We start from the raw sequence: 144,179 nt of genomic DNA, 5'->3' as shown, positions 1-144,179 counted from the left end.
GCAATTTTCACCTATGATCTCACCAAGGCACTAGCACATGTCTCTTCCTCCAGGAGTAACTAAAATTTCACCTTAATTTGGTAGCTAGAGCGGAGAAGATTTTACCACTAGGGCCAGGATGTTTGCTAGCAGTACTACTGCTACGGCATGTAGCTGGTTGTATCTCCAAGGCTTATATCTAGTTGGTTCTGGTGTACCAAGGTTCATCTGACTGTTTTGTTTTAAATGCCTGCCTACTCTGCCCACACTACATAATGGTAGTTAGGCATTCTGCTGCTATAATACTTTAACTGCTATCCTAATAGTCTTTGTTAAATAGAAGTTTAAAGCAACGTTACACTTAAACTCTTAGGTATATTCATTCTATACATAATGCCAAAACAGATTTCTAAGATTTTATAATTTATTTTTAATATTTGAAAAAAAGAAACAGTGCTTTTCAGTAACTGAAATACAAAGAAAAACTGTTTCAAAATATAGATTCCAGATTTATTTTAGCGGAATGGCAATACAAACAGTGAAATCAGAACAAAGTTTTGCTCTTTTGAGATCTTAGTAAATCACAGAATACTCTGTACAGTCAGATGGCTTCCCAAGAGTGACAATAGTTTTTTTTTTTTTCTGTGGATCAGAATAGTGCCTCTGGTACAACGTGTTTTGAATGATATATAATACATAGCCCAGTAGTTTATTAGACATATACAAAATTCAGATATGTATCCCTTACTGTGGTAATTGCCCATTAACTAAGCACAGATAAAACATTCTCTCAATGAATGTTTATATTCTTAACATAAAAACATTGTGTCATATTTTTACAGAAATATTTGTAAACATATATAAACCTGTGATGTTTATATGTTATATTTTTGCAATTATATGGAAAAAATATACTTTACAAAAGGTACTCAGCAGTTCAAACATATAAATGAATGAAGATCAGTAGTATAGGCAATTTTGATGTACTTTAGCATTGAGGCTCTATGCAGTTTATCAGAATCAATTGATTGTCAATTTAGCAAATTTGGGTTTCCATGGTATGTTGGGCCACAGTTCTCATGAAAACACAAAAAAAAACTGGATTTAAGTTGCTCTAAAACATGAATAGCCTATTAAGCATTTTCATAAAACTATAAAAAAAAAAATACAAAGGAACAACAAAGCAACAGAACAGTGCCTTTATAACAAGTTTCCATGGCTAAGCATTAGTTATTTTAATAATCCAGTCTGATTGTTCCCAGCATGAATTTGAAAACAACATTTTCTTTAACAGGATATATGTCACCTGAGACTTTTGTATCTTCAGATAATAGTTTTATGTATTTAGTCATTGATTTCCACGCAATTATTCTTACAATACAATATTTCAGGAAATTACAACAGAGCTGTAATGGGTATGAAAACTGTCTCAATAATTTTATTTGACTTTACTGAGATTTAAAGGGCATTCATTGGTACATATCGAAATAGGAGTTGAACCAGTTGATATCTAAAGCTGATGGCAGAGGTACTTATGTTTGATTACTCAAAAGCTTTTTCATAGTCTTGTTCACAGTATTGTAATTGGCATACATTTTAAAAGTACAGAATATTCACGTGAGGAAATGCTGTATCAAAATACTGTATTTCTTTTTTAAGTTCTTTAAACCAAACACGCCATCTAGACTACGCTATCCCTCCTTCCAGAATGATTACGTCAGATTGATTTGCCTGTGGGACACTTTCTTTTGTGATTACAACAGAGTGATCAGTGGTGGAGGTGGAGTCTTCCTGAGGGCTTGTACCATCTGTTTTTTCCTTGGGTATATATTTAACCACTGCATTGATGAACTTGCCCCTGAAGTCCTTGCTCAATAAATTATAAAGAATTGGATTAGCCACACAGTGAGTAAGTGATAAGCAGTCAATCAAATCATAGAAAAAGTAAAGAATATGAACAAGAAAACAGTGCAGGTTGATGTGGCTTCCATGTAGGGTCAGTAATATCAAGGTCACATGGTAGGGAAGCCAACTGATAAGGAACGTCAATATGTAGGCATAGATGAGCCGGCAGTGTTTACTGTTCTCTGGTCTGCCAGAATACTTGATGTAGTAGGCAGTCATCAAGCTGAAGACGAGTATTATTGAGAAGGGAATTACAAATCCTAGAATAGTGGTGAGTAGGCTAACAGCTAGAGCCCATTCATCATAGATCTCAAATGGTGCCATGAACATGCACACAGGGTCAGAACCATCTATGAGCTGAAAATGTGAGACCTCTGGTAAGGGGAATATGGCAGACAACACCCAAATTCCAATGCAAAGTCCCTTGCGAATGCGTTGCTGATTCTGCCTCCAGAATACAGAAGAAGATGTTAGAGTCAGGTAACGGTCTACACTTAAAGCTGTTAGGAAAAAGATACTACTGAACATATTGACAAAGTAAAAATAGTGTGTAAATCGACACAAAAACCCACCCCAAAGCCATGTATATTCCAGCATTGTTTCCAGCATCCAGAAAGGCAAGGTAAGAACCACCCCAAGATCTGCCACAGCCATGTTGAAGATATAGAGATTGATTGAACTTTTGCTTCTTCGTGATTGCCAGTTGACCCACAGCACTAGAAGGTTCCCAGCCAAACCCAAAACAAATATAATGAGATAAAGTATGAACAGGAAGACCTGTTTTACTCCATCATCCAACTCAATATCACAGATAGAGAATGATCTGTTCAGGTAATCCAAAATGTCTGTCCAGTTGTGGAACTCAAACTCATTTAGCATTATTGTGTTGAGATTATCGTCTGGGTCTGGTTCAGCCATTGCAAGTGAGACAGAGAATTTCTGCAAAAGAAAAGAAAAATGGTTACTCAAATAACCCCATAGAAAAAAACCCCATACAAAAAAAACAAATATAATTAGTATCTCAATTATTGGCAGAACTAGGAGCAAATATGTTGCTCAAAGCTATTCATTCTAAAAATAAATAAAAAAAAAAACAATCAAACCATAAATAATTTTAGGTTAATATAAAAGAAACAGCATTAAGTAGACATATACACTAGCAAAAAAAGTAAGTGAACCCTTTGGAATTACCAGCATTTAGGTATACATTTGTCTTCAAACATTCACAGTGTGGTTTGCAAAAAGTATGTGCACCCCTAAATTACTCACTTCAGCAAAAGCTTATTGGAGTCAGGAATTAGCAAATCTGGAGTCCAAATAATGAAACAGGATTGAAGGGGTGTTTTAGAGCTACTTTGACAAAAAAAAAACTTTGTTTTTGTTTGCAATTCTCAAGAAGCATCTGTAATTTGAACCAGTCCTCTCAGAAATCTCAGAAGCTCTACAAATATGAATTGTTGATTTGCATACAGCTGGAAAGTATTACAAAGTAATCTCTAGGAGTTTACATATTTATCAGTCTACAGTTACACGAATTGTTTAGAAATGGAGATGATTTAGTACTGTAGCTAATCTCCCTAGAAGTGGGAGTCAAGCCAAGGTGACTCCATAGGCACACTGCAGAATGCTCAAAAAATATAGAACCCTAGAGTAACAACTAATCGCTTGCAGCAATAATTGGAACTGGTTAAGTCTGTTCATGAATTTACCAATATGCAAAACATTGAACAGACACAGAGTCAATGGCAGGACACCATAGTGGAGGCTGCTATTCTGCATGCCTGAAGTTTGCCAAAGTGAACCTTGACACTCAAGAATGCTACTGGGAAAATGTTTTGTGGACTCATAAAAGGTTCAGTTGTTCACAAAGACAATACAGCACTGTGTATGGTGTAAAAAGGGCATATTAAATGGTGTAAAAATGGTGTATTAACATGAAAATATCACCCCGAACTGAAGTAGGATGGAGGGACCATCAAAATTCCCCATGAACCTTGTGCAGGTCTGATCTTCAGCTAGTGGAAGGTTATTGCTGCCAAAGAGATTAGACCAGTAAGGTCCACCATCAGGGGGGGAAAACCATTACATTTGTAAGGGGCCTGGTGACAGTCTCCTTCAATTTTTTTAAGCAAAGACCTTTATTCTGCTTTATCACTTGGTGGTCACTTGCGTGAATTGATAAGGGATTTGCTACATGCAGCTCAGTGAGGGCTGCAGCCAACACCAGAAAGAAACCCACTGTGTGTGTAATATATCTGTGTGTGACTATGTTTGTATGCGATTGAGTTTGTCTGTTTGTATGTTTGCAATGTTTGCTAATAACCAGCTTGTCAGTGCCCCAAACAACTTGCCTATGCCATATATGCCCAAAACAGCTTGCCTGTGCCATCCTTGTGGCAAACAGCTCATCAGTGCCACCAAACAGCTTGTCTGTGCCCCCAGTTTATTTGTGCCTTCTGTGGCCACAAACAGTACTTGTTACAAAACAATGGGAAGTTTAACCCTTTCAAAACATGTTACAAAGGTTTATATATTTAAAATAAAATATATAGCCTGTAGCGCTACAGTATTTGAGGAACATTCGTTCTGAAACATGAGGCTTTTCTGAGCTATCTTTGCCCCCAAACAGCATGGCTGTGTCAGCTTTGCCCCAAATAGCTTGCCTGTGCCATCTACGCCACCTAACAGCTTGTCAGTGCCATTTTTGTCACCAAACAATATGAGTAGAATAGAAAATCCTGGTGGTGGTGGGAGGGGTGCATCTAAAAAAAGGGGGCCCCAGACTATTTGTTCAATAAGATTTCCTGCACATATTTCCCTATAAAAATAATGTATTTAATTTAATGATGAACTATGCATATAATGATAAACCATCAAAGCAAACTTATGTTGTCAAAGTGGACTTTACCTTACTTTTTTATAGCGCTGTTAGATTTCTTAGCTTTACTTGGATCAAGGAAAATTTTGGGAGATTTTTTCTTTGCTAAAAGAATAGTATGTGTAGGCTTTATATGTAGCAGAAGATGTAAAAACTGTTATAGTATGTAAAGTTCTACTTCTTTTGTATTTTTATGTGGTTGCTTTGAATAACATCACACCAAAAAATTAATCAATTAATTAATTTAAAAAAACTGTAAATATACACTGAGGAAGTCTTGTATCCAATATTATTTAAATGCAAGTTATGTTAGTTTTATAGAGACTGGTTTTGGAAGAAATTACTGCTTTTAATGATGTGTAATTAAATAAACTGACTTGTCTACTGTCATAGTTTAACAAAAAAGTATACTCTATGCAATCTATGTATACAATATGGTTCAGCAGATCTCTGATTTGTTTTGTTGTTATTTTTAGGATACTTTGATGTGATTATATATATAATTGACAGTTACATAATGAAAGGGACAAATCCAGCCATGGAAAGCTAAGCCTCTTTATTGTAAGGCAGTTATAGCAAATAGGAGCCTAATCCCAAACTGTAACTGTGTTGATGTTGCAAGTGGACTGCTAGTTATCTGCATGCAATACAACAGACAAGTTCCATAACTTTACTGAATGTGTTGCTACTTATTAATAATTAATAAATCCATTATGGTCACTGATAGTACATAGCATTAAAGAAAATTACTTTTAAACAGGTGTAACAAGACAATGAATATAACACATGCGGATGCATATTAAGTATATTGCACAGGATTCTTGTCAGAAACTTCTATCATTTAAGTCTACAAACGGTTTATTTCTATATCACCCTACCTTAGCAGCCAGCACATACATTCTGAGGACTACAGCCATCATGAATAAATAGAAATATTACAGTATAAATATATTGATCCATTAATCAATTTTTTTTAATAGACACGCAGACTATAACAATTGTTTAATGCAAAACAATTAGCTCTAGTAATGCTTGCTACAATCTACCTTGCCAGTTTATTTAACTGGAACACAAGTATACTATCTAGATACAACATGCTGCAATAATGCATATATAATTGATATCAGAAATCATTGATACTACCTTCAATCACATTACACTGTTCGATATAAAATAAGTAAAAGTCACAGACGGATAATATGTAGTATTTTCTCTGTGGCTTATTCATTTTAGCCCTATGTACAACAATAAAGGCAATATATGTACAACACCTGTATTGTGCAGTAGAGTATGTTCATCTAGTGGGGGCCTCTAATGATTTCTTACCTGTGAATGAGACAGATGAATACACCAGCAATCCGGTATCTTTTGGTATCTTTGACAGTCTACAAAACTTCTCTACACCAAATGACATGGGTTATTTTACACTTGCTAGTAACCCTTCCATTCAGGAAATGATTTTTGACAGGCAAACACTGCCTCTAATTCACTAGTCAGGATATCCTCTGCGCAAACACAAACTAACACTAAGATTCTCCAAGCGGCTTAATTACTGAATCTAGCTCTTTGTCGAGTGGAGATATAATGAAATACAATTCAAAGGAATTTAGTCATTAAGAAGCCTGTTTTTTTTCTCTCTAAAGGAAACACACACTCACAGAGCAGATGCATTTATTCAAGGAACACACTTAAAGAGTTTATGAATTTGTGGAAAAGAGTTTTAAGGATTGTTTATTTATTATCACTTCAGCCTCAAGAATCCATAGAAACTCTCTATGTGGATAAAAATTATTGAATTTTGCTAAGTAATTCTTTACTGAGATCATTTGGGAAAACTAGTACCGTTTCATTACTTTATGAAGACCACACAGCATTTCTACTATAAAGATTTTATAGATTATTTTATTATGTCAATGTTTAAACCACAGCTGGCAGAAGATCTTGTTGTTATGGTCGCGCAGCAGGTGACAAAAGTTTTTGTAGCACTTCACATCAAAGACTGGCTGAGGTCCTTGGATTATGTGGATATTGAAGATCTACGTTTTTACCAGGCTACAGGGAAACAAAGCAATGAGACAGACTCATATTGAACTTTTCTTGAAGGTAGAATATACAAGAATAAAAAGTTTACATATTATATTTATATATTTATATTTGCCTGTAGACTAAATCGTGCATTGGGGAAAAATATCAAAAGTGTGATATATCAAGAGGTAAGAGTAAAAGCACAAGTAGAAATAACAATTCCTGGAAACTTCACTTTCAAGACATTGCTAGGAAGGAGGGAGACAGGAAGAAAAAAATCAATACGACAAGGAAGCTGCCAACAAAGATACAATACTTCCGGAAAGGATACCATTCAGCATTGACCCCGAACAAAAAACACAAATTTGCTGAGTAAGGAAGATAGGAGATTTGCAAAGTGCATAGGACTAAGATAATTGACACAGTAATGGATTGTTAAAGGGAATCAATCACAAAGCTTAGGGTTTATTACTTTTAAATGTAAGTTAGCATCAAGTGTAGTGTCATGTCTAATAGACATATGTCTATTAAGGCATGAAAGCATTGAACTTAGTTGCAGGTTTTACATTATATATACAGTATCTCACAAAAGTGAGTACACCCCTCCCATTTTTGTACATATTTTATTATATATTTTCATGTGACAACACTGAAGAAATTACACTCTGCTACAATGTAAATTAGTGAGTGTACAACCTGTATAACAGTGTAAAGTTGCTGTTCCCTTAAACACCCTTAAACACAGCCATTAATCTCTAAACCTTGGCAACAAAAGTGAGTACTACCCTAAGTGGAAATGTCCAAGTTGGGCTCAATTAGCCATTTTCCTGCCCGGTGTCATGCAACTCGTTAATGTTACAAGGTCTCAGGTGTGAATGGGGAGCATGTGTTAAATTTGGTGTTATCGCTGTTAAACTCTCTCATACTGGTCACTGGAAGTTCAACATGGCACCTCATGAGGATCTGGAAAAAAGAATTGTTGCTCTACATAAAGATGGCCTAGGCTATAAGAAGATTGCCAAGACCCTTAAACTGGGCAAGACCATACAGTGGTTTCACAGGACAGGTTCCACTCAGAACAGGCCTCGCCATGGTCAACCAAAGAAGTTGAGTGCAGGTGCTCAGCATCATATCCAGAGGTTGTCTTTGGGAAATAGACTTATGAGTGCTGCCAGCATTGCTGCAGAGGTTGAAGGGGTGGGGGGGCTAGCCTGTCAGTGCTTAGACCATACGCTGCACACTGCATCAAACTGGTCTGCATGGCTGTCGTCCCGGAAGGAAGCCTCTTCTAAAGATGATGCACAAGAAAGCCCGTGGACAGTATGCTGAAGACAAGCAGACTAAGAGCATGTATTACTGGAACCATGTCCTGTGGTCTGATGAGACCAAGATAAACTTATTTGGTTCAGATGGTGTCAAGTGTGTATGGCGGCAACCAGGTGAGGAGTACAAAGACAAGTATGTCTTGCCTACAGTCAAGCATGGTGGTGGGAGTGTCATGGTTTCGGCACTGGGGAGCTACAGTTCATTGAGGGAACCATGAATGCCAACATGTACTGTGACATACTGAAGCAGAGCATGATCCCCTCCCTTCGGAGACTGGGCCGCAGGGCAGTATTCCAACATGATAACGACCCAAAACACACCTCTAAGACAACCAATACCTTGCTAAAGAAGCTGAAGGTGATGGACTGGCCAAGCATGTATCCAGATCTAAACCCTACTGAGCATCTGTGGGGCATCCTCAAACGACAGGTGGGGTAGAGCAAGGTCTCTAACATCCACCAGCTCCGTGATGTCATCATGGAGGAGTGGAAAAGGACTCCAGTGGCAACCTGTGAAGCTCTGGTGTACTCCATTCTTTTTCCCATGACTGCACGTGCTCAGAAGAAGTGGGAGATTATTTTTTGTGTTTTATTTTAGATATTCCAGTGTGCAGCATCCATCTCAAAATGTGCTTGAAATGTGAAAAGATAGAGAAAAATTCTGTTTTCGCATTAGATTTGTGTTTGTGGTAGGCCACATGAAAAGACAAGTGAGTTTTTATTTGTGTAATCTTACCCCCAAAAGCATGAGGTGTGCCTTCCTGGTTCAATTGAAAAAAGTTGAAACTTCTTGCCATCTCATGATTTGAGGACCTTCTGTTTGGGAATATATAGTTTATGGGGTTAAATTGAAAAAGTAATCTGTCAAGATTCCAAGTTTGAAAACTGAAATGCACATGTTTCCCACAACATTTAAGAAAGTTGACTTACCCATACATGTGGAATATTGCTTTACTCAGGAGATGCTGCTGAATGTAAGTCAGCATATCCACTAAAAAATGTTTTCTTTTTTGGTTACACCTGGTGCTGGTGTGGAATCAGCTGAATGGGACAGATTCCCTGTGCTGTCTTGTTTTTGCAAATATGTAGTTTTAAAGGGTTAAATTCAAATATGGGACCTCTGCTGTGTCTCAGGTAAGGCATGGATCACGAAAAGTGATCTGTCAAAATTCCATGTTTGAAAACTGTAATGTGTATGTTCCAATTTTAAACCCACAACATCAAAAAACATGTTTCAGTAGTTGCATGTACATTGTATATAATATGCTTGTTTGGAATAGGGAAAATGTACTGCAAAGTTTGGGAGAAATTGGGACCAAAATGGTTAAATATGCCTCTTAAAATACTTTCAAAAAATATGTAATTTTATTCAGCAGTTTAGCCACATTTGGGGCTCAATTCCCAATATATCAAATGTTCAAAAAAATCTAGTTTGGAAACAGCTATATGCACCATTCATTGTTAGCCATGTCAATAAACTAATCGAAATACCTGGCATTTCTGAAATCAGGACAAATACCTAAAGACATTTGGCATTTGTTTTCATTTGCATTGGCTATGTATAGCTTTTAGAGGGGAAACCTTGAACACATTTCTTTTTTCTTATTTTTTTGCACATTTTAGATTTGTTGATAGTATATATAAATATAATATATATATATATATATATATATATATACACATCATTGTTATTTCAAAAGAAGGACCTACTTGTTTATTTTTTAATAGGAAACTTTGAAATAATATATTTATGTTATCATTTTTAAAAATGTTTTAAAAAGGAATGCCATTTATAACAAACAATCCTTAAAAAAGGGAATGTCTAAGCCCTTTCTGAAATAATATTATTATAAGGATATTTTGACTTCACCTTTAATACTCTTAGTGGGGTCCACCTTTCCTATGAATTTTCAGGAATGTCCTTTTTTATTATGTTCCATGAAATATAATTAGTATTTCTTTCCTGTTGCAGACTCCCCCTACCCATACTGGTAGAATGCTTTGTATGCATTTTGAGCAGGGTGCAATTTAACAACATTGCCACTAGAATAAACCAAACAGGTTTTCTCTTGTTTGTGAACTTTGCACAACATTCTCTTTTTTTTCTCTGCAGCTTTTTTTTTTGCAGGATTGAAGATCTGTGAATTTCCATAGTTTTTAAACCATAATGCCGAAAAATATCTCCATCCACTTTATGTTTTTTAAACCATTCAGTGTTTTGAAAATATTGAGAGCTTGGTTTTCCAGGTTTTAAGAATGTAACCATAAAAGAATACTTACAAATTTAAAAAGTAAACATTAAAATATACTTAAAAATGTAAAGGACATGGGCTTCTGTCTTAGGATAGTAGCAGTTGAAAGCTTAATTAATGTGGCTGATGTAATGTGAACTAGCTTTGCTTGTTCATATATTAATGTGGCTGATGTAATGTGAACTAGCTTTGCTTGTACATATATTTGTTATATTTAACATATAATGATAAGATACTTACATTTGTATAGGCTTTATTAGAGCTGACCATTCTGGTGTTGGCTGATGTACAATGAGCTCCACCAGTTTTTATATTAATGGAAACCAGAGCGGGCTAAAATGATTTTATACAATGATAAACTATGCTTTTTGCTCTTCCCTACATTCCACATATTGCTCTGTACGCCATGGCTATGGACTGCAGGCACCAAGAGGTCATCTATTCCTATAGAACAGGGGTGTACAACTCACACAGGCATTTCAATTAAAAATGTATTAAACTAATAATTTTTGGCCAATAACACACATAATTAATTGATCGTTTGTGACCATCAAGGGCTGGAGTTGTGCAGTCCTGCTATAGGAAAACTATATAATAAATGTATCCATGTGTGTTATTTTCAAGCACACAAAAATACCCTTACATGTGGTAATTTATGATGTAGAGATAAAAATATATATTTTTTTACATTGGCCAAGGTCTGGACAAGCCATATGGATATGGATCACAGTGTACCATGTAGAGTCTTATGGATATGGCAATAAACAAATAGAGAGTTGAGAGTACTAAGGTACTAACAATAAATTACATTGATTTACATTAGATTTACAGGGAGATTTGCATATCAACTTTTGGACTACTTCTGTATTATTATTATTGTTTATTGTTTTATATAGTGCCATCAAATGCCATAGCGCTGTACAATGGGTGGACAGGATATAACAAGTAGTATGTAACATAACAATTTGACTTACAGAGACAACAGGAGATGAGGGACCTGCTCAAACGAGCTTACATAAAAACTATATAAAAAACGCATGTTTAAGTATTAACAGTTTATCTAATATGTGAAATTAAATGGGCATGTGCTGTACCTAGCAATATATTTTTGTTTTATGCATGCCTGTGCACTATATTACAAAAATGAAAAATACACTACTAATATTCCATACATAGGAGAAAATTGTGGGAGGCTAGAAATAAATGTGAAAACAAGGTATTCACTGTTCTAACCAGTTCTGGCAAATCCAGAACAAAAACTGTTACCTTGGTGATAAAGGTCACATTAAATTGATATAAATCATGTGATCTTCTGTAGTTAATGATCTCCAGCACAAAAAAGAACAATATTTTAACTAGGTTACTCTCTGAGTTGATTTCTTTGTTTGGTACTATGGCAAGAACCCAGCTTGATAAAGGATTTGTCTAGAGTTGCTTAAAACTGAAAAAACAGGAATTTGGACAGACTAGGTAGATTAAGGTAAGGCAGATGTATGTATTTAAAGACCGGTCAAAAATGTATTGTAGGTGATGAGTTCTACCTGCAAGAAGAGATGAGGTTGTGTTGTATTTGCTGTAAAAGGGAAATCACATCCAAATGTTTTATTAATGATATGATATAGCATTACAAAAATGCTGTTTTATTTTTTAAAACAATTGTCGTTTTTACTTAGATAATGCTTTTTGACAGCTTCATACTAGTCATTTTTGTGTTCTAGCCCTTTTATCTCAGCTCATTCTACTAGACAAGCACTCTGATCATACTGCCTGGGGTAAAAAAAAAAGAATGACTCAGTCTTAATAATAGACACTGACTTCTTTAGCACTCCATAAACAGGCCAGTGTGGTGTTTGAGCAGAGAAAGTCATACAAAATATCATGTCTGCCTACTATGGCAGGCTCCAGGTCTGCAGATAATTAAGGCATATATGAACAGAAGAAAGTTTGTCTTCAGATCTAAACTTCTCTATTCAAAATTCTGAAAAGAAAGTATTTAGTTTTTCCATGAGACTTTCCCCATAAGCAGGATGAGCTTAACTCTCCTCTCAGGAGACATTTACAAGTGTTGGTCCGTTAAAATACATGGTTAAATCCTCTAAAGTTTTCATATCGCTTGCTCTGCTACTCTTTGGAGTCAGTGATCTGGTCTGCCTTAAAAGGAATCCCACTTTGTGTATTGGACCCATGTAGTAACTGAAGACGAGTAGTAATAATTATTTTTTTGTTTCTAAACTTTCTATTCTAAGAATTATTATTTGCCATGTGTATCCATGAACTAGTATAGAGTCTTACTAAACAGCTAATCAGAAAAGCACATGTGTATGTATGCATGTATGTATGTTTGTATTTTTTAAGAGCCAACAGATACAATCAGTCAATAAAAAGGTTCCTGGTCCAAGAGCTGATTAGTTGAATTAGTAGACATATACCGTATATACAATCAGAGATGGGAGTTAATTACAATGGAAAAAACGGGCTGATACGACATCTTCTGCAATAACCCCCACTACTTTTTACAACACATATATGCACATTCCTTAATTAGATTACAGTAATCACACCTAATCACTAACATTTCTCTATATTTCTGTTATAGTGAAATGTGTGGGTCTGTCTTCATGATATGGCTCCCCCTGCTGGTGGTGCTTTTGACTCTGCTCTTTCTGTACAGATGGTACAGACAAAGCCTGATACTGGAAAATCTCTCAGATAAATATGTGCTGATCACTGGATGTGACTCTGGATTTGGGAACCTGCTAGCAAAGCAGCTGGACCGGCGTGGAATGTGGGTACTGGCAGCTTGTCTGACTGAGAAAGGAGCTGAGGATCTGAAGATGGAGACATCCCACAGACTGCAGACAGTAATCCTGGATGTAACTGACAGCCAGAGTGTGAACTCTGTTGCCAAGTGGGTCACACATGTTGTCGCTGACAAAGGTCAGACAGATCCAACCTGATAATGTACATTTTTGCTTTTTACTTATGTATGGAACAGTCCCATGTCCTGTGGGATAGTCCTCAAATTTGATCCATCATTCTTGGTGTTTACGCCTGCCTCTTTGAGGTACTAGAGTACACCACTGACATATTGATGAGTAATCAACACAAGCAAAAACACTTCAAACTTTACCTATTCATACTATGCAACATACTTGCTGAAATGCAACTATTAAATTGTTATATTTCTCTGTTCCTCTTTCACCGTGATCCCTGATTTTGTTTTAGGACTCTGGGGTTTGGTGAATAACGCTGGAACTGGGATGCCAGGTGCCCCCAATGAGTGGCTGAAAAAAGATGATTTTAGTAGAGTACTGGATGTAAACCTACTTGGGCTCATTGATGTTACCCTGAAACTCCTGCCACTGATCCGAAAATCTCAAGGACGCATTGTTAATATTTCCAGTATTGTGGGAAGGGTGACTATCTGTGGAGGTGGCTACTGTGTCTCTAAATTTGGCGTGGAAGCATTTTCTGATAGCCTGAGGTAAGACATAAAGATGGCCTGAAAGTTATTGTTAACATGAAAAAACTTATTTCAGCCAAAAATAGCACATTTTACAAAATGTAACACTATTTTAATCTAACATATTAAAATATTCTTTTATATATATATTTGCTTTACTAGCTTTACTCAGTCATACCTTTAGGGGGCAAGCTGGTGCCAAATGAATATTTATAACAGTCTAAAGAATATCATGGGCTCATTGTTCTACCATGCTAAGCGCGAGGTTGCCTGCCAAATTACAAATCTGTGTATTGAATAGACACAGGAAACCAAAGGAAACTAAATTCTAGCCCCGAATGAACTCTCAAGCTTATGATGTAGGTAGCGTAATAATGTGTTTGGATTATACATTTGAACCTTTCACTAGGAAAATCAGCAGTGATGCACTGTTTTAGTGCTATCTGTAATATGAGAAAATATGGAAACTTTTTATTAGCATTTCCAGGTGACAATGGATGAAAATCGGATCTACAAATAAGAAGCTTTTTATTTCAGACTGGATATGAAATCTTCAAGAATGTGCTATTTTTTTAAAAGCTGTTTTTTTTTATCATTTTATTGCATTTTACAGCATCTGGAAAGTTTACTTCCACCAAACAGCTCCACAAAGCATTAATACATATTAAAGTATTTAATAAGCACTTTCATGTGCATTGTTTACTTTGTTACTTAAAAAAAATATCTGAAAATACTCCTGTTGCAGAGATGCAGTGAAATGCCACTTTTTTGCTCTCTACAATTACCCTCAGTTCTGGCTGCTAGATGCAACCAACCACTGGCAGGTGAATTGAAATCAATGGGAGCCCTTTATCCATATGGATTTCTCGTTAGATGAAAATCACATACAAGTCTGTGCTGTTTTTGGTTGGAGCAGGGTTGAACTGGTGACTTGAAGGGGTTGCAATTGCGATGGGGCTGCCTTTATAAACAATTTTGAACTGGCATGGGGGGGACAGAAAGACAGAAATGCAGCAGGGTCATGTTACGTGGTAGAAGTAAGGATGTTCACACAGTATGCAAGTGCTGGAAAATAGCTGTAGGTGAGGTATAGGGGTTTGAGGGAGCGAGGTAGTGAGAAGGTAAGGGAGAGGTAAGAAATGAGAATGTATGTATGTCTGTATGTCATCATAAATGTGTATGTTTAAATGTGTGTGAACATGAACATGTACGTTTTTGTGTTAGCATGTATGTGTAGGCGATAATGGTGTGAGAGGGACTATGTGTTAGCATGAGTGTATAAGTGTATGTGAGCAGGAATGTGTATGCTGAAGTGTGTGTGCGTGAAAGTATGAATGTGTTAATGTGTGTGTTTTAACGTGGATGTGTATTTTGTTTGTGTGTGAGCATGTATGTGTATGTGTTTACGTGTAAGTGTGTGAGCATGAGTGTGTGCAAGTGGTGTGTTAGGGAGTGCATGTTAGCATGAGTGTGTACGTGTGTGTTAGTATGAGTAAGTGTATGTTTGTTAGTTTGTAAGTTTGTGTAAGCATGTGTACATATATGTGCCTGTATGTATGTGGGGGAGACGGGGTCAATGGGGCCACTCCCCTGCCAGTCTGGGAGTTGGTGGCACTTGCAAGATGCTTTTTGTTGAAGACATCTTTTGCAAGGCAAACTGGGGGAGTGTATGCCTCTGTGCATTTTCATAAGAAAAAAAGGTTATATACAAGATAACGCTCAAGCAGTTTATGCATTAAAGTACATACAAGACCTGGAGTGTACTTTATGACTTGGCATAAATGGATACATTCCTGATACAGTGCTAGACCTTCAGTTCTGAGTTTTATATTGTATGTTTTTCTAACTAGGTCTTATTTCTGCGAACATAACTATTTCCAATGAAGAAAAAAATGTTTTTTAGATTATTATCATTGTTTTATTGTGGAGCTGTGAGACATGCTGATATTATGGGTGCACATGTATGTGAATATTAAAGGCCACAGATGTCTGTAGTAGGGGCAAGAGGGCGCACTTCCGCTACTATCCCCTGCTGATGCCTATTCTGCGTATTACCTGCCATTTTGGATAAGGCTAAAGTCCCCCAAAGTTGCTGGACAATGCCATCTTATGCTGCCTATTTCCCTTTCACCTTGAAAAAAATCTGTGGATGTCCATGCCTCCAGCATAGAAAAACCTTCACTTGTGTCCTTATAGATGTGTAAGTACCAAAACACTAAAGTAGAAGAGGAGTTTGAACTTGCACATGCCAACTTTTGATGAGCAATGTCGAGCCAAATGTTGCTGCCTCGTCTAGCTATAGCAAAGTGCAAATTAAAGCTAAATAAGAGGTTGGAATTTTTTCAGCATATAGAATTCTAAAGCAATGTTACAATGGACCATATAAAGGGTACAAACCTACACAGAGCTCTGACCATAATCCTAATGAACACCTTTGGGATGAACTGGGATGCGGATAGCAAGCCACCCCTTCTCCACCAGTATCAGTGACTGATGTCACAAATTCTCCATTGGCTGAATGGGCTCAAATTCCCAAAAGGTTGTTATAGCCACAAAGAGGGGGCCAACATCATATTAATGCCCATGGTTTTAGAATGGAATGTCAAACAAGCTCATATAGATGGTTAGGAGTCCACATACTTTTGGTCATATATGTTTGGTATCTATAGGTTCTTCCATATGTTCCAAGGCCCAGCAGAACTAATTAAAAAAAACAAAACTTTGCAATATGTATTACTGTAGATTATCTAATTTTTTAATTACAGACGTGAACTGAGGCAATTTGGAGTCAGTGTCTCTATTATAGAGCCCGGTTATTTCCAGACCCAGTTGAATAATCTAGATCATATGAAGAACTGTTTGCAGAACATCTGGAGCAGCACCAGTCCAGAAATTCACCAGAGTTATGGAATTCAGTACTTCCATGATTGTAAGTAACTCAAATGTGTTTAAGAATAACCTTTAACCCTTTAATTATAATTAATGTGCCTGGTACATCATGGGGTTATGAAAAGGCTTACAAAAGTTACCAAAGATACTTTTCTTCTCCCAATGTTGCTGTTATGCCTGGATATTAAGGATTTTGCAACATCGAAAATTGCTGCATTGGCCCCGGCTGATGCGTGTCACATTCAATATGGCGGCAGCCACCTGCTTTAAAAGAGCTCAAGCGGCATTCATATCGAGGCATTTAGCAACACAGAAAACCCACCCCAGGACTCAGGGTGACCGCTTCGGAGAGTGATCACAAGTGCCATAGCGAGAGATGAGAACAGGTACTGCATTCATCCATGCAAGCCAATGGGGCCCAGTTTACTAATCACAATCTGATTAGTAAAATAAACAAAAAAAGAAAAAAAATTGTTAAAAAAAAAATGTAGTAATATGTAAAAATAATTATACAGTGTCACCATCAGGGGAACAATTCAGTCCCAACAAAATGTAAAATAAGCACTGTATCTACACAAAAATTCTGGCATTGAAAGAGTTAAAATACTTTTGAAATACCCATGTGGTGTCAGAGATGTCCCAAATAGGACATGAGTGAAGACTGGCCGAATGTCAAAATTCCACAAATTATGTGCACCTCCTAAATGTGGCCTATTCATGGGTTGTATCATTGTACTCAGGAGATGTTGCTGAACACATATTGGGGGGTGTTTGGCTGTGGCATATACCAGGGGCTGTAAACCCCACACAAACAATGCACACAAACAAAGGCTGGTGGTAAAATTAGTGCATGGAAAATGTTACAATACCAGCATTTTAAATACTTTGGGGTGTCTAGTTTTCAAAAATACATGGTTTCATGAGGTAAACAAAATTGGGCAACTTTAAAGATGACATGGGGGAAGCATGACCAGATGCCAAAATTCTGAGTTGAACAAACCGACAAACATGCATGGGTGGTACCACTGTACCAAGGACATATTTTTGGGCTTTGGCATATACCAGGGGCTGCAAATTCCAAAGAACTACTACCACAAACGTTGACAAAGACTAGTGGTAAAATTAGTTAATAGTAAGTGTTAAGATACCCGCATTTTAAACACTATGAGGTGCCTAGTTTTCAAAAATATATGGTTTGATGGGGTAAATTGAATTGTCCTGTCTCAAACAGGACATGGGGCAGGATGACCAGATGTCAAAATTCCAAGTTAAAAACCTGAAATGCGCATTTCCCAAATGTGTTGTTTGGCATTGACATATACCAGGAGCAGAATGACCTGATTTTGGGAAAAAATGCTTTTGTATAGTAATAAGCTACTTGTATTCCCTGCCCTATAATTTGCACCAAAAAAACATAAAAATATAGGGTATTTACAAAATATTAGAATGTATTTAGCAGTTTTTTTCATTAGCTTTTGTAGATCAATAAAAGAAAAAAAGCCAGAAAAAGTGTCCCAAAACAAAAACAAAGCAGAGAGCTCCGACTTTTCCTTTGCATTTTGTTGCTCTCACTCATTCTCTCTCACACTGTCATTCACGCTTTCACACTCTCATTCTTCTTTCTCTCTCAATGTCTCCCTTTCTTCTCCGCCACCCACATCCATGTCCCTGTCTCCTTCCCTGCACCTCCGCTTCTTCACTTGCCTCTTCATGTTCGTCTTCTTTCTTCGTTTGCAGAAGTACTTAAGGCCAAAATATTGCAAATGGATTTACAGAGAAAGAAACTCATTTCTGAATCTCCTTGCATATGATGTGTGTTTGGTCCATTTTTTTCAGACAACAAATAATTCCTGCCCTCCTGGTTCGGATGAAAATCAGAGGGCTTTTTACATTCGGAAACCAAATTTGTTGTAACTCATCCTCATTCACACTCTTATACTCTTAACACTCTCACACACTCATTCACGTACTCCTACTCTCTCTTACAGTCTCTCTGTATGTCTCCCTACCTGACCAGTTCTGAGTCCCTGTCTCCTTGCTGTGCAGCTCTGCTTCTTCTCGTGCATCTTTTTGATCTTTTGTCTTCCTTTTCTCTTTTTGTCTGCTTCTCTGAGAACAACTGGACACGGCCTCTTTAGGAATTTCCACAAAAGTGGAAACAGGGAAAGGCTGTTCCAGTAGCGCCGCCCTTTACCGGACGTCTGAAGAGAGGTCAGAATAATACATATTGATTCCCGGGGAATGAGAGGCAAAGAAACGCATCTCTTTCTCAGCGAATCTGTCTTCAATATTCTAGCATCCCGGGGCGATTTTTCATTTGATTCTCAGTTTTCCAATATTTAACCAATTCACAATTAACTATAAAAGAAAGCTAGACTGACTGAACAATATGGATACCAACATTTTCTATTACCTGCTTTATGTAGATAATAAATTCATGACTCACTATAATGCATTTCTGCAACATCTGCATACTATTTGTCTTGCTACAGATGTCACCGGTATGATGAAAACGTTTTTGTCCCTATGCAATACGGACCTAACCCCAGTGGCACGATGCATGGAGCATGCTCTGACAGCTGTGCATCCCTGGACACGCTATTCAGCAGGATGGGACGCCAAGCTTTTTTTTATACCTGTCTCCTACCTACCCGCTGTGCTCTCGGACTACCTGCTGACACTCTCTGCTCCTAGTCCAGCTCAGGCAACATCTCATTGATATAACCAGCGATAACACCCTTGGCTCTTTTGTATTTACTGTATATAATTCACACTTTTACAAATTATGTTGTGTTTACAGTTTTGTCATTGATTTGTTTTTCCTACTACAGTACTTTCATACTCACCAACAGCCTCCCTAAAATGCCATGCTTAACTTCTCTTACTCTAGCCTTATTACCCAAGAAATTCAAACAATGCACAATAGCCACAAAGCAATTAAAATAACACGTGGACGGCTTTAAATTGACTAATTCTTTAAATGGATGTGCTACTAAATAAATCCATGTAACTGTGTTTACAGATAAAAATAGGCAATACATATGTATTAAAAAAAAATCCACCCAATATGTATATAGCGAGAAATGGTATTTTAACTTTCTTTGCAGACTCTATATGATTATTCCTCTCCATTAAGGGTATCCCTTTCTTATGGTTAATTTGCTTATAGGTGATTTTTGATTTACCAACCTTTATGTGAAATTAAGAGAATGGTGATAACTGGAGGACATGACATTTATTAGAATTTATCCAGTCCTCTAGGCACACTAACAGAGCAAGATTTTTTTCAGTAGAAACTTGGACCACTGGTGTGTTTAGAGTTCTGGGTTATGAACTACTGGACAATAGATAATTCACAAGGTTCATTCTAAATATTTACAAAACCTCTGCACTGATTGACTGACAAAATGTATGTACCATAAAGGTAGCATTAATAAGTTAATTAGGGCTAATTGCTGTCCCAGCAATAATTCACTATTAATATTGTTATTATAAGTTCTCCTGCATCACTAAATGGTGCTTAAAATAAACACTTGATATGCATGCTGTCATTATCTTAAGAGTGTGACGAACAGGTTCAACAGTGTCCAGCCAACCTATTTTTCCTTATAACCGCACAACCAAAAGAACCATCCCTCAAACTCCCAATGCTCTTTTGTGTAGACATATTTTCCATTATTATTGTCAGGGGCAGACTTAGACCATCCAGGGTACCCCTTTTGGGAGCAGCAGTGTTGTAGGGGAGTAATATTATATTTTGTATCTATTTGCACATTTATATTCACTTTGTGGTTTTGTTTATTTTGTAGTTGTTTAAAAACTTCTCCTCAGGTAAATTTATTGTATTTTTTACTGCTCTTAAGATGACACTTAAAGGCAATTTAATGCAATTTATTGCATATGATAGACAAGAGGTTATCGTGGTATCCCCATTACAAATGTATGGTGGATTCTGCATAATCCCATAGGCAAACTTGCTCTTGTGTCCATGTTTTCTTGTAGTGACTTTTTACTTGGGAGTGAAAACTAAGGGAGAATAAATCATGTACTCCTCCTACCCTGAGCTTTATTATAAGAGAAAAGAAGTGGGGAATTAACTAGGAATTAAATCAGCAAGGCACATTTTACCTAAAATATAGTTACTAGTGCATGTGCCCATTATTAAAATAACATGCACTTTTTCTCTTTCATCTCTCTCCCTTTCTGTGTTTTATTATTCACTGTCTCCCTTTCTTTTTTTCCTTATGCCCCCTTATTTAATTTTTCCTCCTTTTTCTGTTTGTCTGTTCCTTCTTCTATCTTCTTATTATCCCTCTCTCTGTCTCTTTCTTCTCCCTCTCTCTCTCTCCTCCTTACTCCACTTTCTTGCGCTCCTCTTACTCTTGTTTTATTTGTTCCCCTAAACAACATCAAACAGCCCCCTTCCCAACGTGTTGCCTCTCACGAGATAGCAGTGCTCACTACAAAGTGGTACTGCAGCTAACCATGCAGTTCAATGGAGCACAGCTTACTAATCACTATGTGGTCAGTAAAATAAAATAAAAAAAACTTTAAAAATAAAAAGACCCCAGTGATGTCACCATCACATCATGCGGGAAACCATCCCGTTCCAAGAAAATGTAATGCAGCCACAGGACATGGGAACCTTGCAGTCATTGAGTCAACCATGAACTCCTCTATATACCAAAGTATTTTAGAGTCAATTGTGCAAAAGCTAAAGCTTGGTTGAAATTTGGTCATGCAGCAGGACAATGATCCCAAGCACACCAGCAAATCTACAACCAAATGACTGAAAAAGAAAAGAATTGAGGTGTTGCAATAGCCAAGTCAAAGTCCAGAACTCTGAAATGCTGCGGCAGGACCACAAGAGAGCTGTGTATAAACAAATGTCCCCATTCCTCAATGAACTGAAGCAATGTTGTAAAGAAGAGCCAGCCAAAATGTAAGTGATTACTTCAAGTTATTGCTTCTACAAGCCATTGAATCACAAGGTGTACTTAGTATTTCACACATGGCTTCTCCATTTTGGCTTTATTTTTGTTGAGTAAATCATGACACTGTAATATGTTGTGTAATTGTTCATCTGAGGTTGCATTTACCTAATTTTTAGACCTGCTAAGGAACAGATGATTGTTATTATGTCCTGCTACGTAAAACCATAGAATTCAAAGAATGTGTACTATCATTTTAACATCTACAGACACACTACCAGGGCAGTCCCTACCATAAGGTTAATTACAGTGATTTTGTACATTTGCCCACTGACAGACATTTTAATGGTAGGTTTATTTGAACAGTGCGAGACAGAGTAACAACAACAGAATAACGCATTTCAAATAAGTCATAAATTGTTTCACATTTTACTCAGTGAAAAAAGTATTTGAACCCTTTGCAAAACATAACTTAGTACTTGGTGGCAAAAGCTTTGTTGGAAATCACAGAGGTAAGATGTTTCTTGTAGTGGGCCACCAGGTTTGCACACGTTTAGGAGGGATTTGTACCACTCCGCTTTGCAGATCCTCTCGAAGTCATAAAGGTTTTGAGGCTGATGTTTGGCAACTCGAACCTTCAGCTCCCTCCACAGATTTTCTATGGGATTATGATCTGGAGACTGACTAGGCCACTCCAGGACCTTAATGTGCTTCTTCTTGACCCACTCCTTTATTGCCTTGGCCGTGGGTTTTGGGTCATTGTCATGCTGGAATACCCATGCACGACCCTTTTTCAGTGCCCTGGCTGAGGGAAGGAGGTTCTCACCCGAGATTTGACAGTACATGACTCAATCTATCGTTCCTTTGGATGCAGTGAAGTTGTCCTGTCCCCAAAGCATAATGTTTTCACCTCCATGTTTGACGGTGGGGATGGTGTTCTTGGGGTCATAGGCAGCATTCCTCCTCCTCCAAACACAGCAAGTTGAGTTGATGCCAAATAGCTCGATTTTGGTCTCATTTTACCAAAACACTTTCACCAAGTTATCCTCTAAATCATTCAGATAGATGTTCACTGGCAAACTTCAGACGGGCCTGTACATGTGCTTTCTTGAGCAGGGTGACCTTGCAGGCGCTGCAGGATTTCAGTCCTTCATGGCATAGTGTGTTACCAATTGTTTTATTGGTGACTATGGTCCCATCTGCCTTGAGATCATTGACAAGATCATCCCGTGTAGTTCTGGGCTGTTTCCTCACCGTTCCCATGATCATTGAAACTCCACCAGGTGAGATCTTGCATGGAGCCCCAGATCAAGGAAGATTGACAGTTATTTTATCTTTCTTCCATGTGCGAGTAATCGCACCAACTGTTGTCACCTTCCCACCAAGTCTTGTAGCCCATTCCAGCCTTGTGTAGATCTACAATCTTGTCCCTGACAACCTTGGACAGCTGATTGATTGATTGCTTCTGTGGACAGGTGTCTTTTATACAGGTAACAAGATTAGATTATTTGAGTTGCCAATGTTCTGATTTGGTAATGCGAACAGAACATGACACAAAATGCCCCTTATCCATGTATCCACTTTATGTACCAAAATTTTGTATAGAATTATAGTTTTTAAAAAAAAATCCAGACTTAGATGGAAAAACTGGAAAAATATTCACCAAATCCTTGTCAGGACTCCAGACCAGGCTTTTTGCCTGTATGTTTAAATTTTATAGTATAGTAGCCAGACTTATTGTGCTTAATCCCACTATTGGCAATATGCATTCAGCATTTTCCAGTTTATTCAGTAGGCCTCATCAACTTATTCTGACTCAATCATGGTACCTAATACAAATTAAATACATTAGGTACTTTACCTTGTGATTCTGTCAAAAAGGTGTAAGTCAAAATGAAATAATGTACACATTTCTTTGCTTATGGAACAGCATTGTTGAGATACCAGACACTTTAAAGTTCTTTATTCCCTTTTACCTCCTCTGATTGGAATACAACACCCTTTCCGCGAAGTACTTCCTTGCTCTCTCCCTTGAGCCTAGTTACTCTCCAGTTTCAAAGCCTGCCCTCTTGTTATAGCACTTCCTTTTCTGTGAAAGACATTTCATCCCATTACCTTCAGATATAGAATATAAAAGTTTCCATTTTCCACTTCTGTCATGCTGTACATAATATTAAGGCGTGTTTTGTTACAGAAAAGCTAATAAAATTCAACAAATATATTTCTTATTGTGGCCTACAATAACAAAAACAAAATTAGGCCCGTTATATTGGAATTACACAAACATTCTCAAGGTGGATTTAAACAAGACGCCAGAACAAGAAGAAAGAAACAGGTGTGTCTGTGTTATTTACTTATATTAAATAATCAAAGAATATGTAAACATTTCAATATTCATGTTCACACAACTTAAAACACATTTTTTCTTACATTCTGCTTACCCGACAAACTGTGTATTTATGCAAAATCCAGCAGAGTACATTCAACCAGAACTAACTTTACAATATGTTTCTGTTAATGTATGTTTGAAAGTATAAGAAAATACATAAGAAAATCTTTGTGATTCTTATGGCCTGGCATGCAATGCCTGCTATGTTGTACTCTTTAGAACATGTTCTCATATATTCATTACATATTATGTTTATCGTATTGTTTAATTAATTGAATCTATGTTTGTATGTGTGTGCATGTACATGTGTGTGCTAAGATAAAAATGTTGCACATATAGTTCATATATATATTGCTTGCTTCTAGAGTGAAATCTGCCAGCCCTCTCCTGGAGTGCAGATAAGAAATATGTTAACAGTCTTTCATCCAAATATTCACAGCATTACATATTAAAAATTGTATTATATTTATTATATTTTATTATCGTATATCCTTATATTTTCTTTATAGAGCACTTTGCATTATCTATGAGTTTGAGAAACTGAAAGAGCAAATATATTACAACCATATGGCTTAATGCAAATGTAACCATTTGTAGGAAATTAACAAATTTCCAACTCCATTCATACATCAGAAGACTTTCTATTTTTGTAAAATGATTTCATAAAAAATGGTTGCACTTCTAGGAAGCAGAGTGGCATATCAGGAGGGCAGAGTGGCACTTCTAGGGGCATAAAGCATATCTGGGGGGCAGGTAGGCATTTCTTGGGGGTATAAGGCATATCTGGGGGGTCACAGTGGCATATCTGGGGGGTCAAAGTGGCATATCAGGGGTTATAAAGCATATTAGGGGCAGAGTGGCATATCTGGGGGGCAGAGTGGCATATCAGGGGTTATAAAGCATATCTGGAGGCAGAGTGGCATATCTGGGGGTCAGAGTGGCATATCTTGGGGGTCAGGGTGGCATATCAGGGGTTATAAAGCATATTAGGGGCAGAGTGGCATATCTGGGGGGGCAGAGTGGCATACCAGGGGTTATAAAGCATATCTGGGGCACAGAGTGGCATATCAGGGAAATATCTATAAGTAAGGTGCATTATGAATTAAGAGGGACCTTAAATGGCTATTGATTTTCTGTTTGTATATAACATATGCTGACTAATTGTATAATACATACCAAAAATGTTAAAATACATGTATGCCTGTTCATCAGATAAAATATTGTTTTACCATTCCACTAATTTTAAAAATATTTTTTTCTTTAAAATTGCACCAAACTTTAAGGGTGCAGCCTATAATCGGGTGTGGCCTATATTCGAGCCAATACGGTATTTTTCTAGTTATGTTCAAATAATTCTTGTCATGGAGGACAAGCGGCGCACCTTGTCTTGCAAGTCCTGCATCCTAGCCCCTTTGTCTTCTAGCATGCATTCATCACTGATTTACAAGCACAGCACCCTCTGTGCTGATGCATGCCCCTGCTGCCTGCTATTTCGTGTGGGTCTCCATGCTGGCTATGCATGCACCGCACACCGCAGTGTATATGATAAAACATACATGCTGATGCATCCTGTCACTTGCAAAAGCTGCATGCACAGAAAAGTGCACCAATCACTGCACAGACACCTATACAATGTCACTGAGAGCACACTGAGCAACCTGGACAGAACTATTAAGGTCTGCCAAGTGAACACATCAGTGCTTGGTTATTCCAGAGCTCCATTAGTAGTGTCCCTACGCCCATTGTTACCTTTCTCCTGTATCCTGTCTGTGTTCAAATTCCTGAGCACCACTTCCCAGTTTTTGACTTCTTTTCAGATCATGCTTTCTACTGCACGTCTAGACCTTTGCCTTATTAATCTATTGCTATTGGACTATGCTGTCTGCCTTAACTATTGCGCAGTCCTGACTACATTTTTCCTCACCCTTGGTACTACATTAATGGACTCAGGGCTCCCATGCTCAGATTCTTGCTTTATTATTCATTCACATTATTACTTCATAGTATATGTGAATTGTTTGAACAGCAAAATTGCAAACTTGATACCACAAATCTTATAAACAAAGGATCAAAGAGAGTGATTCTCTGCCTTCAACGGGTCATGTTGAAGGAAGTGGTTAGAAGCATGTCTACTGGTTGCGCCTTTCAATATTGCCCTCAAAAAGAAATAAAATTACATCATGAATACAAAATCTATAATAATAAATGTATCACATGGTTTAATTTTAACCATGACTGGATCTTAAATGTTCATCCAAAATGAGTTTTCCGACTATGTAGTCTCTTCCGATGAACATCACCCCTGTAAAATGGTCTATTTTGCAAACTGGATGTGTTCATGAGAGCAAATACTAATATACTTTACTAGGCCTCTGACTGGGCTTGCCGAAGTGGATTTTTCAACTTGCTATTTAGCTGCAAAAGCATTTCACAGTGCTTAGTATTAGAAATATGATCCATCTTATGTCTCTTTGTATATTAAATAAAGCTGGCATTCTCTTTTTATTACCCACCTCAAGGCATCCCCAACCAGCACAAATGATCATTGTCTTCTTATAACCCCCTTGCCAGCGCAATCAATGGTAATCATTACAAATTAATTAAGCTTTTTTGTTCAAGGCACATCTGGAAAGCCCAAGTCCAGACTGGCTCAATATTGTTTACAGTCCATTGTATTGTGGAATGAGAAGTCTCGGTATTCGGTATTTTTCAGAGACCTAACTTTCACAATTCACACAGGCAAAACTATGGGGAGTAGCTGACTGTCTCTCTACATTCTATTAGGAAAAAGGACATGTAATCATAAGGGACAAACAAAAAGCAAGAACACGGAGTTCTTGATCGAAAGATTTATCTGAAGAGTGATTTAATGAAAGATTACCAGTTCTAATGTGAGTAATGTTTGAGTACAGCTTATGAATGTAACCTTCATATAATTCAGAAACAATATACAAATATTTAATGTCTACACACCATGCTTTAGGTGAAATGTGTATAAATTGGTACCACTATTTTAGTGCACCATCAAAGGTTATGTAAGCAGAATGGAGAGGTGAACATTCTTGTTTCCGGTGGCTCAGGATTTAATTATTATCTCTTACGCACATGTAGGTCAATTCAAACCCACTTTTAAGTAGAAGAATTTGTTTGTCACTGTAACAGTGTTCAGTTATCATGTAAAGTAAAATTATTGTGGATAAACAACCATAGAAATCTTGAGAACGTCAATTTAAGATGGTTGTCAACATTTTGTTTATTATTTTAACCTCCAGATACCCTTAGGTAGATTTATTTACTGTACTGTAAAATGTAGGCTATGGGAACAATCACTGATCTGCAGTCATGGTTTTTTGAAGTCCTTGAAGCCTGGAATTACCAACACTGAACTGCTGTTTAGTAAGATTGACAGTGGAAAGGTTGTAAAAGTTTTTTCTTGGATTGGAAGTCCCTATATGTATATATACAGTATATATATAGTGCAAGATGACAACATGGTAGAATGTGAGGTTGAATATTAGGGTTGTTTTACAGATTAAATTATATCAAGGATGGATAATTAGGGTTAAGCAGATGGGCTGGTATGCTTTAAATGCCTGGTCCTATCTTTATCCCCTATCTAAACATAAATTATGATATATTCCACAAGGTGCCTCAAGGTACAAAAACAGCATTTGTACCTAGTACTATTTAATATTCATATACAGCACCTGCCTATTGTTTGTTGGTGCTAGTATATGACATTTTACAATATGTTTTAATGTTCAATAATATGAACAAAGCATATTGAAAACCTGTAATAAAATATTCATGTTGCATTTTTTTTTTAGAAATGGGTTGTGCCGTAGTTTAACATCTTTTAATATCAGTGATATCGGTTAAGTTGATGTCCCTGATGTTTGTCTTCCAGTGATTATATCTGCTGTAATGTGGCTCCCCCTACTGGTGGTGCTGTTGGCTCTGCTCTTCCTGTACAGATGGTACAGGCAGAGCCAGATACTGGAGAATCTCTCAGATAAATATGTACTGATTACTGGTTGTGACTCTGGATTTGGGAACCTATTGGCAAAGCAGCTGGACCGGCGTGGGATGCAGGTACTGGCAGCTTGCCTTACTGAGAAAGGAGCTGATGATCTGAATTTGGCAACCTCTAGCAGATTACAGACAGTTATCTTGGATGTCACCGATAGCCAGAGTGTGAGCAATGCTGTGAAGTGGGTTATACATAAAGTTAGCAACAAAGGTCAGTTAATTTTTTTATGTTTATATTTCAAGCTTCTGAAAGAGCTCTTCACTATCTTCCGTATTATTTTGCCTCTGTTTGCTAAATGCCTTTGTTACCTTTAAATAGTCCAATAAATAAAATAGAAAAAAGAAGAGTGCTGTATGATGAATGTGCTCTAAATAACCCTAAAACAGGGATCACCCGTTAACCCTGTTGAAATAAATAGTAAAACTAAATCATCAATACAGGATGAGCTCAATTTAATTTGTTTTAGCTCACTCTATATAGATTATTTAGTTCTACCTTTAAGTAGTCCACTAGAACTACAATATATTCTGGCAAAATTACTACTCATATAATGAGTGAAAAATACTCTGAATTATATATGTTGAATTGTATACAACATGTGTTCTAAACATATATGTAACATTTTAATATATGTTCATTTTTCTTTTTCTGTTCACAGGTCTATGGGGCCTAGTAAACAATGCTGGTATTGTGAGTCCTGCAGCCCCAAATGAGTGGCTAACAATAGAGGATTTTGCCAGAGTATTAAATGTAAACCTGTTGGGGACAATTAGTGTGACTCTCAGCCTACTGTCTCTCATTAGAAAAGCACAAGGACGTATTGTTAATATGTCCAGTGTCATGGGTAGACTTGCCTTTCTGGGTGGTGGATACTGCATCTCCAAACATGGGATAGAAGCCTTCTCTGATTCCTTAAGGTAATACAATAAGTGATTTTGTTTTTGTATAATTATTATTATTATTATTCTCTTTTATTTATATAGCGCCAACAGTTTACGCAGCGCTTAATGCAATACATAAATTCAAGAGGTATGACGACAAGAATTGACAGACTAAGACAAACCGATACATTTGGTGGAGAGAGCCCGGCTCGCAAGCTTACAATCTTGAGGGAGTGGGGTGACAAACATAATTCACAGAGAAAGGGTGAGAGGTAGTGTGGAGGTTGTATTAATGACAAGGAAGTTCTAGCAGCTAAGATGGTGCGGCTTCTCTGAAGAAGTGGGTTTTGAGATGTTTCTTGAATGTTGGGAGGGAGGATGAATGCTGAAGGTTCCTTGGGAGTAGATTCCAGAGATATGGGGAAGCTCGAGTGAAATCTTGTAGACGGGAAAAGGAAGAGGTAATAAGTGAGGAGGAAGAACGTAGGGATCGAGTAGGAGAGTATTTGCTTATGAGGGCAGAAATGCATGGAGGAACAGTATTATGGATGGCCTTATATGTCAGTATCAGGATTTTAAATTTAATTCTAAAGGTAATTGGGAGCCAGTGGAGGGTTTCACAGAGTGGGGAAGCAGAAGAGGAGCGACGTGCAAGGAAGATATGCCTAGCAGCGGCATTTAGGACAGACTGTAGAAGAGAGTCGAAACAGTGGAATGCCAACCAGAAGAGTATGGCAGTAGTCAAGACAGGAAATGATAAGTGAATGAGAGTTGAGAGTTTTTGTGGATTCTTGGGTGAGGAATGGGCGGATATGAGAGATGTTTTTTAGGTGCAAGCGGCAGGATCTGGCGAGGGACTGAATGCGAGGGATGAAGGAAAGGTTAGAGTCAAGGATGACCCCAAGGCATCGGGCCTGGTTAGTAGGAGAGATAGTTGTGTTGTTAATGGGGATAGATAATTCAGGTAGTGGAGTGGAGATGGAGGGAGGGAAGATAATGAGTTCAGTTTTAGAAAGATTAAGTTTCAGGTAGTGTTGTGACATCAATGAAGAAATAGCAGACAAGCAATTGGTAATACGGGACATGCGAGATGGAGAGAGATCAGGAGAAGACATGTAGATTTGCATATAGATGATACTGGAGGCCAAATGAGTTGATTAGTTTGCCAAGAGATGAAGTATAAAGAGAGAACAGCAGAGGGCCAATGACTGAACCTTGGGGGACACCAACCGAAAGTGGAAGTGGCGATGATGTCTTGCCAGAGAAGTTGACAGAGAAGGAACAGTTAGACAGATATGAGGAGAACCAGGAGAGAGCTGTATCTCGAATGCCTGTAGAAGAAGGTGGTAATCAACAGTATCAAAAGCAGCAGAGAGATCCAGTAATATTAGAATAGAGAAGTGTCATTGGAGATGTTTGTTAGAGCTGTTTCAGTAAAGTGAAGGGGTTTGAGTGTGGGCTTTAAATGTATAAATAGACTGTGTACATTGTGATACAAAGTAAGAAATCTAGTGAAGCAAAAAAAAAGAATAAAAGATTATTTATCCATTATCCTGTGAAATACACACTTGATAATAAGCCCACTAACTCTTCATTTACTCTTCAGTACACAGAGAAATTAATCTCTTATTGATTCCAGGACACTTCTATCTTCGTAAACGGATATTGCCTTCCGATATGGCACTTGGTATGGGTATGGAGAGCGATCACAGTAGCCACAATACCGCCCTCCATGGTCCCAATTCATGGAGAGTCCTGCACTGAGCTATTTTGGTCGTGGCATAGCAAACTCCTGAACTGATGTCACATCTCAAGAACCCACGTCACATCAATTTAGATTAACCTGAAAGATAAAAAGGGAGTAGGGAAAAAATAATTATGACAAAATATTTCCAAAAAGGGCTGGGCTAGCCTAGCATGACCTCACTTACAAGCTCTTCCCTCTCATGTGCCACTCAAGACTTTAGCCCAAGTTTAAAGAACCCAAACCTGTATTCTGTATGTCAATGCCTTTTCTATAGAAATTATCTATAATCTATAGATTAATGTCTTTCCAATACTCAGTCATGATAAAGCACTTTCAGCAATGCTTAATTCCAGGGATTTTGTGTATCATTAACCAGTGGAAAAAAAGAAGATCATGCGATTATGTAAATATTTAACTAAGTTGGTAGCAAATTATTTATCTTGGAGTTGTGCAAAATGAAAAGTTATTTCAGGACGGGAAGGGACCAAGCTGATTTACTGTTTTATATACCTTTATCTTGATTTAGTCTTTATACTGTTAGTCTTAATATTCTAACTATAATAATAGCTAATTTTTTACTCCATTGGTTTTTCAGGCGTGAACTTCAACCATTTGGTGTAAAGGTTGCTATCATTGAACCCAGTTCCTACAGAACCCCAGCCACAGATCAGCAGGCCACAATAAAAAGTATCTGCACTATTTGGAGCAAAGTACCACTGTCTATCCAAGATAGCTACGGCCAGCAGTATTTTCAAGACTGTGAGCAATATCTGGTTTTACATTGCATTCTATAGAGCAGAATGTTTCTTCTTGCCGTTAGGAATTATGGCTCCAGTTTTAGTTTTACTTGGACAATTTACCAGACAATAATTAATACATTTTAATAATAGTGTACAAAAAAGGGGATATCCTATTCAGTATTCAGTATTTGTATCTGTTCTTTAACCTAAAAGGTGATTTATTAAGCAGTCTAAACTCTCAGTTGCCATGATCGTTTTGTTTTGTTTACTTAAAACCCAAAGAACAGGATGCAGAATAGGATAAAAAAAGACCTATATATAGTTCTGTAGCCACATAACTTTAAATATCAGCAATGTTCGACAGATAAAATGATACATCCAGAGCTTTTATTGGAGGAATAAGAGGGCTTTCAGGTACCTTACAGATGCTATTTCTCTTAGACAATACATCAGTTTCACTTAGCAGAGTTGTCCTTTAATTCGTTCCCTTGAATATGAAATCACATAAAACAAAACGTAAACCTTTAAGAAGCTCATGCACTTTCAATGGCAATAGCCTACCAGTGCTTGATTTTGTGTCACATGACAACTAACTGCATTTAGTACTGATGAGATGTTCTTTTTTAATCATTCTAATTTGTTACCTGCATACCATTTATCCTTTATGCAGTGCCCTTTACTAATATTAGCAAATATGAGCAAAGAAGGCTGTTAAAAATGATCTTCATTGTTTAACCTTTTGATCTTTTCTTCAAAAAATACACAAATATACTCTGCTCTTATGGATATTAAACAATTGCACACACAACACAGGTTTATCCAAAAATATTTTTTTTGGCCAGCTCTGAGTCTTCTCCTATAAGGGCAAGTGAGGTTGGAGAATACATGGCAAGGGATGTCATATATCCTAACAAAATATCCAAGTCTGGCAGAAAACCTGCTGCAAAACATTAACGAGCCACCAACATATTTAACCGTTGGCATGAAGTACTTTAACATATGTTTACCTCTCTGTGTGCTCCAAATGTACCTCTGGTGTTTTGTCCTATATGTTAGCTTATATTTATACACCTGTGAAACAGAAATCATGGTTGAATTTCCTGTTTTTAGTAACACAGGTGAACTAAAAAATGTAATATATACGTCAAATATATTTTTCACAGGAATTCATAGAGGTGTCACACATATATTTAACACATTTTCTTTTTTTATATATAAACTGTGCTGTGTTTGCAAGTGTTTGATATCCATGAGAGCAGAATATTTTTGTGTATTTTTTTAGGCTGACTAGAGCTTGGCCTAGGGTGGTAGGGCAGCACCCCTTGGCTGCACTGCTTTCAATTAGCTGATTACAAGAGAGATCTCTGATCTTCTCAACTGGCCAATTAACAGTCCATTAGAGGCCAGTGAGTGGCCATGCACCTGCTGCTCGAAGAATCCCTTGTCCATGCGGGTAGATGGGATTCTTAAAGGGGACACACTCTTTAATTATAAGTTCTAATGGAAAGCTGGACCTAGACTATTTAAACAACTGACACCTTTTCAAGGTTCTCAGTTGTTTTTTTTTTAGTTCCTAGCTTCAAAATGGTGTCTAATTTCCTCCCTGTTCCTGAACCAATACCTGTCCCTATGCCTTGTCCTTTAACCACATCCTGACCTATTCCTGTCCTTGCCTGACCCTGTTCCTACAGCTATCTTTGCTTTGATTCTTCAGCACTGACTTTGGTTTGATCTTTGATTCCTGGTTTGCCGTGTGGTGCTGGACCAGTTCACCTGCTGCCTATCTGCTTACTCCCTGTACCAGTTTACCTGCTGCCTCTAGTCACCTGCTGTCAGGGTGACCATTCTAATGCCATTCTTCTATACTAGAACAGTTCCGACTCTCCGTCTCCTGCCCCGTTCACTACTAGTCAAACCCCTACTCTCAACTGGCTAGTGGGCAGTGCAAGATACAGGCTATTCTGTGTAGGATTCCTGCATTCCAGTGCATCTAGACCAGGTAGGCCCTAACACAGACACAGCCTCCATATAATGCATTAAAAGGCTTAATGTATACCTTCAAGTCACAGATTACCCCAGGATATGATGTCATATACTAGTGACTGGGTGATGAGGGTGGCCACCTAAAGCAGCTCTCAAGGTAAATACACCACTAATTATGAGGCCTTACACAGCACCATGGAGCGGAGAAGTAGAAACCTTTCCAGGAAACCTGCCATATTCTTGTTACCTCATGATACTGAAAGAGAAAATAGAGAGGAATACATTTCCCTGATCTTCTCCACACTTCACACACATCGTTAATATCTCAAAACCCCATTCTCAAGCATCGTCTGTAATAGTTAATCTTATTATGGTATCAAAAACACTAATTTACAACCCATTCAACTGCACTGTGGTCTAGTGGGGAACATGAAGATCAGTTCCTGTGTTGGTACCCACCTAGGAGAGACCCCTATACTCCAACCCCTACCCCTATGCACCCAGGTAAGAGCTGGCGGGACATAAACAGCAATGGGTACCCTTCCTCAACATCAATGGTTAGGTAATATGTGTCAAACTCTAAATTATGAAACAAATTACCGTATTTGCTCGATTATAAGACAAGGTTTTTTCCAGAGCAAATGCTCTGAAAAATACCCCTCGTCTGTTAATCGGGGTCGTCTTATAATCATACCTCAACTAGGTCTGACTATGAGACGACTAAGATCCAGATCCCCCGCAGCGGTGCAGCGGGGGTTGTCTGCGTCCATCGCGCAGACCTTCCCCGGCTGTCAGAGATCAGAGTTCCCCGTGATCTCTGACAGCCGGGGAAGGTCTACTGAAACTATACATTCAGTTTGAACTGCTCTAAAATTATTTGTGGTGAGTAAATACACATTCTTTTTTCTCTTTTCCCAGACTGTGGGCTCATCCAGCACAAATTGTCTAAATGCATTCCACATCTAACCCAGGTCACTGACTACATGGAGCATGCCCTTATAGCTGTACATCCGTGGACTCGCTATTCTGCTGGCTGGAACACCAAACTATTCTATCTACCAGTATCTTACCTTCCCACTATAATATCAGACTGTCTGCTGACCCGTTCCTTCCCAAAGCCAGCCATCACCAAAGCTGATCCTAAGAGGACATGCATTTAATGATCTACTGCCAGTTTTTTTTTATTATTGCTTTATACTCACAAACTCAGATCTGTGGTGGTATATTTTATTTAAATAGTTTACATTTAAGCATACGTTTTCCTTATACCTTACAGCCTTATAAACTAGGTTATATTGTAACAAGTTGTAACAAGACTTGATAAACACAGTCTATTGTATAATAAAAATAGGGCACTTTTCCTAATTTGGCCAAAATCATTGAAAACGTATTTCTATTGTATATTGCTTGTGCATGTTTAGTGTATATAGTTGTCTTTTTTGTTTCGTATTTTGGTCCATTCATATTCGGACAATAAATTAAATTTCTTGCCCTGTTTGGACTAGGGCTGAAACAACTAATCGATAAAATCGATAATAATCGATAATGAAAATCGTTGTCAACGATTTTCATTATCGATTAATCGAATAGATTTTTATCGATTAAAAAAAGAGGTTTTCTTCAGAGCAAATGCTCTGAAAAACCCCTCTCCTTATATAATCCGACCTCAAACAGAGATCGGATTATAACACTAGAATCCAGATCCCCCGCAACGCTGCAGGGGACCTGGATTCTCCTCACTGTCGGCTGGTCTCTCACTTCCGTCTCTCTCCCCCCTCCCATCTGCCTCCTCCCCCCTCCCATACACCCCTCTGCCTCCTCCCCCCTCCCATACATCACTCTGCCTCTCCACCCGGCTCCATTACTGACAGGCACTTTCCCTGCAACTTCATAGAAGCCTCAGTGTAAGTGAAGGGCAGTAACGGAGTCTGTCTGTGCGATGCAGACCCCAACCGGCTGACAGAGGATCATCCTCTCTGTCAACCGGTGGGGGTCTGCATCGCACAGACTCCGTTACTCACCTTCACTTACACTGAGGCTTCTATGAAGTTGCAGGGAAAGTGCCTGTCAGTAATGGAGCCGGGTAGAGAGGCAGAGTGATGTATGGGAGGGGGAGGAGGCAGAGGGGTGTATGGGAGCCACTCTTAAGAAGGCTTGCAATGCACAAATCAAGATGGCATAAAATATACAATAAAAGATATATAAAATCTACGATAAAAGCATAATGTACCCCAAAATTCAAATTTTTATTTCTTTATTTTAAAATAACATCCAAGATGCTCACTCAAATGAAACCTTGATGATGTTTATTAGTGATTGAATCTAATGGTGAACACATGAAATGTCATACGTGATCTCTTTTTTGTTAATAGTACTGTTTGCTAAACAACCTGCTAAAAGTTATCCTGACAAGTTTTCCAACTCCTTTTTCAAAAGCCTTGGGACATAAACTGAAGGCAGTCATTGATCGCGAGGAAATCGGAAACCAGCTCTTTGATGTTTAGTCTTGTAGACCTTGAAATGCGGAGGAACGAGTATACAAAGGGTTATATTATTATCCATAGGGCTTTTTCAATGGGGTCACTTCTTGTCCAGAGTGCTTGACCCTATCTACATCCTTATTTAGCCGAGTAAGAACTGGTTCCAGTAGCCTATAATGCAACACGGGCTGCAACAGATTAAACTTCACCACTTTCAAACACTATTTTTCAAAAAGGCACAGCTCTCAAGGACCTCAATGCTGGGGGTAATACAGCAACCTGTTTTCTTAAAAAGCATCACAAAAGTGTTCAGCATTGGTATCAGTGTTATAGAGTGTTTTGGCATATGCCTAAGAAATAAGCAGCTGTTTATGGATGGCAATAGCCTACATGAGGATGATAACCACAACTTTATTAGACATAGAATATCTAACTAAATTGCATAATGGGGCTTCTATGACTGAGCACCGTAATGTCATGTGATGCCAGCGCTCCGTCATAGAAGCCCCAGCGGGAGTTTCAGGTAGCAGTGAAGGTTGGATCCAGGTGCCCTGCAACACTGCGGGGATCTGGATCTTAAGTCTTATAGTCAGACCTCTATTGGAGGTCTGATTATAAGATGACCTTGAATATAAGACAGGGGTATTTTCGGAGCATTTGCTCTGAAAAAAACTTGTCTTATATTCAAGCAAATATGGTATGTACCAAACCTTGCAGGTAATAGCAATGGAAACAAATGAAGAGCAGTGCTAAATGGTACCAAATGAGCTACAGAATTTAGTAGGAGCTACTTTCCCACCCCATCAAAAAAATGTCTCGCCTAGAACCTCCAAGGTATGAAAATCACTACCTATACTCTGTCCGATGTGCCACTTTTTTGGCAAAACCAGCCACACTTCATCAAATACATGCTCAACAGAAATAGCTTTAACATCAACATCATCATGACAGCAAAAAGCCAAAGTGATCATGTCCTGTTTCAACACAGAAACAAATATGTTAGAAAACTGTGAAATGTATAATACACAGCTTCCCCTCATGTGCTAGGTATAAACAACAGCATTGTTTTTCCACACTGAAAAATTATAACGAAGAAGCGCTATCCTTTACCTGTACACTAGCAAAAACCATCTGGATACATCATAAAATAATTGAAATACTTGAAAAATTCAGACTAGATCTTATAGCAAGCAGTACTTCTGGAAACAGACAGAATTCTTAAAAATAACAAGTTCACTCAGGCCATCTGTACTTATGCAATAATTTAAACCATATTACCATGGTATGAAAACACCAACTATGTTTGCTTATTAAAATGATCATATGACAGGATCTATGTCAAGAGTAAGTCATGCTTAGAATCAGACACACACCAGTAACGTTATAAATAAGCAAGTTGTGCCAATATACCGAGAAGGAAAAAACATACCAAACATTTACTTTAAAAGTGCAATAGAAAGAATATGCAGAATAGCACAGTGTGTCTAAGCTGGTATAAGCTTTAAAATCCCAGTGGGGCCCATACTGGAAATCTACTGCATGTAGACTGTGGGTTCTGTATCTGTCCCAAACCATATTTTCTGATGCCATTGCTGCAATTTATGCAATTTTTACAGATCTGAGACAATTTCTTCAATTAATTAGCTGAAGTACACCTTCCCAATTAGAAGCTAGTGTGTTTTCCTCCTCTGAAATATATGTGATAACACCATGGAAAAATAGAACAGTACGTAGGGCCTGGTGAGCAAGCAACTATGGTCAATTAAACCTACTACCCCTTTACCTGTAACTTTAATATTCACAAAGACCACAAGTAACCACAAGTAACCTGGCAATAATATCTACTGTTCAACAAAATGTGTTTAAATTAGACTTGTGCATTCGTATTCTGGCGAACATGAAAACGAACACGAAGGGTGCGTTTTGGTTGTTCAGCCTGAATACCGAAGAAACGAACATGGTGGCGGCAAAATGTACACAAAGACACACAACACAAAGAATCTTCGTGTACGTCTTTGTCTTCATTAAGATCTCCCACTAATCTCCCTGGTCCCTTCCCCTTCTAGGCTACCTTATCTACGCAGCATTGCAGGGGTAACGGGAGCTTAAATCCGTAGGATCACGTGAGGAGTTAAAGGTCCATAAGAGTTGATGCGAGAAGAGGCCCCTGCTGGCGACCAATAGAGTCACTCTTATGGACCTTTAACTCCTGTTATCTCCCCAGGCCAAATTTCGGTGTCAGGAGTTAAAGGTCTGTACAAGCGACTCTATTGGTCGCTGGCAGGGAGCTCCTCTGGCATCAAACAATGCTCATCTGGCATCAAACAAGGCTCATCTTCCTTGCACGTCGCTCCTCTTCTGCTTCCCCCCACTGTGAAACCCTCCACTGGCTCCCAATTACCTTTAGAATTAAATTTAAGATCCTGGTACTGACATATAAGGCCATCCATAATACTGTTCCTCCGTACATTTCTGACCTCATTAGCAAATACTCTCCTACTCGATCCCTACGTTCCTCCCATGGGCTAAGGCTCTCCTCCTCACTCATCACCTCTTCCTTTTCCCGTCTACAAGATTTCACTCGAGCTGCCCCATATCTCTGGAATCTACTCCCAAGGAACCTTCAGCATTCTCCCTCCCTCCCAACTTTCAAGAAACATCTAAAAACCCACTTCTTCAGAGAAGCATACCATCTTAGCTGCTAGAACTTCCTTGTCATTGATACAACCCCCACAATACCTCTCACCCTTTCTCTATGCCTTATGTTTGTCACCCCATTTCCCTCTAGATTGTAAGCTTGCGAGCAGGGCTCTCTCCACCAAATGTATCGGTTTGTCTTAGTCTGTCAATTCTTGTCTTGTCATATCCCTTGAATTTATGTATTGTATTAAGCGCTGCGTAAACTGTTGGCGCTATATAAATAAAGGATAATAATAATAATAATAAGGAGCTCCCTGCCCGCGACCAATAGAGTCGCTCGTACAGACCTTTAACTCCTGGAGCAGGGAGACCAATGGTCCCCCAGGTGGAGTTTCGCCGTCAGGAGTTAAAGGTCCGTACGAGCGACTCTATTGGTCGCCGGCAAGGAGCTCCTCTGGCATCAACGAATCAGGGATCTCCCTGCCGGCGACCAATAGAGTCCATTGGTCTCCCCAGGCCTAGTTTGGGCCTCAGGAGTTAAAGGTCCGTATGAGAGACTCTATTGGTCGCTCAACAGACCTTTAACTCCTGGAGGTCTCCCCTGGCCAAGTTCCGTCGTCAGGTTCCGACTATTGGTCGCCAGCAGGGGGCTCGTCTGACATCAACCAATGAAGAGCAGATGCACTTCATTGGTTGGTGGGAGAGAAGGCCCTTGCCGGCGACCAATAGAGTTGCATGTACGGACCTTTAAAATCCTGGCGCCAAAGCTGCTGCTTACCATGTTAACCCCGTATTAACACCTTCTAAAAAAAAAGTTAAAAAAAAGAAAAAAAATGAACACGAAGAATGCACATGAATATTCGGCCAAACCGAACACAGAAACGGGTGAATATTCGTGGAATTCGAAGATTTTTTCCCCCACGAAGATGAAGACGAATGCGAAAAGTTGGCCGGCGCCCAAGTCTAATTTAAATTACATAAATACGGGGAAAATATATAGTCTCCCCTAACAGGCATTAGGAATATAATGTATAACTGCATAATAGCATTAACACTTTGTGTTTCAGAATTTCTGCTCTAGTATGTGCTAAAAGTGTGGTTAGCATACCAAAGTGTTAATGGCATTTAGTACTCTATTCTTAATGAGAGCCTTTGAGCTTGTTCCCTCTGCTGCTAGTGTCCGCTATGCCTTGACATATAAGGTGTAAACTGGCAGCAAAGCGGATACTGGAAGCAGAGCTGTGATCAAGAGGCAGCTCTGAAATACGCTGTGAGGGGAACAACCTGTACCCCGACTGGGTACACCCGCCAGATGTTGCTTCCTTCTACCCATGGCCACCAGGGACACGTAACGTCAACCGTCAGGCAGGACTAGCGTCAAAGACAGCAGGAAACACAGCTTTTTGGGAACCTCAGTAGCACTATAGTATACAGAAGCATAGCAATACAGTGCTTTACCGCCCTGACAAGGGCAGCCCCGGGGCTTACCCCCAATTTTTTTTTTTTTATTGAATATTTATCGTTCAGTAAACATAATGTCACTCAACAACCATTCGTAAAAACAGAAAGTCGATAAGCAGTACTGTGACGCAGCACGTTACAGTACAACTTCAGTTAACGGAAAGCTCAATAATACAGTAAAAAGCAGTGTACAATTACAATTCCAGACATTGCACATATGGCTAGCACATTAGTGGAAACAGCCTGGGGAAATGGAATGGCCCGGGTGGGTGAGGGGGAGAGTAAAAGGGTTGAGGGAGATGGGGCTAGTCCTCAGCCTCTAGACTGTCCTTAAAAGAGTAGTCTCTCAGCAGGCTGTGGATAAGCTTGTGGCAGTCACGGACTGTTACCTGCTCCCTCCTCAACACCAGGCGGTTCCTGGCAAACCATAGAGCGTCCTTTACACAGCACATGAGACGCCAAGCATCATCAATGGTGCTCTCAGTGTGTGTTCCATAAGGTACAGAGTGGAAGGACAGGTACTTTCTCTCGATAGAGTCCATGAGTTCCAACTCCAGGGCTCTGAACAAAAGCCTGTGCAAATGGGCACTGCCAGAACAAGTGAAGGACAGTTTCCTCCTCCACAATGCACTGTGGACAGTGTCTATATCTGCACAGCCCCCTGGCATGCATAAATGTCCTTATGGGGAGGCCTCCCTGAATGGCCATCCATGCAATGTCTTTATGCCTGTTGGTCAGCCTGCTCGATGCCACATTAGCCCAAACAGTCATGGCTGTGGCTGCAGGGAGCCCTGTGGTGTTTTTGACAGTGTCTTTGGCTCTGATGAGCTTGTGGATTACACGAGGGGACCACAGGTCTGGTTTAACTCCCTCCAGTTGGTGCTCCCTTACAAATTTGCCCACGTCCAAGTAGAACCAGGGCATAGTCCAATTGTAAGGGACGGAGCTGTCCCACTTTTCCCACTTGACCTGCTTCCATAGGGGGAAGCGAGACATGGAGTTTCCAGAAGAGCCTTTCACTACGTCTCTGAGAGTCCTGCGCATGCAGTTGTACACAAAGAAAGCCCTCAGCATGGTAGGGATGTCAGGCACGCCTTTGCCTCCCTTGCAAGGTTCCTTGTACATTGCACTCTTTACTCTGTCCATTTTGGAGCCCCAGATGAAGTGGAAAACTGCTCTGTTGATGGCTCAGTGTATGGTGACCAGCAAGGGCCGGCCTGAGTCACGTACTGCAGCATGGGAAGGATCTCATTGTGCAGCACCAGCACTTTCCCTTCGATAGTAAGGTCTCTGAGGCTCCACAGTCCAAATTTCTGCTTTACTTTAGCAAGTCTCTCCTCCCAGCTTTTCAGGACCGCACCGTCTCTGCCGAACCAGACTCCCAGGATCTTTAGGAAGTCTATTCTGATGGGGAATGGGAGCGGGTCAGATGTCAGGTCCCACTTTCCATGCACAGCATGGTCTTCGACTTTCCGCAGTTGACCTTTGCTCCTGGACAAGTGCACATCTGGTGGTCTGCGCAGAAGATGGTCGAGTCGTCCTTGTAAAGGAAGCACTTTATCTCTTTCTTGTCTCTGCCCAGTGCGGTGATCCCTCTGATCTCTGGATTCCGTCTGATGCACTCGGCGAAGAGCTCTATACAACAGACAAAAAGAAGAGTTGAAAGAGCAGCCTTGTCTGACCCCAGAGAAGACAGGGAAGGGGTCAGTCTTCCAGCCGTTCACCAGCAACGAGCTGCAAATATCAAGGTACATCAGGTTAGCATAGGAACAGAACATTTCCCCCAGCCCAATCCTCTGTAGTACCTGACTCATAAAACCATGAAAAGAAAAAATGTCGGTGCGCTAAGCTAGTCTCAGGCTCAAATAATACAAATGTATAATAGTTTGTATTGACCCGCCACGTCAAGGCACACTCTCAATAGGGTGAGAACCTTGACGTGGCGGGTGAGCTTAATTATGCTTTGGCCAATTCATATAACCAAAACCTCTCATTTATATTATGTTTATATATTTGTTGCCAACTTTATTAGGGTGAGAAGCGCAGACAGTATTTTGTTTTTCATAAAACCATGAGACAGTTGATCGAATGCCTTCTCTTGGTCTAGAGTGACCAGAGCGGCATGGACGTGTCGGTCCTGGATATACTGGATCGTGTCTCTGATGAGGACCAGGCTGTCTGCGATTCAACGCCCTGGGATGCCGCAGATCTGTTTGGGATGGACGATCTTACCCCAATAACAAGACAGGACTCGTATTGAGGTAAAACAAGAACTAACTTTATTGAGGAAACAATCACCACCAGCCTCCAAGAGCCTTTCAATAGGCTGGCGGTGAGTTATGACCAGCATGCATCACACCATATGTAAAACTCAATATGCAGATCATATGCAAAATAGTTATAACAGAAAACCACACCAATTTACACAATGCTGCCATCAGAACCAATAATAATTGTCAGACAGGCAGAAGGAAGGGGGAAACTGGGATCTAGAGAGCTCTGGCTCTCACACTGTTGCCACCCTGTACCCCTAATCAAGTACAGGGTGACTTAAACATAAATCCAAGCAAAGGAACCAGATATTTTACTGCAATTAGTGTCCTCTGGTGCCTTCTGGAAGTATGTAATGCAATCCAGGGGTCCACCGTTTATAATGGGAAATACAGCCTCCAGGCCCAAGTCCCGCGGCGCCAGTGATATACGCCAATTCCAGCTCTGGATTATGACTTTTCCCTATCTCTGCACACAGTGCTGTAGGATTCAGTGGTGGATTGGCGAACAGTTTTGAATCTGATACACTTGATTACTGCTGCAATTGAAAGGACAGCTATCTGTGCCCTCCTGACAGTGTGGTAAAATGGCAGGTCCTATACGTCCAATCTGGGTGCTGGGCAAGTCCTATGTGTGCAATCTTGGTGCCTGGGGTGGCCTTTTGGGTGCATGACCTGTAATTTACTGTATGCCTGCAATAGGGTTTCCATACAGTATTTACCGTATTTGCTGGAGTATAAGACGACCCCCCAAAATTTGAAAAACCCTGAATATAAGACTATCCTATAGGAAAAAAGTTTGACTTGTAAATATCAATTCACATGTAAACAATTTTTTCATATTTAATAAAAACTATGAATAAAAAATGCATTTCTTTTTTTAGTTCCTTTTATTTGCCCACCTGCCTCCCAGTTATGCACATTTGCACCCAGTTATGCACATCTGCCCCCCCCGGCTTGCCACTCTGCCCACCAGATATGCCTTATACCCCCCTATATGCCACTCTGCCTCCAGATATGTCTTATACCTCCCTATATGCCACTCTGGCCCCCAGATATTCCTTATACCCTCTATTTGCCACACTGCATTGCTGATATGCCCCTCTGCTCCCCCCAGACTTACCAATGCATCTCCAGACTTGTCCCCCCGTGCTCCTTGGTGTCTAGGGGGGGCAGTCGGTGAACGTCTGTGCGATCCGCGTAGGCAACCTCTGCTGCTACCCAGCACTTCCGCCGGGGCATCTATGACTAAGCACTGGAAGGTAATGTCATGCCGGTGCTCCGTCACAGAAACCCCAGCAGAAGTGCCGGGTAGCAGCAGAGGTTCAACGACTGACATTTTTTGTAATAAATTAACTAAAATTTACCCCCCAAGCAGAATGTCTGCATTGATGAGTCCCTTGTTATTTTCAAGGGCAAACTGTATTTCATGCACTATATGCCAAAGTGGTCAATAGACGTGCATTAGAAATCGTTTAAATTACAAATTTACTAAATTCAGCAATTTACAAATTCACGAAAAACAAGGTCAGACTCCAACTAATTGGAAAAAAAAAATCTGAACTTTCATCAGTAATACATGGGCCCACGTTTAGTAGCTACCTCCTGACTGTGCTCGGTTCATAGTCAGGTTATATTATGTTAATTTTTAACATTATTTTATTATTTATCCCCATCACAAACATGTCTCTCAAAGCTGTTTTTAACCCCTTAAGGACCGGGCTCATTTTTCGTTTTGTACCCTGTGGGACCGAGGCTGTTTTGACACTTTTGTGGTGCTTGTGTTCAGCTGTAATTTTCTCCTCACCCATTTAGTGTACCCACATAAGTTATATATTGTTTTTTTCAGGACAAGATGGACTTTCTTCAGATACCATTATTTTGATCGTATCATCTTATTTACTATAAAAAAATAAAAAAACATGGTGAAAAATTGAAAAAAAACACATTTTATGACTTTTATTTGAAAAATCTTTTACTCACCTAAAAAAGCAAGTAAAAAAACTAGCTAAATAGATTCTACTACTTGTCCTGAGTTTAGAAATACCCAATGTTTTTATGTTTTTTTGCTGTTTTTTGTAAGTTATAGGGCAATAAGTACAAGCAGCGTTTTATGATTTCCAAATCTTTTTTAACAAATCTGGTCAGTCTGCCTCCATCTCCTCTTTGGAATATCTTTGAAGCCGGTTAACTCAATTTAACCCATTCAAACCATATATTTTTGAAAACTAGACACCCCAGGGTATTCCAAATGCTGTTATTTTAACCCTTTCCATGCACCAATTATAGAACTACACTTTGTCAAACTTTGTAATAGTAATTTCTTTAAATTTTTTTTTCACACAAATTGTACTTTAGTTATAGATATACAGGTCCTGGTATATGTCACTGTCAAACAACCCCCCAATATGTGTTCAGGAACATCTCCTGAGTACAGCGATACCCCACATGCATGGGTTTGTCAGATTGTTTGGCTGGTAAAAGGCTACTTTTGGGGCATGCGTAATCCAGGTGGTCATTTGGTCATTCTGCCTCCATCTCCTCTTTGGAATATCTTTGAAGCGGGTTAACTCAATTTAACCCATTCAAACCATATATTTTTGAAAACTAGACACCCCAGGGTATTCCAAATGCGGTTATTTTAACCCTTTCCATGCACCAATTATAGAACTACACTTTGTCAAACTTTGTAATAGTAATTTTTTTAAATTTTTTTTCACACAAATTGTACTTTAGTTATAGATATACAGGTTCTGGTATATGTCACTGTCAAACAACACCCCAATGTGTGTTCAGGAACATCTCCTGAGTGTAGTGATACCCGACATGCATGGGTTTGTCGGGTTGTTTGAGATTTAAAATGCCACATTTGGGAAGTGCGCTTTTTTTCTCCATTTTGGTCAGTCTGTACCTATGCCCTATCTTTGAGCTCGGCCACTCCAATTTACCCCATCAGCCATTTTTTTTATATATTAGACACCCCTTGGGTATTTGAAGTGCTTTTATTTTAACTCTTTGTTGAGATTTTTGAGAAATTTTAGCACTTGCTCAAAATAATAAACTTTATTTTTTTATTTTATTCTATTTTTTTAATACTTTTTTTATATTTTTTTACACATTTTGCTGGTACTGGATGGTTCATCAAGTGACATCACTGCATAATTATTTTTAAATGTTAGCACATTTTTTAAAAAAACATTTTTTCCATTTTTTATTTTTTTTTTGAATATTTTACTAATCACATAGTGATTAGAAAGCTGGGTTCCATTGACTTGCTTGGTTGAATGCAGTACCTGTATTCAACCTGCAAGTGGAGCCAGAGTTCTCTAGAGGGTCTGGAGACCGTCTAGCGAACTCTTTCTTCTTTATTGTTTTTTTTTCTGGGCCGCCGCCATCTTGCTGATGGCGAAGATCACCGGCAGCTGCGGCTGTGACCGCTCTCCGGAGCGGTCACAGCCCATCCAAAGGTAAGTGTTTGGTGTCGCTGGATGCCTCCTGATCGAGGCATTCCAGCGACACCATTTAAGTTTAGGAGGCGACATCGAGGCATTACGGTAACGCCGTTTAAGCGAAGAAAGTGATCGTTGATCACTTTCTAAGCTTATTTAATTTTTTGACGGTTCAGGACCGTCAAAGGTCATTTAGTGACCTTCTTGTCATGACGGTCCTGAACCGGCAAAGGTCGCGAAGGGGTTAAGTACTCTCCAAAATGGTATCACTGCATATGTTTTCATGTATTTGTGTCTGTTCTCGTCTTCTGTAATAAAATCTATATATCTTTGTGATCTCTTACAGTCATAGTTGATAATGATCCACCTAAATAGTAACTAGCTCTGAAAATGCTTGATGGATTAGCAGGTAAAACAAGATCTCTCAGTATATAATAGAGAACCAACGACCGTTAAAAAGACAGCTACTTTCTTTATGAAAAGTCTTTTTTGCACTTCAATACTGATCTAGATGCTGTGATGGGATGCCCTGTACCCCGACTGGGTACACTCGTCAGCTGTTCGTTGCTTCCACCCAGAATAGCAAGGGTTAACTGCTTCCAGCACTAGACTACTACGAGGAAGGGATCGTAGCCCGCCGAGAGGTAGCCAAACACGGTGCTATAATTGTCCAGAAAAAGACGATGAGTGATATAGCAGGTTCCAGGTGAACAACAATAGTTTATTAAGAAACACACATCCTTATATACGCCACTCTAACAATGAAAGGGACATAATCACATTAACATATCAATGCCCTGCCCAGACAGCCTGGTGCCATACTCCGGCCACCAAGCTCAGCAATGTCCTTATAACCCCAAATCTTTGTTTTCGGGGTGATGCCGAGGGAGTGGCGGCGATCCCGAGGGAACCCATGGATTGCTCGGGGTCCCTAGAATATTCTGTCCAAAACAGTTCCATAACCGCGCCGGCTGAACCCCGCTCTCCTGGAAGTCACAGAAACTGAGGTTACATAGGAGGCTCACTCTCCAAACCCCTGGTCTGTACCCCACCACCTGTGGGTTAACTCTACAAAAGAGCTCCCTGGTGGGGTCCATGGTGTCCCGGTTATGAGGGGTTAAAGTCAGCGGGCAATTGCTCGGGTCCTAGCCAAGAAACAGTTCCAGAGGATTATGGCCAGGACCCGGTCAGGCAAAAGGGCATGTGATACACTGGTGATACAAAAAGGGAAAACAAGAACCGCATAACAACAATAATTAAAACAAACGAATCTTGGCAACCCAGGGTTGTGACAGATACTCTATCCATGAATCCCCAACAATTCATTTTCAATGATTCCTGTAAGACAGTGCAGTCTTTGCGCAGCAGTTTAGCATTAATAATACACAATGTTTCAAACCTGGCACACTTGCAGTTTGAGGATTGTTACTCATACTTGTTGAGTCCCATCCTTGTTGTATATCTAAGGTACTGCACAATAAGAATACCTCATTTTGTCATCCAACAGGTTTATTTCCAGTAATAGTTAGTTTTCAATTACACTTATCAGTATGAGAGAAGGCAGGGTGTCTTTTTAAAAATGACATCACTGCAGCTTCATCTCAGCTTCTGCAGCAGCATTACTTACAGATATGCTGCAGCTCATCCTCCACACTCTTTGGGATTCCTGGCAAACACCACAAACAAGCTGTTTGGTGGCAGAGTACACATGCCCATGTAGCATGGAAGGAAAGGAAAGGGATAGCAATTAAACAACAAAGAAGTAGGTTGAACACCCCTGTGGCCTTACCCCCTCCCACTTTACCTGTCTGGGAGAGAGTAGCTGGCTCTGCACCTGATTAAGTAATATATATACCTGTTGACTGCTGACTCATCTCTACATTATTCCAAAACTCACAACCAGCCGTTTATGACAGCAGTGGAGCAACTACTACAAATTACGGTAAGTAAGTCTACTACAGGATGGGCACTCAGGACCCTGTACCACTCTGGAGCAATTGCTCCATGTACCCCTTAGCTGATCTGGCCCTGGATGTGGAGAGGGTATGTAAGGTGAGAAAAAAATGATGAAGATTGATGAGAGCTGATGTAAAGGAAGTGTGTAGGAAAGGAAAATGCAGTCAATTTGAACAGATGGTAGGAGAAATGAAGTGAGAAGAGCAAGGGTGAGATAAGGGTAGGTAAAGAGATTATAGGTGAGTTTAAAAGAAGAGGGATAAAGGCAAGCAGAGGAGGGAGAAATAAAGAGGGGAAGAAGAGAGAGAAGGAAGAGAAGGGGAGAGAGAGCATGCAAAACAGATAAAAGATTTTAAGAGTGATCTGGGGGTTGAGAAAGAGAGGGAGAAACACAGGAGGAAAGCTTTTTGGTCAAGAGATTTTGGGACGTACTAAACAGCATATTGGGGATGATGGGATGATGGGATGATTGGCTGCAATGTTCAGCACTATCAATAGGTGTCAGTATACTTTTTACACTCATGGTAAATCAAAGTATGTTCTTTTTGGTAGTTCTTGATACTAAATTGCAATGAATACATTGCAAAAAGAAGCTGCAAATGTTTAACTGTTTACTTGCTGAAATATATACAGTTTTATAACGGAATCATGGTAAATTATATAGAAATAATAGAAACATTTTAAGTAATCAACATATTGATATAATATGGTAAATGTATGTGCAAACACCATATTTTACCTGTTTTGACAATATGGGAATATATATTATTATTATTTTTATATGGGGATTATGGGTGGCATATTATAGTTTCACATGCTAAGGAACATATTTGACCCATTTCGGATAAGAATATGGGAATATTATTATTTTTACATGGGGATTATGGGTGGAATATTATAGTTACACATGCTAAGGAACATATTTGACCCATTTCGGATAAGAATATGGGTATACTCATTTTTTTACATGGGAATTATGGGTGGAATATTATATTTACACATGCTAAGGAACACATTTGACCTGTTTTTGATAAGAATATGGCTATAAATATTTTTTTACATGGGGATTATGTGTGGAATATTATAGTTACACATGCTAAGGAACACATTTGACCTGTTTCTGATAAGAATATGGGTATAATTATTTTTTTACATGGGGAATATGGGTGGAATATTATAGTTACAGATGCTAAGGAACATATTTGACCCATTTCTGATAAGAATATGGGAGTATTATTTTTTTATATGGGGATTATGGGTGGAATATTATAGTTTCACATGCCAAGGAACACATTTGACCCATTTCTGGTAAAACTATGGGAATATTATTATTTTTACATGGGGATTATGGATTGAATATCATGGTTACAGATGCCAAGGAACAAATTTGACCTTTTTCTAAAAGGAATATGGGAGTATTATTATTTTTATATGGGGATTATGGGTGGAATATTATAGTTTCACATGCCAAGGAACACATTCGACACATTTCTGATAAGAATATGGGAATATTATTATTTTTACATGGGGATTATGGGTTGAATATCATGGTTACAGATGCCAAGGAACAAATTTGACCTGTTTCGGATAAGAATATGGGTATATTAATTTTTTTACATGGGGATTATGGGTGGAATATTATAGTTACACATGCTAAGGAACATATTTGACCCATTTCTGATAAGAATATGGGTATAATTATTTTTTTACATGGGGATTATGGGTGGAATATTATAGTTACACATGCTAAGGAACATATTTGACCCATTTCTGATAAGAATATGGGTATAATTATTTTTTTACATGGGGATTATGGGTAGAATATTATAGTTTCACATGCCAAGGAACACATTTGACACATTTCTGATAAGAATATGGGAATATTATTATTTTTACATGTGGATTATGGGTTGAATATCATGGTTACAGATGCCAAGGAACAAATTTGACCTGTTTCGGATAAGAATATGGGTATACTCATTTTTTTACATGGGGATTATGGGTGGAATATTATAGTTACACATGCTAAGGAACATATTTGACCCATTTCTGATAAGAATATGGGAGTATTATTATTTTTATATGGGGATTATGGGTGGAATATTATAGTTACACATGCTAAGGAACATATTTGACCCATTTCTGATAAGAATATGGGAATATTATTATTTTTACATGGGGATTATGGGTTGAATATCATGGTTACAGATGCCAAGGAACAAATTTGACCTTTTTCTGAAAGGAATATGGGAGTATTATTATTTTTATATGGGGATTATGGGTGGAATATTATAGTTACACATGCTAAGGAACATATTTGACCCATTTCTGATAAGAATATGGCTATAAATATTTTTTACATGGGGAATATGGGTGGAATATTATAGTTACACATGCTAAGGAACATATTTGACCCATTTCTGATAAGAATATGGGTATAATTATTTTTTTACATGGGGATTATGGGTGGAATATTATAGTTACACATGCTAAGGAACATATTTGACCCATTTCTGATAAGAATATGGGTATAATTATTTTTTTACATGGGGATTATGGGTGGAATATTATAGTTACACATGCTAAGGAACACATTTGACCTGTTTTTGATAAGAATATGGGTATACTCATTTTTTACATGGGGATTGTGGGTGGAATATTATAGTTACACATGGGTCAAATGTGTTCCTTGGCATGTGTAACTATAATATTCCACCCATATTCCCCATGTAAAAAAATATTTATAGCCATATTCTTATCAGAAATGGGTCAAATATGTTCCTTAGCATGTGTAACTATAATATTCCACCCATAATCCCCATGTAAAAATAATAATAATATATATTCCCATATTGTGCCAATCAAAACAGGTAAAATATGGTGTTTGCACATACATGTACCATATTATATCAATATGTTGATTACTTAAAATGTTTCTATTATTTCTATAGAATTTACCATGATTCCGTTATAAAACTGTATATATTTCAGCAAGTAAATAGTTAAACATTTGCAGTTTATTATGTATTCGTTGCAACTTAGTATCAAGAACTACCAAAAAGAACATACTTTGATTTACCAAAGTATACTGACACCTATTGATAGTGCTGAACATTGCAGCCAATCATCCCATCATCCCCAATATGCTGTTTAGTACGTCCCGAGATTTTAATGACAGCACAAAAGCTAGTGAATTAAAAAAGGAAATCCCTAGTAAAATTCACTGCAAGAGAGTTTAGCTGGCATAATGTATAACTTTATTAGCGATGTGACTGTCATTAATTTAAATATGATTTAATCTGAGACATCCAAGCTATTCTTGGAGCAGAATCCCAATACAGCTGTGCCTTCATATACATTGTTCTTTGTTTCAGTGAGACTGTCCCATCATGTGGCTCACCCTGCTTATGGTAGTGTTGGCTCTGATCTACTGGTGCAGGTGGCATAGGCAGAGCCAAACACTAGAGAATATCCCAGGTAAATATGTATTGATCACTGGATGTGACTCTGGATTTGGAAACCTGCTCGCAAAGCAGCTAGATCAGCGTGGGATGCGGGTACTGGCAGCTTGTCTGACAGAGAAAGGAGCTGCCAATCTAAAAAAAGCAACCTCCAGCAGACTGCAGACAGTAATCCTGGATGTTACTGATAGTCAAAATGTGAGCGCTGCTGCAAAATGGGTTTCAGATAGAGTTGGAGATGAAGGTAAGTAAACTTTGCATAGTGGTACAGAATCCACTGGTACTATATAAGTTAAACGTAATAGTAATAAATAAACATAGTTTCTTAGTAAAAAGGATGTAGATGCATGGAGTGATATAAAGTAAAATAAAGTAGGTTTCATGCCAAGCAACCTACAGCGCATAGCTTTCTTCAAAAGACCTATCCTGCATGTACAATTTTTAGACTCTGTTGCATTTGAAGAAATTAATTCTGTGGGTCAATAATAGACAACATTGCTAGGAAGGGGAAAAAAATCCTTCCTTATGATAGGGTGAAGACAGTTCTTTGAATAACTTTTTTTCTTTCTAAACTTGCATAATAATGGCAATGAGAAATTTTTTTGGTGACAGAATCTATAAAATAGCAGGCTAAAGACGATTCTGAGATAAAATAGAATATCAATTCTCATGTAGCTTCCTGGGAAAAAAAAAGATTGAATTAGGAAACAGAAATGGTAATTCTTAAGTAAACCACTAAGGTTGGGGCGAGTTCCTATAAAATCCAAAGTAATATTCCTATTTGCCTCACATTTTAGGCTCTGCTCAAACATTGGTATTTTCTTTTTAACCATGGTCCTGTTTCTTATTCTTATGCATGTGAAGAGCAAAGGTTGAAAAGAGACACATTAGATAATTTGTAGATAAACATCACCAGTGATTTCTCTGGGCATCCTGGGTTTCATTCCATCTGTGTTTTTCTTGTGTGAATTATTAACTTTACCACCAATATAGGTTTTTTTAATATTATGTGTGTATTATTAACTTTGCCACCAATATAGCTTTTTTCTAATACTATGTGGCAGCAAGGCTTGCATGTTTCCAATAGTACAATTGTAATCAGCATTATTAAAAGCATCTGCTATTTTAACTTGTTAATGACCTTTACATATACTATTAAGTCCTTTAGGACATAATAGTACATTCTGAGGGAAATTCTCCTATTGATATGGGAGATCAGGTTGTCTAATAACACCTTGGACTCTCCCTGGCTCTAAATTGACATTTTCAGAACAGTATGACCACCGGTACATTTGTAAGTATTCAAAACATTGGTGTCTGCCAGTCCCAAAATTAGATCATTTTGATTATCTTCTGGCCCTAAGGTGCTAGGGCTAGCTCTGTATAAGGTAGGTACTCAGGTAGCAAGGTGAAGCCCGGTATGCAGGGATGGACACCATTGCTAAGAATGGTACACACCGGAAGGGACCAAACTTGGAAAAAAAACCTTCCGAGGGTAACAGTAAGCACAAGCGAGCAGAATTCAGGAGACAAGCCAAGCCAGGATTCAGGGAGCCAGAGGTCAGTAGAATTGGTGTCCAAAGCCAAAAGGTCAGGGAGCCAAATGGTAGTAACAAAGGCACTTAAAGCAGGAGGGACACAGAGAGGGAAACCTGTCTGTCAGCACAATACAACTGAACACTCAGCAGTTGTAAACTTGGAAGCTTCATAGGACACTGACCATCCCCCTCTGAATGATTAGAGGGCAGAATAATGACCATAGTGATTTCAGGATTTCTGCACATTAAGAAAGTAATGCGGTTCTAAGTCGCATACGAAGTATTGTGAGCCCCTTTGGATTGGGAGAAGAGGAAGTTGACTGCCAGGTAGGAGCCTTACATTCTGCATCACCAGTCTGTCCCTGGTATATGCTGTAGAGACCCCACAGAGCCATGATTCTTAATCAATGCGTGGTCAGCTACCGTGAGATAAAAAAAATATGTTTTCCCCCCTCTTCAAAAACAAAATAAAAAATAAATTAAATTAAATCTAGAGCTATGTTGACAACAGTTATGTGATCATAACCTCATCCGTAGTTACAAGAGATATCCTTAACGGATCTTCATTCTGTTCTGTTTACATGTTTGACTATTAAATACCAAATGTGTGCTTTTGTCTTCATTAAAAATGTACTTTTTTGTTCTGCTTATATACTCTTTGGTGTATTGCAGGGCTGTGGGGTCTAGTGAATAATGCTGGATTTGGATATGCATTTGGCCCCAATGAATGGCAAAGAAGGGAAGATTTTGCAAAGGTGCTGAATGTAAATTTTCTTGGTTTGGTTGATGTGACACTTAATGTGCTGCCTCTCGTCAGAAAAGCTCAAGGACGCATTGTTAATGTTTCAAGCTGTGGTGGGAGATTGCCTGCAGTCGGAGGTGGCTACTGCCCCTCAAAATATGGTGTTGAAGCATTTTCAGACAGTTTACGGTAAGCATCATAACACAACTGCAAAGGGTTTGTGTTGACCTATCCATACAAGGCACAGAACATCAATTTATGATTTTTTTTCTTAAGGTGTTCCTCAGCATGCATTAGAATTTAGTCCACAAACAAGCAGGAAAAATATTTCTATATGTCATTCTAGAACTAGTCTTTGCACCCCCATACAGCGTTTGTGTGCCCCAAACAGCTTGTCCGTGCCTTTCTTGCCCCTAAACAGCTTTCCTGTACAATCTTTGTACCAAATAGCTTGCCTGTGCAATCTATGCCCCAAACTTGTCAGTGCTCCCAACCAGTTTGTCTGTGCCATCTGTGCCCCCAGTTTACCTTACCATCTTTGTCCTGAAACAGCATGTCTGTGCCATCTCTGCTCCTAAACAGCGTGTCTGTGCCCCTAAACAGCTTGCCTGTACCATCTTTGCACCAAATAGCTTGTTTGTGCCATCATTGCCCCAAACAACCTGTTAGTGCCCCCAACCAGCTTGACTCTGCTTTCTGTGCCCCTAAACAACTTGCCTTTGCCATCTTTGTCCCAAAACATCTTGTCTATTCCATTTTTGCCCCCAAACAGCTTGCCTGTATCGTTTGTGCCCCCAAATAGCTTGCCTGTGCCATCTTTGTCCCCAAACATCTGCCTGTGCTGCTTTTGGACAAGGCATTTTCAGAGCTGTATTAGAATTTGGCTGCATCTGCGTGTCTTCAATGTTCTTAATTGTTCTACAAATAAGAACACTTTAGTCTATTGTTTTCCACATTTTAAGTGTCCAATACTGACCAAAATAAAATTATTTACAGAAGAGAAATGCAGGATTTTGGTGTCAAAGTTTCCATCATAGAGCCTGGTGTTTTCAAAACCCCAATGAATAACACTGAGCCACATATAAATAACCTCAAGCGTTTGTGGGAAAATGCCCCTGCTGAGATTAAGGAAGCATATGGAGAGCAGTTTTACCAACAAAGTAAGGTCTTATATTGTTTTGACCTGTGAAAATGTCAGCATTACAGGTAGAATTATATATATATATATATATATATATATATATATATATATATATATATATACAGTCATGTGAAAAAGAAAATACACCCTCTGTATGGTTTTACATATCAGGACATAATAACTCTGTTCCTTAGCAGGTCTAAAAATTAGGTCAATGCAACCTCAGATGGACAACAACACATATTACACCTTGTCATATTACACCTTGTTTATGAAACAAAAATAAAGTCAAAATAGAGAAGCCATGTGTGAAAAACTAAGTACACTTAATGATTCAATAGCTTATAGAACCACCTTTAGCAGCAATAACTTGAAGTAATGATTTTCTGTATGAATTAATCAATCTCTCACATTGCTGTGGAGGAATTTTGGCCCATTCTTCTTTACAATGTTGCCTTTGTTCATTGATGTTTGCGGGCATTTGGTTATGCACAGCTCTCCTAAGGTCCTGCCACAGCATTTCAATTGGGTTGCGGTCTGGACTTTGACTGGACCATTGCAACACCTTGATTGTTTTCTTTTTCAGCCATTCTGTTGTAGATTTGCTGGTGTGCTTGGGATCATTGTCCCGTTGCATGACCTAATTTTGGCAGAGCTTTAACTGTCGCACAGATGGCCTCAAACCTGCGTAACAAGGATAAAACTTTATAAAGATGGAAAAGGATATAAAAAGGTATCCAAAGCCTTAAAAATGCCAGTCAATACTGTTCAATCACTTATTAAGAAGTGGAAAATTCAGGGATCTCTTGATACCAAGCCAAGGTTAGGTAGACCAAGAATGATTTCAGCCACAACTGCCAGAATAATTGTTTGGGATACAAAGAAAAACCCACAGGGAGAAATATAGGCTGCTCTGGAAAAAAAAATAAAGTGATTGTTTCAAGGAGCACAAGACGACGATACTTGAACAAAAATGAGCTGCATGAACGAGTTACCAGAAAGAAGCCTATACTGCCTCAATGCCACAAAAAGCCATAACCTTGACTTGCCTCTGGCACAGCTTCTGGCACACTGTAATATGGAGTGAAGAGAGACCAAAATAGAACTTTATGGTCGCAAACATAAGTGCTATGTTTGGAGAATAGTCAACAAGGCCTATAGCAAAAAGAATGCTATCCCCACTGTGAAGCATGGTGGTGACTCATTGATGTTATGGGGGTATGTGAGCTATAAAGGCACATGGAATCTTGTAAAATTGATGGCAAGATGCAGGGCCGGCACTTCAGAAGGGGCGGCACTCGGGCACCGAGTGGTTTTCGCTTACCCGCTCGGCGCCCCTCTCTCTCTCCTCTGCGGCAAGTTTCCCTGTTCGGTCTCGGTACCGGCTTGTAATGCAGAGCGCCGGAAGTGACGTGAATTTCCGGCGCTCAGCATTACAAGCCGGCACCGTGGCAGCACAGGGAGACTCGCCGCAGGACTGTTTAAGGGTAAGTACCGGTGGGGGGGGGTAGATAATGCCGCCCCCCCCCCCGGCGTCGGCGGGGGGCGGCATTTTAAACTTCGCCCCAGACGGCGTTAAGTCTTCGGCCGGCCCTGGCAAGATGAATGCAGCGTGTTATCAGAAAATACCGGCAGGCAATTTGCATTTTCTGCACGAAAGCTGCGCATGAAACGCTCTTGGACTTTCCAGCACGACAATGACCCCAAGCACAAGGCCAAGTTGACCTTCCAGTGGCTACAGCAGTGAAGGTTCTGGAGTGGTCATCACAGTCTCCAATCTACTGACATTAATATCATCAAGCCACTCTGAGGGAATCTCAAACGTGCAGTTCATGCAAGATGACCAAAGAGTTTGCATGACCTGGAGACATTTTACCATGATGAATGGGCTGCTATACCTCCTGCAAGAATTTGGGGCCTCATAGACAACTATTGCAAAAGACTGCACACTGTCATTGATGTTAAAGGGGCAATACACAGTATTTAGAACTAAGGGTATGCAGGCTTTTCAACAGGGGTCATTTCATTTTTTACTTTGTTGCCATGTTTTGTTTTATGATTGTGCCATTCTGTTATAACCTACAGTTGAATATGACTCCCATAAGAAATAAAATAAATATGTTTTGCCTGCTCACACATGTTTTCTTAAAAAATGGTACATATATTACCAATTCTCCAAGGATATGCAAACTTGTGAGCACAACTGTACACACACACATTATATATATATATATATATATATATATATATATATATATATATATATATATATATATACACGCCGTATTTGCTTGATTATAAGACCAGGTTTTTTCCAGAGCAAATGCTCTGAAAAATACCCCTCGTCTTATAATCAGGGTCGTCTTCTAATCAGACCTCAAATAGGTCTGACTATGAGACTAAAATCCAGATCCCCCGCAGCGATGCAGGGGACCTGGATCCTCCTGTGTTATGCCCCCCCCCCCAATTTACCGGTGCTTCTGAGTCCCCGGTGCTTAGTCCGGGCAGCGTGTAGAGCTCTACGCGATTCACGTAGACAACTTCTGCTCAAGCGGAAGTTGTCTACGCGAATTGCGTAGAGCAGTACACGCTGCCCGGACTAAGCACCGGAGACTCAGAAGCACCAGTAAGTTTGAAGGAGGGAGGGGAGGGAGTGTTAAATGGGGGGCATAAGGCATTTCTGAAGGCAGAGTGCTCTGTGAAATGCCTTTTAACCCCCTTAATGCCTCTTTGCCTCCAGAAATGCCTTTTAACCCTCTATACGCCACTCTGCCTCCTGAAATGCCTTATACCTCCCTATATGCCACTCTGCCCCATAATATGCCTTTTAACCCCCTAAATGCCAGAGTGGCATATAGGGGTATAAGGCAATTCTGGAGGCAGAGTGGCACATAGGGGGTCAAAAGGCATATCATGGGGCACAGTGGCATACAGTGGGTATAAGGCATTTCTGGGGCAGAGTGGCAAGCCTGGGGGCAGATGTGCATAACTGGGGGGGCAGGTTGAAAAAAAAGGAAATAAAAACAAAATATTTTTCTAAATCATAGCTTTTATTAACAAACAATTGTTCACATAGTTTACATGAATTAACATTTACTGGTAAAACTTTTTTCCTATAGGGTCGTCTTATATTCAGGCTTTTTCTTTTTTTCATAAATTAATATTCAGATTTTGGGGGGTCGTCTTATAATCAGGGTTGTCTTATAATTGAGCAAATACGGTATATATAACCAGGGAGTCTAGCAGGTCCAGCATGAGTTACATTTCTCCCTCCTCAAAATAGACAGACCTGATGACAGATTTAATGCAAATGTGCAGTAGATCTGTTTGTGCAAACAGTGTGTTTGGGTTACATATTTTTCTATTCTTGTACTGCATGCTTGTCAAGGAGCAACTGTAATTCAGTGATGACATAACCATGTCCAGGATCTTCTTTTCTCTTGTGCACTATACTCATGCTGTGTGTCTTTTCTATAAATATTCTCCCATTGTATTTTTGACTGCTGCTGAGCATCCTGCATCCTGACATCTCAGATTGCCTCTGTGAATGAAGTTCTGGCATCCTGCATCCCGGCAAATTCTGACTGTCACTGGATTCCACCCTGCCAGCCTGAACCATGTGATAATTATACCTACCTTCATCCCTACCAGCAGTCACTAGTGGCCACCCTTCCCTCTCAGCAGCACCCCTGCTACTAATTTTCTGATCAGGTGAGCCACATTACCTGGGTTTAGCACTGCCGTACCTGCTTAGGGCACCTTCTAAGGGCACCTTCAGTGTGGGCATTTGCATTGCAGTGTAAGCAGCTTACTGCTGTGGCTCTGTATGCTGGTCCTATATTTATCCAAGCAACTTCCTACTCATCTTCTGTTTTTGACCCGGCTTGTTTGTGACCATTCTCCTGGATAACTGATTTGGCTTGTCAACCTTGTCCTTCTGTTATCACGTTTGATTGCCTGAGAGCTTCCAGCCATGTGCCCTGCCTGAGGACTTCCTGCCATGTGCCCTGCCTGAGGGCTTCCTGTCATGTGCACTGCCTGAGGGTCTCCAGTCCCCCCGCCAGTCCAGCTACAGATCCAAGTCTGAGGTACCTGTTCCCTAGCCGAGTCTGAGGTGTCATCCAGCCATGTGTGTGTGTTTCTCTTAGCCTGTCTGTACCTTCCTGTCTGGTATCATGCATCGTGGGGTACAGACAGAGCCCCAGGTATCCCCTGCAACTACGCTCCTACTTGACCTGCTTACCTGAGTCCTGACACTCTGTCACCCTACATCATGGCATCTTATATTGCCTCTGTGGATGTGGAGTTGTGATGTACCTCATCCTGGCACTTCTGAGTGCCTCTGGGCATGAGGTTTTGACATGCCACATCCTGGCACTTCTGGCAGCTGCTGGAAATCCCTGTACCTCCATTGGCTGCTGAGGATGCAGCTCTGGCGTCGTGCATTCCGGCATCTCAGACTGCCTCTTTGGGATGGTGTTCTAGCATCCGAGCTGACTTTTGTGCACCTCTATTATTAACTCTGCCAAAGTGGATAGGGCTCTGCTGCTTCGTATCCTGGCTTGTCCAAAAGCTGTGTTGCTTCTCTCGTCCAACATATCAGTACCTTCACCCTTTATCCTCAGCATTCCTCAATAACAATACCCACAATCTGGAGGGCTTTCATTCTTGTGGTGTTACTGTTGAGGTGGTTAAGGACTTCTTGGCAAAAGATGATTCATAGTTGACCTGGAAATGCTGGGAAACCATGCTCACTCTGTTGATGTCCCATGTGGTGGTTTGGAATGTCTATGAGGAATATCGGATCCCACATCAGATACCTCAAGAAAAGGATTAACATTATTGACACATAACATACTACAGGATTATGAAGGGCTGAGCTGGCCCTGTATAATGCATTGGGCAAGAAGACTTACATTATATTTGTATAAGACTATACATTATACAGGGCCAGCCAAGCTCTTTTTTTTTTTCCAGCCAAGCTCTTTTTAGCAGCAGAAGATCACTGGGATTGGCCCTTCATAATGTATAGTGAAGTAAAGGAACTGAAACCAGAACTATAACTCCCTTTAGTGAATAGGCCCCATTATCAAGCACTAACCCAAGCAAGAACACCAAAGCTGGTTTGTGCAAATGTGTCTCCCACGATCAGCTCATAAGCTTCTCCCAATATAATTAGAGATGCAACATTGTGGAATATTATGGTACTACTATAAAAAAATAAGAATAACTACTTGGTTATTGCTTTTGTGCCACCATCTGCAAGTCAATGATCTTGTTCTGGCTGTTTTGGAAAAAAAGATACTAATAATACTTTCCTTTTTTACTTTTTTTTTTTATATGTACAAAGGTTACAGGCATTTAGAGTGTCTCTTAAACTGTTCCAGTTCCAAGTTAAGTGAAGTCACATACTGCATGGAACATGCCTTGACTGCTGTTTACCCATGGACAAGATACTCTCCTGGTTGGGATTGCAAACTGTACTACCTCCCTCTTTCTTACCTTCCAACTCCCATAACTGACTATGTGTTAAGTCATTCTGCTCCAAAACCAGCTCAGGGAGAAAAACAGACTTAATTCTTCTGGTTGCTTTGCTAATTATTTCATTTTAACTACTGTCAATAGATATTAAAGAAGAATGCTGATTAATTAATTAAGGTGTCCATGTCTTAAATCTCACTTTCTAGCATTGCATAGCTGGAAGTTCAACCTGTTAACATAAAATGTTCTATACCATTTTATAAATAATGGTTCTTAAGGGGGAGAGACAAAAAGTGCTCAAAAGTGCATCAAATGGCACTAAATAAGCTTCTTGACCACTGCTGCACATTTAAGCTCAAAAGGTTGTAAGAATAACCATAATTTGAACAAAGCTGTGTTGATACAGGATAGTGAGGTAGAGACTAATAACATCACACTTCCATTCTAGCTTGATGGGCTAAGTTAAAGTGTACACTGATCAGCCATAACATTATGATCACCGGCCTAATATTGTGTAGATACCCCCTGACTTGTTGAGGCATGGACTCCACTAGACCTCTCAAGATGTGCTGTGGCATCTGGCACCAAGAGGTTAGCAGCAGGTCCTTTAAGTCCTGTAAGTTGTGAGGTGGGACATCTAGGAATGCATCCTGTCGCTATGTGAACAGGTAGCTAGGAACTTTAGGTAAACGCTAGCTACCTGTTCGCTAGGTAACCGGCCATCCACATGATGTAAAAGAAAACATGATTTATCAGATGAGGCCACCTTTGTCCATTGCAGCAGTAGACAGGGGTCTGCATGAGCACCCTGACTGGTCTGCAGCTACGCAACCCCATATGCAACAAACTGTGATGCACTGTTCTATCAGAACCAGCATTATTTTTTTCCAGCTACAGTAGCTTGTCTTCGCTCCCCATGTGCATCAATGAGCCTTGGCAGTCCATCACCCTGTCGCCGGTCCACTGCTTTTCCTTTCTCTGACCACTTTTGATACTTTGGTACTGACCACTGCAGACCGGGAACACCCCACAAGAGCTGCAGTTTTGGAGATGCTCTGACCCTCGTCTATCCATCACAATTTGGCCCTTGTCAAAGTCGCTCAGATCCTTACACTTGCCAATTTTTCCTGCTTCTAACGCATCAACTTTGAGGACAAAATGTTCACTTCCTGCTTAATATATCCCACCCACTGGCAAGTGCCATGATAGCAAGATTATTATTCACTTCATCTGTCTGTGGTCATAATGTTATGGGTGATCAGTGTATTTTATCTCCTATTATTACTAATGTAATCAGGTAATGTTTTCTTTTTTATGCATTCTTTACAAAAGTGCTGTCTTCAAGTATTAGGTGGATTAACTAGGCATTTAGGTTATTTTACTAAACATGCCAATTCTCCAGCAAATTCTTCCATTTTTTACAGAGTAAAAGTAAATAATCACCACCACCTGATTGTAAACAAATACATCAGCTGGCAGGGTATACTAGGGATTCCAATCGAATCTCATGGTTTTGATTGTCTTTTTTTCCTTGTATTTTTTGCAATCATGCTCTACCCCATTTCCAATTTTTGAAATCAGGGAGTATTTAAGATATTTATAATACATAATTTATAATATATATACTTACCCTTGAGATGTGTGACGGGACGCCCTGTACCCCGACTGGGTACTCCTGCCAAACGTTGCTTCCTCCTGCTAGGACACCAAGAATTAAACCCTTCAGCGCCAGGCAGAACCAGCGTTGTAGATAGAAGGGGGGACATTGCTGAACTGGAGCTGCGTTGGCACTGTGGCTATCCGAAGCTTAGCTACACAGCGTGGCTATTTTCCTGAAAAGGACAATAAAGGATCATAGCAGCCCACCCCAAACATCAGGCAACACTCATGTTGAGGTGAAAACAGGACTCCCTTTATTTGGAAACACAGGGGTATTTCGTGACAATGGCTGTTTTATCGTTTCTGCTGTGTTTGTGTTTAGCTGTAATTTTCTCTTAACCCATTTACTAAACCCACACAAGTTATATATTGTTTTTTTCAGGACAAGAAGGGCTTTCTTCAGACACCAAATTTTTTTTCATATGATGTAATTTCCTATAATAAAAATAATAAAATATGACGAAAAATTGAAAAAAAAACACATTTTCTCACTTTTATTTGAAAAATCTTTTATTCATCATAAAAAACTACTGAAAAAACCTGCTAAATAGATTCTACTATTTATCCCGAGTTTAGAAATACCCAATGTTTTTATGTTTTTTTGCTTTCTTCTACACGTTATGGGGCAATAAGTACAAGTAGCGTTTTGCTAATTCAAAACCATTTTTCTCTGAATCTGGTAATTCTGTCTCTATGTGGTATTTGGGGCATCTTTGAAGCCAGCAAATTAAATTTACCCCACCAAACCATATATTTTTGAAAACTAGACACCCCAGGGTATTTTAGATGCTGATAGTTTAACCCTTTCCATGCACTAATCCTACCACCAACCCTTGTCAAAGTTTGGGATAGTAATTGTTTTTGGTGTTTTTTTCACATACTTTGTACTTCAGGTGTGAAATTACAGCTCCTGGTATATGTTGCTGTCACACAACACCCAGATATGTGTCCAGCAACATCTCCTGAGTACATTGATACCCCACATGCATGGGTTTGTCAGATTGTTTGGGGGCAAAAGGGCCACATTTGGAACATGAGCAATTCAAATTCAGTAGGAATTTTACATCTGGGTAAAGAAAAATGCTTGTACCCAACTATCAGTAGGGACAGGTTACAAGAAAGCCTGGCCTATCTCCAAGAAGGGATTTGATCTAGCACCTTAAGTGGTCCCTCATGCCACGGAATGGACACAGGGGTCACTTGACAGTGCAAATAAAAACGCTTAAAAATGGTGGAGCAAATAAAAGCTAAAAAACAGTAAATGTAACAAAAATGGAGCAGGAACAAAAAAAAAATTAAAAATGGGAAACTGTGTGATACAGCTTGAAGCAGTCACCGACACAGAGTGCAGGTTTTCCAGGGCAATCTGGACAGTAAAATGTGGTGTCCTTTCTTTGCCCCCTGCTGTAGCATACCCTGCATCTCTTTTGGGGATTCTGCTTCTTTGCTGTAGGGGGGATTTTAAAAATAAAATGGGTAGCCCCAATTCTGTTGGTTCCCATCACTACTTGGGGACCAGGTGCATCACGGTACAAGATACCTGAAATTACTTCGAGCTGAAACTGCAAAAAAGACAGCTTCAGCCCAGTGTCTGCTTTTTTGTGCAGCAAAAAAGCGTTATAGGTTGCAATTTGCATTAGATAAATTGCAACCTTCTTGTACCAGGCCTTTGTCTTCCTCATAATGAGGTAGGGCTGTAGGAGTTGATCTGACAGATCAACTCCACCCATGTGCTTGTTATAGGCCCTGATGCACACTGGCTTTGTAGTGACCCCAGCTCTGCCACGGACAGAAACCTCCACGGTTCTCTCATCGTGGATGGTGCTCAGCATGCACACCTCTTTTCTGTCCTTGAACTTCAATGCCAAAAGCTCCTCTTGGCGTAGAGCTGAGGTCTCCCCCTTTCCTAGCCGGGTTCGTACCAGGCGTTGTGGGAAACCCAAGCGGTTCTTTTTTATAGAACCGCAAGCTACCGTATCGAAACAATACAGCAGCTTGAACAAAGGGACGCTTGTATAGAAGTTATCTACATACAAGTGGTAGCCTTTGTTCATAAGGGGGAATATTAGGTCCCAAACAATCTTGGCACTGGTGCCCAGATGATCTGGGCAACCTGGAGGGTCAAGGTAGCTATCCTTACCCTCGTATACCCGGAAGGCATGAGTATATCCTGTCTCGCTCTCGCAGAGCTTATACACCTTCACTCCATACCTGGAGCGCTTGGAAGGAATATACTGCTTGAATCCCAACCTTCCTTTATATTTCATTAGGGATTCATCCACGCAGATATTCTTTCCAGGTGTATAAACCTCTGGAAACCTGGCAGCGAGATGGGTAATCAGGGGGCGGATTTTGTACAGCCTATCAAACTGGGGGTCCTCCTTAGGGGGGCACAGGCTGTTGTCGCTAAAATGCATGAAACGAAGAATCATTTCATACCTTTGCCTAGTTATAGTTTGGGCAAAAATGGGGGTACTAAAGATGGGGCTGGTGCTCCAGTAGGAGCGGATGGAGGGCTTTTTTATAATGCCCATTAACATTGTGAGTGCCCAGAATTTAAGAAATTCTGGCACGTCAATGGGAGTCCATGGCTGTTTTGCCCAAAAAGAATTAGGGCTAGCAGCACGGTGCTGCTGGGCATAAATGTTTGTTTGTGTGACAATGTCTCCCAAGACATCGTCTCCCAAAAAAACCTGCACAAATTGCAGTGGAGTGAATCCTGTAACATCAATATTGATGCCAGGAATTCCAGAAAAAGGAGGGATAGCTGGCTTGTACCTATTAGGCGCTACCCATGCCTCTGGTGCACTGCCACGACTACGTGTGGTAGGCGTCCTAACAGCCACAGATACATCACTAGATGTATCTGTGAACTGACCAACGTCAAAATCTGACGCTGTATCAGTGGCCTCAGAATCTGTGGCCAAAAAGGCATACGCCTCCTCAGCCGTATACCGCTGCATGGTAAGAATTGCAGCAAAAATAGTGGGGAAGGAAAGGGTTAATGGCTATAATAAAAAATAAAAAAAAACCTAAAAAAAAGTAAAAAAAAACTAAAAAAAGTAAAAAAACATGAAAAAAAAAAAAAAAACCCAAAAACAATTGCCACTATGCAAGATCACTGTTTATGCAGTGATCAATGGCAATGAAGGGGTTAATATTATATGGGTGGCTCTTATAAGAGCCTTTGGATCAATATATATATATTTTTATTAGGGAATACCTGAAATACCAGAACACACCGATCTGTCTCTCTCCCTCACTAGAAGCAAGTGAAGGAGGGGGGCAGATCCAATACTGATCAAAGGCAATGTTTAGAAAACATTGCCTTTGATTTATCAAATCATGATCACTCTTATGAGTGATCTGACCACTAGGGGTGTTATTCACTGGATGTCCATGACATCCAGCAACACCCCCCCGATGATGTCAGCAGGCTCCGCCCCCCGGCTTGATGGGCGCCGCCATCTTGAAACACCGCGTGTGTTTCGAAGACACCGGCACCGGGAAGGTAAGTTGAGCATTTAGGAAGCGATCGCGAGTCGCTTCCTTTGCTAAACAGGTGTTGCAAAGATGCCTCGATACTGAGGCATCTTAGCAACACCAGCTAAGCAAAGGAAGCGACTCGCGATCGCTTCCTAAACCCGTTTTTCGGCGGCGGGCGCCGCCATGTTTGAAAGACGTGCAGTCTTTCAAACATGTTTTTTTTTTGCTCCTAGGAGCGATCGGGGGGGGGCGGGAATGTTTTTTTTGGTGTTGCTCAATGCCTCGATGTCGAGGCATTAGAGCAACACCGTTTGAGTGAAAAAATCGATCACGGATCGATTTTTTCACCCGTTTAAAGACGTGCCGGTCCTGGCACGTCAATTGTCATAATCGTCACGATTTTCAGTGACGTGCCCGGACCGGCAATTGTCACGAAGGGGTTAAACAGTACAAGGGATTGAATTACATCCAATAGACACACAGGGGAATTACATCCAATAGACACACAGGGGAATTACATCCAATAGACACACAGGGGAATTACATCCAATAGACACACACGGTTCTTCATCCTGCCCTCCTTTGCATATGACTCGGTATTGGCACTCAGCCCAGTAGGGGGTCTCTATTGTAGTCTGTTGGGGGGAGAGGATGGTAAATACGGGCGGCTCCAGGTACAAATACTGGTCATAGCAGTCTCTTATGATTGCGATAATGTGGCACTCCTTACCAGGGCCCATAGTCTGTAGGGAGGAGGCTGGCACTCAGGCCCCTCCAGCAGCCCATGGCACGGAGGCTTCCGTGACAAGATGTGACAAGATGTATTCTGTGAGTGATTTCCTTATGTAGTATTTCCAGTACAGTGAGAAGCTCACGCTGTCCTTTTTATGTATAATTTTGATACAGTTGAGGTTACATGTTCCTGGGCTTGCTTCTGTTTCTTGCATCATTTTCCACTATATAGACGGAAGTGAGTGCTCATCTTGTATCTGTATGTTTGTTAGTGTGTGTCTGCCTGGGTATGTTAGTGTTTGTCTGGGTGTGTTAGTGTCTGCCTGCTTATGTAAGTGTGTGATCGTGTGTCTGCCTGGGTATGTTACTGTGTGTGTCTACCTGGGTATGCTTGTGTGTCTGAGTATGTTAGTATATGCCAGTGTGTGTCAGGGAATGTTAGTGTGTCAACATGTGTCTCCATGGGTATGTTATTGTGTGTCTTCTTAGATATGTTTCTGTGTCCGCCTGGGTATGTATGTGTGTCTGGGTATGCATGTATGTCTAGGTATGTTAGTGTGTGAACATGTGTCAGCCTGGGTATGTTACTGTATGTCTGCCTGGGTATGCTTGTGTGTCTGGGTATGTTATGTGTCAACATGTTTCTGACTGGGTATGCTAGTGTGTGTCTGCCTGGGTATGTATATCTGTCTTGTTATGTATGTCTGAAACAAGACCAGATGAAGCCATTGTCACAGGGAGGGAATTTAATTCACTTGTCAGACCAAAAGGGGAAAGGAAAAAAATGAGATAAAACTTAACTTTTAATAGATCTAAGTTAAAAATGGAGGTGTGATGTCTGTAGAAACCAGCAGAGAGCAGTAAATGCAATCAGGGATATAATATCCTTTTCTTAATTGTAGCAGAGGGGCCACAGTATATGTGGCATCCCACCAAATGCAAAGACAGAGAGGCAGTGATATGGGGAATTACTTGAGTTTATGCTCCCTTACAAACAGCCTAAAACAAATCCCTGCCAAGTAAATTCTAACCTAATCAGTAACCTACCAATTACTACCTAATTAGAGAGGCATCCTTCTTACCTAAAGAGTCAAGCCTCCTAAATAGAAAATATAAACCCCTCACTAATGAAGTATCCTTCCTACTTGAAGATTCTAACCTCTGAAGTAGAAAATACTAAAACCCAACGCATGTTTCACCAGCTACATGCCGGCTTCATCAGGGGAAAACTGTGGTTTACCATATGGGGATTTATATACCCTGCCACAGAAGGTGATTGGAGAAAGCCTGTCCCAAGACTCACCCCCTGGGCGGTAATTAACTCCCCCTGTACTGAATTACAGAAGGCTGTAAGAATATTCATATTACCTAAACCAGGGGTGTGTGTCCCAAACGAAACTCACTGCTACCATAGTGTATGCAATATAAGGAGCGTGTCTATACAGGAGCTTTTCAGATGCTCCATGGATTTAAAATTGCATTGTGTGTTTCAAATAGAAGATAGTAACAATGTAGGTGATGTACTCATGTACTCATGTAGTGAGAACCACCTAACAGGAATATATATATATATATATTGTCTCTCATTTACTGAACCCACAAAAGTTATATATTGTTTTTTTAGCACAAGAAGGGCTTTCTTTATATATCATTATTGTATCATCTAATTTACTATAAAAAAAATATATAAAATATAGTGAAAAATTGAAAAAAAAAAACACTTTCTTCTATTTAAAAAAATATTTTACTCATCTTAATGAAAAACCTGCTAAATAGGTTTTACTATTTGTCTTGAGTTTAGAAATACACAATATTTTCATGATTTTGTTTTGCAATATATACAAGTAGTATATTGCTATTTTAAAAAACATTTTTTTTTTCAAAACTGGTCATTCTGCCCCATATGCCATTTGGGACATCTTTCAAGCCAATCCATTCAATTTACCCCCCATCAAACAATATATTTTTGAAAACTAGACCGCCTAGGGTATTTCAAATCCTAGTATTTTAACTCTTTCCATGCACCAATTCTACCACCAAACTTTGTCAAACTTTTTTCACACCCATTTTAATTCAGTTATAAATTTACAGGTCCTGTTAAATGTTAAATTCAAACAACACCCCAATATATATCTAGCAACTTCTCCTGAGTACAGTGATAACACCCATGCCTGGGTTTGTTGGGTTGTTTGGGGGATAAAAGGCCACCTTTGGGGCATGTGCAGTGCCGACTCTAGGAACAATATAAAGGGGGGCACATAAGATACCGCAGTCACCACTATTAAGTTCCACCACTAAATCATGCCACTAAAAAAACTAAATACATATATATATATATATGTATATGTATGTACATATATATATATATAAATAAGATGTCAAAATAACAGATTATTCCAGTATGCAATGATACCTTTTATTTGATTAACATATGACTTAAAAGACAAGCTTTCAAAAGTTTTCCTCTCTTCCTCAGGTATTGCTTCAGACCTGAGAAAGAGAGGAAAACTATTGAAAGACAGAGCAACAGGCTCTCGTGCTGCCTGGTGAGCAGAGCCGTAGCTGGCTCCTTTTGCACCCGATGCAAGAAAAGAAAATTGTGCCCCCTCCCGGCATTTTTTTTTTTTACAGAGGTTATTTTATTGACACTGCCCTTTCACACCGCCTCCACACACACATACACTGCCCTTACAGACTGCCTCTACACACACCTGCCCATAAAAACGCATACACTGCCCTTACACGCTGCCTTTACAAATACCTGCCTATAAACAAACACATATACACATACACTGCCCTTACAAATGACTACCCATACACACTGCCTTTACACATACTTGCCCATAAACACACATATACACATACACTGCCTTTACACATACCTGCCCATAAACACACATATATACATACACTGCCTTTACACATACCTGCCCATAAACACACACATATACACATACACTGCCCTTAAAAACACCTGCCCATAAACACATATACACATACACTGCCCTTAGACACACCTGCCCATAAGCACACATATTTATTTTTAACAGTGATACAATTGAATCACCTGTATTGACGCACGGTCTCAATCCTGATCTTTTTTGGAAGTAAAGAAGAAACCATCACCTGCATGGGAAGTCGACTTAGGAGTTTCCCTGGGAGGTAATATCACCTATCTGCCACTGGATCGTAGGGTTGTGTACCTGCAGCAACGGGAGACCCAACACAATGGGGCATCTGGGCGATGAAATTAGATGAAATGTCATTGACTCATGATGAAGCAGTCCCACGTAAACGAGTAGCTAAGAGGTTTGTTGACTGATAGTAGCCAGATGTAAGGGGTACCATCAATAGCTGAGAGATTAATAGGAGGAGATACCTTGGAGAGGTATTTGATGTTTAGAGATAAAAGAGCCTGCAGCTCCTGACTCAAGCATGGCAAATGTAGAGGCTGAGATATTGTTCCATGCTATGGAGACAAGAACTAGGAAATAATCTCTACCAGTAAGGGGAACTTAGCCTGATTTCTGTTGTTTTCCACCTTGTTAGGACAGAATCTTCAATAGTGACCCTTCTGACCACAGTAGAGGCAAAGATCTTCTGTGGGCCTTTTGAGTCAGTGATAATTTAGTAGCCCCTAACTGTATGGGTTCTTTGGATCTTGAAACAAGAACAGGTGGACCAGGAACCATTATGGATTGGGAAGAATGAAAATAGACTCTCTCTTTCAGACCTTTTAGCCTTCTGTGTCTTTCTTTCTCTCATCCTATTGTCAAGCTTGAGTGCCATATACAAAGTCCTCAAAGTCATTAGGGTGGTCTCTGTGAGACAAAAAGGGCAGCAATGAGAGCTTCACTGGACCAGTTTAGTTCAGTGGTGATGGTATCGACCACTAACTGTATGGGTTATTTGGATTCTGAAACAGGAACAGGTGGACCAGGAACCATTGTGGATTGGGGAGAATAAAATAGACTCTCTCTTTCAGACATTTTAGCCTTCTGTGTCTTTCTTTCTCTCATCCTATTGTCAAGCTTGAGTGCCATATATACAAAGTCCTCAAAGTCATTAGGGTGGTCTCTGTGAGACAAAAAGGGCAGCAATGAGAGCTTCACTGGACCAGTTTAGTTCAGTGGTGATGGTATCGAAGTCTATAGCATACTCGGCCACTGATCTGGATCCTTGGGTAACGTTGTGGCAGCTTTACCAGGTACGTCAAATATGAGGGATAAAAGAGATTATGAAAAGAAACAAATAGATAGGTATTCAAGAGTCCATCACACAACCTCCAAAAATAATAAACCTTCCAAAAAACACAGAATGGCTCTAGAAGGGAACAAAATGCACAATATACCCGACCCCCACATTTACAGAAAACCCCACATGCTTCAACCAAATCACAGAATACTTAACACACTTCCCCAACATTTCTTTCACTATAACTCCAGTTTTTGGAAACTATACGCTACTGCACCAGGCCAAGATTTACCACAAATACAAAGTGGAACAGATATATCCCTTCCTTCCCCTTCTTTTTTGGACTACAGCAACCATTGATTTTTAATGTTTTTAACGTTTTTAACGTTCCCTGCACCAAACAACACAAAGCGGAGAAGAAGTATAGAAGAAGAGGCTCAAAAAAAGACAAAATCCTTCTCAGATAGACATTTACAATTTGAGTGATAAACAATGAGATTCGCACCATTTGACAGTTGTAAATTATGGTTTAAAATTTGCACCAACGCAACCAATGGACACTTTTACAAAATATATAAATATTAACAAATATATATGCACTTTATGTTTAAAAAAACACTTCTTTAATACTCCTAAAGACAATCTTGCGAAAGAGCCATTCATACAAAATATAAACATACATCTTTAAAAAATAAATCTCACTTTTTTCCATCCAATCAAAAATCAGGAGCCATGGAGATCTTTCAAACCCTAGTTATAGAAGAATAGAACCACAATCAGGCCTTTTATTATGGCAAAAACCATTTACCTTGTAAACCATTAAAACACACCAGAAACAAAGTCACCACTTTTATGTCATGAATTTCAAAAACACATTTTAAAATAAAACATTTAATTACATGCAAAACTTATTCGAAACATTCGCAATAGCTACACCAAACACAACGTATCAGCCCATTTCAATTCTTCTTTTTTTCTTTCTTCTTCTTTGAGCCATACTTATTTGACAATACTGCACTATTTTTGTTTCAAGTACACCGGCTACTGACAATTACGCTCTAATTAGATCTACTGATAAGAACATCCTCCCCTTCTAAGGCAAGAGTCCAAACACATATCCATTTTTTTGGTTTCCCTTTTTAAATGTAATATATTGCACAATTTGTTTCCTATATATGCAACTAAGAAAATACATGTCACAGAGGACTTTTCACCCTAAATATCTCGGATGCCCCTGGCCATTGTCTTTATTAGTCCTTTATTCACTGTCACTATTTCATTTCAGTTTTATTTTATGCCCAATGATTTATATACTTTTAAGCTGAGCACAAAAAAATGCTAAAGTGCTCCTTCATCTATAATATATAATTGTATGTTACCGATATCATTACCTCCCACGGTGTAAAATAATACCTTCAGGCCATTATATTATTATTATTATTTATTATTTTATATTGCGCCATCAAATTCGTTAGCGCTGTACAATGGGTAGACAGGACATAACAAGTAGAATGTTACATTACAAATTGACTAACAGAGACAACAGGTGAGGAGGGCCCTGCTCAAAAGAGCTTACAATCAGAATATCTTGTAATTAAAGAATGCACAACCCCCTAATACCCAACCAGCATATCCTAACCTTATCGGTGTGAAATCCTTGATTTGTACCATAGCTTCTCTTTGATGCAGGCAGTCCCACTAATGTCACGGACGGTCCGAATGACGTCACGGGAAATAGGCGAGGAGTGGGGCAAGTCAGGAACCCACTGGCTTGACCCAGATGATTCAGGTGTCAACACTGAGAACCAGCGCTTCTCCCAGAGTCTTTGTGTGAAACACCGAAAGTTCTCAGGTATGTTCATTAGCCTCAGGTATGTTCATTAGCCTCATTGCTTTTGTGAATTTGTGTGTGTGTGAGCATGGATGTGTACTTTTGTGTGGGTCTGTGTGTGTGAGGATGGATGTGTAAGTGGGCTGAGATGGAGTGTCTGTTAGTGAGTATGAGTGTGGCATTTGTGTGTTTACATATGTTTTCTGTTGGAAGGACAAGGGCAAGGGGCAAAAAAGGCACAGACTAGCTGTTGAAGTTTGGGGGCCTGGGAGGATTTTTCGCGTCAGGGCCCGGTGGTTTCTAGTTAAGCCCCTACCATTGACATTGTGACTCATTAAACGACCAACATAAAGCTATTGACTAGACAATTTGTCAATGAAATTAAACCAAGCAATACCACCAACATTTTTATAAGCTTCTAACACATACTGTAAATGCTGAATCCTGCAGTTGATCAGACTCCTGTACTCCCAGTAGTTGTCACCTGCACAACTGGTCTAACTGCAAGTTGACAGCTTCTTCCTCCTGCTGGGGCTCCTCTTCTTGCTGCTTACTTCTCTTCTTCCTAGGGAACGTGAAAAAGTCCTCTTCTGGCGTGAAATCACTTTCAACCTACCACTTCCATGTTTGTTACCTTCCACCGTTATGGCCCCTACCCTGACTTCTTGTCATGATATACCATCCTATTTTGATGTTCCTCCATCTTGTCTTGAGACATGTAATCCAGCCAATGACCTCATTACGCTTCCTGGTTCCACCTTCAAAATGATCACCACCTCATTACCCAGCCAACATCTTTGTGGATCAAAAGGAGGGGACTCAAGACATTTCCTCAACCATTCTTCTCTTCACCAGATGCTCGTTCAAGAAGCCTTCATCAGATCTTTCATAAGGACACCACTGCTCCCAGTCTTCCTGCTGCTCACCAGACTCAATGGTCAGTGTAGATAGGTAGCAGTTTGCCTCTCTATTTACAGATGTATATCCCGCCAATAGCGCTGTGCAAGCCTGTTGCATGACTAACACGCAGCATTTTTTAATATTGTTACCTATTGACCTGTCCTATACCTAGCATAACTGACCTACCTATGAACCCTTATCCCCACAGCCACATGTTGCCCTGTACTAAAGGTACAGTTTGTAAAGGCATGTCATGAGCTTCTACCATTATAGTAAGGTATGCAAAAAAAATGGTTCCAGTACCAAGTTAAACAAAGTTCGAGACTGTATTATAAAATAGGAATCTTGGAGTTGGCTGTATCACATGTGAGGCAGTCCTGGGGTACCAATTTGTTAATTTCCCAGTCATGTGAGTACAGTTTATTTAATCAGACCCTAAATTCATAGTCCCTAATTCAGTTATATTCCCCTAGCCACCTAATTGGCAAGCTAAGAGCAGCTGTGTAAAACTGTGTTAAAATGTAATTTTTATCCACTTTCATTAATGTTATCGTTGTAAACAACAAACAGAGTTTTTTGTATATGTAGAATGAAAAAACTGCACTCAAAGTAAATTAATTGGACATGTTCGTTAATTTACTTATTTTGTAGCAGCTTCCTCTATTTTTTTCAGCTAGGAGGGGCTTCCAAGCCAAAGATTCATTAGTAAAAAACCTGAAACCTGAAAGTGTACAACATACTTAATGCACATTTTCAGTCCAATACACATTCACCAAAATGGACTGTAGAAGAAGCAAAGAAATTATATAATTATAGTATGTATGCTGATAAACAGATTCTAGACTATCTAATATTAATATGTCAATAAATAAAAAAGCATGTTAAATACCACACAAAATTAAGAAAAAAAGTTTAACATTCTGGTAGTGGTTAACAATCCTAATAACAAAGCAGCCCATTGACTAACAGTATTGCTCCACTCTCTGTGAGCCTCTTTAATTTTAATCAAAGCCATATCATATTCATTTTTCTGTTTAAGTTCAGTGCGTGTTTACCATTGTCTCTCACAAATGTACTATATAATTAAAGTGGACTTGTCATCCACAAAGGTGTAGATAACAGGGGTCCACTGCCGGTAAGTATGATACTTTTCCATATGCACTTTGCAGACTCTCATGGGCTGCCTTTATCCTGGGATGCATATGCATCTAATTTTAGGTTTTAAACCTCAATATTTTATATATAATTTTATTGTATACTATTAAAGCACAATGTTGGGTTTTAAATAAATACTTATTTTGGCTAATGTACAGCATAAATAAAACCTGAATCAGAGATAGGGTTGGATGTGAGAGGACATGAGCCATTGTCCTGATCTGCTTTATTTAAAGATCCAGATCACTACTGCAGTTTTTTGTGTCTTACTTGAATTCCACATAAACAACCAGTCCATAACAAGCACTTTAGACAGCTATATGATGGCTAGATGCTTTGTGTCTTTAATAAACTTGCTATGCAGTAACCTTTGTGGTATTTGCTTTGGACAAGGCTAGATAGTGCACACAGAACATGTTTCCTGCCAAATATGTCTTAGGTTGCTTCCCAGGCTAAATGTTGCCAGCTCTACCCTGATAAGATGTTGAGTAATGAGTAACAGAATGTAATATAAATTGAATATGACTCAATCTAACTCTAACTAGAATTTTAGTTGGATAAATGTCATTATACTGGTTAACATTGTAACAACGTTTAATAAACTGTTCTATTTGTGGATAAGGGAAAACCTCAAAAATGGTACATATAATTCAGTAGATAATCAAGCACTTTATTACAGATAGGATTAAAGCTGCGATCTTCCTTAATCCAACACTCCCCCATTATGTAACCTTAAGGGTTTTGGTCAAATTAATGTGATTTTACATTACCTATGTACACATTGTTTCAGTTCTTACTTTGTTTTCAATGTATATTCTCACTTAGTAAGCCAGAAAATATACCACTTTAAGAAATTAGACAGTTAGAAGTCATGTAAGGTTAGTGAATTAGTGAAAAATGCATTATTTACTGATCTCAACTTGCAACAACCGGACCTGCATCCCCTGCAGCCACTTCCGCACGGGCCCGCAGCTTTCTTCTCTGCTATGTTACGTGACCCTACTTCGTTCCTGCTTCCCCTGGGAGGCAAAATAGATGTCGCTCCCACAGTATGCAAGCGCCACAGAGAAATCTGCAGGCGAGGTAAGGATTAATGTGTATGAATTAATGTGTATGTGTGAATTAGTGGATGCATATGTGTGAATGAGTATGTATGTAAGTATAAGTCTGATAGTATTGATGTAGATGTGTACGTGGGAAGCAAATATGGCATAGGCAGGTTGTTTGGGGCAAAGATGTCACATGCATGTTGTTTGGGGCAAAGATGGGATAGGCAGGCTGTTTGGGGGGAAATGGCAAGTCGTATGCATCCAATCTGGGTGCTGGTCAGGTCCTGTACATGCAATCTGTGTGCTGGGGCAAATCCTATGTGTGCAATCTGGGTTCCAGGGCAAGTCATATAGCATGGATGTGGCTGTGTACATGGGAAGAAAATATGGCACAGGCAGGTTATTTGGGGGCAAAGATAGCACAAGCAGGCTGTTTGGGGCAAAGATGTCATAGGCAGGTTGTTTGGGAGAAAGATGGCATAGGTAGGCTATTTGGGGCAAAGATGTCACCAGAAGGTTGTTTGGGGGCAAAGATGACACAGGCAGGGTGTTTGGGAGTTCCTGCACTAGCCTTTGAGATATGTGACCTGTGATCTATGTCTGCAATTTAGGATTTCCATGTATTTATTTTATCTATACCTTCTAATTAAAGTAAGTCTTCCATACATTAAGTAAAATTAATTCATTAAATAAAAGTAAATGCTGGGGAGCATGTGGGGAGGGGAGCAAATGTTAAAGGTGGCCCTGCTATTAGGTTATTATGCTAGCATGATTGGATGTATATTTTCACTGCTTTATATTTTGTCCAGGTTTTATTTGTACCAGGGCACAAATCTAGAATACAATCACTAACTGCTCCAATGCACATAAATGTTTAGCATGTGTATCACTTAATGGCATACTGTTTACTGTTTAAACTGCATGTACCTCTAATAATACTAGTAACATTTTAAGGTAAGTTCAATAATGTAGCGTGTTTAAGCCATAAATGTGTAAATGTACACATGTTCTATTTGAGAAAATGTCATAAAATCAGTCTTTTTTTTACTGCAAGATTATTAATGTAGTACACATGATGTTATAAAATATATGCTGACATTAAAAGGGGTACAATTGAAAGACAATTTGAAGTAACTTGGCAGAACTTATTTTTTCTCCTTGATATGGTTTATTAATAGAGAACAGTTATGTTCCTGGAATGTCCAGTTCAACTGAGCTGCTGCTTTAAAAGTTACAGTACCAGATGTCTTTGCAAGAATTGCAATATTCCCGTCATAAAGCTCCAACATGTATTTTATATTAACCCTTTCCTTACCAGGGCTTTTTAGTGTCATAGTACTGTATGTTTTTTTGTCATTTTACTCTTTATAGGTTTATCAAGATTCCCCTTTTCTGTATTTGATGTACCCACACAAATTATACCTTTTTCAGAAAAAGATAGGGCTGGAACCATAGAAAGATGGAAAAAAATAATAATTGGGAGGGCTATTATGCATAAAAACGTACACTAGGCTTTGCAATTTTGCTTTGAATTTGCTCTTCACAGTAGGTGGCATTGATAAACACAATGTTCGGCAACATACCCTGATTACAGACATACTCCACATACATATTAGACATGCATTCAGATTCATACGAATTGAAAACGATGCCAGACCCCCACGAATCAGATGAAAATGAAACAAAAAGCTCACCATTTTTCTCCAAAATTTGTGGGTCCGTACTCACTCACACTCGCTAATTGGTGCTTTCAGCGTAAAGTTTCCTTACATTACATCTGAAGGAATAAATCTATTTATGTACAAAACATTAATATATTCCTAACATAACAAATATCGAACATACCGCTAGCTATACAATGCAGCAACATGCTTGCTTTTTCTTCTGCTTTGTCCATTGCTTCCCTTCTGCTGTTGCTGACAGCACAGTACCCCTAATGCCTTGGATTTTATGGGGGAGAAGAAGGGGTAAGTTTTAATTTCATTTGGCCTTAAAAATCACTTGTATATACCAAAAATGTAAGTAAATGTGATATTTGTGGTAAATGTGGTATGCTGGAAGTTGTGCCCCAATAGCGGCTAGAAAAAGAAAAACTGCTAAACACAAGTATATATTTTTTGAAAGTTGACATCCCAAAGTATTTTACTAGGGGCATTTTAACACTTTTGATTTAACCATTTTAGTGCCAGTCTGTCCTAAAAAATGCAATATTTTTTTTCCCATTTTTAACAAACCTATTCTATCCAAACACAGTGTTTCAGTACATTGTTTCTTAATTACATGAAGTTACTAAAACAACTTGTGATTTGTATTCAGCACAACCCCCCCCTACAGGATACCCCATGGGTAGGCTATGTCTCTTTGGCACTGCAGGTTCAAAATTACAACATGCGCATTACAGTTTTCAAACATGGAATTTTGCTGGGTCCAGGTCTTTATTTGAGACACAGTTTTTAACTTTCAAGTCAGTGCTGTTATTTTTTTTTAACTCTTTCAATCCTGATGCTCCATAAGAGCACAGCATTGACTGATATTTAGTCCCCATACACATTCACATACATTGTCATACACATTGACGGGGTTAACACTGCACAAAAGCTCTTAATGGAGAGATCAGGCAGCAGGGGAGGGTTGGGGCTGGTCTCCACACTTACGTGGAGACTGAAGAAACCTTGGCCCTTGCAGGGACACAATCACCGGCAATTGCGGGGAGACGCCTCTTTAATCACTCCTACGGGCTTGTGGGGGGTCTCTTTTGCTGTTGCTGGTCTGCCCCGTACAAAACGGGTATTAACTCCTAAAATGCAGCAATCGCAGCAATGAAGGGGTTAATGCTGCACTGTCTCTCTCATGGAGCGATCATGCAGCAGGGGAATGTTGTGTGTGTGTGTGAGCCTGTGAGTTTCAGACAAAAATTCTGAGTTATTTGCTTAATTTCTGTCTGTTTCGTGCAGATCTGGCCTCAGAGATTCATATAAATCTATGAAATCGGCAAATTTCGTTAAATTTACAATTTGTGCGAATCCAAAAGTCTAGATTATCAGTGTATCTCATCCATATTGAAATACGCACAAAATATGTGTAGTCCGCCACCTTCCCAGCAGAAGTAGAGAAAGCGTATACAGTGAGGATTTAAACATGCATGGGATAGACATATGGCTATCATGAATCTAAGACAAGACCAAAGCCCGATCGAGGTTGACTCTACATTCATGGGTGTAGGAACCCCTACAAATCTGGGGGGGGCAGCATTTTTGCCCATCAGATCACCACTTTCTCCCCATCTCTCACACTATGTACCCCCTCTCCCCCTTCTCACACTATCTACCCCCTCTCCCCCTTCTCACACTTTCTTACTATCTACCCCCTCCCTACCCTCCCTTCTAACACTATCTCTACCCTCCCTACCCTCCCTTCTCACACTATCTACCCTCTCCCTACCCCCTTCTCACTAGCTACCCTCTCCCTACCCTTCCTTCTCACTAGCTACCCTCTCCCTATCGCCCCCTTCTCACTAGCTACCCTCTCCCTATCGCCCCCTTCTCACTAGCTACCCTCTCCCTACCGCTCCCTTCACACTAGCTACCCTCTCCCTACCCCCTCTTCTCACTGTCTACCCCAGGGGTGTCCAAGTTTTTTCTGCAGTGGGCCACTTCATCAGAATTGTATACGTGCGTGGGCCGCACTCATTTTTCACTGTGAGAAAATATGGCCTTTAATAAAATATGCAGATTAAAATAAAGTAAATGACACAAAAACTTTACTTTTCCTCTCACTGATTTCTGGGCCTAGAAAGTTTTGTGACTACAAATTCAGGACTCAGGATAATTAAAAATAGTTCTATTTATTCTAGGGATGCACCCAAATGAAAATTCTGGACCAAAACATTCACAGTCCAAAAACGAAAATGAACCCCCACCTTTAAAAATAATAATAAAAACTTACATTTTTAATACAAGTAGGTAACACACCACAATTGGACCAAAAAAAATAGCAATATGACTTGGCATACCCAGGCAGCCAGTACATGCTGGTACAGGGTGGCTGTAAGTAATGTGCAGACTCCATACTGCTGGCAGCATCAATAGACAAGGGGGGCAGCTAGCTAGGTATCAGCATGTACTGGCTGATTTGGCATGATAGGAGTGTGATTGCTAACAGCAATCACAGTCCCATCATGCCTAGGTTCCAGCACTTACACATCTATGCTATCTCACACACACACACACACACACTCATTCATATACTCATTCATTCATTCACAGATTCATTCCCTCAATCACACATACTGATTCAAACACGCTCCCCACTCCCTTACCTGCACTGCAGCTCCTTGATGCCGCTCACAGACTTCAGCAGGGGGCGCGGCCTCCTTCTGCGTTCTCTGGTACTGCACAGAGGAAGCAGGATGTGATGTGATGTCACGTGAACTCTGCTGGGTTCCGCTTCCTCTGTGCATTACAGAAGACCCTCCCACAGGTAAGTAGCAGGGCTCGAGGTGCGGACCGCGTAAAATCAGTTGCCCTGGCTGCCGATCTTACGCGGGCCGCACCTCGAGGTCTCACGGGCCGCGTTTGCGGCATTTCTATTGGGGGGGGTTTCCTACGGCCCTGGGGGGGATTTCTTCATTATCGCCCCCCCCCGCATGAGTTACTGGGGGGGGATCTGTCCCCCCCGGTTCCTACGCCCATGTCTACATCAGGAAAAACAAGCCATCTAGATGGGCCCACGTTTCTATGAGAGGGAGTAAATATATATGTGTATATATATATATATAATCAGGTATTTCTCTTCATGGAGGATATTGTTGATCATTCATTTTATTGTCCGTTTAACAGCGGTACCCATTGCGGATCTTTTTTTTATTATTATTTTTGTCCTCTATCATGAGGTAAAACATTGTAATTTAACTTTCTATATTTAGGATTAACAGTTAAATTCTACTTTAACGGATGGTACCACTCACTGCCCTTTGGGTATACAGTTTGAAGCACTGTACCCAAGAGGCAAGAAACATTGTATCCAGGAGGCACGGGATATTATAGTGGAGTTGAAGCATTCTATTGCATTCCAACTGTAGTCATAAAAATACTATATCATATACGTGGGTATACTAAGTAAGAAAGACAGAGAAAACAAGCAAATTGCTCTGGTCCTGTAATATAAAATAGTAATTGGTCATAAAGGGGTTAGTTGTATTTGGATGCTACCCAAAATGACTTGTGTATGCACAGCTTTAAAGGCTCCTCCTTTTCCCCCTGTTTAAACTTCCAGAAAAGCTGTGGTAAGAAAGTACGCAAACACATTTTCATCCAACCTGAATCCTCGCTGCACAAAGAGAACTGATTGTAAGTCATTATTAGTTAAGTTCTTAATTTCATTTGGCCTTAAAAATCACTTGTATATATAAAAAATGTATTTAAATGTGTTATTTTGAAGTGTGTGCTGATGTTCCAAAATTTACTGAGTAAGGTTGCCAAGTGTTTGGTATCTGACTTGCATGTGTGTTTTTTTTGGTTTGTTTTTTTTTAAGTCAAACCAGTTGCAAGTTGGATACATTGATCGGCTCTACAGGGAGCCAGTTTTTGCAGGATAAATGCATTGTAGAAAAAAAGTATCTAATGCATGCAACAGAACTAAGCAAAACCTCTAATTTGTAGTTTGCCTCTTCAGTGCTAGAGTGTGAAGCTTCCATATGTGTAGTTGTGTGTGTGTGTGTGTGTGTGTGTGTGTGTGTGTGTTTTACCTCCTCAGCGCTTGAGTGCAAACCTCCCTGTGTCTCTGATGGCATAATGTAAACAATGTACTCTATTACCGAGTAATTTAAAACACAGAGTTCACAGAAATGTACCCCAATGTTAACAGTTTCTTGCAGGCAGCAGCCCCAATGTAGAAGCTAACGTTCCCAATTAGGTTCAGCTGTTATGATTGGCTTTTCATGGTTAAACCCCTTCAGGACCGTTTTTTTTTTTTTACCATGTTTGCTCTAAATGACCAGAGCTTTTTTTTTGTGCTTTTGCTTTGACTTTGTTCAACTCGCCCACTAACTCATTTAGTGCACCTACTTACATTATATATTGTTTTTTTCCAGCAAGAGGCTTTCAAAAGAAAGTAGGGCTTTCTTTTGAAACAATAATTATATATATATATATATATATATATATATATATATATATACCATCATTTAGTATGGCATAATATCTAGATGTTGGGGAATTTAGGATAAAAAGGAAATATTTTACAGTTTCACCTGTAAAAACGGTATATATAACCAGTGCAAATGGTGTATATAGGTACTTGTCCTGTTTTTTGAAACCCCACATATGCCTGATTTTTTTAAAATTTGGTATGCTGGAAGTTGTGCCCCAATACCGGCTAGAAAAAGAAAAACTGCTAAACACAAGTATATATTTTTTGAAAGTTGACATCCCAAAGTATTTTACTAGGGGCATTTTAACACTTTTGATTTAACCATTTTAGTGCCAGTCTATCCTAACAAACCCATTCTATCCAAACACAGTGTTTCCTTAAGTACATGAAATTACTAAAACTTGTGATTTGTATTCAGACCCCCCTAAGTACAGGATGCCCCATGGGTAGGGTATGTCTCTTTGGCACTGCGGGATCAAAATAGGAAAATGCGCGTTACAGTTTTCAAACATGGAATTTTGCTGGGTCCAGGCCTCATTTGAGACACAGTTTTGAATTTTCAAGTCAGTGCTGTTATTTTTTTAACTCTTTCAATCCTGATGCTCCATAGGAGCACAGCATTGACTGATATTTAGCCCCCATACACATACATTGTCATACACAGTTGTGGGATTGACAGGGTTAACACTGCACAAAAGCTCTTAATGGAGCGATCAGGCAGCAGGGGAGGGTTGGGGCTGGTCTCCACACTTATGTGTGCAGGGACACAATTACCGGCGATTGCGGGGAGAGGCCTCTTTAATCACTCCTACGGGCTTGGGGGGGTCTCTTTTGCTGTTGCTTGTCTGCCTGGGCTGCCCTGTACAAAACGGGTATTAACTCTTAACATGCAGCAATCGCAGCATTGAAGGGGTTAATGCTGCACTGTCGCTCTCATGGAGCGATCAGGCAGCAGGGGAATGTTGTGTGTGTGACCCAATCAACACACAACCCCCTCCCCTAAAGCTGGTTTACCAGTGATTGCATTTTGAGCCTACAGAATCATGATCAAAGGTTTGGGGGGCTAGGGGTGGCACCATGATTGTGGTGATCTGGAGGCATATTTTTTTTTTGGATGACGTACCAGGTACGTTACAGAACCGCCAAGCCCACTTGGGCATGGCATACCTGGTACTTAGGGTGACCACCTTTTATTGCTCACGTAGATCCTGACCAGCGCTCAGATAACACACATAAGACTTGCCATCTTGCAAGACTTGCCATCTTTGTCCCCGAACAGCCCAGCCTTGGCCATCTTTGTCCCATAAACACCCTACCTGTGCCATCTTGGTCCCCAGGGCTCAGAAACTCTGCTTGTGCCATCTTTGCCTTTCCACAAATCAATTACACATATATGATACACACAAACACTTTTACAGTCACTCTCTAATTCACACTTTCATTCACGTAATTCATTCACACAATAATTTATTATTTAACTCATTCACACAAATCATTCTCATATTCATTAATGCATTCTCACAAATTCATTAATTCATACTCTCACTCAGACAATTCATCCACACATTCATTCATACTCCCACGCATTCACACAATTCATCCACACATTATTTCATTTTTTTACTCATTCACACAATGCATTCACACAATCATTCATTCACTATCTACCCCCCTCTCCCCCCTTTCTCACTATCTACGCCTCTCACTCCCTTCTAATCATCTACTCCCTCTCCCCCACTTTTCACTATCTACCCCACTCCCTCCCTTCTCATTGTCTACCCCTCTCCCTCCCTTCTCACTATCTACCCTCCCCCCCTTTGAAGTTCACTTACCTTGTAGAGGTCCTGCAGTGGGAGCGAGAGTCCTCTGTCTCCCTGCTCTGCCGCGGTGCACGCTGCTTCACTTCTGAGCTCTGGTATATGAAGTCATATTTCAGTGCTCATGTGTTCGGTATTCAGGCTGAACAACGAAAACGCTCCCTTCGTGTTCGTTTTCATGTTCACCCGAATACGAATGCATAAGTCTAATATGTACACACACACAGGCTCATGCTACTCCTCAATATTAACCATTTGTATCATCACCATTTATTACTAAGGTTACTATGGGTAGGAACAATGAAGCACAAAAGTTTCATCCATGGATTAGAGGAACGTATACACTTGGATAGCTGGATAAACTTCATGGAACATGGATCCTTTTGTCCATGTTTATCCCTTTTTTTGGAGCTTTGAATGTTTGCTGGGTATACATTTATGCCAGTGCTCTATTTACCTAAAAACCTCAATACTGTGTATAGAAACAGCAGAAATTACATTTTGTAAAAAAAAACATAGTTTTCATGCTGTTCCACTCAATTACATTAGTAGCCATTAATAGGTCACTCCACCCCCCCTAAACAAATATGACCCATTTCAGACATTGGGGGTATAGTGAGGTTCTAAAGGGTGGTAGATGCATTTAAAACCTAGGTAATCCATGTTTAGTGTTTCTTTTAGTGAATATAATATATTGTTTTTTATTTCAGTGAGACTGCGTCATCATGTGGCTTCCATTGCTGGTCGTGGTGGTGGTGCTGTCTCTGATCTTCTTGTATAGGTGGCACAAGCAAAGCCAGACACTGGAGAATCTCTCTAATAAATATGTATTGATCACTGGATGTGACTCTGGATTTGGAAACCTGCTCGCAAAGCAGCTGGATCAGCATGGGATGCGGGTACTCGCAGCATGTCTGACAGAGAAAGGAGCTGCCAATCTAAAACAAGAGACCTCCAGCAGACTGCAGACAGTAATCCTGGATGTTACTGATAGTCAAAGTGTGAGCGCTGCTGCAAAATGGGTTTCAAGTATAGTTGGAGATGCAGGTAAGTAAATTTTGCATAATGATACAGAATTCACTGGCTCTTTATATACAACATAGTAATAAATGAAGTTTATCTAATCTTTTTTTGTAAAAAAAAAAAAAAAAAAAAGGAAATAAATTGCATGGGTCTTGGTAAGTATTTCTATAAAGCAAAATTCCATGCCGAAAACATCCAACATAAATAAGACTTGTAAGACTTTTTCAGCATAAAGACATATGAAACAGGAAAAAAATACAGTATAATCACACTAATTTGTGAATCTGTATATAATGGTGTTTATAAAGCAAAAAATCCCCATCTGATACAGCCACTTAATAGTCAAACGACGGAGCAGGATAAATCATTGTCAAAATTAAATCACAGGTGAAAAGGACGTAGCATAATACTGTAATAAAGAATAATTTGACACGAATAGCAGATTTTACTTAAAAACTGTTTAAAAACATATCTCTAGAAAGACTTGCGTGTAAATTGCTGCTGAGATCAATGGAAGTTGAGTGGATAAAAGTCTGTATATTGATAAAACCTCTTGTTCTGTACCCTTGCATCCAAAGCAGAACACTCCCACCACCTTATGCAGATACAAAGTATTTTGCCTCTCATAGGCTTCCTCACTGCACGGTATAATATGATATTGAGGATGTAGTAGTCTGAATCTCCTAGACGTTTAACTGCTTTGTTATTGATGAAGATGCTTGTATATGCTTATATGGATCAAAGTAGAGTTTCTCCAACAAAAAACATTTTAAAAAGTTTATGCAGTCCTCTATTTCTAAACAAAGTTAGTATAAAAAATGGAAGGAGTAAAAAAACAAAGTAAAAAAAACGAAGGAGCTCCCTAGAATTTAAAATAAAAAATAAATGATAAAACACATTTGTACATGAAACTCTGAATGCAGGAAACTCTGAGTATGTTTTTCTCATTAGCATAACAACTGCAATGAGAAATTTTACATTGAAGGAATTTATAAGACAGTCCAAAATATTTCTGGCACCCTTATGTTGTTGCAGAGTTTGTTTTCACATTTTAGATTTCTCTTTAGTACTGTACAACAGATTGCAGGCGAGTTGTTTTGAGAACAAGAACTCTAATGTAGCTTTATGCAAGATTGCGTTACATACGAACTAGACTTGTGCAATCGTATTCGGGCGAAAATGAAAACTAACACGAAGGGTGCATTTTCTGTTTAAAGCCTTTTATTGGCATCAGTCACAAACCAGATATAGATGAATAACAAAGTGTTGCAAGGTCAGCAGTAGGACAACTTCCGTAATACAAACAGATACACAGATATACCGTTCACATGTCAGTAACGTAAAGACAGAAAACCAGTGGCCACACTGAAACACATGTAAACATCAGCAATAGGACTCAGAAATGCCTACGGGACCAGATAACATAGTGATCTCGATGCAATTTTATAACTGTTTTGTCTTGTTCACAAATAAACCGTGTTAGGCTTGGAAGAAGCACCAGAACATGGCAACGTAGTAGCAACAGAGAGGATGAAGCAAAATAGTACGTGTAATGATAAGTGGAGTATGGCATACAGAACCCCAAAAGAGGGAACAAATAGAGCGCACCGCCACATAGGGCGACTTTATACAAGGAGGAGGGGACAAGCCAAGAGGCCATCGGCCGCAAACTACAGGCGGCGGTCAGGAAACAAGACATTAAGGCAGTAGAGACTGCGGGGGGGGGAACGGTAGGGAGGGTGGAGGGAAGAAAAGGAAGAACAAAAGAAAAGGAAAAAGGGAGAGGAGAAGCAGAGATAAAATAAAAGAGAAAGAGAAGAGAGCGAGCAATCCAGGTAAGTACCCACTCGGCCGCAGCTAAAGACGAAGCAAGGACGCAGATGCTCTAGTGTCTGTGAAGGCAGCCAGCCAAGGATCCCAAATGCTCTCAAACTTCGGAAGCTCATCTCTGAGTTTGGCGGTGATGTGCTCCATCGTGAGGAGGTGCCAGATTCGTGCTAAGATTTCACTCTGAGCTGGAGGAGGGCCCTTCCAGCGTCGCGCCAGGGCCTGTTTAACGGCAGAACAAATGCGGTGGATGAGGCGCTGGGCGGCAGGCGACAGGGGCAGGTCAGGGGCATCCATGACCAGCAAGGCGACAGTTGGCGAAGGTGCAATTGCCACGCCCCAGGGCCGAAGACAGCATATCAAAACAGGCAGACCAAATTGGGCGTACCAAGTCGCAAGTCCACCAGGCGTGAAGGTAAGTACCTCTCTCCCCGCAGCCCCGAAAGCAATTAGCAGTACTATTCTGGAACATACGCGAAATCCGAACCGGCGACAGGTACCAGTGCGCAAGAACCTTGAACACCCTTTCCTTGGTAACTGTGTTAACCGTGAGTTTGTGCACATTCGTCGTGGCCTCTTCCCAGGCGTCGTCCGGGAAGGTCTGCTGAAGCTCCTCATGCCATTTTGCGCGGTATGGAGGAGGGTGAGGGAAGGTAACGTCCAGAAAGTGAGAGTAGTAAGTGGAAATCGAACCCTTACACCTCTTGCCAGTAAGGAAGCGCCTCTCGAAGATAGTCAGCTGAGACAAGGCGCCTCTCCTGAGGAGGGCGTCTACAAAGTGACGGATCTGCAGGTACCGGAAGAGTTCGCTGGGGGGTATGTGTCTGGAATCCCTGAGTTCCTGGAACCGCACCATCGCCCCCGCCCGGACCACCGACCCCAAGGTAATCCAGACCGGCCTCCCTCCACCAACGGAAAAGGGATACATGATGGCCCTCCGGAAAGAGTGGGTGGTGCAACAGAGGAGTGAGGCGGGAGACCGAGCCACGGAGACGGAGCTTGGCGTTCCACGTGCGCCACAAGGTGAGGGCCGCCGTGATGGATGGTAATACTTCCGTCCGCAGAGGCAAGGGAGGATCCATCCATAGCACCTTCTGAATCTGTTGGTTTAGATAGTAGCGCTCAACATCTATCCAGGGTAGGGTGTAGGCCGGAAAGGACCAAGCTTCCAACTGGGAGATGCGAGCCGCCACGTAGTACAGGTACAGATGAGGGACGGCCAGGCCCCCCGCCGACTTCTGTTTGTACATTGTAGCCCTATTAATCCTGGCGCGTCGAGGGCTCCATATGAACCGGAAGATACGGGATTGAAAAGTTGTGATGTCAGCTTTGCAGACAGGGAGCGGGAGCGCTCGGAAGAGGTAGAGAACGCGGGGGAGGATGTTCATTTTCACCGTGTATATGCGGCCCAGCCATGAGATGGAGAAGCGGGACCATTGGTCGAGCTCCCGTCGAAGAGCTAAAAGGAGAGGGGGGAAGTTAGCTCGGTACAGCGAAGCAAAGTCTCTAGTAATGTGGATACCCAAATATTTGAGCCGGGAAGGTTGCCATGTGAAATTAAAACTGGCGGCCACTGAGCTCCTGGTGGAGTCAGCGAGGTTGAGATCCAGGACCTCGCATTTGGCTTCATTGATTTTGTATCCTGAGAGCCTGGAGAACATGCCGAGGGTAGCGTAGAGGTTTGGAAGCGAAACGAGCGGGTTGGTGATGGTGAGTAGAATGTCATCCGCAAATAGGCTCAGTTTGTACTGAGTATCATGGATCCGAATGCCCGCTATGTCAGGATGGTTCCGAATAGCCACGGCTAGAGGCTCAATGCAGAGCGCAAACAGGAGCGGGGAAAGCGGGCACCCCTGTCTCGTGCCATTGCAAATATTGAGTGTCGACGACTCACAGCCCATCAGGGCTACGGTGGCTGAAGGATGGCAGTACAGGGCTCGGGCCCCCCGGAGGAAGCTGCTTCCCAGACCGAATCTGTCCAAGACGGCCCACATATAAGTCCAGTCGACTCTGTCGAAGGCCTTTTCCGCATCGAGCGCCAACAACATAGAGCCCTGACGAGTCATCTTGGCCGCAGCAATCAGGTCAACGGTACGTCGGATGTTATCCGGAGCCTCCCTGCCAGGAATGAAGCCCACCTGGTCCGGGTGAATCAACGACGGGAGAACCGCCCCCAACCTGGTCGCCAGAAGTTTTGCGTACAATTTAATATCCGCATTTATGAGGGAGATTGGGCGGTAGCTGCCACAGCTGGACGGGTCTTTACCGTCTTTATGAATAACGTTGATCTTGGCCTGCAGCATCTCCTTCGTGGGTGGGACTCCCGACAGAAACCTATTGAAAAGGGTAAGCAGGCGCGGGAGGAGCAGAGACTGGAATTTTTTGTAGTAGGAGCCCGGGAGGCCATCCGGGCCCGGCGCTTTAGAGGGCTTAAGAGAAGTTAAGGCAGACCGGACTTCCTCTTCCATGAAGGGGCCACTCAGCGAGTCGACCTGACCCGGGGAAAGGGTCGGTAGGGGGAGGGAGTCCAGAAAACGGAGCAGGGGACCTTGATCATGCATGTTGTCTGGAGCCTTGTTGCCATCATATAGGGTTTGGTAGTACTGAGCGAATTGATTGGCAATGTCCGCAGGGTGGACCCAGGTGTTCTGGTGAGAGTCCACAATTTTGGGGATATTCTGCGACTTCCTCTGCGCCCGCAGCCTCCGGGCCAGCATGGCATCAGGCTTGTTGGCCCTTTCAAAAAACTTCTGATTGGTGGCATTGAGGGAGTGCAGAACCTGTCTACTGTGAAGGAGGTTAATTTCCCCCCGCAGCTGAATGATATCGTGAAGAATACTACTGTCCAAGGAGTGTTTATGACGTGATTCCAGATCTTGCAGCTTGGAAGTAAGAGAGTCCAGAGTTTCCCGGTAGAGACGCTTGCGGCGAGCTGCAATACGAAGAAAAGAGCCTCTAATAAACGCCTTGTGGGTCTGCCAAACAAGGAGCGGGTCAGTATCAGGGGTTTCATTATGGTAAAAAAAGTCCTCTAAGTCTCTATTCAGCTCCTCCAGCACTAGGGGGTCAGTGAGCAGAAATTCGTCGAGTCTCCATAGTCCCCGCGACTTTGGTGCGCTAGACAGGTGAAGAGTGCATTCCACGGCACCGTGGTCAGACCACGTGATAGGGTGAATAACGGAGGAGACCACGGAATGAGCCGACTGTTGCCCCAGGAAAATATAGTCTATCCTAGAGTAGGACTGGTGAGGGTGTGAATAGAAGGTAAAATCCAGGGTTTTCGGATGGAGAAGCCTCCAGGCATCCACCAAGGCAGCTGTCTTCACGAACTCCTTGAGGTATTTGGAATTAGGAGGGGGATGTAGCAAGGGCGAGGGACCCCGCCTGTCCAGAAAAGCATCCCACAGCGTGTTGAAGTCACCTCCTACTATAACACGGTGATTGCGGTGCGAAAGCAGGAGATCCGTGATGTGCGCGTAGAAAGAGGTAGCCACTGTGGAGGGAGCATAAACGTTGAGGATGACCGTTGGCTGGGAGTGCAGGAGACCAGTCACCAGGAGGTATCTGCCCCACTTGTCAGCAGTCACTTTCTGAAGCTGGAAGCCCAAGGAGGAGCGGAGAAATATGCTGACCCCATTCTTCTTCAGAGTTGGGTGAGGGGCGTGAAAGTGTGCACTGTAATGTTTGCTCCAATACGACGGGATATACGAGGCTCGAAGATGCGTTTCCTGGAGTAAGACAATATCACCTCGGTGTCGCTGGTAGTAGGTCATGGCCAGGCGCCTCTTCCGGGGGGAATTCAGCCCCTTGACATTGTGTGAGATTATCTTGACGTCACTCGCCATTCAGATAAGTAGGTAAGTAGCTGAGAGGCCATGTGGCAGCCATGAGACGGAAGGTAACCTGGAGCGCCTGAGGAGAAGAAAGAAGAGAGAAAGAAAACAAGGGAGAAGTAAGGAAAGACAGGGAGAAGAAGAGAAAAAAGAGAAAAAAAAAAAAAAGGGGTAAAGAGGGACAAGGAGAGGGGACAAAAAACGCAATACACACATTGGATACAGCATACGGGGTAGGAGCTGCCAGAGAACCCTACAGGACGGAATGAAGGGCAGGTAGGGCAGCCTGGAGTAAGGCAATCTGACCGGCGAGTCACCACACTGACTCGGCGTCCGAGACACAGTCTCAGGTGTCAGATCAAGTGACCAATAAAGGTCTCGAGGGGGAACTGGCATGGCAAATCACCAAGGTGGGACCTCCAGCCCTAATAAAGGAGGCGATACCTCTAACCAACAAATGAAAAGTGGAGTAGCAGCGGCACGGCGAGAATCCGGAAAAACGACCGGTGTAAACATGCACAAAACAAAGGAGCATAATAAAATGAGGAATGAGTTGAAGAAAGTGTCGTGGCGGGCCCGGCGCCAGCCAAGTGTACATAAGTAAATCATAACGGAAAACCAAAACAAAGGCTTAAACATATATGCAAAAAAAAAAAAAAAATTGTAGTGCTCTGCAGAAAATGGAGAAAACACGTCTGCCACCTAGTGGTAAGGTATGGAATACCATGCCAGCAGGGCAAACGGCATCCGAAAAGCAGATCGCGGGAGTCGGAAAAACTATAGAAGGTTCTAAAATAAACCCACTCTAGCCATCAGCTTAAAATCTCGACAGCGCCAAGGGGAGTGATCCTAAAATAGCAAATGAAAAGGGGAAGTAGTGACGGCACGGCGAGATTACGGCAAAACGGCCGGTAGAAACGTGCCTAAAACATATGGGCGAAAGAAAATGAGGAGCGGGTGTAAGAAAGTGTCAGGGCGGGCCCGGCGCCAGCCAATTGTGTATAACGACAGCATAACGGAAAACCAAAATAAAGGCTCAAACATGTATGGAAAACAAAAAAACAAAACAAAACAAAAAAAAATAAAAAAAATTAAATAAATAAAAATAAAATTCAGTATGGTGAACTTAGCTGACACAGGCAGCACGGAGGGCCCCAAACAAAACGACCACAAGGTAAGTCCGAGGGGTCGGGGCGGACGAGACCCAGCACAAGGAGTCCAAACGGCGGGGAGCCCCCGGCGACGAGGCCGAAGAACGAGCTACCGGGGAGTGAAGGCGTCCAGGGAGCCGAGGCATCCGGAAGCACCGAGGGGCGACCGGCGACGAGCAGCAGGGGCTGGAACACATCACTGAGGACCGAACACCCGGGAAGTCGAAGCGGACACGTCCGTTCGCCGGGGTGGCAGGGGTGCAACGAAGACCATACACGGTGGAGCCGTGCAGGCAGCAGGAAACGTCGTAGCCGAGATCAGTCAGCCACGCGGGCAGCATCAGGAGCCGGCAAGTCACGCCTAAGCGGTGCCGGGGGAACGTCAAACCACTCACCCGCCCGATGGGGACCCGGATCTTGTCGGTTCCTCCGCCGGCCGGCGGCGATGGCAGGCAGGCCCAAGTCATGGAGCAGAGACTCAGCATCGGAGAGCGACTTGACCGTGCGTGACACATCACCCCGGACGACCTGGAGGGCAAACGGGAACCTCCAAGGGTAGGGAACGCCGTGCGATCGGAGGTGATCCGTGAGAGGTTTAAGGGCCTTCCGACGGAGCAGGGTCCTGGGGGCGACGTCCGAGTAGACCTGAACCTCACAGTTATCAATCCGCAGGGTGGTGGTACGTGCAGCTTTGATCAGGCCCTCTTTATGAGAAAAGTCCCTGAGTTTGACGACGATGTCCCGCGGTCGTTCACCCGGTTTAGGCTTAGGGCGCAGGGCCCGATGGGCCCGGTCCACAGGGACCTCACCAGCAGGTACGTGAGGGAGCAGTTGGGTGAAGACCTGGGCCAGAATGACCGGCATATCCTGCAGGGTCTCCGGAATGCCCCGCAAGCGAAAATTGGCTCTCCTCGATCTGTTCTCGAGGTCCTCCTGTGCATCTTGCAGAGAGAGAACCTCTTGTTGCAGAGCGGCCACGTCGGATTCCATTCGGCGTTGGTCCCTCTGGATATCAGTCTGCGTGCGTTCAAGGGCGTCTGTCCGGGATCCGATTTCGGCAACATCTCTCGTCAACACCCGGAGTTCGTTGTGGATGTGATCCATGAGGTCCTGCTTAACGGAAAGGACGAGGTCCTTCAATTCGTCGACATCCCTCTTCGTGCATGGCGCCACAGGCACCGCAGCAGAAGGGCCCACAGGCTCCATGAGGGAAAGCGCGGGAAGATCCGGAGCGGAGGATTTTCGGTGAAAAATCGCAGGTACCGTTTTCCGTTTTGCGGGTTTTCGGGTACTGCCTGGCATGCCGAGACACCGAGCCACCTGATGGAGCAGGTAAGGTAGAGGTAAACGCTGAAATTAGGGCGAAATACAGGGCATCACGGAGGAGTGAAGTGACTACGCGTCCATCTTGAAGACCGGCCAGCCACGCCCCCCCACGAAGGGTGCATTTTCATTGTTCAGCCCGAATATCGTAGAAATGAACATGGCAGCAGCAAAACGTACACGAAGACGAAGACACGCAACACGAAGAATCTTCATGTTTGTCTGTTAATCTACTAATCTCCCTGGTCCCTTCCCCATCTACCCTATCTTATATACGCTGCATCGCAGGGGTTAACGGGAGCGGAAATCCATAGGTTAATGCAAGGAGTAAAGGTCTGTGCGAGAGACTCCATTGGTTGCCTGCAGGGGCCTCCTCTGGCATCAACCAATTGGTTGATGCTAGAGGAGGCCCCTGGCGGCGACCAATAGAGTTGCTCTTATGGACCTCTAACTCCTGACAGCGGAACTGGTCCATACGAGTGACTCTATTGCTCTCTGCCGACGACCAATAGAGTCGCTCATACGGACCTATAACTCTTGGAGCGGGGGGCCAATGGTCTCCCCAGGCTAAATTCCCCGTTAGGAGTTAAACTCTATTGGTCGCTCGTACAGACCTTTAACTCCTGGAGCAGGTGGTCTCCCCGGTGGAGTTTCACCGTCAGGAGTCAAAGGTCTGTACGAGCGACTATTTTTTGTGAGGAACAAAATCTTCTTATTCCACAAATATTCGCCCGAACCAAACACAGGAACAGGCGAATATTCATGGAACACGTAGATGTTTTTCCTCACAAAGACGAACACAAAGAGTTGGTCAGCGCCCAAGTCTAGTATGAACCATAGCAAAGCAAGAGAGAATATTTAAGGTTACAGGAGTTGCGATGAAATCCAAAACAATATTCCTGTTTGCCTCATATTTTATATTAGTATACTGCAATCGGGGGAGAGAGAATGTCCAAAAGCATCACCATTTGACCCTAAGGAACTTCCGCCAAAATGACGAGAGGACGTCACCAGAAGCGTGTGGAAGTTTAGAAACTGAGAAGGTGAATGAGTGTGTCAGGACACGGGTGATCAGGTCGGGTAGGAGCCCATGCGCAGGGGATACTTGGGGTTCAGTATGTAACCCACGGTGCATGATTATGCAAACAAAGACACCACAAGCAGAATTCCAGGTAATGCAGTGTATTTTATGTATATAACAGGACCAGCAAATAAGGGTAATACAGTCAAAGCAAGAAACCGGACGTATGGCAAAATAAATACCGGTAATAAGTCTTTTGGCAGGGAGCCCGCTTGGAAGGGCACGAAAGGCACTCAGCCTGCTGGAAGGGTACGAAAGGCACACAGCCCGCTTGGAAGGACACAAAGCAGGAAGTCCACTTGGAAGGACACAAAGCAGGGAGTCCACTTGGAAGGACACAAAGCAGGGAGTCCACTTGGAAGGACACAAAGCAGGGAGTCCACTTGGAAGGACACAAAGCAGGGAGTCCACTTGGAAGGACACAAAGCAGGGAGTCCACTTGGAAGGACACAAAGCAGGGAGTCCACTTGGAAGGACACAAAGCAGGGAGTCCACTTGGAAGGACACAAAGCAGGGAATCCACTTGATCAGGACACAAAGCAGGGAACCAGGAACAGTACAGGTGCAGAGCCACAGCAGGAAGGTCCATAGACTTCAATACAAAGGCCCTGACTGAAGGGCAGGGCAGGTTCATAAAGGCAGGGTAATCCAGGTAACAAGGCCCAGCTGGATGTAGACTAGGGCTCAACCCAGGTAACAAGGCACACCTGAGTTCTGAGTGCTCCAGAGGGCGGAGGGTGGCCACTAGTGGTCGCAGATGTAAACGCCACAGGTATAAAAAAGCCATGGTTCAGGCAGCGAAAAATTGGTTCCTGACAGTGTGGGCAATTGACCCACTCACTTGTTTCACCCCCAGGGCAAAGCATTCAAACGCTGTCAGTCCATGACGTTTGGGAGCGGACTTCCAGAGCTCAAACACTAGGCCCTAGCATAAACTGGCTACGCTGGCGGAGGTAGCAGGCGTTGCCACACCGCAAACAGACGCAGTCAGTGGGGAGAAAATACCTTGACCATTAGGGACGTTTGAGGCATGACTTTAACCATGAAGCGAACAAGACGCTGACACCACCACCAGAAGAAGCAGCATCGGAAACGGAAAAGTTGAATGAGTGGGCAATTGACAACCCTGCTCACCCCCAGGGCAAAGCATCCAAATACTGTCAGTCCATGACGTTTGGGAGCTGGCCACACCGACGGAGGTAGCAGGCGTTGCCACACCTTTAACTTTAAAATTAAAATGTATTAACTAAATTATTAACTAAGTAAGTAATTATTAGGGATTTCTTATATTAATATTAATAATAAAATTAATTATCAATTTCTAGATTAAGGGTAGTAGTGGACTGGTTAATCTTTATATGGGATAAATTAACTCTTCTACCTGACAAAATGCCTCAAGCAAAATAAGCTAATATAATATAGCTTATACAATTTAGCTAGCTAAAATGAATTATAATAATATTTAAATATTAAAGATTTTATATTACACACTAGTAGTCATCTACATTAGTATACTAAATGACAGTATTATCATATATTATAGTAGTAGTACTATTACGTTTATAAATTATATTATTTCATTAATAATTCAAACTGTTCATCTTAAATAACTAAATTATTGACTGACTGTCCTGAAAACAAAATCTAGTTAAAAAATTATTTTAAAAACTAAGGGAAGACAGGGCAGGCAAGGGCACCCCAGTGCCAGTGAGGCACTGTATGCAGCAAACTGTCAGTTCAACAGCACTACACAATTGACACAGAAGTACTGGGGAAAAAACCTACTTCAGTAACAGTACACTGCGAGAAATTCAGGCTGAGGATTACCAGCCTCACACAGAACAATCTCTCTGTAACGCTCGGATGCAGCACAGCAGTGTTGCAAAAGCAGTCACAGCGAAAATGAGTGGATTCAAATGCAAACTGTGTGCCCTCTCATATAGAAAAAAAGAGCAGCACAGACATTGGACGAGCCCTCAGCATGATGTCACAAGAGTGAGCTGATTGGACAAACGAAGATCAGCCCACTCAATCTCTGTCCTCCCCTTCTTTGAAAAATTTGCGGGCCCGCCGCGAAAAACGAAGACAAACACGTTTTGTGCGTCTTCGTGTGCGTTTTGTCGCCGCCACCACTATCGTTTCTTCGTTTTCCTGTTTGAACAACGAAAACGCACTATTCGTGTTCGTTTTCATGTTTGCCGGAAAACAAATGCACAAGTCTAGTTATTGCTGCCAAAGGAGGTACAACCAGTTATTAAATGCAAGAGCTCACTTACTTTTTCCACCAGCACTATGGATGTTTAATGGGTGTGTTCAATAAAGACACAAAATATTATCATTGTGTGCATGTGTTATTAGTTTAAGCACATTGTGTTTGTCTATACTACATTTTACAAACAAGTAATACAAAAAACAAGGTCCATTTACCCTTCTTGACACTGTATGTTTTTCATAATGCATTTTTTGCTAACATTTTTTTACTAATAAAATACCTATTTTCTTAACTTTATGCTCTTATCAATTGTCAATAAAAATACACGATTTAGTTCTGCTTATATACTCTTTGATGTATTGCAGGGCTGTGGGGTCTAGTGAATAATGCTGGATTTGGGCATTCACTTGGCCCTAATGAATGGCAAAGAAAGGAAGATTTTGCCAAGGTGCTGAATATCAATTTTCTGGGTATGGTTGACGTGACGCTCAACTTGCTGCCTCACATCAGAAGAGCTCAAGGACGCATTGTTAATGTTTCAAGCTGTTTTGGAAGACTGGCTACCATTGGAGGTGGCTACTGCCCCTCTAAATATGGTGTTCAAGCCTTTTCCGACAGTTTAAGGTAAGCATAGTAAAACTGAACTATAGGGAGCATAGAACATCAATTCATGAACATCAGTGAATTTTTCTGTAGTGATCAAAGGTGCTGCCCACATTTCCCTACTTTCTTTATTTAAGTGTGTAGTATAAAGGTATTAATCTTTTTTTATGGTTTTTTTCATGACATACTGTTTTGCTGTATGTTCTTGAAAACATTTTAATGTGGTCGCTTAATCTTGTCAGTTTTTATTGTTCTGCCTCCACATTTCAAAGATGCCACAAATATGGGACATATTTGCATAAAAGGTGGAATTTTACCTCGAAAATAACCCAACAAACCCATCCACAGGGGATATCACTGTACTCAGGAGATGTTACTGAACACATATTGAGATGTTGTTTGACAGGGGCGTATACCAGGAGTAAATTCATACCTGAAGTAAAATGCGTGTGGAAAAAGAAAATACTACGGCAAACTGTGACAAAGGCTGGTGGTAAAATGTGTGCATAGGAAAAGTTAAAATACCAGCATTTGAAATTACCAGGGGTTTATATTTTTTGGTATCAAAATTGGGTGAATTGAATTGGCCGGGTTCAAAGATATCCCAAATACCGCATGAGGCAGAATGACCCCCCTCCGAATTGGACTGACACAGGATGAGACCCCAAACGGGTTGACTCCGTAGTCAGTTAGTTTATTTGGCCCATCAATGCCCTCCCAAAATTGGTGCTGGTGCTGCTGCTGGGGAGATGGGCCGGCTGTGCCATCTCCCGGGTACCGCTGGAGAGGGATGCCTCCTGCATCCCCTCCCTGGTGCTCCTGCTGCCGTTGAGGAGGGAGGTCAGGTTGATCTGGTCCCGGAATTAGGTTCTGCCGCTGGGGAGATGGACCGGCTGTTCCACCTCCCTGCTTCTGCTGTGGAGGCGGGTCGGCTGCTGTATCTCCCTGAATTCCTGCAGCTTTGGTAGGTGCTGGGCAGAAGCCAGCGATGCTCTGTCTGGTTGCCAGCGCTTCAGCTGGGGTTAGGGAATCTTGTGGGTCGGCCTGCCGCTGGGGAAGGAGGACCGGTTCCTCCGCTGCCGCTGGGGAGATGGGCTGGGAAGGAAAGCCAATTGCAAGCCCTCCCGGACCAACATCCTCAGATGTAAAATCAATTAGATTCACAATCTCTGGATCCGGTTGTGGTGTAAAGTCACATAGCTCTGGTATCGGATCTCGATTAGCTGCCCAGTATCCCTGGGACTCAGGGGTGGAGACCGCAGTCCCATCCACCCCGCCTGGGTTAACATCCTCAGATGACCACTCGATACCATCCACAAAATCCCTGGACACTGGGGCATTCTGTTGAACACGGTCAAACAGTTTTTTATACGCCTTCTCCAGTTCCCACTCCTGTGTAATTAAAAAGTCTAAATCACCTTTAAGTCCTAGTGCATCTGGGAGATCCCACTCCCTGAAATCTCGGATGTCCTCAATCCGCCACTCCGCTGTACTGCCGAAGTCCGGATCCTCCTGAAGACTATCCCATAATAATCCGGGGCCACCAAAGTCATAGCCCTCTGGAGAACATTCTTTCGCAGTTCCCCAATATGCTTGCTCTGTATACCACTGCAGAGCCCTATAGTGATTTTCCAGCTCTACCTCCTGTTGGACCAGCTTGTCCAATTCGGATACCCATTGCTCCTGGGGTTGCTGTCCCAGGAATGACATCCGTAGTTCCCGCTGGTCTCTAATCTTTTGTTCGGAGCTTGGAAGACACTGACCCCGGCATATAACGGCCCTCTGCCATAGTGACCGTCGAACCAGTTGCATCAGATTCTGGTATTGTTCTGTAGGCAGGGCAGTTGTGTAGCATTAGAGGATGACCCGCAGTAGCCCGATACCACATCCATGTCCTCGTCAAGGTGACCGAAGCCTGCCGTCCTGTCGGTCAATCCCGGTAGAAAGAAAGTGCCCCTCAGCAATCCCACTGCTGCCACCAATGTCACGGAGCTGGCTAGTCCGACCGACTACCTCCGCTGTCTTGTGCTCCCTTAGCCTGGGACAACACACTTTCCCTGGTTCCCCAGTCACTAGCCGAGACTCAGTGTAGGGTAAAACCAAACGAAGACTGATTTATTTTGGACCCACAGAGCTGGATATACCCAGCAAAACACAGATTAACATAAAACAAGATATTGGGACACAAACCGCCCCCTTAATCTGCCTCCCAGAGACAACAGGGGCAGTAACGAGATTAACAATACAATAGGGGGGGAGACTGATTTATACAACATTAAACTGAAAGAATGGTGGTCACTCCCTGGTGGCAGATCCTGGTTGTCTGCTGGAGATAATCCCCTCAGCCAGTGATGAGATGATACTGCTGGGGGTAGCCACAGAAGTCTTTACAAACCCAGGGCCCATAGTCAATAGGGAGGAGGCTGGCAGTCAGGCCTATAGCCGTTTAGTCCCCAAACAACCCAACAAACCCATCTGGGCTATCACTGTGCTCAAGAGATGTTGCTGAACACATATTGGGGTGTTGTTTAACATACCTGAAGTACAATGTGTGTGGGGAAAAAAACTAAAAATACCATCATAAAGTTTGACAAAGGCTGGTGATAGAATTAGTGCATTGAAAGGTTTAAAATACCAGCATTTTAAATACCCGGGGGGTGTCTAGTTTTCCAAAAATATGGTTTGGCCGGTTTCAAAGATGTCCCAAATGCCGCATGAGGCAGAATGGCCAGATTTAGAAAAAAATGGATCTGAAATGGCAAAACGCTACAAATAGTAGAATCTATTTAGCAGGTTTCTTCATTAATTTTTGCAGATGAATAAAAGATTTTTGAAATAAAAGTGAGAAAAAGTCCCTTTGCTAAAAAAAAAAAAAAAAAAAAAAATTACCATATTTTATATTTTGTTAATAGTAAATTAGAGGATATGATAAAAACAATGGTACCTAAAGAAAGCCCTGCTTGTGCTGTAATATACAGAAGTATAGCAATACAGCCCTTTACTGCCCTGATAAGGGCAGGACTGAGGCTTACCCCAATAACAAGACAAGACTTGTATTGAGGTAAAACAGGAACTACTATGTTCGTTGCTTCCTCCCAGAACCGCAAGGGTTAACCGCTTCCAGTGCCAGACGATGAAGGGATCAGGTGAGGAAGGGATCAGGAACTGGCTCGGTATCCTCAATGTAATAGCACTGTAGCCCGCCAAGGCGTAGCCAAATACAATGCTGTAATTGTCCTGAAAAGCACAATGAGTGATATAGCGAGCCCCTGAAGCATTAGATGAGACTAATGTCCAGGTGAACAACAACAACAACATTGGGAAAACACACAGCGTTGTATACAGTCCAACGATGAAAGGGCCATAAATCACATTAACATATCTACACACTGCCCAGACAGCCTGGCCCCACACTCAGGCAACCAAGCCCTGCAATGTCCGTATAACCCCAAACCACTGTTTTCAGGGTGTTCCCGAGGGATCGTCGGTGATACCGGGGTACCGATGGATAGCTTGGAGTCCTTAGAATATCCTGTCCAAAAAGCGGCAAGATCCACTGTGGGGACCTCGAGCGGTAGCAGTTTAAAGTTTCCCCAGGACGGACCACGATATAACCAGGCGTGTGTTCCATAGCCCCGCCGGCTGACCCCCGCTCTCCTGGAAGTCACAGGGACTGGGGATCCATAGGAGGCTCCCCCTCCGAACCACCCATGGTCTGTACCCCACCAACTGTGGGCTAACTCCCCCAAATAACGCTTTGGTGGGGTCAATGGTTTCTGGGTTATGAGGGGTTAAAGTCCGCTGGCAATTGCTCGGGTCCTAGCCGAGAAACAGTTCCAGAGGATTATGGCCAGAACCCGGTCAAGCAAAAGGGCATGTGATACACTGGGGATACAATAGGGAGACAAGAACCACACATAAACCCCCTCCCAAAATGCAGGAACCCCAAATCTGTCCTAGCTCCACAGTCTTTAGAGTCTCTGGTACTTTGGGAAACCTGGCACTCCATACCAGGGCCCGCAGTCTGTAGGAAGGAGGCTGGCATCCAGTCCCCTCCGGGACCCATGGCACGGTGTCATCCCCCATCCAGGCTGCAGAGCTGCATATCTCTGGTTTCGCTACAGTTCCCCTGTCTCGCTACAATCCATTCCTGGATTTCCTTATGCTCTGTCCTGAACTTCTGGTTCTTAGATTCCAGTCCTGCCCTTAGCTTCAGCTTCTGTTCCCTTTATAAGGTGTGCCCCACCCGTTATGTTTGTCTCACGTATATGTCTTTCTCTGATATGTGTTTAGATTCAATGTTTAGTTTGTTTATTAGTAATTCAGTAGGCAGGGTTTAGTGTTAGGCCCTACCGATATATTGGAGTACTTTGGCGTAGTGGTGGGCTAAGCATGCTATGGCCATAATATGTGACAAAATCTCCAATCTTGTTATCTTAGAAAGGGGTTCTATTCATGTCCTTGTCTAGTCTATTCTGTTTAGTCCTGTTTTTTCTCTATAGTCTTGTGTAACCTGGTCAGTCTTGTCAGCCCTGTACTCTGTTGTCCTGTCTTGAGCCCCGGTAGAGGGGTGTCCTGTTCTGTGCCTTGGCAGAGGGGTGTCCCGTGCCCCGGCAGAGGGGTGTCCCGTGCCCCGGCAGAGGGGTGTCCCGTGCCCCGGCAGAGGGGTGTCCCGTGCCCCGGCAGAGGGGTGTCCCGTGCCCCGGCAGAGGGGTGTCCTTTCCTATGTATGTGAGATCTTGTGTGTAGCCTGTCCCTGTAACCTGTATTCCTGATTCTGCAACCTGTTTCTACTCCTTTGGCTCTGTCCTGCCTTTGCTGTCTGTAGCTGCCAGAGATCTCTTATCTCTGTTATCCTGATCCTGTTATCTGTACTGTACACACAATCCTGATGGCCCAACACTCAGGGAACTGTGGTTACGCTGCATCTGGTCCCATTACTCCGCTCTTGCACAGTGACTCCTGAAATTCCATCATTAGGCGTTGTGGGTCATTACAGTCGTCTGTATGGACCCAGTCCCCGTTCGTGACACATGGAGGCTTCTGTGACAGTTATCTAACAAGATATGTAAAGTATAAATCAATACAAGCTATACCCAATTACAAGTAGTAATTTATGTCCTGGATGGAAGCTTATTATCATCAAAGACTTGGAATTTAATGTTTAGTCACTTGAACAGCTTGATAGTACTGGTTGGTGAAAAGAAAAAAGGTCCTGCGGGTGTTACTCTCAAAACCCCACAATGTTTTCAATTCCTCGAACCCTGCATGCATCATGATCATACCTGGGAACTCGTGGGCTCTGGAGCCTACTCTTGCAGGACGCAGTTAGGACTGACATCGGAGGCAGACCAGCTGACAGCAGTGGGCTGGATAGGGGTAAAAATTTTACCCAGCAATATTTAACTACTGCATTGAAAGCCTTATTAGAATTTGGCTACATTTGCAAGACCTTATAGGTACTAATTGTTGTACAAATAAAAACTTTTTGTTAAAAGAAAAAGGTATTTTTGAGTGTTTACTATTAGTTTTAGTACATTAAACATTTAGCTTGTTCTGATTTTTAAATGTCTAACACAGACCGTTTCTATAATTGCAGAAGAGAAATGCAGAATTTTGGTGTCAAAGTTTCCATCATAGAGCCCGGTGCTTTCAAAACACCAATGAGTTCTACCGAGCCACATTTAAACAACTTTAAGCGTTTGTGGGAAAATGCCCCTGCTGAGATTAAGGAAGCATATGGAATGGCATTTTACCAGCAAAGTAGGTTTTTTTTGGGGGGGGGGGTTCATGTGAATATGACAGCATTGTAAGTAGTATTATTATATATGTCACAAAAAATGCTTCATGTTTTTGTCTATTCTTGCAATCATGTTACACCTGCAGCCCATTTGATTATTTCTGTAGGCTTTTTAACAGCTTTTCATGGCCTTCACCATTGGCTCGCTGAAAGGTTACTTTGTTGTTGCAGAGAAATTTAAAAAATATATACGTACAGGTCTATTTCCTAAAGAGAAGAGTTGAGGGTCCACATCCTTATGAAGTTGTCAGGAACAATCTCACACTCTCTCATGGTCTCTCAAACTCTCATCCACACTCCCTCTCAGTGTCTCCCTACCTTTTCTTAATCGTCTGTCTTCTTTCTTCGTCCTCTTCTCTGTGAACCTCCTCTTGGTGCACTCCTGCAAAAGGGGGAAGAGGCTCCACCCTTTTGCCAGAATTCCAAGGAGAGGCCAGAATAATGCACTTAAATTTGCAGAGAAAAGAGAGGTGCAAAAAGGTTTCTCTTTCTCTATGAATCTGTCCCGAAAGAAGATTTCAAATTGTCGATATATATTATACAGGGCTTGCCACTCTTCCTGCAACGGAAGATTATTGGGGTTGACCCTTCATAATGCGTAACAAAGTAAAGGAACTGGAACCACAACTCTCCACTTAGTGAATATATCCCATTATCTAGCACTAACCCAAGCAAGTATACACAAGACGGTTCTTTGTGCAAATGTTTCTTCTACAATCAGCTTTTACCTCTCTCCCATTATAGTTAGAGATGAAATTGCTATTCTTGCTCTGGCTGTTTGGAAAGAAAAAAAATACTAATTATCTTTTTCTGCTTTATTTATTATTTTACAAAGATTACAATTCTTTGGAGATACTAACAAGCCGTACCAGTACCAAGTTAAACAAAGTCACAGACTGCATGGAACATGCCCTGACTGCTGTTTACCCCTGGACAAGATACTCTCCTGGTTGGGACGCCAAGTTCTACTACCTGCCTCTTTCCTATCTTCCCACTGCCATATCTGACTATGTGTTAACTCGTTCTGCTGCTAAACCTGCTCAGAGAGAAAAGTAGACATGATTATTCTAATAACTTTGTAAATTGTTTCATTAACCACCCAATCGCTTTTAAAGATAGAAGAGGCACGCTGAGTAATTAAGGTGTTTATTTCTCAAGATTATCTTAAATGGTATCTCAATTATAAGCACTAGATATCTGGAAGTTTATCCTGTTCACATAAAATGTCCTATGCCATTGCCTTAAGACCAAGTTGTAGTGTTTAGGTGGCACCAAATAAACTCCTTGACCACCAATGACTATGTAAGAACTTTACTTAAGAGTTGCTGCACATTTAAGCTTTAAAGGTTCTAAGTAGACTTGTGCATTCGTTTTTGGTGAACATGAAAACGAACATGAATAGTGCGTTTTCGTCGGTCAAACGGAAAAAACGAAGAAACAGCAGCGGCGGCAGCAAAACAAAGACGAAGACACACAACATGAAGAATCGTTTGTTTTAGTCTTCATCTACTAATCTCCCTGGTCCCTTCCCCATCTAGCCTACCTTATCTATGCAGCATCACAGAGGTTGACGGAAATGATAATCCGTAGGTTCGCCGTCAGTGCGAACAACTCTATTGGTCACCTGCAGGGTCCTCCTCTGGCATCAACCAATAGGCTCACTTGCACTGCCTATTTAACTCCTGGCGGCGAACCTACGAATTTCCACTCCTGTTAACCCCTGCCATGCTGCCTAGATAATGGGAGCATTGATGCCAGATGAGCCCCCTGCTGGCGACCAATAGAGTCACTCGTACAGACTTTTAAAATCCTGGTGGAGCAACTTGTCCAGCAGAGACAACTGGTCTCCCTGCTCCAACAGTTAAAAGTCTGTACAAACGACCAATAAAGTCACTTGTACGGACCTTTAACTGTTGGAGCAGGGAAACTAGTGGTCTCTGTCAGCCAAGTGGCTGCACCAGGATTTTAACAGTCTGTAAGAGCGACTCTATTGGTCGCCAGCAGGTGTACTTCATTGGTTGATGGCAGAGGAAGCCCCTGCAGGCGACCAATAGAGTTGCTCGTACGGACATTTAAAATTCTGGCGCCAAAGCTGCTGCGTAGTCTGTACCACGTTAACCCCGTATTAACCCCTTCTACCAAAAATAAAGAAAAAAAAGAACATGAAGAATGTACATGAATATTCTCCCGAATATAAGTATATAAAACCTTCATATAAATGAATACATTTATAAATAGATGAATAGATAAACTGGTGAAAAAAAGTACTTTAAGTCACACCGTTGGTCTTTATGCAATAATCAAAATATTAATTAAAACATTCATTGGAGGAGTGTAAGAACTTGAACTTTCAAATAAATAACATAAGCTTCTCACTCGTCTGTAAGTACTGCGGCTTTCGGCCTCCAATACTGTGTACCAAATCACCTAAACAGACTTACATACAGCAATGAAAATAGTAGCACGTAACGTCAAGCTGTTTTAATTAGCAACAATGTTGGTGTAAAGAAAAGTGCTATGGAATCTCACACCACTTGTATACAAATAAATCAAAAGAACCCCATGCGTTTCATAGTACACCCACCACTTCCTCAGGGGCAATTAACAGAAATTGACTAATGAGATTTATAAAGACTCATCAATGAAAGTGCAAAGGTGTGCAATTAATCAGAAAAATTAATACCTCTAATTTATGAATTACAAAGTTATACTATACAAAACAATTTTATAAATATATCAATAAAAATATTTTGGGGCTGTACACATGGGGTTGTACTGGGGTGACAGCATCTCAGGGGTGTCATGACTCACGTTGGTGTTTCAGCTTCCCTGATCACAGGAGACAGGGGGAAGCATTTAATCGGCCACACAGGACTATCTAATAAAAGTAAGTAGTGTTCGGACGGCTCCCCAAAAAAAAATCTTTATATCGGAGCAGGCCGGTGCTAATGGCTTCTTTGCCTCTTTATCAGACCTCCACTTCAGCTATGTGCGGTGTTGCCCCTATGTTATTTCCTCTAATATATATATATGTGTGCCAGAGTGTATGTTGAAATGGTGAGGCAAGGGGCAAAGAAGGCACAGCCAGATTGTTTGGGAGCAATGATGCAACAGATAAGCTGTTTGGGGCACTGACCCACTGACGGCTGGGGGCAAAGATGGCACAGGCAGACTGTTTGGGGTTAGGATGGTACTCACAAGCTGTTTGGGACAAAGGTGGCACTGTGGGACATGTTGCTGGGTCAAGTAGGGGGGCCTGTGGTTTCTATTTACACCCCTGATTTTTTTCTTTTGGAAAAATGCATGTTAAAGTACTTTAATACCTATTCCTCCTAAATGGGGGTATCAGGGACACTAAACTATCCCATTAACAGTGATTCATACTTTTCTTTATAAAACAAGAACCCTCATCCCACATTAACAATATTCAAGGCAAACCCCTGTAAGTCATATTGACCCCTAACATTCCATATATGTATGCTGTACTTACAATTTCTAAGAACTCTCAGGGTCCCCCCCCCAATATCAAGGTCCCAAGGTGAAGGGGTAGATTCCCAGGGTCACAAAATCTGGCACTCAATCCTTCCTGGTCTACACTGCTGATCATATATGAGACTCCAAATGTGTGCTTTTCGTTGTCCCAGGGGGGCTCCTAAAATAATGCACATGAAAGTACCTTCATTGTTCAAATTGAAAAGACAAAAATTGTATTTACGGCTACAGCCTCCACAGACTGCTTTAAAGGTGACTTAAGTAACACTAGGATATGTCATATCACAGCACTCTACAATGACCAAAGGGGCCATAGCTAGGGGTAAATAGGTCACGTTAGTTTTTCCTATGAAAATTAAATAATATAGATTTTTAATACCAGTTATTCATACAAATGTACAAATAAAAATACAATGGAACAAATAATTTACTAAGTTGTAGTTATCTGCATGGATAATTTTAGATGTAAAATAATGACCAAAAACAGGTGTTAATGATGCCCAGTTTTATATGTTACACAAATTTCCCCAGGAGGAAATCTCTTACTTGGCCTAAGTGCAGTAGTTTTCCGTATCGTTAGGACAAGATCTGGCAAAGGGGCGTACTTAGCATATTTGCCACCTGGGGCGGATCCTGTATGTGGCACCCCCCCACACACACATTTTCAAACTGCATAGCTTCTATTGTTATATACTGGCACAGACACTGAAGGTGGTACAACATTACTGTTATCAATATATACTGAGGCAGACATTGACAGTGGTACAGCATAACACCTATCACTATATAATGAGGCAGACAATGACGGTGGTACAGCATAACACCTATCACTATATACTGAGGCAGACATTGACTGTGGTACAGCGTAATCCTTATCAATATACATTGAGCCAGACATTGACAATAGTCCAGCATAACTCCTATCGCTATATACTAAGCCAAACATTGATGTGGTGTACACCCCGGCACTGCACCCCGGCATGAGTATCTTGGCTCTGGCTGCACACCACATGCCCCGAGCCGGTGTCCAATAACACGGCTTTTACTGAAGTGGTGCCAACGTCAATGCCCAACACCAGAGATTGTCCGTCCATCGTTTATGACAGCCACGGCAAAAGCCGTTTTAGTCAACTTCCGCGTACATCACTTCCGCCTCGTGAAGTAAAGCCATCCGATAGGCGGGCCAGGAATGGAGATTGACAGCTCGCAGAGTAGCGACTAGCGAGTGAATAAAGCGTCCTGGAAGGTGATATGGGAGCAGGGAGTAGGTAAGGGTTGATTTATTGAGGGTGCACCATCTTATCGGGGGCGTTAGGCGATACCAGGCGGAGTCATGTGACGAGTGAGGGTGTCGTGAATGGAGGTTGGAAATGAAAGTTTATAGTACCCGAGTAGTAGGGATGGTATAAGATCTGATATATAATATGTGGATAGAGGAGCAAGGATGTACGGTAAGACGGAGCCCTATGGCTATGGGACAGGGTCATATTACTTAATAGATCAGGGTGTATGGCAGTGTGGGGCTGATGGGAAAGAATTCTATAGACCCCAATCAGATGAGTGTGGTGATAAATCAGTCACTCATAATAATAATGACCTGTGGTGCTATAGGGTAGTATGGTAAATTGACACAGGCATATGGATCCATAGTTACATGTAAGACTCTGGCTATAGGGCAGTCAGATTAACCCACAGCCAGAAGGAGTTTATTATTATGGGACACCCGCTGTGATGTCTAGACATAGCATTATTGGGTAGACTTGGGTTCCTCGTTATTGAATTATGGTTATTGGGACATAGGATGTAAACACAAACACTCCAATTGGAGGACCGCAGTGATGTGACGGTGATGGTGAAGAACCCTATGGTTGTGTGGTTGTTACTTGGTTCCAAATTAAGGTCTAGGATGATACTGAAAAGGTGATGGCTCTATCACATGGATCTGCAGTCCTATAAAGGAGTAGGCTGATTTCGGGTTGATGAGACACATTAGTGCAACAGTAAACTAATAAGGGATGATGGATAAGGAAGCAGAGCACCAGAAGTTTGGTGAGGATTTAAGTGAAGAGTAACCAAACCACCAAATTCAACTTCCAGAAGAGGGGCAGATTGAACACCTTGGGATCAGCTGTGATTCTGGCTCGTGGGGGAAGTAGGGCATAAATGTACATGTTATTATATGTGAATTTAGATAGATTCATATGTTTCTCCAGCTCCAATAATGCTCTGCCTGTCACCTTCTACAAAAGCTGTGTAAAGATGCTGGTGGACTCCTCTAGACCAGTGTTGGTTGTTGATGGATAACTATGGCTCATGGAGGCTGTAATTGGAGGCTATTGCTATCATAGGCTAAAATGAATATGTATACTATGGTTATATTACTAATGTGTAGTCTACAAATATTCTGGTCTAAATAAGCTATAATTCAATATTGATTATTAAGATAGAACCATGGACCGGTCGCTAACAATACATGGTCTGGCGTTTATTTTCTGCTGCCTGCTGAAGATACCAAAGTTCTGTGGTAAGTGGACTCCAAGCATGCTTTAGCTAATTATACGAAGGTCCAGTAGCGTACCTAGCGGGGGGGGGGGCAACTTGCCGGCACCCGGCACCCTTCCAGAGACGGACAGTAATGTCCGCCGCTGGAGGAGCAGGCTCGCAAGGGAGCGGTATCGGAGGTCTTTAACACTCCGGCTCCCTTGAGTGATTTTAAGCCGAGTTCAACCCTTGAACCCGGCTTAAAATCACTCAAGGGAGCCGGAGGCCTGTTAAAGACCTCCGATATCGCTCCCTTGCGATCCGCGTGGCAACAGCTGCTGTGCGCCGGGATTTGTTGTCAGATCCCGGCGCACAACACTGAAGCCGCGCCCACTGAACCGGAAGAAGACAGAACAACTGAAGAAGAGGAGCGAAGAGGAGGAAAAGAAGCTGTAAGGCGAAAAGAGGAAAGGTAGGAAAGCATTCAGTGAGTGAGAGTGGATTGATATATGTGTGGATTGGTATATGTGTGGATTGGTATATGTGTGGATTGGTATGTGTGGATTGGTATATGTGTGGATTGGTATATATGTGGATTGGTATATATGTGGATTGGTATATATGTGGATTAGTATGTATGGATTAGTATATGTCTGGATTGGTGTATGTGTGTGGATTGGTGTATATGTGTGGATTGGTATATGTGTGGATTGGTATGTGTGGATTGGTATATGTCTGGATTGGTATGTGTGTGGATTGGTATGTGTGTGGATTGGTATATGTGTGGATTGTTATATGTGCGGATTGGTAAGTGTGTGAGAGTGATGGGTGTTATGCTGTACCATTTCCCATGTATTTTTCATTATATAATTATGCTCTAGTACATCATAACTCCCATCACTCTATACTGTTCCATACAGTGGCAGAGCTGGGAGACAGAGACCTTGCACCCCCTACTGCAGGACTCCTGAAAGGTAAGTGAACTTCAAAGGGGGAGAGGGTAGATAGTTAGGAGGGGGTAGATAGGGAGAAGGGAGTGAGGAATCTGGGTATGCCTGGGCATGATAGGAATGTGATTGCTGTTAACAATCATATATATATATATATATATATATATATATATATATATATATATATATATATATTAATATTGTTATTTAAATGTTTTGTCCTATTTTGGTGTCTTACTTACTTTAAATAAAAGTGTTAGATTTTTTTTTTATGGTGTGTGGGGGGGGTCATATTCGGTTTCGGCCAGGTAAATGCTGCATTTTCGGTTTCAGTCCAGAATTCGTTTCGGTCCATCCCTACTACTAATGAATTGGTAGGCCTACACCACATCAATGTTTGGCTTAGTATGTAGTGATAGTAGTTATTACTATTGTCAATGTCTGCCTCAGTATATAGTGATAGGTGTTATGGTGTACCACCGTCAATGTCTGCCTCAGTATATAATGATAACGGTAAGTGTTATGCTGTACCACCTTCAGTGTCTGCGCCGGTATATAACGGTAGAAGCTATGCAGTTTTTGTTACGGTCAGGTAGACGAGGGAACCAACAATGCAGGTAAGCACAGCTAAAGAAATTCCAGAACACAGTCCGAGGTCGAGGGCAACAGCAGGCAGCAAGGTCAAAAAACAATCCGAGGTCAGGGCAGGTAGATCAGGTGCAAAAACGGTAAACAGGTCCGGGTTCGTAGGCAGGCAGAGAAGAATCGTGGTCGTTAACAGGCAAGAGGTCGGTACACAAGGCAGAGATCAATTAGAACGAGAAAAATAGCACACCCAACGCTAGATAACGCTTAGAACCGGCAAAGACAAGGCAAACAAATGAGGTTTATATAGAAAAAGGAAACACTCACGTCATCAGCCGCGCCGTAGAGCGTGTCGCGCCCTGAATTGATATCAGGTGCGTTTGCTGGTCCCACCACTAGATGGCGCACTTCCGTCGTGTTCCCGGCGTTTGCGCACGGCCACGCGCCTGGAGCGTGAGCGGGTGCGCGCGCCCGAAGAAGCAGGACTGCAGGCCTCCCGAGTGACCGCGGCAGGACCGGAGGTGGAGACGCCGACGTCGGGGGACCCAGCATGTGCGGCCGAGGTAAGTGCCGCAGCGGCGCGCGTAACCCGTCGGCAACTCGCGTGTGGGACGAAGGTGGGGTTACCGGCGCCCGGCAAGCCGGCGTGAGCAGCCGGAGAGCGAGCCGCGGCGGCGCGCGTGACAGTTTTAAAGTGTGTGTGGGGGGAGTGCCACATACAGCATCCGCCCCAGGTGCCAAATACTCTAGGTACGCCCCTGCGAAGGTCGTGTCACTTTAGCAGACTCGTTTGTGTTTTAGATGCTGACTCTTCATCCGCCGTTCCATGGGATGATGCTTGTAAGAAATCATTTTTATACTTTTATTTTGTTCTGCACATTTTAGGCCTGAATGCAACTTGAGTGCTAGGAACATATGGTATCAATTAAGTGACGTAGTTTAGAGGGTCTTCTGTGGAATGCCGGTGTATCCTATTACTGTTCCAATAGGATTCCTTTACGTATACCCTAACCAAATGTAGAGGGGTATAAATTGGCATGACTACAAGGACAAGGTCTCTTTCCACGCTCTTTCCACGCTCTCATCTTCATCTCACCAAGATACTTAGCCTACAGTACCTTTTATCAACATTTGTTCCAGCATTGGTATTGTATGAATTGATAATTTGTTATCGAATAAACCTTATTAATAAGACATAGAAGCTGTGGTCTTGATTGCTGTTTGATCACTGGAGAAGCTTAGATATTCAAGACAAAGAATATTCTAACAAATTGACGAGCCAGCCAGTCTTTAGTCAGTTTTCTACGGCGAGCCTTTACTGCACGTTTGTTTTTTACTTTTCCTCTTCCGACAAAGGGGGGATAGTGTGCAGTTGTCTGAAGAGATCAAAGAGATCCTCTGACTAAAAAAAAAACAAACCTAGCAGTGTGATCAGAAGAAAGTGTAATTCGACACTACCAGACCATTACCAGACCACGTGGTGAGAAGCAAGAGCATTCCAGAACCGTGTATCGTAGTGAGAGCAGATTGAGCAAGCAACTGATCTACGTGTGTACAAAACAGATCCATGGGTGATGCAGACTCCAACAAAAGTTCCTTATGGCAAAGACATTTGACTTTCAAGAAGAGACAATCTTTTTTGTTTATAGCAGTTCTGATGACGACTATACTGATGATTGACTGTTTTAAGGAGGATCCACAAATTGAAGATCTGCAGATTCGACAACTAACTAGCCAAATTAACGAAACTCGAGTGTTCCCAGACATTATTAGAAAGAAGAGAGAAATTGATGATTTTAATGGTCATGTGTGTTTTGGTGTAATGAAAGGGTACTTATCAGTATGTAACATTAGAATTAACTTTACTAGACAAAGTAATGTAAGGTTAAATGTTACGATAGGGCCTAAACATTTATTTAGTTGGACTAAAGGGACCTACACACAAGATGATGAAAAATTTGGGTCTTGGGATCATATTATAAATGAAGTAGCGTACTTGAGTGTAGTTATACATGGTGATGTGATAGTAAATTGGTCTGGAGATCTAGCACCAAATACTCCAGGTTTGGCAGTAACTAAAGATGGAGAAACTAGAACAAAGGTATTATACACGGAACAAGTATGGTATAAATTTCTGCAACCAGGAACAATACTACAAAATAACATATCAAATACACCTATAGTATGGAAAATACAAGCATTTAGGGATTCAAAGTTTGTAAATGTGGAAATGGCAATAACTGTAACAGATTTGATTATTCCTAATATAGAAGTATTTCCTAATTCTATAGAGATCCTAGAAGGAAGGGATCAATTAGTGTTGACATGTAGTATTGAGTCGGTGTTATCTCCTGAGTCTTTAATGACATGGATTAAGGGTGATGAGTTCCTGGGAAGTTTTTCTAATGCAAATCCGAGTATGATACATAGAGGTCTAGTAGGTAGAGTAGAATGGTCTGAGAAGAGATTTACATATCATAAAGACCAGCCTACTCTCAATGACAAGGGGAATTATCAGTGTTGTTTAAGATTGAAAAATTTTGAAAGGAAATGTGTAGATGTAAATGTTACTGTCATCTCACCAACAATATCTGTGTGTGAAAACAAAATTTTTAAAGAATCAAGTCCATTTCAGGTAAACTATCTCCATTCCAAACCTCTCCTTTTAGATGGTAAATTTATAACAATAATTTGGAATTTTAATATATCAGAATGGAAAATTTCATCTAGATTTCCACAATGCAAAAAATATTTATTAAATATGGAAAGAGGTGTTGATGACTGGTTTGGTAGAAATAATACAAATTTGAATAGGAAAAAGAGAAATGTAATACAAGGAATTTTAACAGGTGTAAATACAGTAGAAAGTATACTTAATACTATGGATATTAAGACACTAAAGTCTGATTTGGAAACTGCAGGGTTAATAGGAAGTAAAGAAACACATATTCAACAAGGTTTAAACAAAATCTTGGAGAATATGATAATAAAAACAGCTTCTGTGATAGGACCTGCAGTGCAACATCTCCAGGAAGCAACCATGGCTTTAATGACTAATGCTGATTTATCAGAAGTAGCCAGAGCTTGCTTGGAAATCCAAATTGAATATTCTACTGACTTCAAAATAATGGCACAAGCATTCCAAGGTGGTATTACTCCTCTAGGAATTCTACGTAGTTTACCTGAAGAATTTACATTTGCTCGAAATCATACTGATTTATGGGTAAATAAATGGTTAGGATGTAGTAATGATGTGTGTAAAGGTACATCTTTAATACCAATGGCAGGTAAAGAAGAAACATTATTCCCGATGAGAGTATTGGGAATACCTGTCAGTAGTACACAATTATTATTTTATAAATTAGAGTATCCTGATTTTGTTTTTTCCACAGATATGTCAGAACCGGAACAGTTAGACTTGTCTGCATGTTTACATTTTGTGTCCAAAATTATCTGTTTGTCTCATCAAGCTGAGACTATATATCATTCATGTTTTCATAACCAGAGCTCATGTTCAGGTACAATTCAAAGTGTGAAAACATCTAACGATCTTGTAACGCCTATAGAGAAAGGTAGAGTATGTGTACAGGTAATGTCTAATGGGGAATTGATTAAAGCAATGTTTCCTAAATGTACGCATACAGAAATATTATCGAAAGGTCTGTATTGTATTGATGGCGATCCAATAGCAATCTATATATATGGAACTCAGATTAATGTTTCTCAAATTAATTCTCAAAAATTAAATGTTTTGCCACTACAGTTTAATTTATCACAAGTAAGTGAATTTCCATGGCAAAAGTGGGCAAATGAGATAAGGAAAGATGTAGGATTTTTAAATGTCTTGCAAAAACAATTAAAAGAAGCACAGATTGTATTTCAACATGAGCAAGGTAAACTCAAAAACATAGAACATGAATGGTCAATAGTCTCAGGTACATCTTGGTGGAAAAACTTTGCTAAGTCAACAGAAATTATGGCAAAATCATCTGTTGGCTCCGCTATCACCAATGTTTTGTTACATCCATTTATTATTGTTTTATTTGTGTCTTTTATATGTATTATTTTTCAAATATGTTTATTATGTAGAATAAGAAAATCATATTTAACTATTCGAGAAAAGATAAAGCAAGGAGAGATGATATTAAGGGAAACTTTAAGACGTAGGATGCATCAGTCTTCCACAGATTCTTTTTTATAATATTATCGTTTACATATCTTCCTGCACTCACTGAATGTGATATGAATGTGATACGAATGTTGTATGAATGGACAGCAAACATTTATTTATGGTACATAACCATAAACAGGGGGAAGTGTAAGAAATCATTTTTATACTTTTATTTTGTTCTGCACATTTTAGGCCTGAATGCAACTTGAGTGCTAGGAACATATGGTATCAATTAAGTGACGTAGTTTAGAGGGTCTTCTGTGGAATGCCGGTGTATCCTATTACTGTTCCAATAGGATTCCTTTACGTATACCCTAACCAAATGTAGAGGGGTATAAATTGGCATGACTACAAGGACAAGGTCTCTTTCCACGCTCTTTCCACGCTCTCATCTTCATCTCACCAAGATACTTAGCCTACAGTACCTTTTATCAACATTTGTTCCAGCATTGGTATTGTATGAATTGATAATTTGTTATCGAATAAACCTTATTAATAAGACATAGAAGCTGTGGTCTTGATTGCTGTTTGATCACTGGAGAAGCTTAGATATTCAAGACAAAGAATATTCTAACAATGCTGCTACTACCGTGTTTCCCCGAAAGTAAGACAGCGTCTTACTTTCTTTTTATCCCTAAAAGCCCCACTATGTCTTACTTTCGGGGTATGTCTTATATTGGGAAAAATTTTTCGAATTTAATGCTTTCCTACCTTTCCTTTCTTCTTTCAGCTTCTTTTCCTCCTCTTCGCCAGTTCTTGTCTCCTTCCGGGTCAGAGGGCACGGACAGCGGTGGGCGCGGCTTCAGTGTTGTGCGCCGGGATCTGACAAGAAACCCCGGCGCACAACAGCTGTTGCCGCGCAGATCACAAGGGAGCGGTATCGGAGGTCATTAACAGACCTCCGGCTCCCTTGAGTGATTTTAAGCCGGGTTGAACCCGGCTTAAAATCACTCAAGGGAGCCGGAGGTCTGTTAAAGACCTCCGATACCGCTCCCTTGCGAGCCTGCTCCTCCAGCGGCGGACATTACTGTCCGTCTCTGGAGGGGTGCCGGGTGCCGCAGGTTGGCACCCCCTGGAGTGTGGCGCCCTGTGCGGTCGCACACCCCAAAGGTCGGCCCTGCTCTAAGGGGCCGGCCTTAGGGGTCTGCGGCCGCACAGGGTTTAAATAAAAACATCGGGGTTTTTTTTCAACTTTATTTAACATCCTCCATGTTAAATAAAGTTAAAAAAACTTTATTTAACATCCTCCATGTTAAATAAAGTTTTTTTTAACTTTATTTAACATGGAGGATGTTAAATAAAGTTAAAAAAAAAACCCCGATGTTTTAATTTAAATCCTGTGCGGCCGCAGACACGTAAGGCCGGCCTTGGTGGGGACTTCCCGGCCCCTTAGAGTGGCGGACCCGGTCGCAGGTGCGGCGGGCCTAAGGGGCAGGCGCCCCTTATGCCCTGCGTTAATGCGGCCGTAGGCCGTAGGCAAATCCCCCGTGTTTCCCCGAAAGTAAGACATATGTCTTACTTTCGGGGTACGGCTTATATTAGCTGACCCCTCTGAAACTCCCGATACGTCTTACTATCGGGGGTGTCTTACTATCGGGGAAACACGGTAGGATTTCTCTACCGGATGTAGTTACATTAGAAAAAGGAAGTTACAAAAACATAAGTATAAATGCAAAGTAAGTTCAATTTTCGTCCATCTCAACCATAACTGCCTTTGAGTGTTAAAAAGTCGTTTTTGGTTATCCCTTCTGAAGTTCAGGTCAATATTTATTTATTTATTGCTATTTTCAAATGGCACAAATAGTTTATTGCTTTTCATGTTTTAGATATGTGTAAAAGCTGGCACTAAATGCAAACCCCATCAGTGCCACATACAGTTATCAAAATAATCTCTATCCAACTATATAACAGCAGTTGGCATGTAGCTTTTAATATCTAATGCAAAAAAAGTGTTTACTTTACTGAAATGGTGGTAAATAAGTGGAAAGGTCTCCCAGCAGGAGTGATAGAGCCAAAAACATTCAGGAAATTGAAGCATGCATGAGGTAAAACTGTCCTGAATCTAAGAGAAGACCGAGGACTGATTAAAGTCTGAGTCTTTGCATCAGGAACAATTTGGAAGACTTGATGGACCGAATGGTTCTTCTCTGCAGTCGAATTCTGTGTTTCTAAATAAAGGAAATACATTTTGCTGTTTCTAGCTATGTGTAAATAGTGACTCTTCCTCTAATATTATACCTTAGTAAAGCATAAGCCACAACTGGCCAAGTCTTTAAATAGTTAAAAGAAATCATTTGATGGGAAAGCAAAATCATGGGTTACCATGGTTACAAGTATATATCTGGTCCAGTCCAATTATGGATCTTCTAGGTTTGGAAGCTTGATAGGTTTATGGTGTTTTTTTGGGTTTTTTTAAGCCTTACTGACTGTCACTGTGTGACATTGTTCATTATAATTATTACACCACATATAATTATCACATATCACACATTTTTCTTCTCAGGAGGAGGTTTATTACTCAACATGAGTCACCCAATAGACTCGTGCTTTTGGATTCGTACAAAATGACGAGGAGGGGGCCACAACTAAACAAATCAATGCAAGGCAGAAAAATGAATTTTTGTTTCATTTTTAGTTTTTCTTGCTCACTCTTTCTCAATGTCTCCTTGTCGTCTCCCCCCCTTTCCGCTTCTTCTTGTCCTTAACATATCGGGGTGCAGCCTCCGCACGTACCGCGTAAACACGTTGCTGAACGCATCTCTGCATGGGAAATAGCTGGGGTGGAGAAAGGGGCAAATGGGGATGCTGCAGAATCTCCCAGGCATTTGCAAAAACGACATAAAATAAAGAAAGAAAGGACATCTCGGCTATCATGTGCATTAAAGTGCATATGGTAGCTGCAGTCTCCCTTTTTCTTACTTGAAACTGGAACACGGGAACCCTAACCAAACTCTGTGCACCTTCTCTAAAATGTGGCCATGGTAGGAGAATATATTTAGCCTGAATGGTTGGTCTATTCTACAAAAGCCTGATCTTTTATCATCAGCTTGTCAGATTTCAGTATTGGTTCTATGTTTTGAAAGACTTCTTTGGAACCAGGAACATGGTTAATTCCAAGCATCACGGTATTATTTATTATTATCAATAATAATATTTTCTTTGTAAACTGTATGGGGAAACAGTCGTATCGTGTATAGAACAGTATATGATTAGCATGGTTGATTTTAATTTTTTTCCTTTTCACTGTTCCTGTGAATGAAACAATTGTGTTTGCTCTTAACATTACCTATTCCTCGAAGAACGTCACCATTGTACATTTTCCGGACCAAGTAAGTGGTGTATTCTGTGTCTGCATTTAAGAAAACGCATACAAATTGTTTTGGTTTTGATTGTTGATCTCAAACCATAATGTTTTCACCATTCAACAGAGGAGAAGATACTTGCTGATCAGTCAGGGAGCAACTGGCAGCATCTCCCTAAATTACATATTAACAAAAAACAAATACAAACTCCATAATAAGTGCCAGCATATACAAGGAAATAATGGGAGGGGGAAAAAATCTTTTCCTTTCTACTCTTTTGGTTTTTTTTTTTCATGCCGTGTGATAATCATGTATGTGCGGTATACTCGCCACCAGCCAGCACTGGCTCCCACAAAAGTTCCATGGATTCTAACAAGACTCCCCACACACATGGGTCAAAAGCACTCCTATCGACTGCTTTCCTGTCACTAAAGTGGTAAGAAAACAGTCTACTGAGAGGTAAGCTCCTAAAAAGTTTGTAGCATCTGGAATCTGAATTCATATAACAACATTTTTTTTTCTTTTCATAGATTGTTCTTCCAGCAAAATCAGACCATTCCTTCTTTACAGTGGATGTTGTTGAATGTTTTCTAGTTTTGAATAATTTTTCTCGCTGTAGAATGATGGACTTTTAAATTGTTTGGAAATGGCCTTATAACCCTTTGCAGATTGATGGGCAGCAACAACTGATTCTCTAAGATCATTGCTGATGTCTTTCCTCCAAACCAGCAAACTGCTAATACTTAGTTTTTCACACACATTGGTTTTCTATTTTGGCTTTATTTTTGTTAAATCATGACACCTGTAATATGTCATGTGTTGTTCATCTGAGGTTGTGTTTACCCAATTTTTAGACCTGCTAAGGAACGGATGATTGAATTCTTTGGTTTTACATATCAGGACATAATAACAAAGAGAGTGTACTTTTTGTTTTCACACAAAGTACATTTTCTTGTTTGGTAGGGCTGTTACATTTAAGTAGCAGGTGTGGAATGCCTGCAACATGATTTTAACTGTGCTTGTAGCTCATATTGCCTTTTAGTAACAAAGGTTTGTCATTTAAATTCTTGATGATGATAAACTCTCAGCATAATATTAATATTATCTTTTTGTTTAGGCAACGTGTCCGTTTTCTGGTGATTCACAGCTTCACTGTGGAGGTCTTGGAGCAGATCATAGGCTGGATCTATTCCTTAGCCTGGTCTGTGTCCTTTTATCCACAAGTGTTTGAGAACTGGCGAAGGAAAAGGTACCAACTATTTACATAAATTGAAGTTACTGATGACCTAGCATGTATGCAGAAAACAAGTTATAGGCATATATCTTGCTGAATTTGTTGGTAGGAAATGTATGCGGAAAAAAGAGAGGGTGGTAGATAAATGGCACAGCCTCCCATCAGAAGTGGTAGAGGCTAATACAGTAAGGGAATTGGATAGGTATAAAGCTATCCTGAATCTTAGATGAGACTGAGGACTGATGTGCTGATGTGAGTGGGCAGACTAGATGGGCTGAATGGCTCTTATGTGACATCAAATTCTGCTTTCCGTAAATAGCAGAAATTGATCCCCTATTTAAGCGACCTAGGGTTCAATGCTACTTCGTTACAATGCAAACCTGAAAACATGTGCATAGCTATACAATACAGCAATTAAAGGAATTAAAATAAATCTGGAATGCTTAACATTTATAATACATAATATAAAAAAACCTTTTTGTATGGGGGGGGGACCTTTTATAGGGAATTCAATTTGTGGCCAGAAAGGGCAAATCTTTGATTGAAAGCTAGCTATTCTTAAAAGTTTGTAGGGCAGGAAAGAAATAGTTTATAGTTTTCAATTTAAAAAAAAAAAAACGCTTTCTTTCTATACAGCATTTTAGACCAACTGCTTGTAAATGTAGAGATTATTTTTATCGGTGGTTTCATGGTTATGGCTTTGTGCTGCATTTTGCTTTACTTTGAAGAAGGATAATTATGAATATCGTTTAATCAATTTCTATCTGCAGTTATTAGCAAACAAACTCCCAATGGGGGAAAGCTGTGACATTTTGTGCTTGAGCTGTACCATTTACCCCGGCTTTACTGTGGACAGTAATGATAATAATGTTTTGTGTTAATTGCAGCGTTGTGGGACTGAGTTTTGATTTTTTGGCATTGAATCTCCCTGGTTTCATTGCATACAGCGTTTTCAATGTTGGGCTGTTCTGGATATCATACATTAGGGCAGTGGTTCTCAACTCATGTCTTCAGTGGGTCGCGGAGGGTCAGGGCCGGACTGGAGGCATACCGGGAAAAATTTCACTTTCCTGGGGCTGCCTTACACATTCTAGCGGCAATCCGCGAGCAGCAGGCTGTCAGGACCGTGGGCGCAACAATCAGGGCCATCAGGCAGCCTCCGGTCCGGCATGTACTTTAGTATTACCCCCGACCGCAAAGCAAGTTGCTTGATTGGTTTGCAGTCGCTGTCTGTTCCTAGTGGGAGCTGAATAAAGTTTTTCTCTGATTGCTCCTCCCCTCTTCCTGCTGCATTAGGGTAGGTTTTTAATTTCCTCTGCTAATCTGTCGGGCAGTTCATTAAACTATGTCTGGAACTATTATTTTAGGAAGAATTTCTTCAGATGTATCCCAACGGAGTCATCCCAGTGGATTCAAATGAAGTTTTTTTCAGCCTCCATGCGGTGCTGCTTACGATCATTACTATCATTCAATGCTGCATTTAAGAAGTGAGTGACATCAACAGAACTAAACATTTCTTGTAAATTGAATTTTGCTGAATATCGGTCACAATCCACTTTATGCTTGAGCTTTGTAAATACTTAAAGGGGCAGGGAGCACTGGTCTGGAACAGGTCTAGACAGAAAAACACCATTGATTGTCGGGCATCTTGCCAGACCTTCTGTTTTACACAGGGGGTACAGGAGGACTTTATTATTTACAAAAATGATTACTTTCACCATCGTGGAATGCATTGCGTAAAAAAACAGAACGTTATACATGCTAGACATTTATACCCAGCGTTATTTGTTTTTTACTGTTTCTGTATACTTTGTGCATCAGCTCTAATGTTGCCAGTACATATACATTTTAAAGACTTGTATTTTGTTTTCGCAGCGGGGCATCCAGAAAGTTTCCAAAGTAGCCATCGGCCTCCTTGTCATTGATTAAAGCTGTTTTCACGTCTGGCAGAAAATAAAATGGCAGGCTCCTCTTTCCTCCCTTTACATGATGCAACTTGTATCTGGTAATATTTTATGAGGCACCCTAGGTGGAACAGGTCTTTTAAGATGTGTAGAGACCTAGACATTGTTTGATTCATTACTCGCCATCAACTTGTTTGTTTTTATTATGTTATATGGAACACAATTTGCATTTCCCAGGCTTACATGAACTTCCGTCGGAAAAGCACTGAAGGATGGAGTATGGGAAATGTTCTGCTAGATTTTATAGGACGAAGTTTCAGTATAATCCAAATGTTTTTACAGTCTTATAACAATGGTAAGTATAAAAACGATGATATTAAAACCGTGCAATTTTTTATCTTCAGTGAAAAGGACTCTAACCTTAAGCCAATGCTTGCATCTTGTCCATTGACGAGTTTAGTGTACATGGAGTCATAAGGTTATTATATTTTAGATAACCACAGTGCTGTACAATGGGCGTGCATACGGAACATAATATGCTCTACGTAAACAGCTCACAAATTCTTAAACACATTTTAGCCCATTGTACAGTACTGTGGAGTACGATGATTCTATATAGGTCAATAAATATTATTATTATTATTTGCCATTGAAAGCTGCACAAATGTCAAAGCAGCCTTCAAAGTTTGTGCATCAAATTGTTCTCAGAATAGGTAACCTCAGTGCAGGCGCTTACAACAGCTGAACCATGTAAAAAAATGCTTAACAAGTGTCATGATCTGTTTGTTTTATATTTAATGGGCATCTTTCTAATACACTGCTGATTGATTTGTTGGAATGTAGTGGTTTGCACATTATGGTCAGAGTAAAAAAGTAATAAGGTAGCTGAGAAAATGAAGCTGTACCATTCATGACACTAAATTATAGTGCTGTTTTTCCTTTAAACAGGTGAATGGAAGTTAATATTCGGAGACCCAACTAAGTTTGGTTTGGAAATATTCTTGATTTTCTTCGACATTGTCTTCATCACCCAACATTACTGCTTGTACAAAAAGAGACAAGGGTATGAAAATGTTTAACTGGACATGAAGATGTAGATACAGCAAACCAGTTTCCAGTACTAACGATCAAGTGGAAAAAATAAGAATACAAGTATGGAAAAATAAGAATCTGCAGACTCCATTATTGTGCCTTTAATGAAAACTTGAATTCTTTCCCACCATTTATGCAACATCGCTATGCAACATCCTACAGAGTAGAAATAGTTGGAGTACTGAAAAAAGCCTGAAAATTGTAAAAAAGGGAATTAAATTGAATGAGTAGCAAAAAAAATGCACTTTTTGGAAATATGCATTAGGAACCATTTTTTTGTAATCATGTTCAGCATTATCTGCTGTATCATTACTTAAAGACAGTGACTTATATTCTTGAATTATTGTGTGAAATATTGGTTACCTAAGTGAGCTTTTCTTTTAAGCAAAAACAAAAAAATACGTTTGGAATTATTTCTATATGCTTGATCTAACTTTATTTTATTACGTATGATCTTAAACAACGGTAAGAATGTTGAGTCTGGGGAAGAGGAAAGAAGGTTTCTACACCAGCACAGACGGGGGTTCTTTACACTAAGAGCGGTGAGATTATGGAACTCTCTGCCAGAGGAAGTGGTAATGGTAAACTCAATAAAAGAGTTCAAAAGGAGCCTGGACGTGTTTCTTGAAAGCAATAATATTACAAGTTATGGATATTAGGGACAGAACGTTGATCCAGGGATTTATTCTGATTGCCATATTTGGAGTCGGGAAGAAATTTTCCCCCTGGTATGGGGCAATTGGCATCTGCTTCATAAGGGTTTTTTGCCTTCCTCTGGATCAACACAGTAGGGACAAAAAATTTATATAGGTTGAACTTGATGGACTTTGGTCTTTTTTCAACCTTATGAACTATGTTACTATGTTTTCTCTACCAGTGCCAAATATCAGAAAGAAAAAAAACCCCCTAATCTTCCAAACTAATCATTGATTAACCCAAGTCACATCATGGATAAAGGTCAGTTAACGACCAGTGACGTGCCCGGCACATCATGGTATTCAATAAGCTTAGAAAGTGATTACAAATCGCTTTCTTGGCATAGACCGTGTCGAGACATTCAACAACACCAAAATCTGCAACAAGAAAAAGTCCAAAAATATATATATACATTTTTTTTGTTTGAGGAGGTGCTAAAATTATTGCTGTATCTTCCGAAATATCCTGACATGGATTTGAAAAAAAAGGTTCTGAAATAGCAAAATGCTACTTGTATTTATTACCCAATAACTTTAATAAAAACATTGAGTATTTCTACAAATCGTACAATCTATTTGGCAGTTTTTTCATCAGTTTTTATGGATGAGTAAAATATTTTGTCAAGTGAAAGTGTGTGTTTTGGGGTTTTTTTTCAAAAATGTCATCATATGTTATTCCTTTTGTTATAGGAAATTAAATGATACAATCAAAATAATAGTATCTAGATAAAGCCTCTCTAGTTCTAATTTTTCCCAAATAAAAATATATATATATATATAACTTGTATGGGTTTAGTAAGAGAGAAGGAAATTACAGCTATACACAAGAACCGCAAAAATAAAAAAAAAATGGCCTTAAGGGGTTAATCATAAAACCATGGTTTTGTATTGGCTGTGTGATGTGGTGCAGGGTTTAAGATTTGTGTCTTTTAGGGATTTTTCACAGCATGTTGGCATTAGGAGTAAAACAATAATGCTTCCTAGAATATATACTTTATAATATCTATAATATTTTGCTTGAATGTTCTTTAAGCACATTACCAAAAAAAAATGTTTAAGTCTCGAGTCTGTTATCTTAAAGTTTTCTTTTATCAACAAAACCACAGATGGATTGTTATTTATAATTATCTGATAAATATCACTGTATTGTATGGGCAGCGGTTCATTTCTGTTACAGCAGGACGGGGACTTGTTTTTGGTGAATTGTATTGTATTGAAGTACTTTTATAAATGAATAAAACAACACATTTAAGATTTTGTAAACTGCAATGTGTACTCTGGTCAGTAGTGGAAAGTTAAATGATTTTTACGTATCTTCAAAATAAATGAATGACATTGTTTAATATTAATGGGCCTTTTCAAAACAGTTTTTGTAGTTCACCAGTAACTGTGTTTCGGATAGAATAGGATTGATTGTTGAAAATGTACAATGAATGATTAATAAATAAATAAATAAATTTAAAAAAAAAAATGCATTCCTGGTCAAGCAAATACAATCTTATCTGTTCAACATGTCTGATAATAACAAAAGGTTATGGGGCACTTGAAGCAATCGCCTACATAGCAAAAGAACAGGTAAAACTGATAACCCAGGGTCTTGGTTGGGGGTATTATTGCTTCTAGTAAATACATCTACATGAATAAGTATATATGTAAACACAAGTTACATTTGGTAATGTTGGACAGAGATCAAAACCAGCATAAAGGTAACGTGGAAGCTAATGCTGCAGAATAACTTTGAGGCCAATCGGGTGCCTCCCTGATGGTATTGTATGATCAATAAGTATCTGCCCGCACTGCTCAGCATTGAAGAAACCATTGAGTCTGAACAAATCCCCAACTCTATTTGCAGAAATGCAGCCCCACACTTGTACACACGTTGTTTGCACGTTCGAGGTACGGCTTTTGACTGCAAGTCTTCCGTGAAGAACAGTTTAGACCAGACTTCTATAGTCAGTAGATGCATGTATCTGGGTACCACTGGTTTCAGCCAATGCTGAGTTGATGAGACTGCTGGACATCTCCCGATTCTGAAAGAAAGCATTATGTGTCTTTCATCTGCTGCACTAAGGTTCCTTGGCGGACCACTGCATCTACAGTCCTCAACATTGCCCTTTGTATTTGGTTTCTTCAAAAGAGCTTGGACGGGACATCTGGAAACCCATATCTGCCTTGAAATTGCCGGCTCAGAGAGTTCTTGTGAATGCCGTATAACTTCCTTGTGTCTTTTTTCTCATTTAATCATACACCTAACTACATGCCTACAAAATCCCTGATTTTCTGCAGAGGGTGGTAACGCAAAATTATTAATTTTGATTCAGATTTTTCTTCTGTTTGCGTACTTTTTAGCATTTAACAAAATTCCAACTACTAACATGTCTTATTTGAACGCCTTCTTACTTTACAGCACTTTTCACACCTATCTACAACTTTTACACAGAACTGTATGTATATTATGTGCTGTCATATTCTGCAGTGGGTGGTATCACTACTGAGGAGATGATGCTGAACACAATATTGGGTATTTCTAAACTTAGGACAAATATAATCTTTTTAGCAGGCTTTTTTTATTTGCTTTTGTAGATGAGTAAAATATTTTTTTAAATAAAAGACATATTTTGTACATTTTTTATAGGAAGTTAGATAAAATGATAAAAATGGTATCTAAAGAAAGCCCTAACCCCCCTCCAAAATTTTTTTTTACAAACAACAATAAACGAGAGAGAAAATAAATTTAAAGTTAAAAACAAGGACCACAAAAATGTTAAAACTACCTTGGTCCAGGAGGGTACAAAGAGAAAAAAAAAGCCCTTAAGGGGTTAAACAGTTGAAATCAATATTACAAAGAACTTTGCGTGGGTTACAAAAGTTTTAAAAACATTTGGCATCCATGACAGGGAGAAAGTTAGTTGTAGCGTCTGTTGCACTGCATATTTTACAGACAGTACTGTCACAATGATCTTAAGATATTTAGAATTTATTGATGGTTATGATATATATACATACATTTAAGGGGTACAACAAAAAATAATGACACCAATTAGGATGAAACAGTAAAAAATAGAAATGCCAGAACACATCACTAACATGTCTGTGTCAGGTAAGAATTAACAGATCATTTTGGTGAATATTAACAGTAATGTAACGTGTTTAACCCAAACCCATTACACACTAGCCTGCTGAACAGACTATAAATGAAGAAGAAGGTAATATTTTGCAGCAGGTGTGGGAGGGAAAATGACAGTTATGCGTTAATACAATGACTATTACTTTAAAACCCCACAGGATCGAATGAGGCTCACACAGATAAGGTGCTAACATAAAGTTATGTACTAACCTTCGGAGAAGCCGGGGCTGCCTGTCAGTTACAGCTCATCCCTCCTGCTGCATTACAGTTCTAACCGTGTTTGAATGTGCGAGTGAAACTTCAGTTACACACAGAAACTGACTCGGGTAATGGAGGGAAAACGCTGCTAATCAGTGACTCATAACAACCCCTGTATAATTATACAAAATCTGATCCCTGCCAGCACACAGAGATCAGCTAATGGATCAGAATGATAAGGGGGGAGATGGGGTGGTCTTTTTGCATATTGTTGATGTATAACTGTATCAGCTAAGCAGTCCACATATATCACCCAAATAAAATAGGTATAAAATAAGCAAACTGGACAAATAACAGACAAAATAGATTAAAAAATCTAGGCATATGAGTAAGAATGACATTACAGAGACATATTAAAAACATAAAAATTGTTTTTGTCCTGTAGTGTAAAAAGAGTCAAGGTTTTTTAGTCGGTTGAAACAATAACAAATGGTTTATATATATAGATATAAAGGTAACTTATATCATAATTCATAATTCATAAACAATTTAGGACAAAATATGGGACTATCCCTTTAAAATCATCTAGGACACTTAGCATCAGTAGTGATATCATGAAGAGAAAATACTGTGACATCACAATGACAAGCACCGATAACTGCTGCAACATTTCATCCTCTACAGACACATCTGAGGCTGTGACGGTGCTTCACCTGCATGAAGGGTTTGTCTGCAGACATGGAGCTTTAATACAGATCCAGCCTCACAATCTCCCAAGAGGCAGGACAATCCTTCAAGGCATGGACCCAGAGGTTTCGTGAGCCCAGAGGTAGCCTTTATTTTGGGTATATTTATAGCATTACTAACATAATGATTTTAATGGCAGATTAACTTGTAAAGGGATTAAGGAAAAAGGAAATGGAAAGTAGGGGTAGAAATGGGATATGCAATCATTCACATCTATGCGGAACAGAACCTTTAAAGTTCTTGCCTGCACGGGACAAGAAACTTCCTTTAACTGTAGAATGAGAATAAAATCAACGCAACTCTGGTACACAAAAATATTACAAAATTGCTTTTTATTTGTAACTTTTTTTAAAGAGGGACATTTTTATAATAGAGCGTCAGTCTATTACCAGCTTATTTTGTTTCCAGTCTGAAGTCCGACAACCTCTGCAGATCCACTTTCACTTACTGTTGTGACATAAACATCCTGTAACAAAAATTGAAGGTTGTGTTCAGATGCATGTACAGATCAAATCATAACGAACAATAATTCAATATAAAAAGGCTTCCCTAATCTCCACACACCCTGCACAAAAATAATCTCCATAGCTGCTATACCCCTCCTGCTCTCTCGCCCTCGTACTTTAACACATCTAGGATTTTACCAAGTAGATTACACTGCAGGGCACAGTACGGTTCAGCCCTGAATAATGTACATGTTGCTGACATAATGATAAACAAGGAAGGGATTACACAAAGGATGGCGGTAATTTAGATCATAAATCATAAATGTTTCTTTTAAAGAAACAGAAATAAAAAAGTTATGACATAACACAAAATATGGGACTATCCCTTTAAAATCATCTAGGACACTTAGCATCAGTAGTGATATTATGAAGAGAAAATACTGTGACATCAAAATGACAAGCACCGATAACTGCTGCAACATTTCATCCTCTACAGACTCATCTGAGGCTGTGACAGTGCTTCACCTGCATGAAAGGTTTGTCTGCAAACATGGAGCTTTAATACAGATCCAGCCTTACAATCTCCCAAGAGGCAGGACAATCCTTCAAGGCATGGACCCAGAGGTTTCGTGAGCCCAGAGGTAGCCTTTATTTTGGGTATATTTATAGCATTATTAACATAATGATTTTAATAACAGATTAACTCGTAAAAGGATTAAGGAAAAGGGAAATGGAAAGTAGGGGTAGGAATGGGATATGCAAACATCCACATCTATGCGGAACAGCACCTTTAAAGTACTTGGCTGCACGGGACAGGAAACTTCCTTTAACTGTAGAATAACAATAAAATCAACGCAACTCTGGTACAGAAAAATATTACAAAATTGCTTTTTATTTGTAACTTTTTTTTAAGAGGGACATTTTTATAATAGAGCATCAGTCTATTACCAGCTTATTTTGTTTCCAGTCTGAAGTCCGACAACCTCTGCAGATCCACTTTCTCTTACTCTCGTGACATAAACATCCTGTAACAAAAATTAAAGGTTGTGTTCAGATGCATGTACAGATCAAATAATTACAAACAATAATTCAATATAAAAAGGCATCCCTAATCTCCACACACCCTGCACCAAAATAATCTCCATAGCTGCTATACCCCTCCTGCTCTCTGGTCCTCGCACTTTAACACGTCTAGGATTTTAGTAAGTAGATTACACTGCAGGGCACAGTACGGTTCGGCCCTGAATAATGTACATGTTGCTGACATAATGATGAACAAGGAAGGGATTACACAAAGGATGAGGGTAACTAAGATCATAAATCATAAGTGTTTCTTTTAAAGAAACAGAAATAAACAATTTATGACATAACACAAAATATGGGACAATCTCTTTAGAAATCATCTGGGACACAGCATCAGTAGTGATATCATGAAGAGAAAATACTGTGACGTGACAATGACAAGCACCGATAACTGCTGCAACATTTTAAATCCTCTACAGACACATCTGAGGCTGTGACGGTGCTTCACCTGCATGAAGGGTTTGTCTGCAGACATGGAGTTTGAATACAGAACCAGCCTTACAATCTCCCAAGAGGCAGGACAATCCTTCAAGGCATGGACCCAGGGGTTTCGTGAGTCCAGAGGTAGCCTTTATAGCATTATTAATGACTTTTCTGGCACATTAACTCGTATGGAATGTAAGTAGGGGGAATGGGAGCGGGAATGCAAGAAGCGAAAATGGGGGCAGGGAAATGGAAGAAGAGGGGAAGGGGTGGAATAACCTTAATTAAATAAAAAAATAGAATGCAGAGAAAAGGGAAATGGGATGGGAATTGAAAGGGGAAAATGGAAGAAAAGGAATAGGAGTGGAATGCAAGAAGAAAAAATAGGAGGCAAATCAAATGGAAGGGAAATGAAAAAAGATGGAAATAGGGGTGAGAATTGGAAGAGGAGGGAAATGGGGGATGGAATGCAAGCAGGGGGGGGATTGGACCGGGAATATTAGAAGGGAAAAGGGGGGGGGAAACCTTAATTAAATGAAAATGGGAGATGCAAAGAAGAGGGAAATGGTGCAAGAAGAGGGAAATAAGGAGGGTTACAAGGGGAAGGAAATGGGGAGGGGAATAGTAGAAGAGGTAAATAAGGGAAGGAATGCAAGTAGGGGGAAATGGGAGTGGGAATGCAAGAAGTAAAAATGGGGTAAGGGAAATGGAAGAAGAGGGAAATGAGGAGGGGAATAGAACAAGAGGGAAACGGGGGATGGACTGCAAGTAGGGGGAAATGGGAGTGGGAATGCAAGAAGCGAAAAGGGGGGGGATTGAAGAAGAGGAAAATGGGGAGGGGAATAGAACAAGAGTAAAATGGGGGATGGAATGCAAGTAGGGGGAAATGGGAGTGGGAATGCAAGAAGCGAAAATGGGGGGGTGGGAATTGGAAGAAGAGGGAAATGGGGAGGGGGATAGAACAAGAGGGAAACGGGGGATGGAATGCAAGTAGGAGGAAATGGTAGCGGGAATGCCAGAAGAGAAAATGGGGGCAGGGAAATGGAAGAAGAGGGGAAGGGGTGGAATAACCTTAATTAAATGAAAAAATAGAATGCAGAGAAAAGGGAAATGGGATAGGAAAATGGAAGAAGAGGAATAGGAGTGGAATGGAAGAAGAAAAAATAGGAGGCAAATGAAATGGAAGGGAAATGAAAAAAGAGGGAAATAGGGGTAAGAATTGGAAGAGGAGGGAAATGGGGAGGGGAATAGTAGAAGAGGGAAATGGGGGATGGAATGCAAGTAGGGGGAAATAGTAAGGGGGAAATAGTAAGGGGGAAATAGTAGGGGGAAACGGAAGAAGATAGAATGGAAGGGAAATGGAAGAAGAGGGAAAAGGACAGAAAGACATGAAGAAGATGCAAATGGGGGAGGGGGAAGTAGAAAAAGATGGAATGGAAGGGAAACGACAGAAAGGCGAAAAGGGCGGAAAAGACCTTAAGAAGATGAAAATGGATGCAAGAAGATGCGAGAAGAGGGAAATGGGGAGGGGAATAGAACAAGAGGGAAACGGGGATGGAATGCAAGTAGGGAAAATGGGAGCGGGAATGCAAGAAGCAAAAATGGGGGCAGGGAAATGGAAGAAGAGAGGAAGGGGAGGAAAAGCCTTAATTAAATGAAAAAATGGGTTGCAGAGAAGAGGGAAATTGGGATGCAAGAAGAGGGAAAAGGGATGGGAATTGAAAGGGGGAAAATGGAAAAACAGGAATAGGAGTGGAATAGAAGAAGAAAAAATAGGAGGCAAATGAAATGGAAAGGAAATGGAAAAAGGGGGAAATAGGGGTGAGAATTAGAAGAAGAGGAAATGGGGACGGGATTAGAACAAGAGGGAAACGGGGGATGGAATGTAAGTAGGGGGAACTGGGAATGGGAATGCTGGAAGGGAAAAATGGGTGGGGGGAATGGAAGGAGAGGAAAAAGGGAGGAAACACCTTAATTAAATGAAAATGGGAGATGCAAAGTAGAGTGAAATGGGGGTACAAGAAGAAGGAAATGAGGAGGGTTACAAGGGGAGGGAAATGGGGAGGGGAATAGTAGAAGAGGGAAATGGGGATGGAATGCAAGAAGGGGGAAATGGAAGCGGGAATGCAAGAAGTGAAAATGGGGGGGAGGGAAATGGAAGAGGGAAATGAGGAGGGGAATAGAGCAAGAGGGAAACAGGGGATGGAATGCAAGTAGGGGAAAATGGGAGCGGGTATGCAAGAAGCAAACATGGGGGGAGGGAAATGGAAGAAGAGGGGAAGGGGTGGAATAACCTTAAGTGAAAAAATGGGATGCAGAGAAGCGGGAAATGGGGATGCAAGAAGAGGGAAAAGGGATGGGAATTGAAAGGGGGAAAATGGAAGAAGAGGAATAGGAGTGGAATGGAAGAAGAAAAAATAGGAGGCAAATGAAATGGAAGTGAAATGAAAAAGAGGGAAATAGGGGTAAGAATTGGAAGAGGAGGGAAATGGGGTGAGGAATAGTAGAAGAGGGAAATGGGGGATGGAATGTAAATAGGGGGAAATAGTAAGGCGGAAATAGTAGGGGGGAAATGGAAGAAGATAGAATGGAAGGGAAATGGAAGAAGAGGGAAAAGGACAGAAATAGCTGAAGAAGATGCAAATGGAGGAGGGGGAAGTGGAAAAAAGATGGAATGGAAGGGAAACGAAAGAAAGGCGAAAAGGGTGGAAAAGAATTTAAGAAGATGAAAATAGATGCAAGAAGATGCAAGAAGAGGGAAATTGGAAGGTGGAAAATCTTTAAGGAAATTAAAATGGGGGATGCAAAGAAGAGGGAAATGGGGAGGGTTACAAGGGGAGGGAAATGGGGAGGGGAATAGTAAAAGAAGGAAATGGGGGATGGAATGCAAGTAGAGGGGAATTGGACCGGGAATGCTAGAAGGGAAAAATGGGGGGGAGGGAAATGGAAGGGGAGGGAAAAGGGCAGAAAAACTTTAAATGAATATGGGGGGATGCAAAGAAGAGAGAAATTGGGGTGCAAGAAGAGGGAAATAAGGAGGGTTACAAGAGGAGGGAAATGGAGGAGTGAATGCAAGAAAAGGAAATTACAGGAGGGAATGCAGAAAGGGGACATTGAAAGAAGATGGAATGCAAGGGAAATAGTAGAATAAGGAAAAGGGCTGAAAGACCTGAAGAAGATGAAAATGGGGGGTGCAAAAAGAAGGCAACTCTAATGGAAGGAAAATATAAAAAGGGGAAATATGGGTGGACATTGGAAAGAGTAAAATGGGGAGAGCAATGGAAGAAGAGGAACTATAAGAAGGGAAAAATGGGGTAGGGAACACAAGAAGAGGGAAATGAAAAAATATGGAATGGAAGGTAAATGGAAGAATAGGGAAAAGGGTGGAACAACCCGAAGAAGATGGCAATGAGGGATTGAAGAAGAATGACATGGGGAGTGCAAGAAGAGGCAAATCAGTATGTAAGAAGAGGGGAATTGGAAAGGAATGCAAAAGAAAGAAGATGGAAATGAAGGGAAATGGAAGGAGAGGGTAAAGGGTGGAAGGGCCTGAAGAAGATGAAAATTGAGAGATGCAGGAAGAGAGAAATGGGGGTGCAAGAAGAGGGAAATGAGAAGGAAATGGAAGAAGGGAAAATAAGAGACAAGAAATGTAAGGGAAGTGGAAAAAAGGGAACTAGGGGTGGGAATTGGAAGAGGGGGAAAATGGCGTGAGGAATTGAAGAAGAGGGAAATAGGGGAGAGAATGCAAGAAGGGAAAATGGGGAGAGGGAATGTAAGAAGAGAAAACATGAGTAAGGGATGCCAGAAAAGGGAAATTGGGCAAAGGTATGTCTGAAGAAATTTGATTGTAAATGAAAGGGAAGAAGAGGGAAATGAGCTGAAAGTACCTTAAGAAGAAAGAAGATGGGGAGAGGGAATGCAAGAAGAAGGGAATGGGGGATTCAACAAGAGGGAATGGAGGAGTAAATGCAAGTAGAGAAAAATGGAGGGAGACAATTGAAGAAGAGAGAAAATAAAGAGAATGTAAGAATAGAAACATTGGGGAGAGAATGCAAAAAGGGGGGAGTGGAAGAAGATGGAATGGAAGGAAAATGAAGGAAAAGGGAAAAGGGCAGAAAAAGGCCTGAAGAAGATGAAAATGAATGCAAGAAGATGCAAGAAGAGGGAAATTGGAAGTGAAGGGAAAGAGGGAAAATTGAACAAGGAGGGATAGGAGCAGAAATGGAAGAAGAAGGAATAGGAGACAAATAAAATGGAAGAGAAATGGAAAAAGTGGTAAATAGGGGCAGAAATTGGAAGGGGAGGGGAATAGAACAAGAGGGAAACGGGGGATGGAATGCAAGTAGGGGGAAATGGGAGCGGGAATGCCAGAAGCGAAAATGGGGGCAGGGAAATGGAAGAAGAGAGGAAGGGGAGGAAAAACCTTAATTGAATGAAAAAATGGGTTGCAGAGAAGAGGGAAATGGGGATGCAAGAAGAGGGAAAATGGATGGGAATTGAAAGGGGGAAATGAAAAAACAGGAATAGGAGTGGAATGGAAGAAGAAAAAATAGGAGGCTAATGAAATGGAAGGGAAATGAAAAAAGGGGAAATAGGGGTAAGAATTAGAAGAGGAGGGAAATGGGGACGGGATTAGAACAAGAGGGAAACGGGGGATGGAATGTAAGTAGGGGGGACTGGGAATGGGAATGCTGGAAGGGAAAAATGGGTGGGGGAATGGAAGGAGAGGAAAAAGGGAGGAAAAACCTTAATTAAATGAAAATGGGAGATGCAAAGAAGAGGGAAATGGGGGTAGAAGAAAAAGAAAATGAGGAGGGTTACAAGGGGAGGGAAATGGGGAGGGGAATAGTAGAAGAGGGAAATAGGGATGGAATGCAAGTAGGGGTACAAAAGAAGGAAACTGTAATGGAAGAAAAATAAAAAAAGGGGAAATAAGGGTGGACATTGGAAAGAGGAAAATGGGGAGGGGAATGGAAGAAGAGGAACTATAAGAAGGGAAAAATGGGGTAGGGAACACAAGAAGAGGGAAATGAAAGAAGATGGAATGGAAGGGAAATGGAAGAAGTGGGAAAAGGATAGAAAGACCTGAAGAAGATGCAAATGGGGAGGGGAAAGTGGAGGAAGATGAAATAGAAGGGAAATGAAAGAAAAGTGAAAAGGGCAGAAAACACCTTAAGAAGATGAAAATGGATACAAGAAGATGCGAGAAGAAGGAAATGGGATGGTGGAAAAACTTTAAGGAAATGAAAATGGGGGATGCAAAGAAGAGGGAAATTGGAAGGGTTACAAGGGGAGGGAAATGGGGAGGGTTACATGGGGAGGGGAATAGTAGAAGAGGGAAATGAGGGATGGAATGCAAGTAGGGGGGAATTGGACCGGGAATGCTAGAAGGGAAAATGGGGGAGGGAAATGGAAAGAGAGGAAAAGGGGCGAAAAGACCTTAATTAAATAAAAAAGGGGGGATACAAAGAAGAGGGAGATGGGGGTGCAAGAAGAGGAAAATGGGAAGGGATTGTAAAGATAGAAAAATGGAAGAAAGGAGTATAGAAGCAGGAATGAAAGAAGAAGAAAGACAAATGAAATGGAAGGTAAATGGAAAAAGGGGGAAATAGGGGTGAGAATTAGAAGAAGAGGAAATGGGGATGGGATTGGAACAAGAGGGAAACAGCGGATGGAATGTAAGTAGGGGGAACTGGGAATGGGAATGCTGGAAGGGAAAAATGGGTGGGGGGAATGGAAGGAGAGGAAAAAGGGAGGAAAAACCTTAATTAAATGAAAATGGGAGATGCAAAGACGAGGGAAATGGGGGTACAAGAAGAAGGAAATGAGGAGGGTTACAAGGGGAGGGAAATGGGGAGGGGAATAGCAGAAGAGGGAAATGGGGATGGAATGCAAGTAGGGGGAAATGGAAGTGGGAATGCAAGAAGTGAAAATGGGGGGGGATAGAAGAAGAGGGAAATGGGGAGGGGAATAGAACAGGAGGGAAACGGGGGATGGAATGCAAGTAGGGGGAAATGGAAGCGGGAATGCAAGAAGTGAAACTGGGGGAGGGAAATAGAAGAAGAGGGAAATGAGGAGGGGAATAGAACAAGAGGGAAACAAGGAATGGAATGCAAGTAGGGGAAAATGGGAGCGGGTATGCAAGAAGCAAAAATGGGGAGGGGAAGTGGAAAAAGATGGAATGGAAGGGAAACGAAAGAAAGGTGAAAAGGGCAGAAAAGAATTTAAGAAGATGAAAATGGATGCAAGAAGATGCAAGAAGAGGCAAATGGGGAGGGTTACAAGGGGAGGGTTACAAGGGGAGGAAAATGGGGAGGGGAATAGTAGAAGAGGGAAATGGGGGATGGAATGCAAGTAGGGGGGAATTAGACCGGGAATGCTAGAAGGGAAAAATGGGGGGAGGGAAATAGAAGGGGAGGGAAAAGGGCAAAAAAACTGTAAATGAATATGGGGGATGCAAAGAAAATAAAAATTGGGGTGCAAGAAGAGGGAAATAAGGAGGGTTACAAGAGGAGGGAAATGGAGGAGTGAATGCAAGAACAGGGAAATGACGGGAGGGAATGCAAAAAGGGGACATTAAAAGAAGATGGAATGCAAGGGAAATAGTAGAATAAGGAAAAGGGCTGAAAGACCTGAAGAAGATGAAAATGGGGGGTGCAAAAAGAAGGGAACTCTAATGGAAGGAAAATATAAAAAGGGGAAATAGGGGTGGACATTGGAAAGAGTAAAATGGGGAGAGGAATGGAAGAAGAGGAACTATAAGGGAAAATGGGCTAGGGAACACAAGAAGAGGGAAATGAAAGGAGATGGAATGGAAGGTAAATGGAAGAATAGGGAAAAGGGTGGAACAACCTGAAGAAGATGGCAATGAGGGATTGAAGAAGAACGAAATGGGGAGTGCAAGAAGAGGCAAATCAGTATGTAAGAAGAGGGGAATTGGAAGGGAATGCAAAAGAAAGAAGATGAAAACGAAGGGAAATGAAAGGAGAGGGAAAAGGGTGGAAGGGCCTGAAGAAGATGACAATTGGGAGATGCAGGAAGAGAGAAATGGGGGTGCAAGAAGAGGGAAATGAGAAGGGAATGGAAATAGAAGAAGGGGAAATAAGAGACAAGAAATGGAAGGGAAGTGGAAAAAAGGGAACTTGGGGTGGGAATTGGAAGAGGGGGTAAATGGGGTGAGGAATTGAAGAAGAGGGAAATAGTGGATGGAATGCAAGAAGGGGAAATGGGGAGAGTGAATGTAAGAAGAGAAAACATGAGTAAGGGATGCCAGAAAAGGGAAATTGGGCAAAGGAATGCCTGAATAAATTTGATTGTAAATGAAAGGGAAGAAGAGAAAAATTAGATGAAAGTACCTTAAGAAGATAGAAAATGGGGAGAGGGAATGCAAGAAGAAGGGAATGGGGGATTCAACAAGAGGGAATGGAAGAGTAAATACAAGTAGAGGAAAATGGAGGGAGACAATGCAAGAAGAGAGAAAATAGAGAGAATGCAAGAATAGGATCATTGGGGAGAGAATGCAAAAAGTGGGGAGTGGAAGAAGATGGAATGGAAGGGAAATGAAAGAAAAGGGAAAAGGGCAGAAAAAGCCTGAAGAAGATGAAAATGAATGCAAGAAGATGGAAGAAGAGGGAAATGGGAAGGTAATGGAAAGAGGGAAAATTGAACAAGGAGGGATAGGAGAAGAAATGGAAGAAGAAGGAATAGGAGACAAATGAAATGGAAGGGAAATTGAAAGTGGTAAATAGGGGCGACAATTGGAAGAAGAGGGAAATGGGGGATGGAATGGAAAAGGGTGGAAAAATGAAAATGGGGGATGCAAAGAAGAGGGAAATGGTGCTGCAAGCAGAGGGAAATTAGAAAGGAATTGAAAAGAAAGGAAATTGAAGAACGGGAAATAAGGGAGAAATGAAATTAAAGGGAAATGGAAAAAGGAAGAAATAGGGGTGGGAATTGGAACAAGAGGTAAATGGGGTGGAAAATGGAAGAATATGGAAATGGGGGAGGGAATCCATGAAGGGTAAACGGGGAGAGGAAGTGCAAAAGGGGGAAATGAAAGAAGATAGAATGGAAGGGAAATGGAAGAAGAGGGAAAAAGGCGGTAAGGCCTGAAGAAGATGAAAGTGGATGCAAAAAGAGGGAAACGGGAAGGAAACGGAAAGAGGGAAAATGGAAGAAGGGAGATAGGAGCGAGAATGGAAGAAGAAGGAATAGGAGACAAATGAAATGGAAGGGAAATGGAAAAAATAGGGGTAAGAATTGGAAGATGAAAATGGGGAGGGGAATAGAAGAAGAGGAGAAAAGGGTGGAAAAACCTTAAGAAAATGAAAATGGGGCACCCAAAGAAGAGGAAAAAGGGGGTGCAAGAGGAAGGAAATGGGAAGGCAATGCAAAGCGGGAAAATGAAAAAAGGGGGAATAGGAGCGGACATGGAAGAAAAGGAAATAGGAGATAACTGAAATGGTGAAATTGTAAAATAGGGAAATAGGGTGGGAATTGGAAGAAGAAGAAAATGGGGAGGGTATGCAAAAAGGGGAAAATGGAGGGAGGGAGTGCAAAAATGTGAAAATGAAAGAAGATAGAATGGAAGGAAAATGGAAGAAGAGGGAAAATGCAGAACAATCTGAAGAAGATGAAAATTGGGGTGCAAGAAGATGGAAATGGGACGGGAATGGAAACAAAGGAAAAAGGAAGAAGACAAATGTAATGGAAGGGAAATAGATAAAGGGGAAATAGGGTTGGACATTGGAAGAAGAGGATAATGGGGAGGGGAATGGAAGAAGAAGAAATGTAAAAAGGGAAAAATGGGGTAAAGAACGCAAGAAGAGGGAAATGAAAGAAGATGGAATGGAACGTAAATGGAAGAATAGAGAAAGGGTGGAACAACTTTACGAAGATGACAATGGGGGATGCAAAAAGAAGGAAATGGTAGGTGCAAGAAGAGGGAAATCGGTATTTAAGAAGAGGGAAATTGGAAGGGAATGCAAAAGGGGAAAGTAAAAGAAGATGGAATGGAAGAGAAATGGAAGAAGAGGGAAAAGGGTGGAAATGCCTGAAGAAGATGAAAATGGAGAGATGCAAGAAGTGTGAAATGGGGGTGCAAGAAGAGGGAAATGGGGGTGCAAGAAGAGGGAAATAATAAGGGAATGGAAAGAAAATAAAATAGAAGAAGAGGAAATAAGAGACAAATGAAATGGAAGGGAAATGGAAAAAAGCAGAAAAGGGGGTGAGAATTGGAAGCAGAGGTAAATGGGGTGGGAAATTGAAGAAGAGGGAAATGGGGGAGGAAATGCAAGAAGCGGAAATGGAGAGAGGGAATGCCAGAAGAGAAAAATTGAGCAAGGAATGTCAGAAGGGAAAAATTTGGCAAGGGAATACCAGAAGAGTAAAATAAAAGAAATTTGATTGTAATTGAAAGGGAAGAAGAGGAAAATTAGATGAAAGTACCTAAATAAGATGTAAATGGGGAGAGGGAATGCAAGAAGAGGAAAATGGGGGGAGGGAGTGCAAGAAGAGAGAAAATAGGGAGAATGCAAGAAGAGGAAAATTGTGGAGGGAATGCAAAAGGGGGAAGTGGAAGAAGATGGAATGGAAGGGAAATGAAAGAAAAGCAAAGGGCGGAAAAGGACAGGACAAGATGAAAACAGATGCAAGAAGATGCAAGAAGAGGTATTGGGAAGGGAATGGAAAGAGGGATAATGGAAGAAGGGGGAATAGGAGCGGGAATGGAAGAAGAAGAAATAGGAGACAAATGACATTGAAGGGTCAAATGGGAAAAGGGCGAAATGGGAAGGGGAATACAAGGAGAGGGGAATTGGGTATGGAATGCAAGTAGGGGGAAATGGGAACGGGAACGCAAGAAGGGAAAAATGGGGAAAGGGAACTGAAAGGAGATGGAAAAGGTTTGAAAATCCTTAATTAAATAAAATGGGGGATGCAAAGAAGAGTGAAATGGGGGTGCAAGAAGATGGAAATGAGGAGGGTTACAAGGGGAGAGAAATGGAGGTGTGAATGCAAGAACAGGAAAATGGAGAGAGAGAATGCAAAAAGGAGACTCTAAAGAATATGGAATAGAAAGGAAATGAAAGGAAAGGGAAAGGAGGGGAAAAACCTGAAGAAGATGAAAATAGGGGGTTGCAAGAACAGGGAAATGGGGGTACAAGAAGGAAATGAAGGAATAATTAAAATCGGGGAAAGGGCCTGAAGAAAATGAAAATGAGGGGGAGCAAATGCAAGAAAATGAAAACAGGACAATGCAAGAAGAGGGAAATGGGGGATACAAGAAGAGGGAAATGGAGGAGTGATTGCAAGAAGAGGGAAATGGAGGGAGGGAATGCAAGAAGAGGAACATAGGGAGAAAGGAAGAAGAGGGAAATGGGGGAGGGAATGCAATAGGGGGAAATGAAAGAAGATCTAATGGAAGGGAAATGGAGATATAATGGAAGAAGAGGGAAAAGGACAGAAAAACCTAAAGAAGATGAAAATGGGGGGAGGGAATACAAAAGAAGGGAAAGAGGGGAGGTATGCAAGAAGATGAAAATGGTGGAAAGAGGGTAAAGTAGGGATGAAATGACAGAAGAGGGAAATAAAAGAAGATGGAATGGAAGGAAAATGGAAGAAGAGGGACATTGAGAGACGAATCTGAAGAAAATGGAAATGAGGTGAGGGAATGCAAGACAAGGAACCTTTGGAACAGAATGACAGAAGAGGGAAATAAAAGAAGATGGAATGGAAATATAAAAAGAGGAAAATGGTAGGGGAAGGAATACAAAAAGGGAAAATAGGGAGAATGCAAAAGGGAAATGGGGAAGAAACGCAAGAAGAGGAAAATGAGAGTGGATATGCAAGAAAGGGAATTGTGGGAGGAATGCAGGAAGGAGGAAATTAAAGCAGATGGACTGGAAGGGGAATGGAAGAAGAGGGAAAAGGGGATACAAGAAGAGGGAAATGGGACAAAGGAATGCTAGGGGAATGGAAGAATTGGAAACAGGAGATGATTGAAAAATAGGGTCTGTAATTAGAAGAAGAGGGAAATGGGGAGGGGAATGCAAGAAGAGGCAAATGGGGCCAATACCAGAAGGGAGAAATCAAAGATAAAATATAAATGATAGAGGAGCAAACAGGGGAAAGGGAAGTAGCGAGAAATGTGGGAATGGAAGAAAAAAAATGGAAAATGGGAGAATGGAAGAAGAGTCAATAGGGCAGAATGGAAAAAAGAGAGAATAGGGGAGTGGCAGTACATAGAATAGGAGAAACAGAAAAATAGAGGTGGATGGGTGGAGAAAAGAAAAATGGAAGGAATGGAAGGAGATAAAAGTGGGGAGATATGAGAAGAGGGAAATGGGGGAAGTGAAAGCAGACATTGGGGAGGAATAGAAGCAAACGACAACTGTAGAAATATGAGAATAAAAGAAGAAGGGAATGGGGCGGAGGTAAGAGAAATGGAGAGAAATGGAAGAAGAGATAAAGGGGTAAAAATGTTAATAGAATAGAAAAATTAGGGTGGAAGTAGAGGGAAATAGGAGAGGAATACAAGAAGAAAAATGACGGGATGAAGGGGTGAGAATGGAGGAAAGAGATCAGGGTGGAGCCCAGAGGGAGGGCAGTTCTTCAAGCCATGGTCCCTTAGAGGTTTCCTCCACAGGGGGGTTTTCGTCTCCTGCGAGCTGAAGAATAACTCTGAGACCAGAAGCAACCTTTATTTTGGTGAATTTATAGAATCATTAACCTTAGAGTTGGTGTATAAATATTTTCCTGGCAAATTAACTGTTTTGTACTTTAATAAAGTATTAATATATTTATGCACATTGTCTAATGGTTTTATTACCCAAAGCAACATTAAAAAAAAAGGAAGGTTGGTGGGTGGGTGCAAATGTGAAATACTGTAATTTTTGTGGGAGTGGTTATGATATTTGTGGGGGTCAATTAATAATATAAGGGAATAATCTATGTATGTACATGTGTATTTGTGTGTGATAATTCCCTTTAAAAGCACTTCTAGGTTGCTTATTCATAATCAGCAATTCTAGTACAAAGTGCGGGCACATTCTATTTATTGCTACAGTGATCAGACCACTTGTACAATTCTGCTTCTTTGCCTTGTATTTTCTTTTGAACCAGTCAATTGCTTTTTTCCACTTAAATAGCATTTTTTGCTAGCACTGTGGAAGATCAAAACTCTTTTTATAATGCCAGCCATGGGCTGGGGTCAGACATTACCCTTCACATACTTCACTTTTGTATACATGTGGAATTGGTTTGAGCCACATATTTTGTTTTTTGTGTCATGTTGAAAATGCAACAGAACCGGATCCCCAAACCTGTCTTTTTGTGGGTGAAATGGTTGAGCCTTTGGCCACAATTCTCCCGTGAGTCTCTTCTAAGTCGGAGGGGATTATAGAAAGTATGACCCACCCTTGACTTTAGTAAGGGGTGGAAGGAAGGAAGGGGCTACATCCTTTTGGGGGGAGTGCAGCCACAGAAGAAGAAAAAGATTGGAGACCTGGTTTCCTGGTTTCTTTTCATTGATGGTGGAAGCACAGTACTCCGGCAAATACAAAAAAAAAACTTCTACAACTCTGCATCATGGCTGACCTTTATAATTATGCCCAGTGGTTAAAGCTGTCCTGCATGAACAATGATCAATTATTTAAGAACTTGAGACAATGGGGAGCAAGTCTATTAGGAAGGGGACTCTACAAAGGGGATAACAATTGGAGAAGTAAAGTTGCTATATACCACACAATAAGATGTTAAACCTTTCATTATAAGCAATTGTAAATATATATTTAAAAAATTGCGAAAAAGAATGCTTTGAATTGATTAGAACACTTGTGAAATTACCCCTTAACCAATATCTGATTAAAAAAATGGTCAGAGATACATTAATTGAAAATCGTACTTTATATTGTAATGCATGACAGCAGATATCACACAGTTTTTTCAGTGTGCCAGTTATCCCATCTAACTATACATGAGGATTGGCCCAGATCAGATGGTTCTGGCCTGGGAATACAGGAACACAGGGCCACGTAAAAACAAGGTCCTCCACTGGCATCAACCAGCGACCAATAGAGTCACTTATATGGACCTTTAATTCCGGATGCCAAAACTTGGCCTGGGACAACTCGAAGAGTTAAAGGTCCGTCAGATAGGCCAAAGGTCATACGCTATACAGGTAGTTAGACGAATAGGGGTCGTATTGCAGAGCAGGTAGTCAGCTGTACCAGGTCATTTATAGGTTAGAAGCAAAGCCAAATCGCTGAGCGAAAGGAAGGTCGGGAATGCCAAGGGTCAGATATATGCTGAACAACACTGTAATCAACGTGATGCTGAAGAATGAGCAACAGGGTAAAGAGACTGGACCTTCCGGATTTTTTAATTAAAAAACGTATTGCCAGAAATGAGTGAAACAAAAATGTCATTCAAAGTATCAGGGAGGCAGAGTGGCATATATGGGTGTATAAGGCATATCTGGGGGGGGAGTGGCATATAGGGGTGTATAAGGCATATCTGGGGGGAGTGGCATATACGGGTATATAAGGCATATCTGGGGCAGAGTGGCAAATAGGGGGTTAAAAGGCATGTCAGGAAGGCAGAGTGGCATATATGGGTGTATAGGGCACATCTGGGGGTCAGAGTGGCAAATAGGTGGTTAAAAGGCAGGTCAGGGAGGCAGAGTGGCATATATGGGTGTATAATGGACATCTGGGGGGCAGAGAGGCAAATAGGGGGTTAAAAGGCATATCTGGGGCAAAGTGGCTTATTAGGGAGGCAGATTGGCATATAGGGGGTATAAGGCATATCTGGGAGGCATATGTGTATAACTGGGGCAGAGTGGCAAATAAAAGGAAATAAAAACAAATATTTTTTCTCAATCATAGTTTTTATTAAATACAAAAAATGATTACATGTGAATTAATATTTACTAGTTAAACTTTTTTTCCTATAGGGTAGTCTTATATTCAGGCGTTTCCTCTTTTTCCTAAATTAATATTCGAATTTTGGGGGTTGTGTTATAATTGAGCAAATACGGTATTTATACTGGATTTGTGGATATTTCCACTTGCCCGATGGCTATCCTGCCAAGTGCCCTGACCAAGAGCCACGCTGCCAGGCTCTTGGTCAGGGCATGAGGACTACTCAGCTTCTGCTCAAACCATGAGCTTCCAGTCTGTTATGCCTGCTAGGCAAAGTTGCATTCCTGCCTTGGTGCATAGTCCTTTCTCAGTGCTCATTCCTGCTTGCACTTACCAGTCCTGTCAGGACACTCCAGAGTTCAGTCCAGCCTGTACTTTCCAGCTCCTGTCTGTAACTCCAGTCATAAGTCATGGAGCATGGGGTAGATAAGTTAGGCTCCTCCCTGACTTCCTGGCCTGGGTTGTGACAGAATGTAAATGCCACAATAAGGAGTCTGGGGTGAATTGATAACCACAGTATTAGAAACTTTGGCTGAGTGTCTGCTGCAGATCTGTGGACAAAATTTAGTTGAGAACAATGGTAGTGATATAAACTCCAAGACCATCTAGTAAAACCAGCTAAAAACCCAATACCTCAAAAAGTCAAAATTCAGGCTATGGAACCTGAATAAACCAGCAGTCTTAACAGAGAAAAGCCTGGCAATTCCTGGCCTCAGTGATCATGGGCATAGTAAAACCACAACACCTGTCTATCAGGTTTTTTAGATGAGTAACTTTTCTTTTTTTTTTTTTTTTTTATAAAAGTGGTTTTTTTTCACCATTTTTTTGAATTGGATTATATGGGTAAATAACGGTATCTAAAGAACACCTTGAAAATAACCAATATATAACTTGTGTGGGTTCACTAAATGAGAATAGAAAATTACAGGTAAACACGAGTACCACAAAAATGTTAAAACAGCCTTGGACACGAAAGGAAGAAAAGAAAAAAAAAGCCCGGTCCTTAAGGCATTAAAACATTTCCAGATGAAGAGCATATAATATAGTTTGAAACATTAAGAAAAGGCCTAGGGAATTAGGTTTGTTCTGTAACAAATGATAGTGCCAGGTGTGTGATAGGGTTGAGGGGGGGAGGATCATCTACTGAGATAAATGTATAAATGCATTACAAGCTACCTAAATTAATGTTGTATGCATACATCTTCAAAGGTGCCTCCCTTTCCTTCTCTTAAAACTTGTAGAAAAGCTATCATAAGAGCATGCATTTACTTTCACCCAACGTGAATCCGTGTTGCACAAAGAGGACATTGAGGTACGTTTTTAAATTTATTTGACCTTTAAAATCCAAGATAATAATGTAGATATACATTTTATCTATTTTGTGTTTTCACATAAAATAAAACATTTTTATGTTTTGTAATGTTGCCACATTTTAAAACATTTAAAATATGGAGTTGAACGTCCACAGATTTGACTCTGGGATTCACTACTCTGTAATATTACAGTCTGCTATATTGAATAATTTCTTAATATTGAATTGTTGGTCTCAGAATTACTCCCGTGTTTGCTTTACAAATAGTTCTGTTGCTTTTTTTTTTTTTTTTTTTACTGCTCTGGCATCCTTGTTTTTTAACCCCTTAATGACAATTGCCGGTCCTGGCACGGCACGGAAAAGCATGTGCTTTACGACAATTGACGTGCCAGGACCGGCACGTCTTTAAACGGGTGCAGAAAGCGATCTACTATCGCTTTCTGCACCCAAAAAGCGTTGCTGAATGCCTCGACCTCGAGGCATTCAGCAACGCCGCGATCGGCACGAAGGGGCCATCTCTGGCCCCTCCACGGGGCGTCAACATCCGCCATACTTTGTATGGCGGCGGACGCCCGTTTTAAAAGCGTTTAGGAGGCGATCGACGATCGCCTCCTAAACTTAAATGGTGTGGCTGGAATGCCTCGATCAGGAGGCATCCAGCGACACCAAACACTAACCTTTTGATGGGCTGTGACCGCTCCGGAGAGCTCAAGGAAGATGGCCGCCGTCCTGTAACAGGAACCACAAATTTTAAAAGTTCGCTAGATGGTCCAGACCATCTAGAGAACTTTGGCTCCACTTGCAGGTTGAATACAGGTACTGCATTCACCATGCAAGTCAATGGAGCCCAGCTTTCTAATCACAGTGTGATTAGTAAAAATAAATTAAAAAATAAAATAAAATTAATAATAATTAGAAAAAAATAGTAAAAAACAGTAAAATGTAAAAATCATTTCCCACTGATGTCACTATCAGGGGAACCTCCAAGTTGAAAAAAAATGTTAAATTTAAAAAAAAAAAAAATATATATATATATATATATATATAAAAAATATATTTTTGTGAGCAAGTCCTAAAATTAGCATATTAGCTTAAAACAATTCTCGCATGGAAAGAGTTAAAATACTGGCATATTAAATGCCCGTGGGGTGTC

At 40.8% G+C, this 144,179-nt stretch overlaps 5 protein-coding genes, 1 non-coding gene and 1 pseudogene across 6 annotated transcripts; 5 read left to right on the top strand and 2 right to left on the bottom strand.

Annotated features, from left to right (window-relative positions):
- Nucleotides 1-1,665: 1,665 nt before the first annotated feature.
- On the bottom strand, nucleotides 1,666-2,775 carry LOC149277412 (atypical chemokine receptor 5-like). Its single transcript, XM_089502988.1, has one exon. It carries the CDS (start codon nucleotides 2,761-2,763, stop codon nucleotides 1,666-1,668), a length of 1,098 nt encoding a protein of 365 aa, XP_089359114.1. The 5' UTR covers nucleotides 2,764-2,775.
- A 10,189-nt stretch (nucleotides 2,776-12,964) lies between these two features.
- Nucleotides 12,965-19,435, top strand: LOC149277411 (retinol dehydrogenase 7-like). Its single transcript, XM_089502987.1, has 4 exons — nucleotides 12,965-13,301; nucleotides 13,590-13,848; nucleotides 16,593-16,756; nucleotides 19,209-19,435. The coding sequence occupies exons 1-4, from the start codon at nucleotides 12,965-12,967 to the stop codon at nucleotides 19,433-19,435; spliced, it is 987 nt and encodes a 328-aa protein (XP_089359113.1).
- Nucleotides 19,436-27,960: 8,525 nt separating this feature from the next.
- LOC149277410 (retinol dehydrogenase 16-like) lies at nucleotides 27,961-34,577 on the top strand. The gene is made up of 4 exons (XM_089502986.1): nucleotides 27,961-28,276; nucleotides 28,725-28,983; nucleotides 31,290-31,453; nucleotides 34,336-34,577. The coding sequence occupies exons 1-4, from the start codon at nucleotides 27,961-27,963 to the stop codon at nucleotides 34,575-34,577; spliced, it is 981 nt and encodes a 326-aa protein (XP_089359112.1).
- A 16,485-nt stretch (nucleotides 34,578-51,062) lies between these two features.
- LOC149277409 (retinol dehydrogenase 7-like) lies at nucleotides 51,063-60,132 on the top strand. The gene is made up of 4 exons (XM_089502985.1): nucleotides 51,063-51,378; nucleotides 53,345-53,603; nucleotides 54,411-54,574; nucleotides 59,906-60,132. The coding sequence occupies exons 1-4, from the start codon at nucleotides 51,063-51,065 to the stop codon at nucleotides 60,130-60,132; spliced, it is 966 nt and encodes a 321-aa protein (XP_089359111.1).
- Nucleotides 60,133-62,777: 2,645 nt separating this feature from the next.
- Nucleotides 62,778-62,907, bottom strand: LOC149277408 (small nucleolar RNA SNORA35). Its single transcript, XR_016279063.1, has one exon. It is a non-coding gene; the product is annotated as a small nucleolar RNA SNORA35 (small nucleolar RNA).
- Nucleotides 62,908-83,734: 20,827 nt separating this feature from the next.
- Nucleotides 83,735-102,918, top strand: LOC149277407 (retinol dehydrogenase 7-like). Its single transcript, XM_089502957.1, has 4 exons — nucleotides 83,735-84,056; nucleotides 95,825-96,083; nucleotides 101,662-101,825; nucleotides 102,698-102,918. The coding sequence occupies exons 1-4, from the start codon at nucleotides 83,735-83,737 to the stop codon at nucleotides 102,916-102,918; spliced, it is 966 nt and encodes a 321-aa protein (XP_089359083.1).
- A 4,887-nt stretch (nucleotides 102,919-107,805) lies between these two features.
- On the top strand, nucleotides 107,806-121,060 carry LOC149277406 (cystinosin-like; annotated as a pseudogene).
- The last annotated feature ends 23,119 nt before the right edge of the window (nucleotides 121,061-144,179 follow it).

Source organism: Sceloporus occidentalis, unplaced genomic scaffold, assembly GCF_023333645.1.
Source record: "Sceloporus occidentalis isolate IW3139 unplaced genomic scaffold, rSceOcc1.0.p SCAF_215, whole genome shotgun sequence".
NCBI classification, from domain to species: Eukaryota; Metazoa; Chordata; class Lepidosauria; order Squamata; family Phrynosomatidae; genus Sceloporus; species Sceloporus occidentalis.
This window is presented reverse-complemented; position numbering and strand designations above follow the sequence as displayed.

Excerpts from the sequence above, each read along its gene's own strand:
- LOC149277412 (XM_089502988.1), bottom strand. The coding sequence starts at position 2,763 with ATGCTAAATGAGTTTGAGTTCCACAACTGGACAGACATTTTGGATTAC.
- LOC149277411 (XM_089502987.1), top strand. The coding sequence starts at position 12,965 with ATGTGTGGGTCTGTCTTCATGATATGGCTCCCCCTGCTGGTGGTGCTT. Across the intron at positions 13,302-13,589 it reads ACATGTTGTCGCTGACAAAG|GACTCTGGGGTTTGGTGAAT; the intron begins GTCAGACAGATC and ends ATTTTGTTTTAG. Across the intron at positions 13,849-16,592 it reads GCATTTTCTGATAGCCTGAG|ACGTGAACTGAGGCAATTTG; the intron begins GTAAGACATAAA and ends TTTTAATTACAG.
- LOC149277410 (XM_089502986.1), top strand. The coding sequence starts at position 27,961 with ATGTGGCTCCCCCTACTGGTGGTGCTGTTGGCTCTGCTCTTCCTGTAC. Across the intron at positions 28,277-28,724 it reads ACATAAAGTTAGCAACAAAG|GTCTATGGGGCCTAGTAAAC; the intron begins GTCAGTTAATTT and ends TTCTGTTCACAG. Across the intron at positions 31,454-34,335 it reads CCAGCAGTATTTTCAAGACT|ACTGTGGGCTCATCCAGCAC; the intron begins GTGAGCAATATC and ends CTCTTTTCCCAG.
- LOC149277409 (XM_089502985.1), top strand. The coding sequence starts at position 51,063 with ATGTGGCTCACCCTGCTTATGGTAGTGTTGGCTCTGATCTACTGGTGC. Across the intron at positions 51,379-53,344 it reads AGATAGAGTTGGAGATGAAG|GGCTGTGGGGTCTAGTGAAT; the intron begins GTAAGTAAACTT and ends GGTGTATTGCAG. Across the intron at positions 54,575-59,905 it reads AGAGCAGTTTTACCAACAAA|GTTACAGGCATTTAGAGTGT; the intron begins GTAAGGTCTTAT and ends ATATGTACAAAG.
- LOC149277407 (XM_089502957.1), top strand. The coding sequence starts at position 83,735 with ATGTGGCTTCCATTGCTGGTCGTGGTGGTGGTGCTGTCTCTGATCTTC. Across the intron at positions 96,084-101,661 it reads GCCTTTTCCGACAGTTTAAG|AAGAGAAATGCAGAATTTTG; the intron begins GTAAGCATAGTA and ends CTATAATTGCAG. Across the intron at positions 101,826-102,697 it reads AATGGCATTTTACCAGCAAA|ATTACAATTCTTTGGAGATA; the intron begins GTAGGTTTTTTT and ends TATTTTACAAAG.